The 144,179-nt window shown below is 38.8% G+C and overlaps 1 protein-coding gene across 1 annotated transcript; it reads right to left on the reverse strand.

Moving 5' to 3' along the window:
- Positions 1–18,391: 18,391 nt before the first annotated feature.
- On the reverse strand, positions 18,392–108,017 carry LOC131066496 (uncharacterized oxidoreductase At1g06690, chloroplastic). Its single transcript, XM_058001267.2, has 11 exons — positions 107,532–108,017; positions 107,101–107,192; positions 106,971–107,011; positions 38,968–39,129; positions 38,849–38,871; positions 38,571–38,642; positions 38,249–38,416; positions 19,714–19,796; positions 19,541–19,603; positions 19,056–19,124; positions 18,392–18,950 (listed from the first exon to the last, which is right to left on the reverse strand). The coding sequence occupies exons 1-11, from the start codon at positions 107,767–107,769 to the stop codon at positions 18,834–18,836; spliced, it is 1,128 nt and encodes a 375-aa protein (XP_057857250.1). The 5' UTR covers positions 107,770–108,017; the 3' UTR covers positions 18,392–18,833.
- Positions 108,018–144,179: the final 36,162 nt, after the last annotated feature.

Raw genomic sequence — 144,179 nt, forward strand, 5'->3', positions numbered from 1 at the left:
ACTCCTCTTATCCGATCCACAAATTACAGGATCCATATTAAATGCACATCTATAGAAACACTTATCCCTACACAACACTTCACCAACCTCTGCGGGCTTGCCACTTCATCTCTACGTGCCATCCATGTCAACCTCCACCTCTGCTAGATCATTTGTGTTGGTATTTACAGGATCATCGACCTACCACACAATCAGTTCTTCTTTTCAGCCGATTTACTAACCCTACCGGTATCTCACACTTTACCAGTTAACTTTCATGTCTGCTCTTTGTTGAACTGTTGGTGGAACTCCTTAACCGTTCACCAGACATGTCTATCCATAGCATGCTCATTCTCATAAGGTAGAGTCACATCTCTTAGCCTATTCGCTTCCTTACCGATTCCCATGCTTACCGGTAGCCATCCTAATGACATCATGTGATCAACCTTCAATGGTTTCCAACTAAGGCATCTGCATGCTGGTTTCATTCTCTATTTTCAGCTGCTCCACTTTGCCTTCTACATCATCAGACCGGACCATATCTCAACCAGTTTGTCAAAGTGACAAACACATCACACTTAATCTGTTCTAGCAGCTCAACATGTCTTCTTTGTCAGTCCAGTGCATATCCCTAATTTCATGCACTTGAGGCATTCCTTTGATTCATCAGTAGATCCGGTGTGAGCCTTTAAACACTTGCCTTTACCTCTTCTTCCTTATCTCACAGAACTATAATGCACATTATGTATAATAGGAGATAAGTTCCACTTACAGGTGGAGTGACACCTTGTCATCTGCATCCTGCAATGCGCTCATGTGACTTCCCTGTTTGTGCAACACATCTTCAAACATGCACATGTGATCCCGCATGGGCACATTCATTGTCAGTAATCTCTTCGCATGGTGACTACATCTTCATCCTGTGGGAGTCATGTTGTTCTGCAACCTCATAGCATACCGGTGAGCTATACATCCTTCTCCTCCGGTGTTGATGTGATTTAGGTAACATTTTGCCTCTTCATCACAAACAACATCCAAGCATCCTGCTCATTGTCAACACTTCACTTATCAGTTGACATCCTTTCCTTACCGGTGATACACTGTATCGGTAACCTTACCATTTCATCCACACAATTCAGGCACCTTACTTGTGTACCGGTGACTCAAGTGATCATTCCTCTGAATGACATTCTCTTCCTTACCTTACTAGTGATCTGCAACACAAGGTGATATCAAGGATATCTCATCGTGTACTCTGCATGACAGTGTTGCACAGACATCTCTTCTACCGGTAGCCATCCCATATCGGTTGACATAAATGATAACACAATGCCAACAATCTCCCCCTTTGTCATTGATGTCAACTCCTGTAGTATCTGGCATACTACATAATCTCTCTCCCCCTATCTATAGTCCTATGTAGTATGTTGTATACTACAGAATCCTTCTCCCCGTTTGACAACAATGGCCAAGGGCACTGTCAGGATATCATTCCTCCTAGTATTTACCAGTCACTGATAGAACTCTTTCTCCCCCTTTATCTTCATTGGATGCATCTCTTCCTTTGATACTACTTGTTACATCTTCTCAAGTCGCAACTCTTGAGATGCAGGACTCAACCATCAACTGACACCAATTGAGCATGCAATCTGATACTATTTGTTAAAACACTCAATTGCAGAAGGATGTGTTAGTGAATACTATTCACCTATCGATCAACCTTCATCACCTCCCATTTGATCCCAAATTTCTTTAGAATCAAATGTGATTGTACTATGAATACAACCAACCAAATGACAAGCAGATACCCATAACCATGAAATTCTCTTGGGTATTCCTACTACAATCTCCAATATCTGTAGTTTGGGCAATCAGTAACCTTACAAGTTCAAGAATGTCGGCTCTGCATCATAAGCACTTGAACTCCCCCTGAGTCATACATCTCAGGTCCTCATCTCCAATCAGGTACAAATCTTCACCATGTACCGGTTGAGCTGTGCAATGGTGATCATCTGATAATCTTTCGGCTCCATTATTGCAACACAACCTATGACATGATCCTGGATGTACACAATGCCATACAATGTTATCATCATGCCATGAGTCAAACTGGTTAGCCCAAAAACATGCATGCCTGCATGATCAACAGTCGGACCAATAAATGTCATTCAGGTCTTCATCAACACCACCTGAGACATAACTTCCCATTCCATGTTATCGGGGTTATTGCAATGATCTCTGACCTCATTGTCTTACATAACCTGCAAGTCCCTGTTAGCATTCATGTCGGTAACATCTTGCACATACCGGTTTCTTGTACCAGTCCATCATCACTATCGGAGCACCATCATGTGACTCCTGACATTTTGTGTCACCTTGTATCTGATACCAATTGTTATTTTGTCATGCATTGACACAACAGTAGTGATCCAACACTGATCTGAAGGTGTGTAGCCCAGGAAGCCACTACACACACTTATCTTCTCATCTCCATCTTTCATGTTGACAATAGCTTGTTCTTCCATGTGTCCTTCTTTACTGAGGGGTGAATGATCTAGCCAATATGCTACTCCCCCTGAGATCCTGCATCTCCTCTAGGCCTTAGGAGATATCACTTGTGCATTGAATGCATAGTGTCGGTCCATGGTCTTCTTCCTCCATACCTGCTTGGTCTCATTCTTCTTCCCATTTTCAGGCTTGGGAGTAGGTCTTTCCTTCTTCTACTGATGGGTTCTTCCATTTCCTAATTTTGCCTCACAACCGAAAGTAGTGCTATAGTAGCACACAACATCCATCCCAACTTCATGATTGGGGAATCTCTTGACATACTGGTTTGACCATCTTCTTCTGGTCATGTTGTTGTGACTAGCAACTGAAATCGGTGGACCTCTTGCTCCTGCAGGGACATTTCTTCTTTGGTTCCATGCAGGTCTCTGACTTCCATATGCTTTGTACCCACTTTTGTGCAGAGCATAGTTGCTATATCAACCTCCATATGACTGCAAGTTCCTCTTCCTGCAATCAAACACTCTATGGCCAATTCCATTGCAGTTATGACGAACAATATTTGCACAACCGAGAGAGGGGACATGCATGTATCTACTCTAGGATACATTTTTCTCATAAGCATGATGTCTATGAGATCCTAGATTATTCCTTCTAGATCTCTTTCTACATTTTTCTGCCCTATGGCCATAAGCATTACATGCAAAGCAATAACCAGTAAATGATGGCCTATGATTTACAAATTTATTCTGCCATGCATGAGGAGATATTATCGGTCTAGCATCTCCATTTCTCCTTCTTTGAGGATGGATCCTTGGTTGTCCATTTTGTGTCGCCCTTCCATCTAATTTCTTCTTCTCCCACACCTGCTTTGTCCTGTGGGTGGTAGCTCTTCATTGTCTTCTATCTGTAGGAGGTCTTGTTTGCTATCTTCTCATTTTCCCACTTCTGGTGAAGCTGTCTTCTCGCATATTCTCTTTACCTTTGGGATTTGCATTGTTCCTCCTTCTTGCAGCACCAGTCTTCATTCTTGTCTGCAAGTCTTCACCGGTTGTATTTAAGTCAACCTTCTTCCGAGGAGCATTTCTAACTATGAAGGTTTGTCCCTTGTTTTCTCCGTTTGAGAAGACAAATAGAATGTCATTGTGAGGGACATCCTTGCTGGTGGAGCATTCACCAGCACTACTTCCTAATCCTTTTGTGTCCTAGACATGCTTTTGCTTCTTCAACATCTTGTCCAAGGCATCACTGCTGCCATCAAACCAGATTCTTACCTTGAGCTCATCCTGACACTTCTCAAGGTCATTTCAGAGAACTTCCATTACTCCAACCAGCTACAGATATTCTTTATCTCTAACTTCTAGCTCAAATACTAGATCATTACACTGGCACTCCTTGGTGTCTTCTTGTTGAGTCTTCAACTTTGAGACGCATTTCTCATATTCTTCAAGGCATTTGATCAACCGGTTTTGCTCCACCACTACAACATTCTTGAATAACTTGTATTCATTCCTTACTCTTCTGAGTTCTTCAAGTGCATTTACAAGCTCTCCTTCAAGATCAACTTTTGCTTCATCTTCTTCTTCACCTTCACTATCAAATAGATCTTGCTAGCTAGATCTATCTGCCTTATCTCCTCCTTCTTCATCTTCTTCATTATCACTACCAAACACATCATACCGATGAGATTAATCTGCATTGACCTCTTTTGATGTTCGATTCTCAATATCTGTCTCATTGGCCATGAAGAAATTAGTCTCCTCATCACCATTGCTACTGCAACACTCTAATCTTCTCCTGTCATTTGTACATCTGTCTGCTGCATTGTTCTTCTCACTCTCACAAACTTATCCAGTGGTGCAGGGTTCATTTCCATAAAGCTTCTTTAGTCTATCCCATAGACTCTTTGTCGATCTGCACTTATCCACCTGTGAGGGAACACCACCGATGAGCCCACTGAATATAGCCTTCATGGCTTCTTCATTGCACATGCATCTTCTTTCTTCTTCAGAGCTGGTGGGAGGACAGACATTCCTAGGGAGACCATTAACAACCGACATCCACACATCAAACCCTAGAGAGGACAAGTAGATTTTCATTCTACAACTCCAAATAGAATAGTTTAAACCATCAAAATCTGGAGCAGGGATTGACACTAAACAAACCATTGTGTCCTTAAGACACAATCTACCCAAGTGAGAGAAAGCTTGATAAATAGGGTACCTAGGCTCTAATACCAATTGTTAGACACAATGCACCACTGAGAGTGGGGGTGAATCAATGGTTCTCAAACTTTTCCCTTTAACTATCCCTATGAAAGTATATCGATTAGCAAATCTAGTTGAATGCAGACTTATCAGTTAGTGAGGAGACTAGACACAAATGCATTCACACAAAGGGACATCACATAACACCAGTATGTACGAGGAAAACCCAAGATCCAGGAAAAACCTCAGTGAGAAATGTTGTTGGAGACTACTACTCTAATCTAGCCTCACAATGAAACTTTGTTACAATGTTTAGGGCACCAACCCAAGGAGCACCAACCCCTAACTTGTTTATGGGCTACAACCCCTACACTGAGCTACAACTCAGTGACCACAAAAATATTCAAATACACAAGTAATATCCTTGTTACAAAAGAGTTTTGCAACCTCTGCACATAACTTCCTTCTGCCAGTGAGACACCTTCTCTGCTACACTGGTTCACTCTTCTGCTGCTGCATTTTCGGTAACCTTTGTCGGTTCACCTCTACTCTTCTTCTGCTCTATTGGATCTCCTCCTCACTTCTCTTCTCTTCAGTCCTCTCAACCGTCTTTCTGCCGATACAAGCACCTACCAGTTATCTCCTCCAATGCACTCTAGGTGATATACCGATTTCTCAAACCATACCGGTTAACTCTCTGTTAAACCCTATCACCGGTTTAACCTTCACTCCTTCAGTCACTGTTCTCTTATGCTATTTTCACTCTGACTGATCTAACTCTCTCATCCAACACTCAATCACTTCGCAACAACTCTATCTTCTCCTATCTAGCAACAACCTTCAATGATTTTGGCTTCCTTATTTATAACCTGGTTTTCCCGCCAAAAGCCAATTCAAATCACAGGTCGTTAGGGTTTCCTCATCAGCCTCGAGGCAAACCAAATCCAATTAGATCTTATTCGATCTAATCTCCCAAGTAGCTGTTTGCACATCACCGCCATTAACGCGCCTTCCAATACACGTTTTCTAAACATAGCAAACATGGCCTTGTATCTCGACCTGCATCTATCAAAACACCATTAATATCTTTTTTGTTTCCTTCTCAAGGTCTTCTCACAATCTGATTTTCTTGCTTCGATTCAGGTGCCAACAACTCCATGATTTTTCTCTATCGTTCATTGTTCCTCGAGCCACACTCCTCTGATCCGATCCACAAATCACGGGATCCATATTAAATGCACACCTATAGAAACACTTATCCCTACACGACACTTCATCGACCTCTGCGGGCTTGCCACTTCATCTCTACGTGGCATCCACGTCGACGTCCACCTCTGCTAGATCATCTGTGTTGGTATGAACAGGATCATCAACCTACCACACAACCGGTTCTTCTTTTCTGTCGGTTTACTAACCCTACCGGTATCTCACACTTTACCAGTTAACTTTCATGTCTGCTCTTTGCTGAACTGTTGGTGGAACTCCTTAACCAGTCACCAGACATGTCTATCCATAGCATGTTCATTCTCATCAGGTAGAGTAACATCTCTTAGCCTATTTGCTTCCTTACCGGTTCTCATGCTTACCGGTAGCCATCCTGATGACATCATGTCATCAACCTTCAGTGGTTTCCAACTAAGGCATCTACATGTCGGTTTCATTCTCTATTTTCAACTGCTCCACTTTGCCTTCTACATCATCAGACCGGACCATATCTCAACTGGTTTGTCAAAGTGACAAACACATCACACTTAATCTGTTCCAGCAGCTCAACATGTCTTCTTTGTCAGTCCAGTGCATATCCCTAATTTCATGCACTTGAGGCATTCCTTTGATTCATCAGTAGATCCGGTGTGAGCCTTTAAACACTTGCCTTTACCTCTTCTTCCTTATCTCACAGAACTATAATGCACATTATGCATAATAGGAGATAAGTTCCACTTATAGGTGGAGTGACAACTTGTCATCTGCATCTTGCAATGCACTCATGTGACTTCCCTGTTTGTGCAACACATCTTCAAACAAGCACATGTGATCCCCCGTGGGCACATTCATTGTCAGTCATCTCTTCGCATGGTGACTGCATCTTCATCCAGTGGGAGTCCTGTTGTTCTGCAACCTCACAGCATATTGGTGACCTGTACATCCTTCTCCTCTGGTGTTGATGTGATTTAGGTAACATTATGCCTCTTCATCACAAACAACATCCAAGCATCCTGCTCATTGTCAACACTTCACTTATCAGTTGACATCATTTCCTTACCGATGATACACTGTACTGGTAACCTTACCATTTCATCCACACAATTCAGGTACCTTACTTGTGTACCGGTGACTCAAGTGATCATTCCTCTGAATGACACTCTCTTCCTTACCTTACTAGTGATCTGCAACACAAGGTGATATCAAGGATATCTCATCTTGTACTCTGCATGACAATGTTGCACAAACATCTCTTCTACCGGTAGCCATCCCATACTGGTTGACATCAATGATAACACAATGCCAACATATTGTACCTAAGTGGGCAAATATGTAAGTGCCCAAAATTGCACATGCAAATATGATACTCTAATGATGATGCTATTTTATCTCATGACCCATATGGCATGAATTAAACCCTCGTAACCTTTAGGATCCTCCCTTGCACCTATCTTGGATTCTCCAACCTTCTGCGTTGCACCTATACCCTTAGCCTTTCCAAAATACTTTTTCACCCCTTAACTAGTGAGGTCGCTTGAAAAACCCAATCAAAGGTAACTTAATCACCCCTTTCAAAAGCCATTGAAGCAGCTTAGGAATCACTCAAAGCCTACCATCCAAAAAGGGTTGACCTTGACATTCAAAATTGATGCATATTAACTCCTAATTCTAACAAATTCTCATCGATTTGGATTTTAGTTGCAAGATTAATCAATTTTTTACTTCACCTACCTCCTATTCCTCATAAGTTCTCTCCCCAAATCATAATTTTGATTGATAATTTTCCCCCAATCATAATTTTGGTTGGATTTTTCGAGCATCATTTGCATTCAAACACAATCTTTGGTTTTTAGTTCAAGTCTTCCATGTGAATTTGATTTTGGTACCCCTCTATCCATATCTACTTGAATAGGATGATGATTTGGTTCTTAGATATCCAACTCAATTCCCATTTCCTTAGAGTATCCATGCTCCTTACAAGCCTTAATGGCTTCTTCTTGAATTAAATCTTAAAGCTTCTTCTACCACCAACACTAATCATAGTTCCTTCTTATATCCTTCTTCCATCAATCAATGTGCCCCAAGCTAGAGAGCAGAGTAAAGTAGAAAAGAATTTGAGCCCCTTTAGACTTATGTGTCACTTCTTCACCAAGAATCCTACCTACTAAAATTCCAAGTGTCAAGTGTTAATTTTCTTATTGTTTTGAATTCATAAAGTAATTTTATTTGACAAGTTTTTTTAATAATAAAGCAGCAAAACATGGGTGGTGGCCCTTTACAAAGACAAGCCAAAGAGACAACAAACATCTAGTCAAGAGAAAATCTCATACAACAAAGGCCAAAATAGCCCATTTACAACACACTAGTAGAGTAGCTAGTAAGCCACATCAAGGGTGGGTAGAAGTTTCACCCACAATTCGGGGAAAAGTTTGGGAAGAAGGGGAAGAACGATCTTTCCTCCATTGATGGACAAAAATCCACACAACACTATCATTTGGAGACCATAAGGGGGAGGAAACCCCTTCATGGGACTACTAGCACTAGGAGTAGGATGTTGACTAGGCAACAAATCTATCACTGGAGGTTGGAGCAGAATAGGAGCACCAAGCAGAGAAGGGTCCACAGGTCTAGACGGGAACACACTAGTAGCACGAGGCAAAGGAGGAACCACATGGCCTAAGGGGGCCACACTAGTAGCAGAAGGATCATCCTGCGAGAAATCGTCACGATCATGTGAAGAGTCATCAAAGGAAGAATTAGAAGTCAGGACAGTCAGGTGATCACCAAGAGAATCCATCCACCAAGTGGCAATGCCTTTATAGCATGAAAGAGAACAATCTTTGGTCAAGTGGCCATTAGAGAAGCAATCACAACAATGAAAGGGGAGGCCCTCATAATCTAGCAACTGAGTCCATGGCCTATCCCCAATCATAAGAACCACATCCCCATGAAAAGGTATGGAGATGTCGATATCAATCATCTAATGTGTGTGAATGTAAAAAGACCCATGGAGGAAGTAGTATCATCAACCTTTAGAAGTGTTATATTAGAGTAAATAGATTAATTAACTCCAATCTTTCATGGATTAGTGACATTTCATCACTATATTGCAAATTAGGAGTAGCTAGATATTATTTATTTGTATTGTTACATTAGATAGCTTAGATTAGAGCATAAATTTAGTTTTGATCAATCCAAATTATTTCAAAAAGCCCTTAATAACAACACAAGGCAACTTGATCAAAAGCCCTTATTAACAAGCCCAAGGCATCCAACACATCAAATCAACCAAAATTGAAAAATATTTACATTTAGGATCATTTAAATGCATTAGCTAATTAGTTTAGACTTCAATTTGGGGAAAATGCAAAAATATAGAATAGTGGTTTATTTCCTATATTTTGTATGCTCATTTGCACTTCTGAAAACATCAAAATGAAAAGTCCTTGCTAGCATGTCCAAGGAATTCAACAAATTCAACAAAAACAAACAAACACAACAAGCACAAAAAATAAAGCATATAGGATTATATATCCTAAGGTCAAAGATGATTAGGTTAAGTTTATCCTAAATGAGCTTGAAGTTATTCAACCAAAACAAGAAGCCTTCAACTCAAAATAGATTAAAGAGCAAGCTATCATCTTGTAATAGATCTAAGAAGAAAATAATAGGAGATGAGTAAGACATTAGCCTTCAAGAATTAATTGAGATAGAAAATTATCATCTCAACGATTTCCTTGCTAATGATCGATAGGAGCTACACCTAATCCAAGCCAAAAACATGCCTAGATATAGAAGAATTTTCATAACTACCTCTCATTTGAGGTTTGCTAGGCAAAACCAACACATTCCAATGACTACTTCATGCCTTACAATAGTAGTCTACCATCAAACATTTCTTCCACATGAAGTGAGCGATCAAGTTGGTACAACACCCACCCTACACAATAATATTGTTGATGCTCATATGATTCTCCTTCCTCATGAAGCGGGTGTTCCTTCAACTACTCTCCTACTCCATTAGCTTTTGTCATGTGAGCAAGAGTGATCCAACCTCATGCCAACCACAGGAGTGCAACACATGTGCTAAAATACTTCCAAGTCATACATAGTGGTGAGTAGATTTGAAGTAATGAAGCAACACAATCTCAACCAACTTAACTTCTTGATTGTGAATAAAATGACTACACCAAGTCAAATTATGCCTTATCCCTCATGTTTTAAGCTAGTTATAATTGAATGCAAATTCAATGTCTACTAATTTGAGTTGTGATTTTGTGTTGACATTATCAGGCAAAAGGTGCAACCACTTTCCTTTACTTGTTAAAAAGCTCCATACTTGTCACATTTCCCTTTCTTATCTACCACTTGAGTTGCAATTTTTACCATGGAACAAGAACTTGAAAGTTGCAACTTATTTGTCACTTCATTATTGGTCATGGTTTTAGTCATCATTTGCCACATTGATCTCCATTGTTAAATGGCTTAACCACTTGAAAAACATGAATCACTTATTTTCCTTTCTCCTTTGAAGTTGGTGCTATTTTCTTGTCTTTACCACGTCTTTAACACTGTACAATAACACTAACTTGATTGATTTTTATTCATCATTTTCATAGTTTTTTTGCCATTGCCATCTTAATTGGAGTTTTAAAACTAGCATTGCCATCAATAAATTGCACCATTTACATTTAGTTGAATACACTCATTAATTATCTCTTTCTCACCATTTTGGATTGGCTTCAACACTTGTTGTAAATGTAGATCAAGTTTGCCACCTTAGGTGCCTTTTCCATATGACATTGCTACTTAAATTGTGTGATTTTCTTAGAATCAACCGAAGTTTGCCTTTTATTGAGGTGTCACTTGAAAGGAGTTTTGGAGGGACTTAGCAAACTATCCACCAACCTTGTCCTCAACTTCCAATCTTTATACTCTATCACCTTTAATTTCACCCCAAAGCTATCAATATTCAAAGAGTGATTCATCCTTGCTTGTCATTTCTTATCAAGGATCAATTTGTAGGCACTATTAGTAGACAAATTAGGTAATCACATGACAACTTGACAAATTTATAGGACTAGAACTTAGTTGATTTGATGAATATTACATGATTTATTGACTATCAACTTGACTACCAATGAAGTTGTGTAGGGTACCAACATGAAACCTACTTGTGAAACCTAAACTGTCATTCTCAATTTTGTGTGGAACTGTGACTACAATTATGGGATTGACCTTTTTGGTGTAATTGGAACTTCATGTGCACATTTAACCCTATAATTCCTAAAAAAAAATTATGTTTATGTCTATAATTAGAAACTTAGTGTTGAAGAACAATATTTGAACTTGTTATAGCATTGAGGAATCCTTAAGACTTCCTCAATTACAACCAAGCCTCATTAACCAATTTAATAACCGCGTAGAAAGTTTGAAGATGTACAAGGCAACAAACACAAATTACCATGATGTAATTATGAAACTAATTGTTTGAGACTTGGATGCAATGAGATACACTCAAATGTGTGTAAATGTGACCTATTACAAGTGGTAGGATTTGGCTAATTGTTGATGTAGTTCATATGACTAGTGCAAAAGACCAACTAATGAATATTGATCGATCCTTTTCATAAAAGATTGCAGAGGGGTTGTCCTAATGATGGATGGATCCATATAATTGAAATGACATAGGGGTGATGTCCTTTTATACATGTTCTAGGGATACAATTTGAAACTTTTTGTGTGGGATTTGATGAGTAAAGATCAACTAGAAATAAGTTGGCTTGGACAAATTATTAAATTTTTAAAATTTTGAATATTTAAAAAATGGATAAATCCCACACATGGCCTTGAACTAGGTCAAGGTTGCACCTATGTTCTTCAACTTGGTAGAGGAATTGATATTCTATAATGTGAGAATTCCTTGAGCCAAGGGTTAGATAATAATTTTGAATGTCGAGTTTGGTATGAACATGAGTGCAACATTAATCAAAAATATGTATCAAGGAAATGTACATAAGACACCCATGCAAAGTGATGTAAAACAAAAGGTAAAAGTGCTAGGTATGTATTTTTCACCCTCACAATAATTAACTCAAAAAAATTACACCCATGTTTGAACTGAATTTGGGTATTATGGATGGGCATCACATTTTTTAAATAAAATGAATACTATGGTAAGGGGTGGAGTTTTTTCTCTTTTATAAAATTACAATTTGAAGTTCTTTTGAATATTTGATAACATTTTTCTTTGTCCAATCCGCCACTAAATCTCCTACAGGAAGGAAGATAAAGGTAGAAGATTAAACTACAACATCTTGATAGGCTGCCTCATCATCTGCTAGCTTTTTAAACTACTGATTTTTCTTAGTTTATGTAATTCATTTTGCATTTTTCAATAAAAAAGAAATATCTTGACAGGCAATCTCTTAGAAGACTTTCTTCTCCTCATCCAACCACTAATGCAGGATGACATTCTTATTGTGGGTGATTGTGGATCTTGTTACTATGATGAGGGCTAATATGGCTGTTGACTACCAGAGGATAATCAATGGCTTGGTTAAAACAATCAATTTGGGTGTAGAGAAGACATTCCATTCATCGAGGATGAAATTGTCATTAGTTTCATGCAAAACCCTATGAAAACACTTGATAACAAGGAATGCATACAATGTAACTGCCCCGTGACTTCAATAGCTATTGTTGGGAGCATATAAGACAAGCAAAAACTTCAAGGTGTTGATTTTCTGTCAACATGATGGCAACATTTTTGAATGATTTTGATATATGTTTACTAACTCTTCATGAGAGTAGCACTATTAGACACTTTATATACCTGTCTTTTTCATAACTGTAGATTGTAGATGGTTGAGAAGAAAAACTACTTTGACGATAGTACTTTGGCATGTTATTTTCTTTGGTCAAGTTCATTTTACATTCTTGGGTGGAGTTGATCACCTTTGTGTGATGATAATTCAAAAAATGAGAAAGTAAGCAGATATGTGATGCATTGTTTGCTTAATGTGCAGGGACTTCAACATGTGACTAAATAATCTTCTGGTGGAAGGAACTGATCTTTTACCTCCTTCACTTTTCCTGTATTTAGAAAGGAAGGGAAGGATATTTAAAATGCTGATTTGTCCCATGCTTGCTCTGCATTTACCGTTAGCATTCTATATAAAAAAGCTTCACTTTAAGGAAGGATTGTGGCTTAAATAGTTTCATGTTATTTATGCAGTTTACTTTTGAATCTATTAAACAAAGTTTTGTTTGTGTGGAATGAAGAGCGATTCTAAGAGAAGTGGAGGTATATTGCAAGAGGTAGCGTGGGCCTGTGAGATTTGTGTAGTCGATAAGTTAATAGTGCTTCCTAACTTGGTTTTGTGTTACTGTTGCAAGAGATGTTCCATGCTAATATCATGAGAAAAGTTTTTCAATAATTTTTTATTGAGCCCTGTTAAGGTGCCTTGACAACCTTCAAGTAGTTTTGACTTGTAGGACTGCATTCTCCCAAATGTTACATGTAATGCCTCATTTTCAAGTATAATTGGTTTATGTACAATTAGTCTATTTTTCGAGTTTTCTTGTAGGCTAATTGGTGAGCAAGGGAGAAATCCAAAGTTCTTGGAGAGCATAGGATAATTCAAGTAGTTGTATTGTTCATGGCAGTGAGTTCAATTGAATTTGTTGAGCCTCATGGTCCTTGCAAAATGCAATTCTAACCTTTCAGGGGCTCTCCAAACTTCTTGGAGAAACATGTTATTTTCAAGCAGACACCAAATTGCTTCAGTTCATCATCCCAAGTCCTCAGTGACATTATTGTATTATTAGATTTTCATATTTGTCTCATTTTGATGCTTTCCGCAACATGGGTGATTCATTTAATTAATTAAATAATTATAGCTTAAATTGTTCTAAGGAGAAAATATTAAAAAGACAACTAGGGTATAATTATTTATTTAAAAGTGTTTTAAGTTGTGCCTATAGGGGGACACCTAGGCACAAGGGAGTCTTTGGCACATGATAAATTATTTAATTTGAAAAAGGAGTTTGTGAAAGAAAAAAAAAATTAATATTTTATTGCTATTATTATTTTCCCTCCATCATGTTCTAAAAGGAGGTTGAGAGCTCATTGTTGAGGTTAGACTTGATATGATTTTGCTTTAACATTTAGAGAACCTATGTTCTTTTCCAATTTTCTTGAGTACGAAAACCCTCTTGAAAATATTGGCTTCCAGGATGAAACCTCCCCTAGCTGCTTTGGGCGGTTTCAAATAGAAGCCATAGTTGCGCTTGCAAGTGAAGAATTTTCCAAGTTCATTTTCAAGATAAATTATTTTTGTTGTGTTTTGAGTTGCAAGAATTTGATACTGACTACATGGTGTTTTCAAAAAAAATTGTAGTGTTGAAGGTGATTTAGGGGAACTCCAAGTTGGTTGTACAGCTTGCTGGTTGTACCATTTTGGGGCATTTATTGTTGGGCATTATAAATCATTTACCTTGCTATCTTAACTATTGCAACTAAAGTTAATTACATGCCGTTCAGTTCTAAAAAGAAAGTGTGGTGTTTGTGGGTTGTTCCACTCTATAACTAGGCCATACCTATCCATAAGGGGTGTGTAAACAAAGGTGGTGAAGAGTTGCAAGTTTTCATGGTTTTTGAGATGTTATTGTGGCGTCTTACTTTCCTAAACATTCTTCTATCACCTAGGCATTGGAATCTTTGAGTATTCACAGTGTAGTAAGCTGTTTTGTGTTGCACATGAAATAAACATTTAAGCATAAGTAACATTTACTTTCTTATACTTTAAGTTATATTTCATGTATATAGTTTTAGGATGTTTCAGATGGGTTTGAATCTTTAGAAGTTACAATGCAAATTCTAGTTTTCAATGATCTTATAATTTTTCAGACTAGTCAAATTTCAGTAATCAACAGTTTTTAGCATGTTTCCAATGTGTATTAGTTCTGTTGTGATAGTTAGACAACAAGAATAGAGTGCTATCAAACATGCAATCTGCCTTGTTTAATCTTCTAAGAGATTCATTTCATGTTGGGCATTTGATTCCTTGTTAATCTATACAAGTTGGCTCACTTGTGCGTCGTTGCATCAATTATTTTATTATCAACACTTTATATCTTATATCAGCAATAATACATCCTATATGATGTTTGTAATGCATGTGAGCCAACTTTGTAATACTCTGAATGATAGTACCGCCAATGGTTTCTTCCTTGTACTTCAATGTTTTGCTCACTCCAATGAAAAAGTGGAAGTATTGTATTTTCTCACCCCACTAAATAAGTGCAGGTATTGGTTTCTACTCATCCCACTGAATAAGTGGAAGTGGTTGTAACTGTTGTAATTGCACTCACCATTGGATAAGTGGAAGTGTTTGTGCTTTTGTAACTGCACATTCTATTGAGTAAACAAAAAATTGTGCTTTCTTTTCAGTTCTTGCATATCACACTCCATTGAAGAAATGAGATTGGTCGGATTACCACTATTTTATTTCCTTCCAAGTTGTTGCATTCTAGAGGGTTGTGTGGTCCTATATACTGTATGCTCTCACCTTGCTAATCTTAGGAATTGGATGGTCAAAAAGTGACAAGGACATTGCATTGCAATTTGTTTTTGTTAAACTTTTCAAAAAATATATAGGGTGGTTATTACATTACAATACCATCATTTGCATTTTGCAACCTCAATGGTTGGAGTGTCATGGCAAATTTTTCCTAGGACTGGATTGAGCATCTTATAGTTTCTTATTGGTTTCGTTTCTATTCTTTTTTGACTTAAGTTGTTGTAAATACCACTTTAAATATTGGCACTTTGCTGATCTTTTTGAGAGGAATCAAGAATACCTAACTTGAAGTATCTTAAGCCCAAAAAAAAATTGAGATTCATCTTCGAAGGTATTTTAAAGGGTTTTGATTCTCCAAGATTTTGCATCGCTCCCCCAATTGCTCTCCAGGTTTGATGCAGGAGCATCCTACCTGCCCGTGCCAGAATGAGAGTGTAAAAAAAAAGAACACGGTATGGACATCCATCGAATGGTAATTTGACAGCTGGAGAATGGTGAATTAATTTGTGGAATGACCAAATGCCGGTTATAATTAGCATATGCATTAATAATTGGGGTGAAAGAAAGTAACGCCAATGGTAGTGGTTAAGAATGAATGAATGAATGATTTTACTGACGTCCACGAGACTAAACAGTCTATGGGACCAAGAAAAACACACACACTAAACCCCCTAAATATATTTTTCCATGTCTGATCTCCTGCTATGAATCTTGACTAGAAAGCTAGCCGTTTGGTTGATCTTGTCCTCGTCAAATAACTGATGCATGTTGTCGGCCTTCAGAATGATCTCATACTGAGCCCAAATATCATCATATGCTGTGCATTCAGTAAGAAAGTGCCATTCAGTCTCCACTACTCCCATCCCGCAAAACAAACAAGTTCTCTCTTCCCATAACTCCTTGGGCCTTTGCCACCTACCCGTTTCACACCTGAGATGATGCAAACCAGTCCTCAGCTGTGCCACTAACAGCCTAGCTTTCCCTTTAATAACTGCCCCTAAATATGCTTTCTCTCTATGTTCCCCAGTTGGGTTAAACTCTTTAATGTAATACGCCTTTTTGCGTACAATGTGATTATTCCACATGACAGTTTGAAACTTTTCAATGACAAACTTTTTTATTCCCTTGTTGGTATTAGGACTGCAGTTTGATGTTCCATTTATTCAGCCACTTTATGTTTTGTTTCATCCAAGTTTTCTTCCTACGGTTAAGAGAAATGAACAAGTGGGTGGTGACTGCAGAGGAGAGGAGAAACGTACAAAAGAAAGAATTTGAAATGGTTTAAATGATATGCAGCCAGTGTAGAAGGAAGAGTAAATGAAGGGAAACCGAATGACAGATTATTAAATGTTATAAATTGAGCAAGAAGTTTAATAATGGCTGCCAACTATATTTGGGGGTATGGCCGCTGCAGAGGGGGAGTTATTGAAAGATAAGAGGACCACGTAGGTCAAGTGGGTGAAAGATGCTGCATTGAGGAGAAAGGGAAAGCATGGCAGTAGGGATTTATGGGTTTTGTGAAGAGGAGTGAAGAGAAAGGAAGGGCTGCGATGAGGAGAAGAGATGGCTGCTTGGTGAAGAAAGTATTGGCCTGTGTAGAAGAGACTTGATGGGGTGAAATTGCGCAATGTGTGTGGCTGCAGGTGCACAGTAAAAGAGGAGAGGCATCTGCCAATCATATGGTGGACTGCGTAAAAGAGGAGTGGAGAAGTAGTGCGGTGGCTGCGAATGAATTGTAGCAGCGAGTACACAGTGGGTGAATGAAGAGAAATGGCAATGCATAAATTGAAGCATGAATACAGGTATGCATGGTTGCGCATTGGTAGAGAGAGGAAGTTTAAGCATAAAAGATGTAAGGGATGAGAATGAATAAGGAAGAGATAAGAGTGAAAGCAAGGAGTAAGATTCAGGGAGATTTAAGGTTTTGAAATGTGATGCTGCAAGAAAGGCCAATGTCTGTAACCTTGTGCTTGTTGATTTGATAATATGAAGTTTTTTGCTTTGCTGCAGCCTATGTTTTATTTGTAAACAGAGAGTCTATGTTTGTTCGAATTTGGTTTTGAGATTATAGGCAGAGGGTGGTTTTTTGTACTACATCAAGGTTCACCATGTTACTTACTACGGTCTGATAATGGAAATAATTTACATCCACATCTTGGGCTTCCAACACAATTTCCTTCGTTATGTTAATTATCTTCCAATATATGGAGGATCTTTTTAAGGGATCATCAACAATAAAGTTGGAGACACCTACATTATGTGTTTTGTTGTTATTCCATCCCTTTGCAACTAGTCCTAACAAAGATCTTTTGCTTTGTCCGTAGCAACTCCCATACCTGAGGTGTAAATGAAGAAGGGTTGTCCTTTGATCATTGATTACTACTTCAACTCCTATGGGTTTTGAGTTGGCTTTGCCTGCTCCCATTGAAGACAAATTTCTTCCACCCCACCGACGGATTTCACCAGATCAGTTTACATTTTCCATTCCTACTATTGCAGGATAGTCATAAATTTCAATATATACTATATATATTAAATGACATTTTTCTATTTCAAAAAAAATTGGCGAATCTAAATTTTGAACATTTATTCATTAAAAATGCCTTGTGCAATTACCATTGCTAGATTTACTTGTGCAGTTACTGTTGCTAGCTTTTCCCTATATTCGTCTGAATTTTCCCCTTTCACCCAAATGCAAGGGAAAATGGTTGACCTTCGTAATGTCAAATCAAAAGGAATTTGATAAAATATAGAATTTACAAGATGATATTATGCTGTTGCTAAATAGAAAATTTGCATACCCCGTATTTATTTCAGATTTAGCCCATGCATTCTTATCATTTTTTGCAATATCGGAGTATGATAGTAGGCATGAGTTTTCCACAGTCCATGTAGATTACTTTTAGTACCATAGGATTTAACCGTGTTAGGACTTTTGTATCAACATTTTGGATTATTCTCAGTGATCCATCTGTTCTTTCCTCGCCCTGATGATGGATCACTGATAAAAAATGTTTACACAGATAAATCCAAAAGCACTAAAAGCAATGGTGGAGTATGGTTTAGAATGAACATTGGTCTCTGAAGTAAATACATTCTGGCTAACTGTGACCTGTGGCCATGAAACATAACTACAGTAGAACCCTCAAATAATGAGAGGTGATAGGCTCATAAGAAACCCAACCGGCACACGACAGGTGAGAAGTTAATTTGCCTGGAATCTATGTATACAAGCAGAGGACAAAGATTGAGTTTGTGATAGGACTTACATCAGCCTCAAAAAAAAACTACACTCCATTTATCAAGTATAAGAGTAAAAAATAATGTTATGCTTTTATCTGGACAGTACAGATTCTTATAATTTCTCCACAGGAAAACCTTGTACTGGTCTGAGTTTTGAAGCAACATCTCGAAGTTCCTTCACTTCCTCTTGTGTTAAGCACCACCCAAGAGCTCCACCAAATTCTTGTGCCTGAAAAGGTACCCATATTTCAAAATCCATTATCATTTCATTCTTGTGTTACAAAAAAATGATTTATAGCACTGAAGTTTCAGAATAGAAGTGCATGTGAAAAACCTGCTCTGGTGTTTTGGCTCCTGGAATGGGCACAACATTTCCCTGGGCCATTAGCCAGTTAAGTGCAACCTGCATGACATCCAACTATAGTAATTTAAATAGTCCAATCTACCTCTTAAATCATTAAATAAATTAAAACTTGAAAGGATTTATCTATAAATTTAGATATAATTTTTTTAATTTTTTTTTTCCTTTATTATCATAAGCTGTCCAACTATGTGAAGGGCAGTGTTGATGGGTAACCGATAAAAAAAACGTTTAGCTTCAAACAATTTGCTACCAAATTTACCACACATGCAGAAATTTTGATAATGATTTGTGATTTATATGTTATGCATTTTATTTAATGTATATACACAACTTCCATATTTCTCACCTTCTATAGATTCAGTTTTGGTATTGTAGCTATATTAGTGATATACATTATACATATTAAGTGAAATTGACACTGTTGAATGGATGTGTCTAAATAGTAAATACAGAACCTGTATAGAAGTCTTGCCATATTTTTCTCCAATTGTTTTGAGTTGATCTAGAAGAGGTTTGAGCTGTGCATGAGGATGAGAATTAACAAATCAGTTACAAATTAAGGATGAAGACGAATTTAAAAACTTAAAACTTCTTATAATAAAAATGGAAGTAGTATCTAGAAAGTTACTTTTGTAAGGAAATCCTTGTTGTAGATTTGACCCCGTGGACCACTTGGAGGATTCTCAGGTGTATACTTTCCACTCAAAACACCTGATTATATAAAAATACAACATTTCATAAATTAGAAAAATGAGAATGTCACACTCATATTTTATGGTGTAATGATGATATTTCCACCATGAAAGCAAATACATGCTATAAACAAGAAACCAAATGCTATGTGAGAATACATTTGTCAAAAAACCTTTTACTGCATCAACCACCAAAATCATTACATTGACATTTTGAAAGCAACACCTCCATCCATTATTTAATAGATAAAAGGAACCTTTTCACTCCAAAAATTTATTTTCTGTTCACACCAAAAGCTATGCTGCTAAAGTGTAGCTGCATTAATCTTCTCTATAACAATCTATACCTTCATTTCTCAGCTTTCACTAGAAATATTTGATCACATCCTTATACGGGCATTGCTTAGTCATCTCTACTTTTAAAGCCATCATAACTGATTGTAGAAAAGCTTCATACATGGAAAAGGAGGAAGGAACTCAAGGCATAACCAGCCAAAAGAGGATAGAGTGAGACTACGGATGCATACATATTAAAGCATTCTACAAAATATAAAGCAACATTTCAATTATACAAATAAAATGTTCATTTAGTTAGAGTTAGTATAATGTAACGTGTCATAAAAAACATTTGAGGATATTAAATCTGTGTAAAGCACAAGAAACCTACATTTATTGAAAACTGAGTTTGTTTGGAGGGGAAAATAGTTGGGAGTTGGAACATCAAGAAAGGAAAATAAGATTTAATTTTCTTGAAGAAAACCTTGAACCCACACTAATGAAAAGTAATTTTTGAAACATATTGAGATGGAGTAAATGGTAGTCATTTGAAAGATATTAATCTTGTCTTTGACTTTTCACTTTCCATCCTCAAAGCATCATGCTGATTGGAACTGGGTCAACTCCCTTGCTGCACCTTGTTTCTATCCATCACAAGGTTCTTTGATTTAAAAAGTAAAACTTGTCTTTATATCTGATAGTGGAATCCCACCAAATTATTGATACCAACATGTAGACCTTTTGGGAAAGGCCTCAAATCCAGTGTTTCTTAGAGTTTTACAGATAAAAACACGGTGATGGGGAAGTTTTCCATAGAAAATGAAATAATTGCTGGATTTCGGAGACAGCAGGAGACCATATAGTAATAGCGTAACAGAAACAAAAATGCCTTTTCTTTAAAATTATTTTTTGAACTTAAAAAAACAGGCTTGTCACCCAGGTCAAGAGACATACTTACATCCTTTAAATGTCAACGGATGTTGCAACATGTCCCTAGCACAGGAAAATTAAGGTCATCCTTGAGATATCTCCATTTTTTTGTAGGTCAAAGTGATGGCAATGGGACGTTTTGTCAGTCTCCAGGTATTTTGGACATCCAAGACAATATGCCAAGATCAGGGACACGTCCACATGGCATACAACTTATTAGAATAATATCTTTCTCTTTGTGTTATTAATGGTCATTTAAGTTGTTTCTAATTTCGCCTCTAGTTAATGATTGTTTCTTTTAGAAACATCGTCTTTGTAACTCTATTTAAAAGAGCTTTGTCTCCTCGATTAATTGAACAACATCGATTCTTTGAAATCCATATGCTTTTGCATCTGTATTATGGTATCAGAGCAGCCTTGGTTAATTTCTAAATAATTTTTCAATTAAAAATTCGTCATGAATTTTTAACAGTTTTTTTTTTGAAAAATTTCTTTGTTTATTCGAAATTGCTACTTTGACAATTCGTTTTGGCTGCAACTACGAGGTTTTTCTCGCTATTTTCTGCCCTTTCCCGTGACCCGTCTCTCCTGCATTTTGCGCAACCACGCGACGCATTTTTTTCCCGCCTGCAGATTTTTTTCTGCCATTTTTGTACGGAAATCTGCATTTTTGGCTAGGGTTTTGACCCTCCAGATTCAGTCGAAAAAAATTTCTGAGTACAGATTCGTGGTGGGTTTTTCGAGACCTCAACCGGGTCGTTGTCAGAATTTTCTGGGTGCCTCGATTTTTGAGCCAGCGGATCCAGATTCCGACAGCAGATTCGTTTTGGGTTTTTCGCAAGGATTTCTGGGTTGTCTTCGGATTTTTCTGGGTCAGCCGGAATTTTTTTCTTGAAATTCATGCCCGCCGTACTTCATTTTTTGAAGTCTGTACCTGCATCTGCCTCTGCTCCTGCATTGGGATTCAAATTTTTTGAATTTTGTGCCAGCACCTCTCCTTAGTTTTTTCATTTTCCGTGCATTGGGAAACGTGCAAGATGGTGTCATTGACCAACTTGATGTTGGAAGGCAATAAGGTTTTGTGCACTTAGCATCTTCTCAGTACCTTGTTTTTCATGCCTTGAAAAGCGTGAAGATGGCTTATGGGCATCGATGTTTGTTTCGGTTTTTAATGTTTTTTAACTTGAAAAAAATTCTGGTGGGTTTTAATGTTTTTTTCCCTTAAAAAAAAGTGTCTGGGTTTTTAAATATTTTGTCCTTGAAAAAAAATCATGGGAGGGTTTATGATTTTTTCCTCAAAAATTGTACTTTGTTGCAGTCTGTTTTTAGTCGCACCTGGAGTTGTTGTGCGAACATCTGCACTAGTCTCTTGTTTGCAGTCTATTTTTCGGGCATCTTGCTCATCTGCAATAGTTTGGAGGGTTTGCCGATTTTTTCCTCAAAATCGTGACAACTGTTCTTGGTGTGTCTCTAGTTACAGGCAGGAACAGTTCTCCAACATTAGGTTGGCCGGTTGGTGTTGTTTTGGGTATCTCCAGAAGTTCTGCAATTTCTGGGAGGGTTGGTGGCGGACTCATCTGGGAGGGTTGGTGGCGGACTCATCTCAAGTGGCAGAGTTAGTGGCAGGCTCTTGTCTTTTGTTGCAGCATGTTCTGAGAAGAAGGGGGCAACCTTCTCTGTTATTTCTCTTGGTAATTAGAACGATGACCATTAAGGGAGGGTATTAGAACAATATCTTTCTCTTTGTGTTATTAATGGTCATTTAAGTTGTTTCTAATTTCGCCTCTAGTTAACGATTGTTTCTTTTAGAAACATCGTCTTTGTAACTCTATTTAAAGGAGCTTTGTCTCCTCGATTAATTGAACAACATCGATTCTTTGAAATCCATATGCTTTTGCATCTGTATTACAACTAAATTCAATGGTATAGTTTAGCACACTTTGGCCAACTTTGCCTAGAAAAATTGCCACTTCATAAGCTGTTTTCCTCTTGGGATATGATGTAGAATTGTTGCACTACTAAATCCTTGAGAGTCTCCCATTTCATAACTGACGGCTTATTTGTCTTAAGCCAATTCATAACACTTATAACATATTTAGCATGATAAGACATCACTGACTCCACAAAAAAGGCCTTTTGTTCCTCACTGTAATTACAGATGCTGAAACAAATTTTCAACTGTTTGAGCCAATTATTCAGCTTTGTTACAATTTTTCGCCCATCAAATGGACTAGATATATAGTTGATCCAAGAGGATCTTCAAGATTGACAAAAGGAAAAGAAAGGACAAGAATAAAAAAAATGAAATGGCTCCACCATAAAAAGGTTTGAGCCCTTTCAAAAACTCACCAAACTTGGAGCATTAGAAATCAGATTTGGAGTATTCCAGCTGCTAAATTCAGCAAGGGAGTGTGTATAGCATGCATAGAAGTGTTCTCAAATTTCATCATGTCTTATACCCATAGCTAGAGATGTACATAGTTATTTGAACAATGAAATTGCTTGTACATTCACTCAATGGTGATAACTGATGTGTTTTATGTTGAAAATGTAGCTAGGTCGTATCCCTTGATTGGGCCGACCTAGCTTGGTAAATTTTAATGTGGCCTTCGGCCTTAAAATTTATTGTGTATGGGCCTATTTGGGATATTAATGTAACTTGTAATATGATTTGGGTTAGGCCCTACTTGTGCGACTTGGGTTATTTACAAATGTAATGTGTTACAAGGGCCAACCCAAATGTGTCTTGCATATAGGGCATGACCTATATTAATGTATAACATGTGGACCTAATTCAGTTTGGCGCCACCTCTAATACATTTGAATCTTTGATTGTAATTAAATACATAGCCGACTTGAAGAATTAAAGGTTAAGTCGCCTATAAGTACAAAGTACTTATCATTGTTCATATCATCCTTTTTCAGTGAACTATCTCTGCAATACAACAGCAAATAACTCGGATACATCAGCGAATATATTTGAAAGTCTGCGATCTCAGTCTGAGCCTAACGAATCTCTTCTTAGTTGGCGAGCTTCATTACCAACTGAGCGAACATCACCCTAGGTTGTTCTAAGGCTACCGAACCTGCTACAGGCAGTAGTACCTGCATGTTGGAGACTTCTTCAAGTTTGATCTCAAGTCTCGGGACCAGATAAGTTGTGTCACTTATGTTTGTGCCCTAGCTGGGCAAAGTTGTAACCTATTTCTGTAATTAATCTAAGGCAGATCTGAAACATTAGTTGCTGGGTTTTTCCTCCAAGAGGGAGGTTTTCCCAGGGTATATTTGTGTTGTATGTTCTTCCTTCTATACATTTTGTTTTCTGCTCATTAATTGTTAATCTGATCACTAAAAACTAACATGGTATTAGAGCCAAGTTCGTACTAACTGTGATCAGATTATTGGGAAGTCTTCATCCTCAATCTATCATTCCATTCTTCAGTCAGCATGGCATCATACATTAGAGTTGAAGATAGATTGGATGGTGCATCCAATTTCACTGCATGGAAATTTAGAATCATGATGGCATTGAATGATCTCTCCGAGTTCATCAGCAAAGAGTCTTCCGAGTCCTCGGCTGAAGGAGAAAAGGAAGCTTGGAGAAAGAAAGACTTTCAAGCTCAAAGGATAATAGTGGATTCCGTCAAGGATCATATTGTGCCTCTCATCGCCAAGCTAAAGACAGCAAAAGAAATGTTCAACACCTTGGAGAAGATGTATGAGATCAACAACACCAGTCGCATCCTATCGTTGAAGTAGCAGCTTCACCACATCAAGATGGCAAAAGAAGAATGTGTAGCTGCATACTTCAAGAGGATTTCTGATCTGAAGGATCAGCTCTCTTCCGTTGGGAAAGTTGTTGAAGATAGCGACCTATCCATGTTGGCTCTCAATGGTCTTCCATCATCTTGGGAAGCATTCATTCAAGGAATCAGCGCAAGGATTGAACTTCCACAGTTTGATCGCTTGAGGACAGATTGTTTACAAGAAGAGTTACGGCTAATTGCAAGAGGACTTGAGCGTGATCATTATGATGTGGAAAATCAAGTTCTTGCTTCGCATATGGAGAAAGGTAAAGGAAGAAAGTGGGATAGAGACAGAGGTTTTGATTCTTCTCCTAAAGCAAAAGGGATGAAGGACTTATCTCACATCCAGTGCTTTAATTGTAATAAGTTTGGTCATATTGCTCGGGATTGCAAAATCGGGACTTCTCTTGCTTCCTCTGCAGAAGTTGTCATAGGAACTCCTCAGAAGGAACATAAGTCAAATGAAGACTTCCTTTTCTAAAAGGAAGCAAATGTCAGAAGGAGCTTCAGAGGGAGCTTGTTTCAGCTTCAGAAGAAGCCATATCCTTGGTTAAGACAATCTTCCGGGAGAAGATTGAGGTGAAAGCCCTCGGTTAAGGCAATCTTCCAGAAGAAGATTGAGGTATAAGCCCTCGGTTAAGGCAATCTTCCAGGAGAAGGTTGAGGCGAAAGCCCTCGGTTAAGGAAATCTTCCGGGAGAAGGTTGAGGTGAAAGTCCTCATTCCACCCTCTGCAAGTAGGCATGGTGGTGTTGTATTCTTCTCTGGGAGAAGTCTGAGGTTACAGCCCTCATTCCACCCTCTGCGAGTAGGTATGGTGGGTATCATGGATAAAATTCCATTATGAGTTTGTTCATCCCATGGGAGTAGCCATGGTAGTAGTCACGATGTGACTTGATTGATCAAGGGATCCTCCCTAGCTAAGAGGGAGTGTTGAAAATGTAGCTAGGTCGTATCCCTTGATTGGGCTGACCTAGCTTGGTAAATTTTAATGTGGCCTTCAGCCTTAAAATTTATTGTGTATGGGCCTATTTGGGATATTAATGTAGCTTGTAATATGATTTGGGTCAGGCCCTACTTGTGCGACTTGGGTTATTTACAAATGTAACGTGTTATAAGGGCCAACCCAAATGTGTCTTGCATATAGGGCATGACCTATATTAATGTATAACGTGTGGACCTAATTCAGTTTGGCGCCACCTCTAATACATTTGATTGTAATTTAATATATAGCCGACTTGAAGAATTAAAGGTTAAGTCGCCTATAAGTACAAACTACTTATCATTGTTCATATCATCCTTTTTCAGTGAACTATCTCTGCAATACAACAACGAATAACTCTAATACATCAACGAATATATTTGAAGGTCTACGATCTCAGTCTGAGCCCTAGCGAATCTCTTCTTAGCTGGGCGAACTTCATTACCAGTTGAGCGAACATCACCCTAGGTTGTTCTAAGGCTGCCGAACCTGCTACAAGCAGTAGTACCTGCATGTTGGAGACTTCTTCAAGTCTGATCTCAAGTCCCAGGACCAGATAAGTTGTGTCACTTATGTTTGTGCCCTAGCTGGGCAAAGTTGTAACCTATTTTTGTGATTAATCTAAGGCAGATCTGAGACATTAGTTGCTGGGTTTTTCCTCCAAGAGGGAGGTTTTCCCAGGGTATATTTGTGTTGTGTTCTTCCTTCTGTACATTTTGTTTTCTGTTAATTAATTGTTAATCTGATCACTAAAAACTAACATTTTAAAAAGGGTTTTACACTGTAAATTTGATGTCTACAGCATGTGTATGATACTTTTCATATGCTAGTGCGTTTTATGAGTTGTTTTTCACATACTAGAATGAGTACTATGCTGCTGCAACTTTGTTTATGGGCACATTTATATTAAATAAGAGGATGAAGAATGAGTTGATTCAATAGTCAACTCACTTTTGACACTAGAGTAAAGTCTTGAGCAGCCTAGATCATGTGGTACCAGAGAAACAAGTTCCATGTGATTGTTTGGATCTTTGCTAACACATTTGGGGATAGCGTGCCTTAGAAACTGCATGCCAAATGTTTGATTAAAGTGCAGATTTGTAGAAAGTTTCATCACCCAGCCATCAGAAAAGCTAAGAGAAAGGGAAAATCCTAAGAGAACAAGCCCAAGGCTCAAGGATTGAAGAAAGGCAATAAGTTTTATACTCACTAGATTGAAAAATTGAACAAAGAGAACAAAAAAAGTGCATCAAAAGCTATAAGATGAGGAATTATGGAAAGAGTGTCACAAACATGATTAAGGAGACTTCATTGAGAAAGAAAAGAAAGGTGAATGTGAGAACTATAGAAGTTGCAATAGGAGATGTTTTTGATATTAAAAAGAAGCAAAACAAGGGTGCTGTCCCTAAAACAACAGCCCGGCGGCGTAAGGTAAACAAAAGGAGCATTAGCAGCACATTAACAGCTAGCTAATATCAAAAACTACCTATCAACAGCATATAAAATAGCTAATATCTTTAGAATATTGTCCAACGATCTATCAATCTTACCGAAAGTCTTAAAACTAGGCCACCTACGACCATAAATATAAAAATAAACAGTATCAAAACAAGTAACAGTCTTATTAGAGGGCCTTCTGTGGCCATTAACAACATTGACAGAACCAACAAAAAAAATAAAAAAAATAAAAAACACCCCTAGCTACAATTCCTGAACTTGCAGCCTGCCTGGTGGAGAACATTGGACCAGTCCTCAGTAAGGAACTTAAATAGCTCCTTGTAGTTTCCCTCCTCCTTCATCAGCTCCCAAGATCTTCTTCTACATTAAACACAGGGAGGTGGCCGAGCTATGCATAACCCTTAGACTGAACTGGGAAACACTCCCAAGTTTCCTTTCAAAGTCAAGGACCTATCTTCTCCAACTCCATGGCATTTGACTTACATCCTAAACAAGTCCCTTCCAACTGAGAGTTACAGGTCCCTTCCAACTGAGAGTTACAAGTCCCTTCTACTTTCGGTTTGTTCATCTCCATTTCATCGAGCATCATATCCTCAATGAGGTCAATTGGGATCTCCAAGATATGAGTGGAGCTACCATCATTCGTAGAGATTTTCCTCTCCTCTTATTTATCTCCTCCTTTGTCAATTTCAATACTCTTCCTTTCCTTCTCTTCACTACCCAGTTCCACCTCATCCTCAATCTCGTACCCCACAAGGTTCTTCGGCTTTCCTTTCTCAGTGGAGCGGATGGCCAACCTAAAAGAACATCTAGGGGTATTTTCACTTTTACTCAGGTCTTCCCCCTCTTCTTCCTCCTCCTCACGACAAGAGGAGATCTTTCCAAAGAAGAATTGTTGAGAAAACTCAAAGCCAAATGCAAGAAGATACAAGAGGTAGAATGTTCTTCCACACAAAGCAAACACCCACCACCACTTCAAGAAGAGAACCAAGAGCTCAAAAATGAGCCACTTCACTTAGAAAGAGAAAGGAACAAAGAAGAGTCACAAATAAGGTTGGCAGGCTATACAAAATTCCTACAAGTAAACAAATAAATCTTGGAACGAAGGAGCAACCACAAATTGTTTGGAAAAGAAGTTTATTGATCCTCTCTTTATCTCAATACAAACCTTAGATTAAAAACTTTATAATAAATAACCACATAAAACAATGAGCATTGAATGAATTATAGAGGTTTATGCTTCTCAAACATTCCCATAAAAAAAGGAAAGAATGAAAGTTATTCAAAACGATATCAACTAGTTACTTCCTAATGCTTCACTGGTCCAGAAAATTACAAAGTTTTGAATAATATTTTTTAAATATGAAATGAATGGGACCTACCAACTAAATTAGTCATTAACATACTATGAAAGGAATCAAAACATTCTATTATTATTCATAAATGGGCAAATGTAATTGCTTTGTGTCCAACAAACAAAAAGTGGCTTCACCTATCAGAAACATGGTGCCTGTTAGCCCATTGTAAGATGCAATTTTTTATGTGCCGATCATCAGAAACAATCTGCACTCATTGGTGAAAGAAATTTCTGTTTGGCCATTATTAAAAGAAATTTCTGCTTGCCCATTTACCAAAAGTAATCTGGTTTCTCATAAGGAATATTTTTTTATAAAAGCGATTTCTATTGGCCCTTCCTAGAAATAAATTTCTGTTCTCTAATCAGTGAAATAAAGTTCTATTCAGCCATTGTTGGAAGCATTTTTTGTTCACCCAATTGGTGAAAGCAGTTTCTGTTCAATCATTACCAAAAGCAGTTTTCTGTTTTACCAAAGGTAAAAACAGCTATTGTTCATCAAGCCTTCATCCATTGGCAAATATAGTATTTCTTTGCCTGTTAGGAAACACCATCTATCTTCACGTAAGTTGCCAGTTTGGGATCAGGTTTAGATACAGGTTCAAAGTTTGGGTTTGTTGAAATACAATGGAATTTTCCCCCAGTACGTCTATACTGCATATTTATATTAAATATTAAAAATATATACATAAGATATATTTTATATAATATATAATGTATACATAAATCAATGCATATTAATATATAATAAACTTGTATTATTTTTCCTCAAACTAATATATAATGTAGAAATAAATAAATAAATTAACATAGGCTTTTCCAATCACCGTTCTGATTCTTGTGATCATCTAATTAATCTAGAGAATAAAATATGATTCACACCATTACTGCTCAATCAACACAATGTGCCTGTTGGTGTAAATAATTATTCATCATGGATATTATTACACCTTACTTAAGTTTACTTAGGAAATGCATTTCATAGTAGTTTGGGTATGAGACACTTGGATGTTTGTGCCACATTGGGATAGTGTGTGTAGGAGAATTTCCACCTTTTATGGTGTTGATCTTGTTACTACTCTATCATATACACTTATTGTGGAGTGATAATTCCACCTTCGGTGGGTGATCCACCTCATGTGGAATACTTTATTGTTTCTCCTACCTACCACACCTATTTCCTACCTTTGTTTCTTATTGAGCCACACATCATGTTTGTGTGCTCACATATCCATATTGCCTTGCCTATATAAGCAAGCTCATCTACATTGTATGTAACAACTATTGATCATTTATCTATTGATGAGAATACAGTTTATTCTTGTCCTATATTTTGTCCCTATTTTGTACATTTCATTGAGCTCTTGATCTTGGCAAAATCTCACATGGTATCAGAGCCATTAGAGCGTCATTAATTCGTCTTTTGAGAGGCATTATTGAGGCGTCAAGAGGTAGATCTGAGGAGCAGCATCTTTTGGAGGCGTCCTAGACCAGATCCGACCTCGTCATTGCGTCCGGGTGGCCGTTTCCATGAAGTTTAAGTATAAATTCGGCCTACTTTGGTGAAAATCAAATTTCGGGCTTGGAGGAAAAATTTTGCCCAATTTGGGCGGTACGGTACAGATTTTCGGAAAAAAAAAATTCTGCAAAAAATATTTCATTTGATGCAGAAAAAAAAATAAAATTTGGAAAAGTATTTTTTTGTTGAAAAAAAAAATCAAAAACTATTTTTTGGGGTCCAAAGACCCCCCCCCCCCGTAACCGCCATACTGCAGGTTCTGTGCCGCTGTACCTCCGTGCAATGTGTCATCGTGATCTCCCCGTACTCCGCTTCATCCGTTGACGATTGTTGTACCTGCACCGAGCTACCTTTAGGCTCCTCCTGCGGTCTTTTCGGCAGCGTCCGATCGGCCCCCCGCATTCTTCCCGCCAGCTGGACCCCGTGTGCTGCTCCTGCGGTCTTTTCGGCAGCCTATCAGCCGACCTCCCGGACTCCCTACTGTCAGCACCGGACTCTCCTGCTGTCAGCCTCCCTGCCTCCGGCTCCAACCCAGCCCTCCCGGCCGCCGACCGGCACCTCTCGCCAAACTGCAGCCCACGGCGGCCAGTCAATGGAACCCCGGGCCCCGTGAACTCTGCCACCGTCACCCGCCATGCGGACTCCGACTAATCAAATTCACCACATCAGCAAACAGTGCCACATCAGCAATGCCACGTCATCCGTTCGTACCGTACGGACGCCACGTAGGCGAGGAGGCGAAGTTTTTGTGACGGCTAGACGACCATCAAATTTAGACTCACAGTTTGCTGACGTCATCAATTTTTTAGAAAGTTTTGCAAGCCCCTCTCATTGAGCTTTTTGATTTTGCAGTTCAACTTCAAATGGCCATATCTTGCTCATTTTTGCTCCTTTTTTGGTGCAATTTTATTTGAAATGGGCTAGAATTTCGTGTACTTTCTCGTGGTGGCATTATTTTCTGATTTTGATGGACAAATGTTTTAGAAATCTCAGTTTTTGGTGACTGTACCTGTCCAATCCTCGTTTCTACAACTTCTGAGACTCCGTTTGGGCTCATATGAACTCCTTTTCGGGTGCCGTTTTTTTTTAAAGTGCATGATTTTTCGTCTAGTCTCATAATATGCTATCATTTTGCAGAAATTTTGGGTAGAAATTGTACTTTCAGCATATGGTCTTTTTTGGCCAATTTGGTACTTGTATTGCATAGATCTATCTTGCTGGTCTTTTGCTTTGTAGTTCTCAACCTAATGGGGCAGTTGTAAAACAAAATCATAAGTCCACCTTGCCATTGTTTGCAAGTGGCCTATTGTACACGCACTACATATAAAGTGTCAAAACCATCTTTTTTGGGGGGGTACTTTGATTGATTGAATTTGGGAGGTGTCTCTTGTGCTTTTGTGCTCTTGTGTTCCTTCCTTTTTGCTGCTATGGGTTCTTCTAAGTTTCCTCTCTTAACTCCTCATAATTATGCTACTTGGAAAATTGATGCATAGAGTAAACTTATGGAAAAAGGACTAACTCATTACATTGATGGAACTATTGTTGCTCTCGCTGATCCTAAGGCTGATCCTGTTGGTCACTCGGATTGGCTCACTAAAAATATCATGGCAATTGATACCTTAAGAAAGTATGTATCAAAGGATCTCATTTTTCATATTGAGAAATGTACTCTAATCAAGGATGCTTGGCAAAAGTTTCAAGACTTGTATGGTCAAGTTGATGAGATTAGGGGCTATCAAATTGATAGTGATCTCACCATGTTAGATCCCAAGAACTTTGATACTATACAAGATTATGTCAGTAAGACAAAAGAGTTGAGGGAGAACTCAAAGATTGTGGCATTGATAAGAAGGATACTCAATTGATCTTCAATTTGATGGGCAAACTTCCACAAGAATATGCAGCATTTGTTTCTAGTTTCCAAACCCATAGGATGACAATGGGTTCAAGCTACACAATGCCTACATTTGATGCTTTCGCTGAAATGTTGATGATGGAACAAACTAAGTTGATAAGCATGGGCATTCTTAAGACTTCTAAGTCTCAAGCATTTGTGGAAAATCAAGGGAACAAAGGAAATCAAGGAAAGGACAACTCAAACAAGAAGAAATGGCAATCAAAGCCTAAGGGCAAAGCATCACCTTCTCCAAAACAAGGGGATTCATCCTCTTCCAAGAGGGACAATTCACCAAAGAGGGAGAGACCTACTTGTGCCTATTGTAAAAAATTTGGTCATGAGGAGCGTCATTGCCATTCTAAGAAGATTGATGAGCTCACACACATCCTCAAAAAGCATAACATTGATTTGCCTAATGTCTACAAGAAGGATGATTCATCAACTTCCACTTCCTCACATTCAAAAGGAAAAGGGCAAGCATTCATGGCTTCTACAAGTGGGAAGACTCACTCTTTTGGAACAAGAAAAGGGAAAGCTCTTTGTGCTACTACAAGTCATGATTCAGGGAGATGGCTTCTAGATTCAGGGGCTTCTCATCGTATGGCATCTTCGCATTCTATGTTTTCTACATTTGAGCCTTGCACCATGCCGCAGATTTTGATAGGCAATCATACATACATGGATGTGATTGGGAAAGGAACTATTGCCATTGGGGATAACTCCTTCAATGATGTGTTGTGTGTACCCCACTTGACAAACAATCTCCTTTCCATCTATCAAATCACACATGGTGCAACTAAGAGAATTGTGGAGTTCACACCTGAGTCAGTTTTCATTAGAGACTTGGAGACTAGAGATATCATTGCAACTGGGGTGGTTGATCATGCATCTCGGTTATACTCCTTTTCAAATTTTGTTGATGATGATAATTTCACATATGATGATTCTACACATGATGATCACACTTCTTGTGATGGTTCAGATTTTGAGGAGAACTTTAGGTACTTGAACTTGGGGATTCTCACATGTGACCCCGTTCTTGAGCCTTGTGTTTCATCTCCTCCTATTGATATCACATCACCTATTGCACCTGATGATGCGGATAGTGCGACAGTTTTGTCTTCATGTGATTCAGTGCAGCAAGATATACATTGTCTTCCAGCTTCAGATTCATGGGATGCATACTTGATAGACATTGCAGGTTTGTTTGTGGAATCCTACATTGCAGATTTGGGAGACATCATTGATGATATTCATCTTCTCTTTGATGAAGATGATCCTTCTTCGATTGTTGCGAGGGAACACTCTGACCCTCTTGTTCATTCTCTACATGATCATTCTTTCGAGGTTGACATGATTGTGGATACTTATGTACAGCAGTTGGAGGTCTCTTTATGTTTAGAGGAGACATGTGAGTCTTTGGGACTTGTTCTACTTTCTTCTCCACTAGATCTTGGAGTGCCTTTTTCTACAGTGTGGATCAATTTACCACCTTTGGAGGGGGTATCTTTCAGCATCGACATGGGGACACTTGAGCAATTTTTCGAGACTTCTTTCGTCATGAGTTTTTTTCATACATCTTCCCTTCATGATTGGGGAGACTTCATGGATACACCTTTGGTTTTGTTTCTTCCTAAGGGGGGGAATGTTGTTCGACGTTCATGGAGCAGTTTCTTCATACATCATCGAACTTCTATCATTGGTGCAGATTCTACATTGAGGGGGGGCTTCCTAGCTTCTCTTCTTCTCTCATATGGGGGGGACTTTTTCCTCACATGGGGTTTTGTTCCTCACATGCTTCTATGAGAGTTCTCTTGTATAGGTTTTATCTCTCTTTTGGGAGAGGGTTTTTCCCATTGGGTTTTTCTCTCTTTCCCCGCTTTGTGAGAGATTTCATTGCATTGGTTTGCATGCATTTGCATTTGTACATGGGTACCTAACATGGCCTAGCAGTCGGGACCCATCTTGCATTTCTTAGTTGCATTGTAGACTTAAGTGCATTCCCATAAGTTGCACTTAAGGGGGGGTGTTGGTGTAAATAATTATTCATCATGGATATTATTACACCTTACTTAAGTTTACTTAGGAAATGCATTTCATAGTAGTTTGGGTATGAGACACTTGGGTGTTTGTGCCACATTGGGATAGTGTGTGTAGGAGAATTTCCACCTTTTATGGTGTTGATCTTGTTACTACTCTATCATATCCACTTATTGTTGAGTGATAATTCCACCTTCGGTGGGTGATCCACCTCATGTGGAATATTTTATTGTTTCTCCTACCTACCACACCTATTTCCTACCTACCCTTTTTTCTTATTGAGCCACATGTCATGTTTGTGTGCTCACATATCCATATTGCCTTGCCTATATAAGCAGGTTCATCTACATTGTATGTAACAACTATTGATCATTTATCTATTGATGAGAATACAGTTTATTCTTGTCCTATATTTGTCTCTATTTTATACATTTTATTGAGCTCTTGATCTTGGCAAAATCTCACAGTGCCCCTGGTTTAGAATGTGGCCTCCATGGACTCAGATTAGCCATTGATGTTTACTTCAGAGTGCATGTCAGCTTCTAACAGCAATCAGGAGCTCCATAAACTGTGAGAATCCTAGTGCATCCCACAAGAACCATTGATTTGTGATTAAGTACACACAACATCATCTCCATCTTGACAACAACAACTTCTATAGGTGTCTAAATGCAGAGCATAGTGGCCATTTTTTTCTCATTCTTCCAGCAAGAAAGCCTTGGGTTCACCCCAGGTCCATTGTGTGACCATTCTGACCACAAGGAACCTGGCATGCCTAGGCCAGACCCTGGCCAAACCTAGGGCTGTCCCAGACCCAAAACAGAACCATATCTATTCAATACACAGGCCTAAACAGAAGAACTAGGTAGCATACGTTTTCCCCATGGGAATGTGTTGCAACTAATGGGTGTGTCACAATGACTTGTTCCCTTCTCCATCTTGCATGAACTATCATACCTTGCAAAATGCAACCAAAATTATAATGGTCTCCAAGTCTCAAAAAGAACAGGTATGTTTCGGACTTGCTCCAACCAATCTATACATGAATTCAGTGATTTGTTGTTCAGGTCCAGTATTTGAACACCCCAACCAAATATGATGTTATAACTCATAATGATGTTCCAGCCAGAAGTCTGGCCATTTTTTGAGCAGATGTAGGTTCTGACGGTGATGTTAACGTTAGTAATTATAAGAAAGGTGAACTGCCTCAGCCATTGCAGTCTACAACTAGTACTTTTTGAAAACTGTATAAAAGGAATTCACTCTTTCTACGTCACTTCTATAGCATAGAATTTCTGTCATATTCTTTCTTGTTCTCATGCTAAAGGATTTGTATGGTAAGATTTTATTTTCTGCTTATTCTTGTATTGTTAACCTTGGGCAAAGGATAGTAAACAGTATCATAAGGTGCATGCTTTCAAATAAATACACTGACTTGGAATTTTGAGCAAAACATTCTTCAAGTCTTAATTTCAAATCCTTTATTATCCTCTGTCAGAAGCTAATTGTATTTTAATTAAAGATAAATGCCCTGGATCAGAATTGAATGATCCAAGGAAATGACAAGAATGTCTTCTGCTAATTTAGTTTTATTGTCAAACAAAAAAAAATCCTAGCTAAGCTTAGGAGCCCAACAAATCAATGATACTATCAGCTAGGAAAGTGAGAACAAGTTTATCAATTTAGTTTGTCTGTGCTTAATATCTAGTTTTGACTTCAAATATTAATGCTTGAGAATTATTTTTTGTGTAATGTCCCCTTCTCCTTAGCACATGCACTTGTGTCGAGGTTGGCCTATATTTGACCCTCGTAGCCCAAGGAGTTGTTTAGGGGGTCGACATGGCAATGATTGGTGACTTCACATCTCTTTATTATTTGATATTTTGATGTTATAAGGAGATAACACGTATCAGGAGACGTGTGAATTTTATTTTATTAATAAATTAAAGGTACATTAAAATAACATGTTTAATTAAATAATATAAAGTGTACCTAACCTTATTGTTTAGAAGGTGATTGTGACGTGTTAGGTAACGAATAAATAGAAGAGGGGAAACACATGTTGGGCATCAGTTGTTTATGTCATCTCTTGAAGAGTTGTGGAGACACAGGTTGTCCACAAAAGATCTTGGAGAACGATACCTCCCTATTGGTCAGCATAACTGAGGAGGTGAAAGACCCTCTGAAGGGTTGCGAGGAGAGTGGAGAGCATTCAGCTTTCCACATTGAGCATAAGGAGTTTTAATATCAGTTTATAATAGTGTTTCAGACTTGCAGGTGCTGAGATCGCCTTGTATTGGAGAGTGCATTCTTTGAACCATTTTTGACTGCGATTCCATTTGGGCATATAGGTGATATCTATCATTATTTATTGGAGGCAAATCGAAGTTATTGGGAGCTGTCATCAAACCAGTTGCAGAACTAGGGACCCACGACTTTGCTCATACCTCTCCATACTTGCATCGATTTTGACTTGTATTAATATTAAAAATCATAGGAGGGAGAGGCGATAATTTTGGGATGATTTGGAAAGCGATTAAGTGTCTATATAATTTATTTCATCCATCCAACCTGAGGCAGGTTCGTGGCTCTATGACCTTCGATCTGAGCCTTCAGTGCACATTAAAGCTTGGCAATCCCTTGTTGGACAAAGCGCTTCAGTTAGGAGGAAGGTCTGATCAGTTGGAGGAGAATTAGACCATTAGACAGCAGATTTCTCTTGATTACAGACCTCCATTGACAGCAGCAGGGTCGGCATATAGAAGACTTGGATCTTGCACATAGGAGTCATCATAATTGAAGATTTGTATCAGCTACATCATCACCTACACTTGGGAACATCAAATCAGGTTCTTAAACATATCATTCCATTGTTTCAGTATTTATATGTGAGTGTAAATCAGTGCCTAGTCCTCAGAACATCTGAGACTCAGTCTTGTATATCAATCCATGCTTGGGTTCTTTAATAGCATTTTGTAATAATCATTGAAGAGGATTGAACTAGTTTTGGACTGCATCTTATTTCGGATAGTATTCTGAGGTTGTATGCCAATTATTTGTTAAAATGACAGCAAGTAGTTGTGACTGATAATAAGTCCTATTTGCCCCTAATACCTTGTGGTTGTTGTTCTAAATCATTCCTATGATATTCTATTATTGTTGTGGCTCAACCTTCAATGAAAAATTGCTTCAGAATGTCCTTTTAGTCTGACTGAAATTGTGAACAGCATGATAAACCATGACAGCCAAGTGTTTGTTGAAATGTCTTGGTGAAATATATTAGGATTTCATATCAGAAAATTAGCAGGGACATTACATTTTGCCTAATGTAAAGTGACTAAACAATGTAACAAACTAAAAAGAGATTGTTTGAGAAAAAGTATGCACATTACTAAGATAGAAATAGATTATGTGAAGAAAAGAATCTTATATTACACAAAAAAGCATGATAACTACATCAATTTTCCAATAGGATTCCTTAGAATGTCATCCTATAAAAGTTATAAACGCTAACATCTGAACCTATGGCTTGATGACTACAGACTTAACATCTATACAAAAACTTTAAAAAAGATTAAATTTGACCAGCATAGCCTGTGTAAAGGTCCTCAATTCCCTAATCTAAGCAAAGAACCAACCTCATGAAAAGTAGCATTACAGCAGGTTACAAAGGTAGAAACAATCTAAGAGAATACAATCAAAATGATTATAAAACCAATTTCGAAAAAAATAAAATAAAAACTTTAAATATGGATAATGCCTATAAGGATTATATGACTCAGCATCTACCAAGATCACTTAGGACAAATTCAAAACATGTTTTTGCAAACTAAACTGACAAATCAATTACGCTAATTCATGTGTTTTTCTCTGTTCTTGAACAAGCATATGAATTCCATTTACGAAACATGCATTTTTTCAATCTTTTTACAATTTTAAGGATTTTCTCCAAGTGGAAGTATGAGGAATTATACTTTGCCATGTGCCATTTTTCATGTTGACCATTTCTAACGGTTCTCAATTTCTTCTAATAACAATTATAATTTATGGCTATCATTTGTTATATACCTATTCCTTTTTAGCATTTCACAATATAACACAAGATGCATTCTTTAAAATCAATTGAAAAATCTTCATATTATTAAATGGTCACTACTAATGCATGTATGCATAAAGACGGGAACATGTAAAGAACAAAGCAGTCACATACCTTGACCAATTGGAGAATATGCAATCAGAGTAATGCCCAAGTCATTGCATGCTGCCTTAACACCATTCTCTTCTGGTGCTCTGTATATCAGGCTGTAATTTACTTGATTTGAAGCTAGTGGAATCCCTCTTTTCTGTAACTGGGCATGTGCTTTCCGAAGCCTTTCTTCTGGTGTATGCAAAAAAGGCTAAGAATTTAGATCTAAACAAAATTTATTCTACTGAAAATCACAAAAAATTTAGTTGATGACAAGTACTGAGTTTTAACTATTCAAAGAAAATAGTCTTTCAGTCATATCTAAAATCCCACTGTGATTTATTACCACTATAATTTGATACCCCAACAGCCTTGACAAGGCCCATTTCAACAGCATCTCCCAGACCATCGATGTATCCTGCAAGTAAAATCTGATGAAGAGAATTCCTTCTGTTCCTGAAACTCTATAGATGTGCATGAAAATAAAAGAATAAAATATTTTTAGATATTACTAGCAACTAGCAAGATTTGTTTGGCATGGCTTATAGTGCTAATGTAAGCAAGCATACATAAAATATTGCTAGCTACAAAGTTCAAGAATAAATTTAGTTTTACTTTACAAACCTTCATTTCCCCAAACTCCTGGCCTGCAAATAACCAAAAGTAATGCTTATTATCTTCACAGAAGGCTCTTCCACAAAGATCAAAGATATACATTCTAGCAAAGAAACATTGTACATTACCAATGCAGCTGGTAGAGATCTACTGAAGAAAGGCCTAGACGGTTCAGTGAGTCTTTGAGGGCTGAGATAACACTGCCTCTACCGAATCTCCAAGGTAAAGCTGCAAATTTTGTTGCAACTACTATATCTGTTGGATCTCTTTTCTTCCTTTCTTTGATGAATCTAGAGAGAAAACAATTTTTGAGTTTTTTATTATTAATATTGATGAAGACATTAGTGTTTATATATTAACAAATATCACAACCAATTTGAAACTTTAAGAGAACATCATGTGTATTATCAGTCAATTTTCTTTGATAAGTTGAAAGCACCTGTTGGCTCTCCTTATTGTCTTTCTTTGATAAAACTAAATAAAACAATTTAAAAATTAAGGATTTTCTTCTGGAAATAACCTATGATACATTTATTAAATCCTCAGAGTTAATATCTTCAACATAGGTCTATCTAGTTGAAATGCAATTAATCAATAGCTAATTTATCCTCCTGTCTAGACAATGTAAGTCTTTGGTTACAATATTATTCTTTATAAGCATTATAACTTTCTAAAGTAACATTAACACGATCAATTTGAGGATGAGCCATATCACAACTCTCTTAACCTGATAGCTTTGCTTGAAAGTATCACTGATTCTTCCTCTTATTTGCTTCCCACTAACAACAACTTACTCAACAATACACAAGGATTGTGCTCAAGTGTTAGTGACTCAAATTGCTGCTAGTAAACATCTTTCGAGTTGATTTGCTCAAGCCAGTCACATGCAGACATATGTCACCAATGCATTCACTATCTTTACATTAACCCAATTCATCAATATATCAAACTGAAAACAACGGGTCTAAATCCAAAATCAGACAAGCCTCATGAAATTGATAATCAACAAATGCTAAGGCAATCAATGGAGAATTATTACTAAAGATTACAAAAGAAGCAAGAGCTTGGGATAATAACCAGCCATTGAGAGAAAAAATGGATGCTGTTAGACACAAATTTAGTCCTGTGAGAGACGAGGAAAAAATATGAATAATTAAAGCATATAGTATATACACATGAGGTTTCCAAATGATAAGACACATGAAAAACTCAATTTTAAATTTATGCCAAAAAAAATGATAACAATGAAGGGAATGTGGTTGACTTTCCTCATTCATCATGTGTAGCTACCAAGGATTGAAAATTTATGAGACTTGAACAGGGACTTGCTGCCAGCTGGCTTCAAAAATTGCTGGATTGTTGTAACATTTATCTCAAAAGACTTGCTTTGGGAGGGGAGAGAATTCATCTGCTCTTGCATGATTTCCATAGTCCGATGCTAAGTGTTTTCCAAAAGAACAAAGAGTTGATCAACTGCAATGTATGCTCATGGTTTTAAACAATTGCATTCATCTTATCATTCATTGTGTAAACATGCTCCTATTGCTTGCCCACCACGTGTAGAAGATGTAAAAGGCTTGTTTCCATGGATGTGTTGTCACTGCAGGTATGCTTTCAATGCTTTCTTTGGTGTTGGATGGCTTCAGAGATCTCATGATGAATAATAAGCAGGTTTGAATCATCTTTTTGTTCATCTCCTCAGTTGTGAATTCTAGGACCACGAGGATAACCATCAAGAGCATGTGTGGAAAGATGGGAAAGATGATGGGATTGAAATGGTAATTGTATGATTAATATTTTGCAGTTTTCTTCTTGGAAGGGACTTGTGGCAACTAATCCTCAGTGACAGACAGTTTGAGGAGCATGACAGCTTCACGGTCGCGCTCATCATACTTGTCTTGATCTTTTCCGACTGCTGAGGGTCGAGATTGAGTACCGAGAACAACCTCATCAAGACATCGATATTCATATATGGTTAACATGCACTGTTTCCATGTGTTGCAATTGCGGCCATTGAACTTCTGACTGCTTTCCAACATAATATTGGTCAAAGACACCATAACGAACACTGAAGTCAAAGCAAGTCAACCTTGTGAAGGCACAAAAAACGAGGCAGAAGCTTTTGATTTAAAATCAGATCAAGAAATAGTCGACACGGATCCCAAGATACAAACACTAAGCCAAATTTTTTACAAGATATGAATGGATCATCAAGCCAATAGAAAAGTATGGTGTAAGGGAAAACCCTGACAAGTTGATAGAACATCAAAAACACCTAGAATATGCCCCCAACTTGGAATTTTCATAGACAAGAAAAATTTTGGCTTGATTCATGTACACAAGTTGATAGAAAATTTTTGGCACAAGGACTCACCAGATCTGCCAGGTCTGCGAATCCTTGGACTCACCAGGACTCACCTAGGACTTGGACAAGTCCGAGTCCAGGCCCCTGGGACTCGCCCAAGGTCACCCAACTTGGGATTCGCCGAGTCCTAGCGAGTCTAGGATCTTTGAATCCTACTGTATTCAATAGGTTAGGACCTATCCTGTGAGACTCAGTACATGTCTCTAGTTGAGATTGTATGTAGTTTGAGTATCCAATTGATGCTCATATAGGTGTCTCCATGCCTGATCTTTATCATGTGGCAGCGAGAGATTCATCATCAATTCTTCATCAATAGTAGTACCTGGGTTTGTCACACTTTGACATTCTTGGTGCAACATTGGCTCTATTTCTTCCTAAGGGGAGGAATGTTGTGCAACATCATTGGACCATCTTTGTGAGAGATTCTACATTGAGGGGGGCTTCATGGTCTTTCCTCTTCTCTCTTATTTTGGGGGGGGGGGGGGGTGGACTTTTTCCTCACATGGGGTTTTGTCCATCTCCTAATCATTGAGAGTATTTGGTATTTTCATTTCTCTTTTGGGGAGGAGTTTTTTCCCACTAGGTTTTCTCCTTTTCTCCGTTTGTGAGAGATTGCATTGCATTTGTACATGGATACCTAACATGGCCTATCTTGCATTGTGTGCAATGTGCATAATTGATCATTCTCCCTAAGTTGCACTTAAGGGGGGTGTTGGTGTAAATAAGGTGTTGTACCTTGGTTATTCTTCATCTAGATCCTAATTACACATTAGTTAAGCTTACTTAGGGACCACATAGGAGCATTCCCACTTTAGGTGGTGTTATCATGTTATCACTTTCCACTTTATGTGGTGTTTCCACCTTTAGTCGTTTTATCACATTATCACGTCCACCTTTTGTGGTTTCACTTTTCCACCATAGGTGGGTGATCCACCTTTAAACTACAACCTCTAAAATCTAAATTGTAATCTTCTTGTGATTGTGATCCTATTTGGTACGTTGATTGAAATTAGCCAATAATTCAACACTGTGCTGTTAATTTCTGTGGTCACTAATTGTCTGGAAGAAGATTTCTAGCTCTCATAGAGAATAATTAGTCTAATTTTTTTTGCCATATAGATTCTCCCCTTCTTCTGTAACACCGTGTGGAGGCCCCAGGCAATTCCTGATCTATCATGAAGGTGGACTGTTCAAGTTGCATTAGGGACACTGCTGCTCTAAGGTTAAATCTGGCAGAGAGAGAGAGAGAGAGAGATTTCTAAAAGTTAATGGAGAGCAGTATAATAGAACCAATATAACATGACACTATTAAAATGATGTGGGATGATGACTGCAGAAGTCTGCATGCCAACCACATTCCATAAAAAAATTGTTTGTCTGCACTTCTCACACAATACCACACTGTACCAGATCATGGCTAATGCACCTTTAATCTCTTTTGCAACTGACAATAATGGCTCACTCTAATACCATATTCATAATTTTGAAGTTTGATAGTTTTTTGAATAATGAAATCAGAAATCCAAAAAATTGCTGTTAGTGTTAATTGTTATATAACTTATATTATTAGCAATGAATTTGAATCATGATATATCATTGCTGTTGCTGTCACTATGCTCATGATTAATTTAATTTCTGTTATACGGCTGTCATGATATATTAATTGCTGCTGTTATAATGATTTCTTAATATATTTAACAGTGCTTTTTTTAATGTTATGATGTTTTTTTAAACAACATAAAAAATTGCTTTGCTCTTGGGGATGTCTGGCCATCCGTAGGACGGTCTAAGGATGTCTTAGACATCTCCTATTGTTTCGGGGATGACCAAACATACCTATAGTGTTTCCTATTTTTGCAACATGTTTTGGAAATGTTTCGACGATTTTATGATTTCTGGGGATGGATAGGGGATGATCCCTATGGTTCCACCTACCTGAAATGCCAATGAGGAGTGGGACAGGGGTTTGATGACCAGGAACTTGTGTTAGTGGAACACAACTTATTTCTTAACTCTAGTGCTCTAATTTTGCTCAGATTTTGAGGCCAATGAGGATGTTTCAAGTGGGCTCTACATGGTCATAGAGCACATGGTAGTTGATTCTTAGCTTATAGCGAGGATGTCTTTTGAGATTGAGATCTTTAGACTTTAAGCTTAACGGGACCTCTTTGTGGAAGATATATGTGAGATAACTTGGATGACATTTCAGCTAGGTAAAAGTTTATAATTTGCATAATTTAAGTTGAAAACTTTCATTTTTTTTACATTAATGAACAATGAGATTTAATTCCTTTTTTTCTCATTTGAGAGCCACAGCGGGAGAGGTTTGCTGCTAAGGTGCCAAATCTTCAAAGGGATTGCCAAACATGTCTTGAGCCAACCATGTAGCATTTCAAGATGAAAGCACAATTGAAGTATGTTTGAACACATACACTCAGAGAGGAACAACTATTGTTATAGAAAATAACAAAAATGCAAATAATTATGTTTAAAATGTATTTTAAACCAAAATTGCATTGTTCTAACCTGTCATGCCTTGGTAATTCAAAAAACCAATCAAAACTAGGTCAAAGAATAAATAAAATGCAAGTAAATGGAAAAGCACGTATATGCTTGTACTTCAAAAAAGGCTAGCTTTTCAATCAGCCAGTGGACTTTTGTCTATAAAGCCTTCTAACTTGGTTTTTGATATTTTGCATTTTTTATTTTTTAGGCACAAGGTAAATAGATTTTTAGAATTTATTGTGTGATTGCAAACACCAAACCAAGCATTTTGCAATCATTAGCTAAGGCATAGTGGCACACATTTCTACATTAATTCTTCAAAGTTCAAACCCTTGTTTTGCGGTTTGGAGAGGCACAATGTGCTAGAAGTAGGGTTTATTCAAGCATTCTTTTACCAAAATTCTTAAAACCCTATTTATAATTCATAATATTATAAACCCTAACCTTACCAAATCCTATTTATAATTTATAAAGGGTTATGTTTTTTTCAATTTTCTTTGAAAGAAAATTGTCATTTTTTTGTAGACTAACCTTAACCCATAAACTAAAATTATAACGTTTTAAGGTTAAGGTTAGCGTTAGGGTTTTTATTTTTACATTTTATTGGACAATGGGGTTAGTTTTGTTTTTTGTTTTTTTAGTCTATTAGAAGTTGCTAGATTTAGGTGATTAATTTTTTGTTTTTGGCCAAACCTAAATGTTGTGGCTTGCTACGTGTTTGTTTTTATCAACCCTAATGGCAATGGGTGTGAATGGGATTTTTATTTCAGCCAATATTTCATCATACCATGAGAGAGATTTTGCATTGGCATAGTGCACTTTGATTCCCAATAAAAAAAAGGTTAAAATGTGACATCTGTAAAGCAAATAATGGTGGGGTAATCCATTGTTTCAAATGGTACCTTACAATGTTGTCAGGAAATGAAATGAAACCTTGTAAAAATTAGTGTCCTATAGATGTTATTGAATAAGCAAGGTTGACATTAATGCCTATACAAAAATAATGTAAAAAGGGCTAAAACTACCTTGGGCTCATGAGCAAGTTCTTCTATTGAGTGTGATGATGATCATGATGCAATGGCACCCTTTGGTGATGACAAGGAATATCTATCATCAAGGCATGATTCTATTTCTTCTTGTGATGGGATCACCTCCACGCCTATTTGTGGCAGCACCTCTTCCACACCTCACGGTGGCCCCTATTAGCACATTGCACAACCACCAAATATATTTTTCAAAAAATCTTGGTGGTGAATCTTTTTTTGCACCTTGCACTACACTTGGACCTCAACCCTCATTGGAGACCACAAGATGGAGGAAAACTATTTGTGCACAAACAAGGAAGACAATAGCAAACATTTTGTATTACTTGATCATCCCATTCAATATTGTTTGATCTCCTCATCAGCAAGCCATCGTTGATGTCATTGCTATTTGAGGTTTTGGTTTCATGGGGTCTTTTGAGACCCTTAGAGTTGACATGTTAACAAAGGTAGTACGGCTTGTTACCGAGGTAGTTATTGAGCATCATAGGCAATAGGGGCTTACAGCAGTAGTATTATGTCCGATGGATGGAATGATAGAAAGAATTGTTGTTGATCAGCTTTTTTGTTGTATGGGAAGTGGCATGATCTTCTTGAAATTAGTAGATGCATTGGATAGAGTGAAATCAACCCACTTGTTTTCACTTTTTGATGAGGTTGTGATGGAGGTTGGGCCAAAAAATGTAGTTCAATTCATTATTGATAATGTAGCAAATTGTGTGGTAGCAAAAAATCTTCTCATGGAGAAGTGCCCCACATTGTTTTGGAGCCCATGTGCAAAACTTGCATTGATATAATCCTCGAGGAAATTGGAAAACTCAATCCAATTAAATCTATAGCAGAGATGGGGAGATCCATCACCAAGTTCAGCTATAACCACGCTAAGATGTTGAGCATGATGAGAAAATTCATTCAGGGAAAGGAGCTTGCAAGAGTAGGGATGACAAAGTTCGCCTCTAGTTTCTTGGAAATTTAAAGGATATGCACCTAAAAGATGGACCTCAAACCCATGTTTGTTTCAGCAAATTGGGTAGAGTGCTCTTTTTCTAGTTAGAAGGATGGGATCTCCACTTCACATCTTGTGTTTGATGATGCATTTCTGAAGGCTGTAGGTGAGAATGAAAATTTTAGAGCCCTTGGTCTAAGTGCTATGATAGGTTGATGGGAAAATACCCCCCATGGGTTATTTTTTAGAAGGCCACGGATAGGGCAAGGGAGGCAATAAGGTCCAAAATGCAAAATGATAAGAGGAGATTCATGCTTGTTTGAGAGATCGTCAATGCTAAATGGGATTGCCAAATGCTTTGTCATATCCATGCTGCAAGCTATTTCTTGAATCTCTTTATCTGTTATAGTCCATTATTCAAGGGCAATGGAGAAGTGGGTGTAGGGTTGATCAAATGCATTTCCACGTTCTCCAGTGATGCAGTGGAAAGAGAAGAAGCCATAGCAGAATGAACATTGTACAAGCAAGCAAAGGGATTCTTCAACATGCATAGTGGAATCAAGGAAGACAATAACACTAGGTATTAATTTCTAAATCAACAATTTGCAATTTTTTGATTTATCAGGCATTAAATGGAATTCAATGATCAATCATTTGGCTTTGTTAACAAAATTTGCTCATGTAACTAATCTTATGCCACCACAACGTTGGGGACCACTTTGGTTATGAGGCTAAATCACTTTGTGGGATGGCAATGTGAATTCTAACACAACCATACAGTTTTGGGTGTGAACATTCTTGGAGTGCATTTGAGCATGTACACTCTAAGAAATACAAATGATTGAGCCAGCAACAGATGAATGATTTGGTCTTCATCCACCACAACCATCATCTTCATTTGAAGAAAATTAGAGGTTAGAAACATTCCAACTATGAATTTTATAGTTTTCTATTTTTTTAATATACACTAGTAGGTTGACAACCTATTCATTCATCATCCATAACCTTCGGTAGTGTTGAAGATAATCATCCGATTGATTTAAATGAGTTTGATCTTGATTTTGAATGGATCACAGCCAAGGAGGAGCTTGCACTTGGTGAAAAGGATTTGGATATCCTTAATCAGGTTATGGATTATCATGAATGTGCTCATTTGGACAAAATGGCTGCAGCAGTAGGGGCATCACTTTCTTCTTCACATAAATAGTTGTGGCTACCTTAGAGGCTATTTGACTTCCGAATTTTGTATTCTCTAATTCTGTTTGCTATATCGAATATGTCATATGACAGTTGACTAAGGACTTATGACTCTGAGTAATGAGTCAATGACATATTGATACTTAATGAGAATTATATTTGACATGTTTGGACTTTGTTTGTCTTCCTACACTATTTGGCATGAAATTGTATTTGCAGTTTTTTTTCTTGTTTTAATGACTATTTTATTAAGTTGCTGGTCTTGTTATGGGGGCAAGTACAGGTTCAAGGTTTGTGTATGTTGGTATCCCATTATTTTTTCCCTCAGGGATGAATATGGGTTTGTATATATATGTATAGTGATACTTACAATTTGCCAATAACAAAAAACTTAAATACCTCATAATTTTTATAAAAGAGAAGACTCATAAATTCATAATTCAGTGACTTGTCAAATGTCAGTACACAATGAAAATTACAATCAATATTCCATAATCTTCATATTGCTTTTCATTGAGAGCATCAAAGTCAACATTTGGTACAATTTCATTTGAACCATAATGAGTTACAATGCCACTTCCACTAGCCATGTCATACGTAGAAGTTTTGTCATCTAAAGAATTTTTTGGCAAGTTTTGCAACAATAACATTTAAGCCAGTAAACTCAAGAGTTAGATCCCAATACTTCAAAACCCCTCAATGTAATCAAGTTTCTTATATGAAAAGAGATCTTAATAACTAGTGGGAGTCTAGGAGTTGAGGCTCCAATGGGATTGAGGAGTAGTGCCCCTCATGGGAGTGGGTATGATGCCCATAGTAGGGTTGAGGGGCAATGCCACTTGTTGGGGTCTTGTGGCCACGCCCTAGTAGAGTCAAGGGGTTGTGCCCCTTGCAATGTTCGAGGGTAGGGCTCTTGTCGCCAAGCCCAAATTAAGGCCTTTGAAACCACACAAACCTTCACAGTGCACACTATTTTCACATTTTATCACATAATGGTGAACTTAGGTATTTGGTACTTTTTTGTTTATAAAAATGATTTATTTTATTTTTTTTACTTTGGGGAGGCCCTTGGGTTTGCCCAAGGTCCACCTTGGGTGAATCTTAGATCATCCCAAACTTGGATCCGCCCTCAAACTAAACCCAAATTGTTAAAGAGGGGGTTTGCCAAACCTTACAACATAACTTTTTTAACATCTTTTGATTTTCCCTTTTTTACCATGTTTTTCCCATTTTAAACTTGTGTGATTGAGCTCCATTTATACCTTTGGTTTGCCTTGTAGTTTTTGTAAATGTATACATATGATGTGACTATGGGCACAACAAATTGGCAATGTAAAGGTTGAACAATCTTGTCTACGTTCATTACAACTTTTCTTCCATTACAAGCAAAAATAGGTTTTAACTAGTTCCCCATGATATTAGAGGAGATTGAAAAATCAGATTGGATTTCTAAGGTTGAGGATCTTGTATTCATTGAGGATGACCTTGCATGGTTTGATTAGGCTAATCTTGAGGTTGAGGCAATAGTCATGGCGGAGGAGGAGAGGGCATGAGTAGATCCCTTAAATGTTGATGTTATTGACAAATGCATAGATATCATGGCTGCATTAGAATCAAAGACCTATCTCAAATGCCAACTTAGGATTGACCATAGAGCTACAGATGTTGGGTTGAGTGATATAGGCTCTCCTCTCAACCATAGTTGTACTTACTTTTATTTTAAGTGCTATTGCTTGTTGTGACCTTTTCACACATCACCCCATTACAATGGGGACCCCCCTGTTTTTGCTTTTTAGGGTTTTGCCTTGGCGTCGTAACTGCTAATCACCAATCTTTTTAACAATGAAGGGTTAGAGTTTTTAGGTGGTCATCAAAGTCAATCGAGGAGTCAATCATCAAAACAGTGTTTAGAAACCATCAAAGTGCTTGGAAGGCTTGAAGGACAAAAAAATGCAATCGATTTGAGTCAAATTGGACAACTTTATATTTTTAGAAAGTTTTCTTTTCTTGCTTTTTCCTATTTTTTTAGGAAGTTTTGTTTTTGGCACTTTGGGATCAATCCCTGGAATGACTATTTTTAAAAAGTTTTTCCTATTTTTTAGGGAGCCTTGCTTTTTCTATTTTTGGAAAGGGGATCTAGGGTTTGGTCAGTTCTCATCTTCAGAATGAAAGTTTGTACCTCCAAGGTGAAGAAATCAAGGAAAATCATCGAGAAATCCATCGAGTGTTTATGGCAAAGAGAAAGTTTCTAAATGGAGATAGCAATGTCTCAAGCCAGTACCAACTCCGCCATGATGGAAATGGCAACGTCTTGTGCCATAGCAAAGTCCACCAAGGAGGGAGATGAGAATATCTTGTGCCATGGTCAATTCTGCCCAAGGCATGATTTGAAATATCCTAGCAAATGATGAAATCCACTTGGGAAAAGCACAAAACGTCCTAACAATGCATGTCCAAGTCTGCCAAGGCTGAAGTAAGAATGCCTTGCCAAGGTAGCAACTCCGCCAAGCATGAAACAAAGATGGCATAGCAATCAGCAAAGTCCAACACCTCCCAAACAAGAAATGTCTTGAGACCGCCTAGAGTCCACCAAAACAAGATAAGGTTCGGCGTGAGAAGGCATGAAGTCCACCCCCCCAAAGAGTGAATTGTCTTGACCAAGTGTCAAGTCTGCCAAGGTTAGAAACAAAGATGGCATAACATATGCCAAAGTCTGCCAAGATCATAGAAGGAATGTCTTAACACAGCAAAGTCCGCCATGGATGAAGAGTTGACCAAGTTTGGAAGGTCAAGAAAAATCACCCAACACTTAGGGAAATTTCTTAAAACACACATAGACAAGATGAGGCAAGGTGTGAAGTGGTGCTAAAATACAAAAATAGAAACTTTTGAAATCATTTGAAGGGATTGAGTTGCCAATTTGAGGAAGATGAGAAGGAGACTAGGTTCGATGAATCCATGAAAGAATGTAAAGATGCTAAAAAGATCGAACTTCTCAACCTCATATCAATTTCAACTTGTCATTTTCATTCTCATTCTTCCTCAAGTTTGAAAGTTGAAAGAACTCTCTCTCCCAAGTTCAATGAAGGAATATTTTCGAAGACAACAAGTGGATTTTATTTATTTGAAGCAAATGAGGAAAATATTCTCAAAGTTCTACCCAAGCGAGGAAAAGGATGTTTGAACTTGAAGTCCTATCCAAGCATGTCATAAAGTGTGCTAAGTCCAACTTGGACTAGGAAAAGTGTGCCTAGAGGATTGTCCATGTTTTTCCTCAAGCCCGATCTGCAAGAGTTAGAAAATCCTCAAAATTGCCAAGGTCTGATCTAAAATAATGAAAATCCATGAAAATCCCAAACTCCGCCCAGCAAATGTTTAAAAATTCATGTTTTCCTTAAAGTCAGCCCATGGCATGGTCAAAATTCCATTGAATTTGTGAAATCCGCCCCGGCAATGGATGTTTTATCTATGCTTTTTTCTGAAGTCTGACTCAAGTGTTGGAATTTGCCAAGAGGAAACAAAAAAAAAAGAATAAAAAAAATGGCTAAGTGTGGAGTTTTCCGCAACAAAGAGTCAAATCTTAGCTAAGTGTTGAAAGGTCCACATGAAGGTGTTGCAAAATGAAATTGAATAGCCAAAATTTGGCTAAGTATGGGAAATACTTTACAGAGAAAATTCCAATTTCCTCCATTGTGGCGAAGGCACAAAGGAATTATTCTCCAAATTCAAGGCACTTGAAAGAATTTCAAGGCATCAAGAAATAAAAGTCATCAAACTTGATGAAAATATAGGAAAAAATTTCGGGCTTCTTGGGGGATTTCATCTACAATCCTAGACCTATTGAAGCAATCAAGGCAATTTTTTGAAGGATTTCATCTCCTGAAGAATTAAAGAAAAGCTCCCAATCAGAATCAGATGGTGACAAGAAGAGTATTCCAAACAAATTTCCATACTTAAACAATTTCTTGACACAAATTGGAGAATTTAGAGGAATAACATCAGCCAAATTCAAGCAGGAGGAATTTCAAAGCAATCAGGAAAGAAATTTTTTAATACTTCAAGTCCAAACATTTTCTCCAAGGGGAGACTTCTAGACCTCAAAGATTCAAGTGCGAGTGAGAAGAAGAGATCAAAATCTCCAAAAGAATCCAAGATCAAAGCTAGGAAGAAGCAAGCGCAAAGGACATAGTCATTGGCAAGGAAAGGTATTCTAAGGCAAGTACGTGGAAGAAGAACAAAGTAATCAAGGAGGACATCCAACACGCTGAGGTGGCGCCTCGTCATCTTCCAACCAATCAAATTGTTCCAAGTCAACATGTCCAAGTTCAATGAACCTAACTTATCCATGGAGGCTTCTAGAAGGCACACTCCACAATGCAACGACTTTCTATTTTATTATTGGTTTATAATTAGGAAAAGGACAAGTGTCTACAATGTAATTTTTTCATTGGTTGGGTAATTAGTTGTGACAAACCCTAATTAGGGTTTTATTTTGTAATCTAGGTTGTTGATTCGAAATCAATACTGGCCACTGAATTATAATTGAAGAGCCTATAAATTGAGCTCGCCCCTCATTTGTAAAACATGGGAGCATGTTGCAAAACATGTTGAGATAAGCAAATTGCTGCTTACGACTACCAAAGTAATAAGTAATGCATTGTTTGATTTTGATAGTGATTACTTCTATTATTTTGGAGTTTGCATGGTTCTTATCCCTCATCATAGTTTAGATTTTATTTCATGTATGTTAGACGAATGCAAGATCTGATAAGTATTGATTTATGGTGAATCTTCCACTCATACCTTTGACGAATAGATGATTTTTGTTCATTGTGTAAAGTTAGTCTGAGCTTACTTTGTCGATGCTCAACTTCTGTCTGGATGAATATTGTTTGATTTGATGGTAGTTATTCATGACATGAAAATCATAAGCACACCCCTTGATGATTGCACCCACTTTGTGTAGTTGTCCTAGCATGGCGAAGCAAAGCGTGGTTAATCGTTTCACCTAGTCAATACCGTCTCTTGAATTCTTAGGAATAGATTAGAACTTCTAAACCCTTACTCTTCAGTTTTCTTGAAGTCCATGATCCAAGACCCAATCGATAGAGCTTCATTGTCTAGACCTTAATTGTGAATTGAACGAGCCAAGCGTAAGTCCCTTTGTGTACTACCAGCACATCACAATGCCTATTGAGCTTATCCACGCATCAAGACCTAACAAAAGAAAACTTGGAATTGCCATATGATCTTCTCGCAATCTTAGCATATGCGATGATTTTGTTCAAGAGAGGATAGAGTGTCTTTGGACATTTTATTCTGTGTTTGATGGGTAATAAAACGCACACCAACACCTCTTTCATAATCCATGAGTATTGTATACCTAAAACACCAAAGAATATTATATATATTAAAAAAATGCTATTTCCTTTAGCTCAAATCTGCTTATGTACTCATTTGATTGATGTTTATTTGTGGATGTGATCAATTTAGCTTCTATTTGATTGGTTTATTATGTTTGTAAAGTTGATCAGTGAAGGATGTATAGTAAAAGCTTTAAATCCTTGAATTTCTCTATATTTCATGTCTTCTTCTATTTGTAGAGTCTTTGCCAAGTTTGAGTGTAAGTCCAAGTAAAAAATCAACTTGTTCAGTATGAGCCTTCTAATGATGGTCTTATAATCTCCCTTCTTGGGAACTTCCTAGTTTTTGCCCTAGAATAAAACAATTTCAACATAGATCGAAGGATACAATTCATAAGTTTTATAATAATATTGTCAACTATATAAGATATTTTTGGTTTAGGTCCCACAAACATTATGAATTAATAGAGGTTTGTTAGAGTATTAGGTGACTCTACAACATCCCCAGGATATCTAAAGACCAAAATAGCTTCTAGAAGAGAGAGTGACAAGAAAGATTGCTTCACAATGCAAGATTGATGAATATTGTTAATGGACATGAAAATGTAGCTAATGACCCTTGCATATAAAGGCAAGGTCAAGTGAAGGATTGGACAAAATGTTGACAAGTGTCATAATACTATGCAAATGATAACCTATCACCCACATAAAGTGGATAAGTGATAATGTGATAAGTCCACCAAAAGGTGGGAATGTTCCTAAAGTGGTCACTAAGTAAACTTAAGTGATGTATTAAGGACCTAAGTGAAGACTTTACTAGGTACAACACTAAGTTACACCAACACCCTCTCTTAAGTGCAATTTAGGGAGTACATTATTTATGTAATATGGGTCCCAACTACTAGGCCATGTTAGGTACTCATGTACAATGCAAATCTCTCACAAACAAAGAAAAGGAGAAAACCACATGGGAAAAAACTCCTCTCCAAAAGAGAGAAAAGAAACAAAATGATGATGTATAGAGGACTCAAGACCCCCCAAGGACTACATACATCATGTATATACAATCAAATATCCCCCCATAGGAAGGAAAAAGAGAGACATGATATCTAAGATATGAAGATAGCCACCCAAGATTTAGAGGCCTAATGGAAAGCATAATAACAAGAGAGAATCGATATGACAAGATAAACTGTATTCCTATCAAGAATGCAATCCAATGGATCAATTGGAATGAATGTACATAGGAGACCCCTTGGTTAAATAGACCAAGGTGATACATAGGAGTGCATAAGATTATAACAAGTGTCATAATCTGTCATAATCTTATCATATGATAACCAAAGTGAAAAACTATCATCCCACCTAAAGTGGAAAAGTGATAGTGTGATAACAATCCAGAGTTTCAAGACACGCCAAGACTCGACGAGTCTCGGGCCGAATGACCCTGAGTGAGTCCTAGGGGCGCAAAACTCTGGCTCGTCTAAGTCTTGGACGAGTCCCGGGATTCACGGACTCGGCTCAGACCCGGCGAGACTGGAGACTCGCAGACTTGGCTTGGGCCCAACGAGTCCCGATGCTTGAACCCAACAGGAGTCTTTTTTTTTAAATCTCAAAAAATGACGTTTTTCTCAAAAAAAAATCTTCTATCGTTGGGTTTTTCTCACATCTAACACCTTGTGCCACTTATCATTGCTACCCATTAGTGCCTCCACTCCCAAACCCCCACTAGTTAGTGGGACCTACCTTAGAAACCTTCGTAGGAGGGATGCAGGCTCCTCTAAGCCATAGACTTGTAGTTATTGTTTTGATATTTGTTTGGAACATTTGATGTCATGGATTCCATATTCCATGAGTTTTGTATACATTAGACAATATTTATATATCTAAGTTTTCTATTTCCTTCAACTACAATTTACATTTATACTTATGTGATCGATGTATACTTGTGTATGTGATCAAATCAGCTTCTATTTGATGATGTTGTTGTTTCTTTTTGGTTTATTTAATAAAGGGTGAATGAAACAAATTTTAAATCCTTAAAAATCTCTAAATTTCTTGGGTTTTTCACTTTGTCGAGTCTACGCCGAGTTTTTTTGCCAAGTCTTGAGTCAAGTCACCCTTGCCGAGTCCTCGCCGAGTTCGAGTCTCATTTCTATGAGTTAAACCATTAACTGACCAGTGGAAAATGTTGGGCATGAGTAGATCATGTCCAATAACATTAAATGTATGTTTATGGTAAAACTAAAACTTATAAAACAATGGAGCACAAAGGAATTTGGTAAAATCGTTCAGCAATCGCCTACTTCATCCTCACAACTTACTGAATTTCAAATAAAAATATGAAAGGATCAATTCTCTAATCCAGATGATTTTTTGGAGAAAAATGTAATAAAAAAGTTGTCTACTCTTCAACTTAAAGAGAAGTCTTGGAGACACATATCACATGAATAGCAGGTGAAATGTGACTATCAAAACATCTAAGTCTTCCATAAAACTGTGCTGAATAAACAGCTCAGCTTCAATCAGCAAGTCAAAAAGACAAGTTGAACTATTCTTAAGACACCTTCAGAGATATTAAAATATGCAATACAGTTCTTCCATGAAATTCTCACTGAAATTCAAACTAGAAAAGGAAGATGAAAGTCACAACAGGTTGCTTCACAAAGACATTCCAAAACTCATTTAGGCAAGGAGAGTAAGAAAATATTTTGCCTCACTACTGAAAAGGAGATCAAACAAATAGTTTTTCCATTTCAATTTGATAAGTCCCCTAGGTTATATAAATCTCTAGACCTCTTTTATCAACACTATTGGGAGCCAACACAACAATAATATTATGGCAGTTGTGGAAGAATCCCACGAGAACAAAGAAATTTTAAAACAGCTGAATGCCACAAAGCTGGTTCTAATTCCTAAACTAGCACACACACAATAGATGGACCAATACAGGCATACTGCCTATGACAATATGACCCATAAAACCATCTCAAAATTGGGATCATCAAAGATAAAACATCCATTAAGGAAGATAATCTCTAACAAAATCAATAGTTGTCCCAGGAAAGTAAATGACTGACAACAATATGGTGATTCAAGAAACTCTACTTTATCTAGAAATCAAATGAAAGCCAAGGATCATGATGATTGGATATATAAAAAGCATTTATAGATGCAGTTGGTGAAATGACCCCTTTAGTTTTTTTTTAATTTTCAACACAACATTCAGTACCCATTAGCGTTAGGAAAGATGAAACATTGAAAACATTACATGTTGGCATTTGAACCAGCCACTTCCACTTTACAACGGGATAAGGGATTACTGAAAATTTAACAACAAACTTGGCGGTATAACCTACCACTTCCACTTATTCAATGGGGGAATTACAAACTCAAAAGGAAGACTCAACCACTTATGCAATGGGAGCAATACATTATTAGCTGATAACCAAAATGCTGGAAAGATAAATAACTATGCTAGGCGGTAAACCAGCCTCTTCCACTTATGCAGTGGGTAATAAGGAACTAATAAGAATTATATTTGATGTTAGTACTACTAATCAGCATTGCATTAGAAAACATGAATTGCAAATCAAGTAATATTGCTGTCCAACAGCCGCAAATTATATCCAATGTGTTTTCCCAAATTTCAAGAGGCTCACAACCAAAGAAACGATCCTAAAACTCCAAACGCTAAGTCTGATACACTTAACCAGCAAACTGAAAAACACAGACCAGCAACACAAGACACATGAAAACACTCCTATCTCCTCCAAAACACAACAGATTGACTTGAAATCAAATGCAAATGAAGTCTAGAGAGGAGGGAACCAAATCAAAACTCAAAACCAACTGCAAAACTGATCAAACAATTAATGCACGCTCCCTAAGGCAGCCACTGGCATGGTACAGCCTAGAAGGGAGGGCGATTTTCAGTACAAAATTCAAATCTGCGAAATAGATCCTGTAAATCAGCAGGATGGGGTGCCTAGACCATAGGAAAATAATGGGAGATTACCCAGAAGCAACAACAAATCCCTCTCAGACTTATGATTGAAAATCACTTTCAGCTACATAGTAAACTAGCAACCTGAAAACTCACAAACACCCCAAAAACATCAGAAACCATCAAAAGACACTTTAACAATGAACTCCATCTATCCTTCAGTGAAAAGAACAACCTCACAATCTCAACTAGTTGTTATCTCTCAAGGAAGAAGCCAAGAACAAGCTAGGAGGTATGCATTCCTCGAAGCAAATCAGTCTCCATTTCGGCAACACTTCATTACAAAATATTCATGGATGCCAAAAACAAGAGCCCAACACTCTTATTTATAGACTTTGTGTCTCCAAATTCAAATTCACATTCCCTCCAAATGGACATCAAACCCAAATGCACATTCACTTCACATTATTTTGAAATTACATTTCATTTCTCCTTTCTTCCCAAGTGGACCTTCACCAAGAGGCAATTATACTTTATAAAAAATATCAATAAAGTATAATTTGGCGTTTTAAGGTAATAATGTGAATTATATTATAAAATCAACTTATTCCTCCTTAGGCATCCAACATGCCTTAAATATTATTTCACTTTATAAAACATTTTACCTCAACAATGAAATAACCAACACAATCTCTGAACTACCAAAAATGATTCCAAGAATGCTAGAAGACCATCTGCTCAAACTGACCTGCCAAAAATAGCCATCTGAACTGGCCTGCTGAAACCCTGCTAAAAATAGCACTTACTAAAAATAGCATACTACTAAAAATAGTGTCCAAATGCATTTTAACCACATTTTGAGCAGCCGTCGCAACTTACTAAAAATAGTAAGTCCGGAAAAGTCCTTTGATTCCATTGCATGTAACACTATCGCGAAGCTCTTTGAAAACCCATAAGGAATCCAAAATCAGGACTGTAAAACTCCAACATGCAAGCCACCAAACCTGCCAAAGCATCCTCCTAGAAAATAAGAAACCCTAATTACAGCTCCCGACTAGCCTACGGGTCTCCGGAATAGGCTAACGGCCAACCGAATTGATCACTGCTGAGAAGGGGACATTACAATTGGCTAATGATAGACAACACCCTTCAAGCTTTCAGATTCAATCAACAATTAATTAGTTGGATTACTAGTTTTATCACAACACCCACCTTAACCATCTCTACTAAGGGCAGTACAAGCATTACCTTCACACCCACCAAGTATTTAAGACAAGGGGACCCATTGAGCACATACACATTCATCATAATGAGTAAAAAGCAAAGAAAACTTCTAGAAGAGGCCAAAGTTAATAATGATTGGGACTCCCTCTAGTAGGAGGAGAATGCTTCTCCAATTTTTATTTTGCAGATGACATTACAATTTCCGGTCTACTAATAAAAATTCAGTCGTTGACACCATTTCCTAAACATTTAGCAGAAGGCTTAAAGCAAGAAAATGAACAAAAATAAATCTCACGTATTCCCAAATATCCTAGCCCCCTGTAAAAGGGCCAATCTGAACATCCTGGGATTCCATGCTAGAAATTTTCCAATGAAATATTTGGGCTTTCCTCTCCATTCTAAAAACAGTATTGAGTTATGAGATATCACAATTGAGCAAACAAAAGTAAAATCATCACATTGGAAAAATGAATAGCTCTTCCTCTTGGGAAGAACACAAAATTCTTCAAGTCAACTTTTCAAGTAGTCTCCATTTACTTGCTCAATCTTTTGCCTCTGCAAAAGCACATGGCTTCAAGTATCGTACCTATTGAATGGAATTTTTTGTGACAAAGAACAAATACTAAGTTCAGGTATTTGCTTGTGGCTTGGCACAGTATATGCAAATCTAGAAGTGATCAAGAGCTCAATATAAGAAAAATCTACACCTGTAAGAACCAAAACCTTCGACAAAAATGAGTCACCAGATGCAAACATTGCAACCCACAATGTTTTATGACAACAACCAATATCAAGAATGACCAGACATGTTAAAACGAGAACTGAATTACTCCAGAAACAGCTCACTTAGGAGTTTGGTAATAGACTTAAGAGTGAGATTTTGGAGGGATTGTTGGGATGGGGATTTTCCACTAACTAAATTCTAGCTAAAAGAACTTCAAAATGCCCACCAATCACAAGAATTTTCCCATTTTGAGTTCTATAAGTCAGAATAATTTAGGCTCCTAATATGGTAAATACGTACCATTTGGAGCACACGGTAAGAGTAAGATTTTAGAAGTATTGTCAGCATGGGTATTTTCTTCTTAACTCTAAATAATAGAACTTGAAAATGTCCAACAGTTACAATATTTTTCCCATGTTATTGATTACTACAAGACTGAATAACTTAAGCTCCCACTAAGGTAGATACATAGCATTTAGAGCATGTGGCAATAGCATCCATTGCAAACCTCTTCCTTAATTGGGATTCTTAATAATTAACAAATTTTACCATCACACAAAGATGATAAGATGCTATAACTGCATACTAATTCAGAGAATGCATGATGGCTTTAGCTTGTAGACCCTTCTGTACTGTTAAGCAAAGGAAGCAAACTAAGAAAAAAAAAAAAATGGAAATTGATGGCGGCTTGCAACCTGTGGCCTAAAGCCAGGCATTTTTTCTAGTTGCTTATGCACATCAGGCTCCTCACAATCAATAGTCTTTAGAAACAAGAATGACTTGGGGCCGATAAATGCACAAACTATATGCAGAATATTGCATCCATATGCCATCCTTTTTCCTATCATCCTTAGATGTTTTCAATATAGAGAAGCATGGGAATGCTATTTGGACACAGAACTCCAAAGCTAGGATTTTTGGCAACCCATATATCCATGCTAAAAAGGGAATACAAAGAAAAATGAAACTACCTCAGGATGTGAATAGAATAGCCCTAGATTTTCTTTCCTAGTGTTTGTGGGGAGAACACACTACAAGGACATTTAAGAACACATATTCACAAAGGAGAGCTAGTAATCCAGCAAATTACAGCCCTATTAAGAACAAATTGTTGATATACTACACAATCTACAGATGCTATTGACTCCACAAGCATCTTGGCCAACAAAACGACAAATAATTGGATTATTTCTTTCTACTCTAAAGCGGCTCCTGATATAGGTAGGACCGATGTATTCTTCAATTCTCTCTACCTAGCTTATTATAAGCTCAAAATTGACAGAGATTCTGAGTGGAACTTAGGGAAAGCGAGGTTAGATGGAACACTCCAAAATTGCAAAGGTAATTTCATCTTAAGATATTCAAAAACTATGAGAATAGCATCAAATAATATAACTGAACTATTTAGCCTCTTGGTTGGAGCTTAGTTAACTAGAAAGAATGAGATGCACATGTTATAAATAGAAGCAGACTCAATAATTGGTATAAAATTCATTATCCAAAAAGGCAAACAACTTCAGTTTCCTATCAAGTCATCTACCAAAAGTGTAATCAAAATTATGCCACTGATTTGCTAGCAAACAGAGCAATGAAATTGCACACTGAGGGCCAGCTCAAAAGAATTTGCAAAAAGGATCAACTCCCTGTATACCTTAAAGGACTGGTAGACATGTAACCAAGACTTATGGGCAAATCCTAACACTCATGAAGAGCCAAAGCAAAATGGACCTCTTGAAGAGGCCATAAGTTTCGTACTTTCATATTCAGCAAGTGAGAAGTACTAAGGCTTATCTTTAATGGTTCTTGAATTTGCCTGCATACATAAGGGCGAATATATAAATATGCATGTTCGTACTTGTTGGTGTCTATTTTATCATCTACCAAACATTAGGATAGGATACCCGAAGGTATTCTATCCTCTCCTGAAAAATCACTACTGATTCCAAGGTCTATATGTGCGAACAAGCGACTTTAGTGGAATAGCTTCTTGGGTAGTTGTTGATGTGTATTTTGTACATGACCAAACACAGAATAAAATACCCAGAGGTATCTTATCCTTTCTTGAATAAAGTCTCTGAATGCTGAAGATGTAGCGAAAAGGGTCAATCGGGATGACTTCAAGGTTCTTTGTTGTAGGATCTCTACGTGTGGATAAGCACCAGTGGTCGTTGTATATGCTGTTTCTTCAAGGGGCCTTACGTACTTTCAGAGAAAGCTTGTTCGTATTACTCTCTTTTCAACTGCAGGAACAGGATTTTCCTAACACTAACAGATTTTCAAAAAATGTCAAAAGATGAGGGTTTCAAGGAAGAGATACTTAAACTATTCCTAAGAATGACTCAATGAAGACTAGACTTGATAAGATTCTACCAATTTCAGTTTCGCCAAGAAATTACAACTCTACTGGAATTGATGCGATCTTCTAAGGGGATTCAATAGTTTTTCAAATCATCAAGGATATAGATACTATCATAGAGATACATATCAATACTTCCAGGAATGATTGAATTCTTAATCAATCTCAAGGTTTCCAGTTGACCACACAAGGCGTCCTTACAATCAGTAAGAAGCTAGTGGTTTGGAATGTGAATCTTACCAAAGATCAAGCACAACACTTAGTCTTTCAAACTTAAACTTAAATTCTGTTTCAACTGAGAGTGATTCAAGAAGATAAACAATCATGAAGATAGCCACAAGTATTGCAATAAAACACCATAACTTCAATATTTTATTGATCTCAAAGCCAAATGGACAACAATTGTTCAAAATTCTTTCTTCACTACTCAATCTTGCTACACAATAACTTTCTTTTCTCTAAGCTCTCTCTCTTTCTCTAACTTCTAACTCTTAAAATGAAATGAGTGAGGGTATATATAGCATCCTCAAGTACAATGAATGGCCCAGATCAAAAGAAGATCAACGGCTGAGATTTTGACACCTAAACCCTAATTAGGGTTGGTTACAAAAAAAGTCCCCATTTAGATAAACATCACTAATCCATAGCCAATAAAGAATTGGCACAAAAACCGAGGAGACATAGACCAATAGGAATTAAGCTGCCACCTCATCCTATAACAACTTTTCATCTAGAATGTTGTTCCCTTTCCTATGCTCTTTCTTAGCATATTCAATGAATCTGGACACAATTCCTTCAATCTCAACAATGGGAATCTCAGGAAGATTCTTCATTCGTTCTTCCAAGTGAAGGACTTGATCAAAAGCAGTGAGAAGAGCTGTCTCCCATCCAGGTTCAAGTTCTTTGGTCTTCTCAATCAGGAACATAGTAATGTACATCTGATCTCGTTGCTTATCTGTGATGATGTTCTCCTCTTTGCAAAAGATGACCTTGATTCTATCCTCCAACTCTTGGATGTCCACATCTATCTCGATCTCGATCTGCTTGTCAAGAATGGTGCACAACACCTCAAACACCTTATCTTGAATTGGATGAATGATACCTTCAACTCGACTGCATCTGGTGTTGATGTCTTCAAAAAGGACCTTTTCATTTGGTGCAGAGCTGACCACTGTAGGAGGTTATGAGTTCCTCCATCCATTATCTTTTCTTGTGCCAGAATCCGTCTTGGTGTTTGTCTTATTACTTGTAAGACAGGAATGATAACATCTCTAGTGTGAGCGAATGCAGCTACAGTTATCATTAGATTATGGATAATCTCAAGGACTTGGATAGCTTGATGAACTGTCTTCATCATTCTTGTTGTAAATTCAACGGCTACCGTGTGGGATTTATCAATCCAGGAACTTATAAGTTGAACCAAGCTCTTCACCCTTTCTGCCTCACCTACTGATTCAAGAGGGAGTGCTTGTAAAGGAGATACTGCTGGATCCTGACGTCTCAAGGGCTGATTAAGGTGACAAAAATAGTTCCTCCAAGCACTGACCTCCCTTTCAAGCCTCTTATTCTTTTCCATTTCTTCTTTGAGTTTATCTTTAAGTGCTTCAAATGAATCAGTTGCTTCTTCCATCACTTGTTCAGAGGTAAGTGGACCAAGCTCAAATGTTTCTAAGTCATACTCATCTGCAAGAATCTCATCCTCATATTTGTCCACCACTAGTGTAGCTACCTGTACTTTCCTGCATCCTGTCTCATCTCTAATTACCTTAGACATCTTTGTGGCCTTCTTCTTCTCCATTACCTCATGAGAATTTCCTATAAGGCTTTCCAAGTCAAACACATCTTCCTCTTCAACCACAACTACCCTTGTCAGTATCTCTTTCAGCCAATCAGGAATGGCAGATCTTGTTTCCCTCACTTGTATTTCTTTAGGTTGTGGCCTATCTTCCCGAAAAGGAGATGTTGCTTCATCATCATTCTTTTCTTCGTGTTGCTCATTAGCATCAACTTGGGGAGATTGACTTGATGAATGCTAAGGTGTCTGTCCTTTCTCTTGTTTATCATTCTGTACCATGGATTCCATAGACTCATCAACTTCATATACTATCTGCCTCTGATCTTACCCTTGACTCGCCTCCTTTTCATGCCTGGAAGATGTGCTTGGTGGGTGATCAGGGTTTGTTTTCTGCTTCTTCTTGGAAGGTTCTTTCTTCTCAAGTCCTTCTTTCCTCTTTGAGCCTTTGGAATGAAAAGTATTCTCACTCACACTTGCTTCTCCTTCTTCTGGTCTTGCCTCCAAAGTAAACGTCATTGATACATTCTGCTCCTTCAACTTTTGATGTTGTACATCCACCCATCTGCGAGTGCAGGATAAAACGGGAGCCATCAAAGCTCTCAAGTCTAAAACCTCGGGCTTATTCCAATCTATCTTCACTTCTTTGTCCTCTTTCTCATAGGACGACTGGAGGTATCTACCATTATCCTGGGCTTGATCGGCTACTCTATAAACTTTGCATTTCCTGATGAGATCTAAGGGTAGCCTGGAATGCATCTTTCTTTTAACCTCTAAATCAACTGGGAGATTCATCCAAAAGTCCTCCACCTAAAACTCATGCTTGTACTTCCTACCGACTGTCTCCTCCATATAACCATGAGGGTCAAAATTCCCTCGCGAAGCAAAGGATGTGAATGAGTATAAAGATAATTCCTTCTCTGCATCTTCTGCGGCTTGAGTATTAGGACACACCTCAACTGAGTTCCCTAGTATGATGGGCACGAGAATCCCATTTCCATGCTTGTGTCTCGATGCCTTCGCATAAGCTGCCAACTGTCTAGTCACCTCAAGTAGCACTATCCTGTCTGTTGGATATCTTGGCAACATGTAAGGCGGTGAAGGACACCCATGAAGTCTGATGTATGTGAACTTTTGAAACTGGATGAACCATGCGCCATACTTCTTCACAAGGTCTTGTGCATCCAGAGACAGTCGATTGTGAATTCCCCCCTGCAATATCCTAGTAATGTTCATCGTGAAGGTGTCATTGACTAACTTGTAGTCACTTCTAGGCGGATGATGTAGATGAACATAAGAATCACAAACCCTTATTTCTCTGGGTCCTCTTCCAATCACTCCTCTGTGAGGTAGCCCTGCATATTCGAAACTCTTGATCAAGGCATACATAACATATGAGCTCATGTGGAATGATTTGGTGGGTCTTAGCCTTCTTAACTGCACGTCCAGACAATTGCTAATGATTCTGGCCCAATGAAGCATTCCCTTTCCTTGGACTATCACTTGTATGAAGAAGAACATCCACTTTTCGAAGAAGAAGGCTTGAGAAGCACCTGTAACTCGATTGAGCAAAGTTATCAAGTCTCTGTATTCCTCCTGGAAGTCAATACTATGTGGTGTATTGGGAATCTTGTTCAGACGAGGCCGACTTTTGAGCAACCAATTCTTATTAATGAAGTTCAAACAAGACTCAGGATCATCTTCATAGATTGACTTGGCTCCTTCTAAGCTTTTGTAAATCATATCTTTATGGTGTGGAAGATGAAGAGCTTCGCTTATAGCTTCCTCTGAAAGGTAAGCTAAGATATTCCTGTCTTTGGTTACGATCATCCTTGATTGTGAGTCATAGTGGCGGGCACACTCGATCATCAGCTCATGACACTTGACTGCGGGAGGGAAACCTGCCGCCTTGATGATGCCACTCTCGATTATCTTCCTTGCAACAGGTGATGGCTTGCCAATGTAGGGGGCCTCTCGAAACTTCTTCACATTGAAGTTTCCTAAGTTGGTGTCTCCGATATTACTCCACTTGGACACGATCCTGGTCTCCAATTCATCGCTCCTCTGATCTTCCTTGATGAGAGCCTGCCGACTAGTAGATCCTCCGGCTTTGGGGGTCGTCATTTGATGCCTACACAAAAATTTAAAATTAGCCTTTAAGTATCATACCTTAAAGCATAGAACTTAGGACCTTCCAAGGGAATAGTTCAAAACATTAATTTTGAAAATAACATGATAATTCAAGAATTATGAATTTTCAAATTATGAATGAAATCAAATTCTCAAGACTTAGACCCCCTTTTTTTTTTTTAAAAAAAAATTGCTATCAAAACAAGTCTTGAATAAGAACTTCAAAATGATTCTTCATACCTTCCCTTGAATGCTTAACTATAAAACCTTGGAAAATGAAGAAAGAAGACCGAATTTTGCTGGACAAGGGTTGAATTGTGGTCTTCCTTTGGATGAAATATGCCTTGATCAACCATCAAAAGAGCTTCACCCTCTTTAACCTCCAATACTTAGCAAATTCTGGAAATTTAGCCTCCAACTTGGTAAGGATTTCGCTTCCAATCTGCTGGATTTCACTCCTCCAATCTGCTGGATTTCGCTCCTCCAATCTGCTCCTCAAAATCACATTTAAAAGGAATGAATGAATGATTTGAAATTTGAAACAGCACTCCTTTATATAGGGCGCTCACCCTAATCCCTTCAAGGCCGACTTGGCAAATAGGGGATAAAAATAAATAAAAATCCCTTCAAAAGGTGGCCGACTTGTTTGTAAAGGCACAATAATGATTTTGAGCGCTTACCTTTTATTTTTTAAATTTAAAATTAATTTTAATGCCTCCAAGGTGGATTTTTTAATTATTCCAAGGCCTAAAAATTAATTAATTAAATTGCCAATGCCTTAATTAATGCGAATTTAATTCAACCTCCCAAATGTCTTGAATTTGGGTAATTTAGTGCAAATAGGGGAATATCAAGGTTTGATTGAGGCTTAATGAAGCTTCCTGATGATTTCGCCCTAGACCCTCTGGAAGGGTCAGGAGCGATTTTTTCAATTTGGTCCTAAATCTCTCATTTCTTGACTTTTGTTGAATCTTTCACTCATAGCTAGGCAATGTTCTTCTTCACTCACTCCACCCAAGTTTGGCTTGTTCTTGCAAGGTAAAATAGGGGTTTTTTAGATTTTCACCCTGGACCCTCTGGAAGGGTCAGGAGCAATTTTCCCTCTCTGACCTAGAATCATCAACTTTTGAAACAAACAATTACTCATCAATGTTCTTAAAGGTCATTTCCACCTTGGTGTATCCTTGCCTTAGCAAAAACTTAAAAGGAATATGTTGATTTTATGATTTTCGCCTTGGACCCTCTGGAAGGGTTAGGGGCGAATTTTGAGTTTTAAGCTTATTCCTTCATGCTTTTTAACTTCAAATCACTTCCAAGGCATAGAACATCATGCCTTACTCCCCTTTGAGTCTTGAGAACCAAAATATGATCTTGAAATGCAAGGAAAATAGGAAGATTTGGAAATTTCGCCCTGGACCCTCTGGAAGGGTCAGGAGCGATTTTTTCAATTTGGCTTCAAAATTTGCATCCTTAGCAATCCAATTCAACTTCAAGGCAATTCAAACGTCTTGTCAAACCCATGTCTAAGCTTGGTCTAGTCCAATCTTTGGAAGAAAAGATAGGTTTTAGGATTTTCGCCCTGGACCCTCTGGAAGGGTCAGGAGCGATTATCCTTTTCTAGGCTTGGTTGCTTCCTCTTGACCATCTCCATTATCTTCAAAGGACAAAACATACTTCCTCATATTCATTCAAACCATAAAAACCAAAAAGATTGTTTTGACCTTGCAAGAAAAAGGTGTTTTTAGGAATTTCACTCTGGACCCTCTGGAAGGGTCAGGAGCGAAATTCACAATTGGGCTCAATTCCTCCACCTTTTGATAATTTCTTCCAACCTCAACATCTTCCAGGGGCAATTCCTTCTGTGTTTCATCTTATCCCCTACTTGACTTAGCAAAATTTGATAGCAAAAATGTGTTTTTGAGAAAATTCGCTTTGGACCCTTTGGAAGGGTCAGGAGCGATTTTCACCATTTTGACCAAAATCCTTCATTTTTAACCTTGAAGCTTCTTTGCTAAGTAGGATTTCACCTTTCACTATGCTAGGAATAAAGTCTCACGTCCAAGGAAGGCTAAAAAATGTGATTATAAGGAATTTCGCTCTGGACCCTTTGGAAGGGTCAGGAGCGAAATTGCCTTTCCTGGCCAGAATCCTTCATTTTTTCACTTCTAAACATGCCCAAGGTTTTCAACGTGCTCTTTCCACCTTTCATCATTCCTTTGATACTCCAATTCGACCAAACTGAGCAAGAAATGTCTCCATAAAGATTTTTGCCCTGGACCCTTTGGAAGGGTCAGGAGCGAAAATTAGGTTTTAAGCAAAATTCTTCATTCTTTTAAGTTGAAACTTCTTCAGGAGGCAAAAGGGAGTTGTTCTTGTTTCATTCATGCCCAAAACTTGACCTTTTTCATTGCAAGATGAGAGCTATTCAAAATTTCGCTCAAGACCCTGTGGAAGGGTCAGGAGCGAAAATTACCTTCCTTGTCCAAAATTCTTCATTTTGCATGCTTCCAAATCTTCAAATGTATCAAATGATGTCCAATCTTCATTCCAAGAGACCCTGCACATAAAAAATTAGCCAAAATTAGTGACAAATAAGCTCAAATAAGATTTTCGCTCTAGACCCTCTGGAAGGGTCAGGAGCGAAATCTTCATTCCAAGCTAAACTGCTCAGTCTTTAAGTTTCAAACCATTTCACAAGACAAGGTTAGATCATTTTCAAGGCCAAGAACCAAATTGCAAGTCGACTCAAAGCAAGAAATTGTGTTTAGAATGAAATTCGCTCTGGGCCCTCTGGAAGGATCAGGAGCGAAAATTCTCTTTCAGGCATCATATTGCTCTCCAAAATCGATCAAATCCCTCTCTAGGCAAGAACACATAAATTCATCTTCAAACATGTCAAAACTTAGCCAAAATTGTGAAGGAAATCCAGTTTACAAAGATTTTCGCTCTGGACCCTTTGGAAGGGTCAAGAGCGAAAATCAAGCTTTGAGCTTAATTCTTGACCTTTTAAACTCCAAATTTCCCTAAGAGGTAAGCAAAGACCTTCCTTCATGCATCCCCATCAAAATCCTGTCTTTCATCAAGCGAAAATGAGAGTTTTTCAAAATTTCGCTCTGGACCCTCTGGAAGGGTCAGGAGCGAAAATTAGGTTTCCAGGCTAGATATTACCTTGATTCACTTCATTCTCCCTTTAACTTAACCAAATCAACTCCCTTTCTTCACTGACTATGCTTAGCTGACTCAGACTCAGAAACAAACAGGACCTTACCAAGAAAAACCTTCTTTCAATCTAGACCTGACCTGAGACCTATTCATCCTGCCTCTGACCTAACCAATTTGACTCTCCTGAAAGGCATGTTTCATTCTGGCAATCTTGAATCCTCAAGCAAATGACTAACAATTCCCCAAAATTTGGCTAGACTTAGCTTGAAAAAAATGAGCTTCCAAGGTTTAGCCCTAATCCAGCCAGCCCAAGCAGACCACTCACTCACTCAAAATCCTAAAAGCAGAGAGAAAAACAAGCAAAGAGAAAGCAAAACCAAAAACAAAAGAGGGGGTCCCCATTCTAATGGGGCGATGTGTGAAATGGTCACAACAGTAGTGTATGCTGAACTTTCAAGGGGGACTTACGTTTGACAAGTATCTTGAACTGCTGGACTTAGATGGATTTAGCAATTTTAGGCTCTTCTTTTTTTGGGGAATTTTCTGGGATTTAGACTTTCAAAAGAAAGGGAAAAAGAGATAGGGTTTAGGAAGGCTAATCTAATCCTACGAATTTCGGAGACGGTATCAACTAGGTGCTCTCGAGAAACCAAACCTTGCTTCGCCACACTAGGGACAACTACACAAGGCCGGTGCAATCTTCAATGGGTTGTGCTTATGATCGAGATGTTGGGATGCACAGGGGATGGGCTCAGACTAACTTTGCATGGTAGAATGGAAATCATCCATTTACCAAAAGTATGAACGAAGATACACCATCAATTGACACTTATCAAATCTTTCATTCAAATTAACAACAATGAAAGCAAATCTAAATTAATTCTAACTAAGTGTTGAGGCAACTGAAACCATGCAAATCATTCAAATAATAGAGATTACAAAGCAGCGCACATGCAATATATTATTTGGAAATGACCTTAAGCAACAATACATCAAAAACATCACATTCTCCAACTGAGAGGAGGCAACCTTATATAGTTTCTCAAAATGAATGAATGGCCGAGATCAAACAGTGATCAAGGGCCGAGATTGAAAGTCCTAAACCCTAATTTGGGTTTCCCGAAATATCATTAGTTCAAACAAATGGAAGAGTGACATGTGGCACAGCTGCTAATTTCACTGGGGTGAGTGGCCACTTTCTTCTTTCAGAGATTCAACGTATCTAGACACAATGAGCTTGAACTCCTCCATGGTGACACTTGGCAAGCCGCCAATCTGGAAGTCGACGAGGTCCACATCATCGGTACATGTGGCAAGGATGCCTTCCCACTCAACTGCTTGGGTGAGGAAGGCATCATCGATGGAGAGGAAGTTTAAAATCTTTGAAAGATCGCCTTTGTCAATCATCCCTGAATCCCGAAAGAAGCTTGCCTGAATCCTGGTTCTCAGGTTCTCTGCTTGTAAATGCTTCTCCCTTAGGTTTTCCTTCTTCCCGATCTCTAACGCCACACGGAATACCTTGCCCGAGATCTCTCTAACACTTGCCTCTGTCTCAAAGCACTTGGTCTCGGATTTCTTCAGAACCTCAATCCGAGTGACCAGAGTATAGTACCATGTGTCGAAGTCGTACCGGTCTCTTGACTGTATGATGCCTGCATCCACTAAGCTCCTCTTCGACATGCCTCGGATAACCTTCAAATGAGGGAGTATTTCATTCTGAATTTCATCCACCTCTTCCCAATTGGAGGCTAGATCCTGGATACGATCAATCAACAAAGAAGTTGCCTCGTGTGCCGATACTAAGTTTTCTACCAGTGTGTCAGCATGCACCAAAGCGTCTGAAATCCATTCCTTTTCTTGAGTGTACGAGCCCTTCATATCATCATAGTCCTTCTTTGATCCCTGCTGAAGAGGCTGTGGCGGAGTAGCCAGGACTTCACGGTTGAGAGGGCTGGTAAGATGGAGAACATACTTCTTCCACTATTGGTTCTCTTCTTCAACTTTCTTCCTCTTTTCCTTTTCATGAGCCAGCCTCGTCTTTAGAACGTTGCAGGAGTCATCAAAATATTGGATCTCTTGGTCCTGAGTAGGCTTACCCATCTCTATGGTGGTAACCTTGTAATCATCTGCGGTGATATTGTCCCTAGTTTTCCCTTCTTTGGGCACTGCTATCTGGACTGTCCTAAATCCGGCACTGTCTCTCTGAATTAGGGAAAACTTCATGGCGGGTTTGGGTGGTTTAGCTATAACGGGTTCATTCACCTTCTCCAGGAATGTTGCGGTGACCTCCTTGGTTGAGTGGGCCTCCTTGGGAACCCTGGCCTTTATCCTTGCTCTCAATCAATCCGGAATGGTTGATTGTTCTACAGTGTTCCGATCAAACTCATCACCTGCCTCTCCTGGGTTTGCTGGTATGCCATCCAAGAAGATTGTAGGTGCTTCAATTTGCTCCCTGTCTGGACTTCAGAAGACCTTTTCCACTACTTCCTCAACTGGCTGGGAAAGCACTCTTACTTCATCATCAATCACACAGATGTTCATCTCTTGCTCCCCAGTTGCACTCTGATCAAGCGCAATGGAAGCAGCACTTAGGATGGAGTGACTTTCGTTGGATTCTCTTCTCTCACCTACAACCCTTTTCCCTGTGACCTTTGTGGAGCTTCCAACCAACTCCTTCCTCTTTCGAGACCCAACACTTTCTAGATTTCAAGCATCACCGGCGGAGGTACAAGGATTGACGGACAAAGTATCATCTACTCCCATTAATTCATAAGTCAAGGTCACACCTTTGGCCTTCAACTGTTTTGTCTTTTCAGACGCCCACCACCTTGAATACTCAACCACCGACCTCATGAGGTCTGCTAGATCTGATTTCTCTCCCTCTGTCCAATCTATTAGGACTAGGGGGTCATTCTTCATCTTCTCAAAGCCCGGCTGCTGAAGTTCTAGGCTTTCTTCTACCTGATCGGCAACTCTGAATACTTCTATCACTCTCACCATACCCAACAGGATTCTTGACCAGAATCTCTTCCTGATCTCGAAGCTATCAGCTGCATTAGCCCAGTAGTCTTCTAGATCTAGTCTATGCTCAAACGTTGTTCCTTCGATCTTCTTTATACTATGGAATGGATCGAAATCTTTTCTTGCCTTGTATTGATAGAAGGGATACCAGGCCAGCTCCTTCTCAGCGGTGGCTGCAGCCTGTGATGATGGACATGTTTCCAGCCCATTACCAATTGTAAGTGAGGACGTCCCTGCCTTCTTCTGCTTATCCCTTTGAATCACTATATATTCCTCCAATTGTCTCACAACCTCGAGCAACACCACTCGGTTGGTAGGGTAAGCTGGAAGCTTGTATGGAGGCCCGGAGAATCCCTGAATTCGGAGGTAAGTGAACTTTGGATATTGGATGTACCAACACCCGAACCGACCAATGAAGTCCATAGACTCTTGAGAGAGCCTCTGGTGCAGGCCACCTTGAAGTGTCCGGGTAATGTGCATCAGGAAGGTATCATTCACCCTTTTGAAATGGAACTTCTCCTCCATGTGGAGCTGGGGATAGCAATCATATACTGGAAATTGGTTCTCCTTGTTCCCAACTTCTCCTCTACAAGTGAGACCTCTGTACCTGTAGGTCCTGGCCAAAGAATAAAACAAGTAAGAACTCATGAAGAAAGTCCTATTCGTCTCCAGGTTCCTTAGCTGGTTGTCTAGGTTGTCGCTGATCATCCAGGCCCAGTCTATCATTCTTACTCCATTGATTATTTCATTAATGAAATAATACATCCAGGGTTCGAATGGAGCTCCCTGAGGATTTCCTATTATTCTATTGAGCAGGACAATCATGTCCCCAATGTCCCCCTTGAAGTATTCTCGCACTAGGCTCTTTCTCTGGAGTTTGGAGGCGCCCTTCCTCGGCTTGTCTAGCCAAGAATGGTTAACTATGGCATCATATTCCTCTAGGTGGTCATGGTACAGACTGTCAGCTTCGTCCTTTGTCATATATACTGCGTTGTGGTACTCAGGGATCCTGAAGGCCTCTCTGATGGCCTCATCGCTGACATTTGCCAACACTATTCCATCAGGTGCAACAATGTCCTTACTGATGGGGTTGTAGTGTTTGGCACATTCGACTACTAGTTCGTTGCACTGCATGGTAGGGAGGAAGCCAGCAGCATGCACGATACCACTCTTCATCATCTTTCGCGCAATGGTGGTAGGCACAAGGTTGTCCAGACCAAACATTCGCTTCTTAAATTCCCTCAAGTTGATGTGTCCGAGGTTGGTGTCGCTGATGTTCTTCCACTTTGAAGTCATTCTCGACTCTGGAGGAGCATCTTTGTCTACTAGGAATTTCATAATGTCTAGGGCCTCTGACTTGGATAGAAGTAAGGCTAGAATTTTCTCCAGAATACTCAGAAAATTCAGAAAAATTTAGATAATTCTTCCTCGTACTAGTTGCCTTTCTCCAAAAATCTGTAAAACTTTTGCCCCAAAAAAAAGTTATCCAACTTCCAGCAATATCTAAAATTTTCTCCAGATGATCTTCAAACTGACATACTTTACTAAGCTCTCCTTAGTAACTTTGAACTTCTGGGTGTAATAATGAAGTTGATAATGAAGTATTTGTAGACAAGGTTAAATCTTCAAGTAGAAACCCTTAAAGTCATCCAACTCATACTTCTAATTTTAACTTCATGTTTCCCAGTTTTAAGACAATATCTCAAAGAAAAACATTCCATTTTGATTTAAGTTTGAAGATATTTATCAATTCTCCAATATTCCCGTTCAAAAAAAACTTTCCATTTTGATTTAATATCTCAATAATCTTCCAATATTCTTTCAATATTCTCTTTTTCCAAAAAAACTTTCAATTTTGGATTTATTTTGAGGATTTTTAATAATCTTTAGATATTTTCTTCATTTTGGATTTAATTTTGAAATCTCAGTGAATTTTTGTGACATCACTAGCATCTTGTTGATTTTGTTTGACTTTTCCATGCGTAGGTGGACTTTTGAAATTTATCTCCATCTTCTCCAAGGTATGGCGGACTTTGGAGACCTCTCCTCATGGCTCTCTTCAAGGCAAAATTTTTGGCTAAGACATGGAGCGGACTTTAGCCTTTGCTCCTTCATGGTCTCATAGCCTTTGGCGGACTTTGGACTTGGCTCCTCCATGGCTCTCTTACCTTGGTGGACTTTGGTGGGACCTCTTCATGGCTTTAGGCATATGGCGGACTTTAGACTTGGCTCCTACATGGTGAAATTTTGGCTAAGGCATGGGGCGGACTTTGAAGGTCTCTCCTCATAACTCTCCATCAAGGCGAAATTTTGGCTAAGGCATGGGGCGGACTTTGAAGGTCTCTCCTCATAGCTCTCTTTACCCTTGGCGGACTTTAAACTTGGCACCTCCTACCTTGCTCTCTTACTTTGGCAGACTTGGGAGAGGGCTCCTACATGACCTCCATCTTGGGCGGACTTTGGTGGCGGCTCCCACCTTGGGCGGACTTTGGTGGTGTCCCCAACTTGGGCGGACTTCTATCACTCCTCCTCCTTAGCCTCCCAACCTTGGCGGACTTTGGAGGGCTTTCTACCTTGGGCGGACTTTGGAGGGCTCTCCATCTTAGCCTAGGCAAACTTCAAACCCATCCCCTAAGCGGACTTCAAGCAACATCCCCTTGGGCGGACTTTGGAGGGTCCTCTTCCATGACTTAGCATCCTGGGCAGACTTCAGGTTGTACCCCTATGCACCCTACACATTCATGGCGGACTTTGGTGTGTTGGTCTTCATGGCCTCCCAAGCTTGGCGGACTTTGGAGAGTGCTCCCACATAGCCTCCCAATCTATGGCGGACTTTGGAGAGTGCTCCCACATCGTTGGTGGAGTTTGAACCTGCAATACTTCAAAACCCTTGTCAGCGAGACTTAGAAAAAATTTTAGAGAAATTTCAAAATTTCACAGCTTAATCAAATTTAACCGGATTAACTTGAAATTTGAAATCCATGCCTAGGTGGATCATCTGAAGCAGCAAAAAGCCTAAAATCTAGGGATTTAGCTTTTTTAGGTTAAAACTTGGAATTTTCGAGTTCCGGTCGACGCTGGTCAGTGGTGCAAGTGTAAACCCTAGGTTTGCATCCCAAAAAAGCAAAAAGCCTAAAATCTAGGGATTTAGCTTTTTTAAGTCAAAACTTGGAATTTTCGAGTTTCGGTCGAAGCTAGTCAGTGGTGCAAGTGTAAACCCTAGGTTTGCATCCCGAAAAAGCAAAAAGCCTAAAATCTAGGGATTTAGCTTTTTTAGGTCAAAACTTGGAATTTTTGAGTTCCGGTCGAAGCTGGTCAATGATGCAAGTGTAAACCCTAGGTTTCCTGAAAAAGCAAAAAGTAGAAATCCCTAAAAAAAAGGAAAAACTTTCTAAAAATAGCCATACCGGGGATCGGGCTGAAAATGCCAAAAAAAAAACTTCCTAAAAAATAGGAAAAAGCAAAAAAGCAAACTTCCAAATTCGTCCAAATCGATTGCGATCTTCGTCCTTTGGCCTCTCTAAGCACTTCAGTGGTGTTCACACTTCTGAATCACATAACTTGCAAAAACTAACTTTCAATCGTCAAGGCCTAAAATGCTCTGAACTGGACAAGGCTCGGTGAAACTGCAGCAAAAGGTCACAGGACACTAACAAAACCCTAGAAAGCAGGAAAATCAGAGGGTCCCCATTTGCAATGGGGCGATGTGTGGAAAAAGGTCACAACAGTGCTGTCATTATGTACAACAAAAGTTTGGTTCATAGTTTCAGCATCTTAGTTGTGGACTTTATCATCATTCTCACCACTAGGTATAAAGACTTGAACCATAGGTGGTAATGTCCTTTGATTTATACCTTCGTTGGGTAAGAATCGCTTATGGTTTTTGTCATATAGTTATAATTTTATCAAATTAAGTTAATTTTCTAGTGAACATTTTGGTGCAAAGTCCAACTTGTCCAAAAACTCCTTTGCAATTTTAGTGCTTGAAATAATTTCAAATGCTCAACGGAATTTAAAACACGGCCATCTTCAACTTCAACAAGCTTAAATTCAGGTTCTTAATTTTATAATCTCTATACTTGAGGATGAAGCCATGTCTTATGCAATCAGTATTAAATAGCTCCTCTTGGAAGAAAAACGCCACCAAATCTGGATCGCTTGACAGGGGATTTCCCTTCAATTTGAGAGCTTCCAGGTCCTAGACATACTTGGCCATTGTCTCCTCCAAGGATGTGACCCGTGAGTGTTCCTGAGCCAACTACTCCCAGCTCTTTTGTATGTGGTGAGCCAAAGTTCTCCTAGCACCCTTGGCTTCTCGTACTACCTGATCCTGCTGTGCTGTCACCGCTTCCATCCTCACTACTGTCGTCCTTCAGTATTTCAGGACTAGGTCTCGGAAGGTCGTCTCCATCCCATGCAAAGAGCCATAAATGCCATTCTCCTCTGTTACTATCACATTAGCCATCCATGCATTAATCATCTCAGGGGTTTCTGATTTTGGCCATCCTTTGGCCATGAAACATCTGAAAAATTCTCCCTCATAGTCCTCCTTCACAAAGGATAGAAGTCGTTCAGCCACTCGAGCAACCCTCGGATCATGCTCGAGCTCAACATCCTTCACAATGTGACCAACATCACTTAGAAATTTTGCCACTCCTTCCAACTGGGACACGCATTGTTGCATAGTGCCGAGTGGATCTGTGGGGTTGGGCTTCTCCAACCGAAGCACCAATTCCTCTCAATTGCTTTGTGCTCTATATGCTCCAATGCCTTCTGGTGAGTCTGAGGATCCCCTCCTCCTTCGAATTCCACTCCACCAGATGGCATGTTGCCAGTGCCAATTCCGCCATCCCTGCCAGGTGAAAGTGGCAACTCCTACAATTCCTCCACTCATACACCGAGGGTCTCCAAAAGCCATGAATCTATAGTTTTCTCCTGGTGGTCAGTACGTGTGGGGCTCAATTGTGTTGTTGTCTCCAGGCCAGAGGTCACCCTAGGTGGCGGTGGCGGTGAAGCCTCCACATCCACTACAACAATTACTTGCGTTGGCACTTCCTTCATCCGCTCTTCCCTGCGTGGTGCTAGTTGGCTGCCTTGGCCTCTAGCTAATGGTGTAGGAGAATTCTCGGCCACCATTACTTCATCCACTATGTTGCTTTCTGCTACCCCTTTTGCCATACCCTCAGCCACTGGTTTATCTCCAACCATGTCAATTTCGATTGTTCTCATACCTCGGCTGGAACCACTCGAAAGGTATCTTCTTATCCACTTTCTTCATCCGACGAGGATGCCTCCATGGCATCTTCTTCACTGTACCCACTCTCTGCACTGGCGGACTGCCCCACATCTTGCCGTCGTCTTTTCCTCTGCAGCTCCCCGCCAGCAGCCATGGTGTCCAAGTGGGTCCAATAAAAAATTGGTGGGTTACACGGTTCTACTCTCAAAAGTGGCTGCAAGTCACCTCTCTTTTCTGCTGGCACTCCTGTGCGGATGGCTTCTAGGAACATCGCAATAGCATGGTGTGACATGTAGAATACCTTGTGCTGCAACCCTAGACATTCTCTGATGCGCTCAAAGAGAACAGATGCCCAATTGAACACCGTGCCATTCCTTAGCCTATTCATTACGTACAGCATCCACATAGCAATGTCCGACCCTCTACTTGCTCCTGTCAATCTATTCTTGATAATATCCATTATGCATCACCATTCTGCATTCGCCAAAAATGTTCTCTTCACACCGCGGCTACTTCCAGATTTCCAAATGCTGTCCTATTCTCCTTGTGTCATGTCCCTGCGACAAACCAATCGAACCAGCTGTTGTTTCCGTTCCAATGTCATCTTCCTCTTGACCATAGGGCTTCCCTAGTTTGGAATCCCAAATATCCTAGCGAACTCGGCGGTAGAGTAAGAGATGGTAATATGGCATCCTTCATACTTCACCATTGATCTGTGTGTATGCCTGTCGTAACCCGCCACCATTCCCTTCAGCACAAGTTCAAAGTCTTTGATGTTGAAGACGGGCATGGCCAAAATTTTGTTGACCCCTGCTGTCTTCAATTTTTTCTTCATGACATTGGCATCATCCGTCTCATCCCACCATTCTCTACAGTCACTGCCATTCAATCATTCCCATGTCAAGCACTGTACAATCACAGGCTCATCTCTCTGTACTCGTGCCCGAACTTTTTACCCTTGCTACTTCCTGGTGTGGCCATGGTTCCTACGTGTATCACATTGCCTCCTTCGTTGGGGTTTCCAAAACTTATTCTTGTCATACTTCGATCAATTTTTATAAGCCTTGGTTCTGTATGATTGTACAACTTATCTGCCAGATGTACACTTGTCTTGTCAAAACTGTTACTGCAACCGATTTTCGGGTAGACTAGATTCTGCCACGTGTCTTTTGCGTACATGAACTCTTCTTGGCCACCTCTTTGTCCACACGGACTATTTCCTCCAGCCAGTTCCGTATGGATGTCAGCCAAACTTGTACGGATGCCTTTAAATTTTTCCCAAATTTTCTCGCGTCTCGTATAACCCGTACAATTTTCACCTGCCAATCTGTTGGGTCCATACGACCGATTTCCCCCTGTCCGTACAATATTTTTTCTTGAACACTACTTCCTGTTCGTACGGAAAGTTCTCTCCATCCTAACTTGTGATGTTCATACAGCTCTGTACAAAAATTCCTCCAACTTTGTTTGTTGAAATTCTTCTCTGTACACGATTTGTACGGATCTGTACAGACTATTGTATCGACTATGTATTTGGCTATGTACAGACTATTGTACGGGTCCGCATAGACGAGAAATTTCACGAACAGAGTTGCATAGCTGCACGGGATTGTACGAGAGGACCTGCAAATTTCGTACAGAATCGTACGGCTGCCAATCGTGCTTATCTTCCAAATTCCGTTCAAACTTGTACGGCCAACCCGATTCCCTTCCCATGCCTTCAATTAGTCGTGATGATTCTGTTTGTACCGGCTGTACGGATCTGTACGATCTCGTCTCCTCTATTCGTACGGGTCCGTACAAGTTCAACTCCTCCCTTCCACTCTGCAATTCGCTCTGCACTTTGCCGGATGCTTTGCCAAGACTTTTTTGCCTGCTTGATGTGCTTAAAATGGTTGGGTAAAGGCTTTTATAAAATCCCTTCACTTTTAGGGTTAGGGTATATGCCTTCAATTTTTCATAAAATATTCTTTTTTTCACATGTAATTTTTCTTTTACTAACTTTATAATATTTCCCATTTGTTCTAATTTTTTAAAATTTCCTAACCCTTTCCCTTTAATTTTTAATACTTGCATGGCTTTTTCTATTTTTAATATTCTTCTTTTAAAATATTCTTTTAATATTTTCACTTGGCAAGAATTTTTTAATCTTAGCTTTCGTACCTTCAATTTACCGTGGTACTTACCGGCTTGCTTCCCCAGGGTACTTGTTCTATTGATTTTCTACGCCTTGGGGTGTACCACCCCTTCTTTCTGTGCTCTTACTGTCTTACTTTGTTTGCGCGACTTGACTTTTTGTGCCACACGTTTTACTCCTTTCCTCGATTTTACCTTATTGCTGACTTCTTCCTTCAGCTTTTTGCTTGGTCCTTCTTGAGCATCACTCTCATTCTCCGGATCCTCCATTTTCCTTTTTACCCCAGTGGAATCTCCCTAAGGTGTCACTCTAATCTCAGAGTCATGATGCCATGCGCACACGTACGGTGGTTTCCTGTAGCATTCCTCCGAGCAACACGTACCCACATATTGAAGGTCCCAAATTTTATCAAGTAGTGGTGTCGGTCCCACCCTTATGGCGTCCATCTACAAACCATCCCCCATACTGTTGGTACCTGGTTACCTTTTCTCCATCAACCTGGGGTGGGCCCACGGAATTAGGAATTACATGGTAGAGCGAAGTGGGGCTCCCTCCCTGTTGACCAGAACGTGATGCTTATTGGCATTGTGTTGTCATTGATGTCAACCGGTATGGTATGTCAACCAGTGAGTGATGTGTTGGTAGTGTGTTGTTGCCAACCAGCAAGCATCTGACCGGTAAGAATGCAAGATTGAACTAATGAAGAAGGGCAGGCAACCGGTATGCAGTTTGTTTAATGTCATACCGCAAGACTCCCACCGGATGAAGATGCTGTCACAGACTGAAGAGAAGTCTGACAGAAAGTGTGTTGCCTCAAGATAGCAAGGAAGACATATGGGAAGGTTACCGGGTCATATGTCTATTTGAAGATATGTTTGCTCAATCTCAGTAAAGTCATGCTAGTGCAATGGCGGAAGCAGAAACAGCAACAAAGATCCACTCCCACTGGATATTGGCAGGTTGAGTGCAACTATCTATCTACTCCTACTGGTAAGTAGTAATACTGAGCTTATCTCCCAACATGCATGGAATGCATTATAACTCTCTGGGATAGGTCAGTCAAGAAATATAAGGCAGGTGATTGAAGGCTCATACCGGATGACCAAAGTGAAACATAAAGATGCCTCAAGTGTGTGAAAAGAGAGATATGCACCAGATCAACAAGAGAAGGCATGATGAGATACCGAGACAGAAGAGGAAGAATAAGAAGTGATGAGTTTGCCACTGTGGCAAACCAGTTGAGATGAGGTCCGAGCTAATGAAGGAGAAGGAAAGTTTTGCATCTGCAAACATGGAATTACACCGGGAGGCAAGGAGGTGTGTAATCAACCGACAAGTATCTCTACCAGGATGCAGATGTAGATCAGTGCATAACAGTTGAAGTTTGATGGCATGAAAGTCATCAAGGGTGTCACCGGTGTGCAGGCAAGGGTATTGTCAACCGGTAAACATATCTACCGGTATGCTAGAAGATCTGCATTGGAGATTGTTGATGTGTTGTGTCAACCAATAGGCAAGGCAACCGACAAGCTAACAAGAGACACAATGAAGGGCTCCCATCAGATGGACATGTGAGATGTGTCTGAGGTTAGTGACCAGGTTGATGTGATCCCACCGGCAGAACAAGAGACTGCATGATTTGAAGGTTGACCGGTTAGTGTATAACTAGCAAGGTAAGATGAACCGGTAGTATAAGGCATACACCGGTTATGTGTTGTGGTCAGTGACTAAGCCTGAACCAACAAAATGAAGTGAGTTGGATGCCGACAAAGATGACATGTGGATACCAGATGGCAAGCATGCAGAGGTCGGTGAAGAGTGCTTCAGCGAGGTAGTTGCAAAGCCGGTCGACATTAAATGAAGACCCCAAATATCACGGGTCAATTGCAGAGGTTTGCGGCTCAAGGCAGGTCGAAGGACAGAGATTTGATTCGTTGACATCATGATCAAGCAGGACATCAGGTTGTAGATCTGAGTTGGAGTAGGAAACAACGAGATCATTTAATGTGATTGACAGATGCAAGGTCGGTGATCAGTTTGCAGGTTGCTAAGTATAGAAAACATGTACTGGAAGGAAGACAAATGGCGAAGTTGAGTGATCTGTTGCAGGCGGTCAATCCCAGGAACAAGATCTGATTGGATTTGGTACGCCTCGTGGTCGATGAAGAAACCCTAGCGCGCCAAGTTTGAATGTCCATCTTGGCGAGAAAGCTCAAATATAAATATGCCGACCAAAGACCTTAGTTGATTGATGTTGCCAGATGAATTGATGCTGCAGACCGGATAGAGGAGAAGTAGAGCGTGCCCATGGATCAGTCAGAGTGTAACCTGTTGAAGATCTTAGTGACTAAGGATTGGAAGGTAAACCGGTAAGAGTGTTTAACAGAGGCTTAAACCAATGAAGCCAAAGTAACTGGTAAGCTGCTAAAGATTGTAGCAGTCAAGTGAACCGGTAGTGCTAGAACCGGTAAGAAGGCAGTGGAGAGTGAAGCAGTGCAGTGTGAGTATCAGAGAAGATCTGGCAAGGTAAAAGCAGGGCAGAAAGGAATCAGACAGAGAGGTCTAAGAACCGGTAACCAGGTGCATGGTTTGACAGTTCATTCAACCGGCAGAGTCTGAATCGGTAAGGAAGTTGCAATGAGCAAAGGAGAGCAGAGAGAGAGAGAGAGAAGAGATCAGACAAGGCAGAGACAAAGTAGAGAAAGAGCCAGAGAAGGTGAGCAGAGAACTGGCAGAGAACAGAACAGTGGTGAATCGGTGAAGAGATATTTGTGAGAGTTACAAAACTCATTTGGAACAAGGTTATTACCATTGTATTGATTAGATAACACTTTTTGTATTCACTGAGTTGGTGCTCAGTGTAGGGATTGGTGCTCCTTGGGTTGGTGCCCTAAATCAGCAGGGGTTGGTGCCCTAAAATCAGGGGTTGGTGCCCTAAACTTTGTATTCAGTTTTATTTGTGAGGCTGGATTGGAGCAGTAGACTCCAACAACATTTCTCACCGAGGTTTTTCCCATATTGGATTTTCCTCGTATATCTAGTGTTATGTGATGTATCCTTGTGTGTGCTTGCATCTTGATCTCTCCCTTATCTCACCGGTATGTCCTCTTGGTCTTTGATATGTTAACTGGTACTCACATTTAGGATTAAAAGGGTTAAGTTTGGAAACCACTGATTCACCCCCACCCCCATCTCAGTGGCATCTTGTGTTCTACAATTGGTATCAGAGCCTAGGTTCCCGGTTAGATAAGCTTTCTCCAGCTTGGGTAGATTCTGGATTGAGAACACAATGGTCAAATTTGAGTCAACCCCTACTCCGGTGTTTGATGGGTCAAACTATTTTATTTGGAGTTGTAGAATGGAAGTCTACCTGTCCTCATTAGGCTATGATGTTTGGATGTCAGTTGTTAATGGTCTCTCTAGTCCTATTAGTCCTCCCACTGGTCTTGAAGTAGAAAGAAGATCTAAGTGCAATGTTAAAGCCATGAATGCTATACTCTGTGGACTTTCCGGTGATGTTTCTTCACAGATGGATAAGTGCAAGTCTGCAAAGAGTTTGTGGGACAGATTGAAGAAGCTCTATGGTAATGGACCTAGCACTGCAAAACTGGTTTGTGGGAGCAAGAAGAGAAATGGAACACATGAAAATACAGATGATGAACATAGATTTGTTAGCTGCTGCAGCAGTGATGAAGAGGAAACCCATATCTTCATGGCTCAAGAGACAGAAAGTGAGATGCACACATCAAAAAGGGATAAAACAGATCAATCCTATCGGTAAGATGTGTTTGGCAGTGATGGTGAAGATGAAGAGGAAGTTGAAACTGGAGTTAATCTTGAAGGAGAGCTTGTAAGTGCACTCGAGGAACTTAGCAGAGTAAGAAAGGAATAAAAGATGTTCAAGAATGCTGCCATTGTGGAACAAGACCGGTTGATCAAAGGTCTTCAAGAGTCAGAGTTAACCATTGCTAATCTAAAGGCACAAGTGGATGATGCAAAAAGGGTGAGTATAGAATCGAAATCAGATTTGCATATCAAGAAGTGCAGGTGCAAAGATTTAGAATCAGAGCTAGAGGTCAAGGATAAATAATGTCAGAAGCTAAAAGGAGAAGTGGAGAATATCCGGAAAGACCTTGAGAAGTGCCAGGATGAGCTCAAGGTGAGGATCTGGCATGAAGGCATCTCTGAAGCCTTGGATAAAATGTTGAATAAACAAAAACACTCCAAGGATACCGGAGGATTAGGATTTGATACTAGTAGTGCTCCACAAGCAAGGATGTCTCCAACAAAGACATTCAGTTTGTCTCCTCAAGTAAGAATGACAAGGGATAGACCTTCACTGTCAGAAATGCTCTAAGGAAGATGGTTGACCTAACTACAACCGGTGAAGACATGAGGATGAAGACCGGTGTTGCAAGAAGGAACAATGCTGATCCTAAAGGCAAAGGTAAGCTGAGAGAAGATGGTTTCATCAGAAACAAGAATATAAGGAGACAGTCTAGAAGACCTCCTACAGGTAGAAGACAAAGAAATGTTGCTGCCCACAAGACAAGACAAGTGTGGAAAAGGAAGGGATTAGATGAAAGGACTGTGGGAACTGGACAGCGCAAGAACAATCCCTGAAGAAGTAGAAATGGAGAAGCCAAACCGACAAGATCACCTCATGTTTGGCAAAACAAATTTGTAAGTTATATGCCCTCATTCTCCGGTTACAGTTTCTCATGCAAAGATTATGGTCATAGGGAAAATGAATGTAGGAAAGGGTCTGAATGTGGTCAAGGTGCATTCTCTAGAAATAGGAATGTAGTTTGTTATAGATGTTATAGACATGGACATGAAAGTTCATCCTGCAATGTAAAAAATTATTTGTTATAACTGCAATGGATTTGGCCATAGAAGTCATGAATGTAGGAAGAAGAAATTTCAATCATATGGCAATCGGTGTAACAGCTATGCTCAATATGGTAGAAGTTATAGAGCATATGAGAATCAAAGACCTGCATGGAACAAAAGGAGAAGTGTCCCTACAAGATCAAGAAATCTATTGGTTTCGGTAGCTAGCTACAACAACATGGTCAGGAGAAGAAGATCAAACAGGTTTGATAGAAGGTCCTCCAATCATTTGTTTGGCATGGACACGGTATGTTTCTGTAGTGTCCTAAAATTGCGACACTTGCAATTTCGACCGCATTTGGGTCTTTACGATGGCGACGCAACACTAAACCTGAATGGAGACCCCGAAACTTGCTCATGACACCAAAAACTGCATTTTCTTGCACCCTGGCCTGAACCTCCTTTGCACCCTGCTGCCAGGGAGGTGGGACCAGAGCGCCCAGCGCCCTGGTCCCTGGCCCTATTTTGAGCCCGATCTCCTATGGGGTCTCGGGTCTTTTTGTTTGCAAATTGGAAAATTATCTTTCCTAGTCGGCCTAAGGTCGGGAAAATCAGTCTATCAACCCTAATTGACAAGTATATAAACTACATTTTCCTCTTTCATTCGATATGATGGAAAAAGCGTGGAAACTATACTCAAGCATTCAAGCATTCAAGCATTCCTTCAAGCAATTGATCATTCTAAGTCTCCATTCAAGGCTAAGTGTTGCATTCAAGACAAGGATTCAACCATTGAAGAGGAAATCACTTACAACACATTACATGCTACAACATACAACATACAACAAACAACAACATCTATACCTTCGCATATAAGGATACAAACATCCTTACAACAAGGTATTAGTACTTGTTTTACATTACATTTACAGCATTTCTCATTTCTTGGTTAATTCCAAAACCAGGGTTTGACCTAAGGGCAAACCCCTAATCCCTAACCCCCCAATCGTCTTCGCTTTTCTATGTGTAGGTTGCAGGTACGCGGCTGAAATTGAAGATCTGGAATCCTTGTGCAGAGACGAACAGATCCCCCTTCGTTTAGCGGATTTATTCGGAGGACCGTGTGCACGTCGGGCGCCATCGTCCCGTCAACTTTTGCTCAAATTTGCAGGACAGCGCCGTCTCGACATTTTACTGCTAATTCCAGGTCCGCAGCTTCATATCATATCCCTATCTCAGTTTACATGCGAATCTTTATCACTTTCTATGCATTCCTAGTTCAATCTTTCCATCTACATTCTTTACAAAAGAGGGTATCCTTGCTATCACAAACCCTTGAAACTCATATAGAATCCAACCTTGCATTGCGTGGGATTGGATCTTGTGGGTTTCAACCGCTCTTTTGAATGTAAAGTCCCTCCTAAGTGAAAACCATCAACCCTAGTGACTCTCCCTTCTCCCTCCTCGGAGTTGGGGAGGGGAGAACGACTAGGGTTCGATTTTTCCGCTTTACATTTTGGTGAACCCGATGTGAACATCCTTCTGATTATTCATAGTTAGATCTGAAAATTGGATTCCTTGATTACATTTCCATGTTTGATCTTTTGCAAAATTTTAGAGGTTAATTGCATAAAAACCCTAAATTTTCTTTTTAAGTAATTAAACTTGTGAAATGTTTAATTGTTAATGCTTGTTTCAAATCTGCCCTTCTATTACAAATTATCAATTCATATTTGTGCTTTGATTTTGAAAATTAAGTGGTTAAGTGTCAAAACCCTGATTTTTGAAACCCTCTTGATTCAACATTTGTCCGACAATTTCACTGATCAAAACATCTCCAAATCAGCTGTAACTTTGGATTCCGCAATAAAATCACAATATCTTTCATCCCTGAAAATTTGGAAAAAAGTTGCGAGGACCGTGTGCACTCCGAGCGCCATCGTCCCCGACATTTTTTCCGAAATTTCGGGAGCGAGATCTTACTGTATTTTCCTGCTAAAATCCAGAATTTTGGCTGATTTTATCAATTTTAACACCTTCAAAATTACAGTCAAAGTTGGTCTAGTGATTGCTTGGATTGAGGCTTCTAATCATTCAAAAATTGTCGAAACTGAAATTCATGTCAAAATTGTGTTTCTTACTATCCTAAATCTGAAAAGTGTGTTGGCATTCATTCGAAATTTCAGTGCTTTATTCAAATTCTTGCAATTTGTGACTTTTGAAATTAAGTGCTTAATTACAACTTTGATTTTCGCTTTCAGAATTGAATTTTGCGTGAAATTGAGTCAAACTTTCAAATTTCAAAACTTACATCGCTTTTGGTATTCCCTCTAAAATCATAAAATTCAAAATTTCAGTTTCCCTCTCTTTTTCAAAATTCAAATTTTGCATTTTTCGACAATCTTGGTAGGGTTCAATTTTGAGATTGCAACTTTAATTTGGCCTATCTACAGATCGTAAAATCACTCAATTTTTTCAGGTTAGCTGTAAAATCATCATAACTTTCATCCCTGCAAATTTCGAAAAAAATTGCGAGGACCGTGTGCACTCCGAGCGCCACGGTCCCGGACATTTTTTCCGAAATTTTGGGAGATTGTCCTGATTGTATTTAACAGCTTAAATCTAGAAGATTGGCTGATTTTACTGAAATTTGCTACCTCTAAAATTCAAAATCTTCTCTCTCTCTAGTGCATGAGTTTTACAACAATAAGTCCTACTTACACTATTCCTGTTAGACGAAGCCTGAGAATTAAGTCTTTCCAAGGTTTAATTACTGAGGAGATGGAACCTAATTTGAATGGTCTTTTTAACGAGGACATGGGTAATTCCTCTAATCCTCTTAATGATGAAGAAGCTCTCCATGAGGTTTCTGTAGAACAACTTTCAAAATTGGATAACCAATTTGACGATTTTCGACAATGGATGTCTCAAGAATACCCTGATAGTCAAACTCTTCCTTTAATTGAGGGTCTAAAACGTATGCTTCAAAGTGATAAGAATGGAATTGATATTTTGCGTGGTATTGCACACATTGTGGATTCAAATGTGATGCCTATGAAGAGTTGTGCTGAAACCTTAGGTTATACACAACCTCCTACTCAAGTCAATCATTCTATTCCTTTGACGACTCCTATGGCTAGTATACCTACTTTTACATCAAACATAATGACTACTTCAATACAGGACATTCCTCCTATGATCACTAATCATGGGGGCAATCCTTCTTCTTCAATCAACCCTCTTCCTTCATTCAATCCAACTTCTTCATTCATTCCTTCAATGAGTGTTCCTATTATATCACCACAAATGAACATGACACAAGGGGGCAATTCGTTTTCCATTCCTCCTTGTAGTGTTCCTCCTGTCCAATCATCTCCTATGACTAACTATCATAGTGTCCCACCACCTTACTCTCTACCTTCTTTCAATAACATAACACCTCCATCACAATCTAACATGTCTAATATGAATTCTTCGACTGAAGCGACCATTAACAATCTTGCACAAACTGTCTCTTCTTTACAGCAACAAATTGCCTCTATGAATCAATCTAAGTTTAGTGTGCCCACATTTGATGTTGCGCGCCCACTTTCTCTTGACATTGTTCGAGCTATTCCCCCTAAACATGTTGAAATTCCGCATTTGGAGCTTTATAATGGTAAGGGTGATCCTCTAACACATGTTAAGACCTTTCAAACAATATGTACTGATTTTGCTTATGACCAAAGGTTGCTTGCAAAATTGTTTACTAGAACATTAAGAGACAAAGCCCTACAATGGTATTGCTCGTTGCCTTCCTATTCTATTACTTCTTTCGAACAACTTGCAAATGCTTTCATTCAACAATTTCAAAACAATATAAGTCCTAAGGTTACTTTGATTGATTTAATGCATTGTAAACAAGGTGTTAAAGAAAAAGTGACTGATTTCATTGGTAGATATAAGCATTTGTATGCTCAAATTTCTTTTCCAGCGCCTGACAATGATATTCAAAGAATCTTTATTTCTAATTTACAAAAAGACATTAGAGAAAAACTCCTGTTTTCTGAGTTTACTTCTTTCCAACAGTTGTGCGCAACTCTTCACAATTATCAACTGACTGTGAGTCAAATGGAACAATCACATCCTATGACTCCGAGTGATAAGGGTGATAGTAGTCAACAACCATTTGGGAAGTTTAAACCGAACAGAGAGTCCATTAAATTCAATGAAAACATCATCAACAACAATGTGAATGCAGCATCAGGTGTGTCTCCTATTTCTAAGTTTTTCAAGAGAGAAAGAAAGTTTACTCCTTTGAATGAATCATTGCATAGTATTATGAATAAGTTATTGGAACAAAATGTGCTTACTCTTCCTCCTATAAGGCAAATTGATCCGGCAAAAATTAATTCACCCTATTTTGATAACAAATCTTTTTGTCAATTTCATCGTCAACCTGGGCATGATACTGAAAAATGTTTTGCTTTAAAGGGAAAATTCAAGATTTGATTGATAATAATACTATCTCTGTTTCTGGTGTGAATGATAAAGGCAATACATCTATAGCTCCTCCTAACCAAAATCTTCAGATTTTCACTGATCCATTACCTTCTCATACCTCTAATGTGATTGATACTACTGATTCCTCTGTCTCACCTGATGATCTTGTGTCTATGACTCCGAATGTGATTAACTTTGTAGAGCAGTAGAAAATCCCTAAAGAACCTTCCATCACATTTGATTCCAGTGAAACTATCAGGGCACCTGATGGTCCTTTATATATAGTTGCAAAAGTCAAAAATACACCTTGCCGTGGAGTGCTTATTGATCCTTCTTGCATGGTTAATGTCATTACTGAAGAATTCCTTTTTACTTTGCAATTGAATCAAGTGATCTATGATAAAACAGATGTGGTTGTGAAACTATTTGATGCATTTTCTTCTCCTGCAATTGGTTCTATTACATTACCTATTGAGGTCCGTAACAAATCCTTTGATGTGAACTTTGCTATTATTCCATCTTCCGAACAATTTCGTGTGAAGCTAGGCTATCCTTGGCTATCTTCCATGAAAGCTATTGCTTCTCCTATTCACAAGTGTTTGAAATTTCCCCATAATGGTGAAGTTGTTACTGTCAATCATAGTCTCTTTAAACCAGCTGAAAGAACTTCTAGCGTTCCTCTTGATTACTTTTGGCCTAAACAATTCCAATCTCTTCCTCCGCGAAGTGATCATCTTTTCAAATCTTATCAAAAGTGGAAAACAGATATGATCCTATCTCTAAGTGAACCTAGAACACCCAAACTTGACATTCCTATCATTCTTGAGAAGGAAGTTCTTCCTTTGAAAAATAAAACTAATGTCTTTCCTCAAGAAGATTCCCAACCCATCCCTATGGATGTGACTATGCCTATGATTAATAAACTTCCTAAAAGTAGACCTATCCCTCCTCGTCATGATGGACTTGGTCTCCTTCCAAAACCAAATATTCCTCCTTTATATGGAGCAATTCCTCCTCCTTCCTCTTATGGAGAGAAGAGACCTTCCTCTTCTCCTATTATCCAGCCTAAGAGACCACAACCTAAACACCCAAGTGATAAGGATGAGAACATTCCTCCTCCTCAATCTTCTCCACTTCCTACTAAGACTAGACGAAATCGTTCTGCACATGAACGCCGGCGAAAGCGTCGTCTTAGAGCTCAAACTTTACAATCCCCAAAAACACCTTCAACAAGCATTATTCCATTTTCTCCTCAGCCGGAAATTGAGCCAAAATCTCCTAAACATAAGATGCATGATGGTCTTGATCCTGTGCGAGTTAAAGATCCTATTTTTATAAATCTTGATGATGATATAGATGAAAATGTTATTCATGATGAAAATGCTACTTCTCCTGTTCATTCTGATAGTGAATATGAACTTGTTGATATTGATAACCATTTATCTAACGAATTTTCTAAAGCACTTATCCTAGCTCCTAGACAAGAACACCGTGGCTCGGGATATGAACATAGCCCTTGTTTGGATCTTGTGATAGCTCCATCTGCTGTGTTGGATGTTCCTCCTCTAGCGTGTTCCCTGCCTTCCCGAAACATTGATCAGCAAGATCGGGGGGTAGATGACGTGCTAGACTAGTTTCATTAGCATAGCAGATTCTCTCCTCCTCTCTTTCGTTACTTCTTCTATGTGTTATTCTCATTCTTCTATTTGTTGTCCTTAAAGTTGTCTACTTGAGGACGATGCAAAGCATTGAGATCTCTCGATCTCTCTCATGTTGACTCAAAAGACACATGTGTTCCCTTCTTCTAGGTGACCTTCCTTGATTGGGGAATGAAGAACAATTATGCATACATACATATGATATACATGAATAATCATACAGCATACTGACCCCGAGGAAAGCGAAGTCACCTTGTGCTTTGTGTTTTGTGTCTATTATCCTTGGGCTTATCTCACACTTGGGGGCTAAATCCTTGCGATAACGTGCTCCTTTCCTTTCTCATTTCTTATATGTATCACTACCTTAAAGCAATCACCCCCGGTGAGGCGTGTGCGATCGCTTTAACGTAGGGGGGCATACATCCCGTTCATATCTTTTCAAGATACTTGAAAATTTCTTGACAAATTTAGCTTTGTCTTGAAAATTTTTGATATCTTTCTTGCATGACTCATAGTGAGGGAACCTTACTACTGATAGTCATGGTTCTCCCTCGTGATCTTCCCTTTTACTTTGTCAATCGAAGTCGTAAGATCCTTAGTCCACTGGGGGCTTGGTGTATCTTGCCTCCTTGACGTGGTGAAAGTTTTTCAATGTTGTTTCCTTGTACTTTACCGGAAGTATGAGCGTACGCTTATACTCCCGCTAAAGTGGGGGCTAAATGTAGCGTCCTAAAATTGCGACACTTGCAATTTCGACCGCATTTGGGTCTTTACGATGGCGACGCAACACTAAACCTGAATGGAGACCCCGAAACTTGCTCATGACACCAAAAACTGCATTTTCTTGCACCCTGGCCTAAACCATGGCGCCCAGCGCCCTGGTCCCTGGCCCTATTTTGAGCCCGGTCTCCTATGGGGTCTCGGGTCTTTTTGTTTGCAAATTGAAAAATTATCTTTCCTGGTCGGCCTAAGGTCGGGAAAATCAGTCTATCAACCCTAATTGACAAGTATATAAACTACATTTTCCTCTTTCATTCGATATGATGGAAAAAGCGTGGAAACTATACTCAAGCATTCAAGCATTCAAGCATTCCTTCAAGCAATTGATCATTCTAAGTCTCCATTCAAGGCTAAGTGTTGCATTCAAGACAAGGATTCAACCATTGAAGAGGAGATCACTTACAACACATTACATGCTACAACATACAACATACAACAAACAACAACATCTATACCTTCGCATATAAGGATACAAACATCCTTACAACAAGGTATTAGTACTTGTTTTACATTACATTTACAGCATTTCTCATTTCTTGGTTAATTCCAAAACCGGGGTTTGACCTAAGGGCAAACCCCTAATCCCTAACCCCCCAATCGTCTTCGCTTTTCTGTGTGTAGGTTGCAGGTACGCGGCTGAAATTGAAGATCTGGAATCCTTGTGCAGAGACGAACAGATCCCCCTTCGTTTCGCGGATTTTTCGGAGGACCGTGTGCACGCCGGGCGCCATCGTCCCGTCAACTTTTGCTCAAATTTGCAGGACAGCGCCGTCTCGACATTTTACTGCTAATTCCAGGTCCGCAGCTTCATATCATATCCCTATCTCAGTTTATAAGCGAATCTTTATCACTTTCTATGCATTCCTAGTTCAATCTTTCCATCTACATTCTTTACAAAAGAGGGTATCCTTGCTATCACAAACCCTTGAAACTCATATAGAATCCAATCTTGCATTGCGTGGGATTGGATCTTGCGGGTTTCAACCCCTCTTTTGAATGTAAAGTCCCTCCTAAGTGAAAACCATCAACCCTAGTGACTCTCCCTTCTCCCTCCTCGGAGTTGGGGAGGGGAGAACGACTAGGGTTCGATTTTTCCGCTTTACAGTTTCTACAGCAATGCTTCCGGTCATGCTGCAGAATTTTGTAGAGCAAGGACCAATCAGCAAAAGAAAGTCAACGTTGCTCCAAAGACTGCAAATGAGAAGAGAAGGGAGATCAAGCAGGTATGGAGAAAGAAGCAAGAGAATACAACCATGGGAAGGCATTGTGCATTCAATGCAAAGGTGACATCTACTAAGGCTTAAAGGAGATGCGGGACTTTAGGGGGAGCTACATATTGATCACATCATTCACCCCCAAATTTTGAAAAGGACAAATGGAAGGACAAGTTGTTGTAAGTATAAGGGAAAAGATGAAATGACAATGTGTGTAGTTAGTACCTTGGCTACACATCTACATGTGAGACGGATTACTGCTGCATGTGCCAATGGATGGTTTAAATTGCAATTTGGCATCAGAGGCATTTGACTCAAAAAGATGGAGGTTAGTGGAAAAAGTGTTCCAGTAGAGATATTGGTCCGGTATAGTAAACCAGTATGTATAGTATGCTATCGGTATGGATATTAACCGGTATTGCAGACTATGTGAGTCAATGTGTTTTGGGATCATCGCAGTGACTCCTGTGGCTTGGACTGATGAAATTATGTCTCAGGTGATATTGGAGAAGTCCTGAATGACAATGTGTTGGTCCGGTAGCCGACCTTAAATGCATGCATCATTTTGGGGCAACCGGTTTGATAGTTGACATGATGGTGATGGGGTTTGGCATTGTAGTCATGTAAGATCATGTCACAAGTTGTGATGGATATCATGGAAGTAGAAGACCATCAGCAGATCACATATGCTCAGCTCTACCGGTACAACGTGCAGATTGCAGCCCCGGTCTAGAACCTGACAGACAAAGAAGACCTGAGATCTATGGTTCAGGGAGACTTGCCTACAACAAGGGAGAAGAAGTTCTCAACCTGTAGGTCAAAAGGGGAGAGTTACCTGCACAAGGGGAGAATATACAGTTGGTATCAGATTGGTACATGCAATTGGTATTAGGTTAGTTTTTGAGCCCTCTATCTCATGTGTTGCTGGATGCGAGGATGCAGAGTATAATGGTCAAAGGGGGAGAAGCAACCGGTAGAAAGTTTTCTCAATCCCCTTTCCCATTGTTGTCAAAGGGGGAGAGAAAATTGGTAGTATACCGGATACTACATGTGTTGACATCAATGCCAAAGGGGGAGATTGTTGGCATTGTGTTGTCATTAATGTCAACCACATTGTGTTGTCATTGATGTCAACCGGTATGGTATGTCAACCAGTGAGTGATGCGTTGGCAGTGTGTTGTTGCCAACCGGCAAGCATGTGACCAGTAAGAAAGCAAGATTGAACGAATGAATAAGGGCAGGCAACCGATATGCAGTTTGTTTAATGTCATACAGCAGGACTCCCACCGGATGAAGATGTTGTCACAGAATGAAGAGAAGTCTGACAAAAAGTGTGCTGCCTCAAGATAGCAAGGAAGACATATGGGAAGGTTACTGGGTCATATGTTTGTTTGAAGATATGTTTGCTCAATCCCAGTAAAGTCGTGCTAGTGCAATGCCGGAAGCAAAATGAGCAACAAAGATCCACTCCCACTAGATATTGGCAGGTTGAGTGCAACTGTCTATCTACTCCTACTGGTAAGTGGTAATACTGAGCTTATCTCCCAACATGCATGGAATGCATTATAACTCTCCAGGATAGGTCAGTCAAGAAATATAAGGCAGGTGATTGAAGGCTCATACCGGATGACCAAAGTGAAACATAAAGATGCCTCAAGTGTGTGAAAAGAGAGATGCACCGGATCAACAAGAGAAGGCATGATGAGCTACCGGGACAAGAGGAAGAATAAGAAGTGATGAGTTTGCCACTGTGGCAAACCAGTTGAGATGAGGTTTGAGCTAATGAAGGAGAAGGAAAGTTTTGCATCTGCAAACATGGAATTACACCGGGAGGCAAGGAGGTGTGTAATCAACCGACAAGTATGTCTACCAAGATGAAAATGTAGATCAGTGCATAACAGTTGAATTTATGGCATGAAAGTCATCAAGGGTGTCACCGGTATGTAGGCAAGAGTATTGTCAACCGGTAAACATATCTACCGGTATGCTAGAAGGTCTGCATTGGAGATTGTTGATGTGTTGTGTCAACTGATAGGCAAGGCAACCAGCAAGCTAACAAGAGACACAATGAAGGGCTCCAATCAGATGGACATGTGACATGTGTCTGAGGTTGGTGACCGAGCTGATGTGATCCCACTGGCAGAACAGGAGACTGCATGGTTTGAAGGTTGACCGGTTAGTGTATAACTAGCAAGGTAAGATGAACCGGTAGTATAAGGTATACACCGGTTGTGTGTTGTGGTCAGTGAGTAAGCCTGAACCAACATAGTGAAGTGAGTTGGATGCCGACAAAGATAACATGTGGATACCAAGTGGCAAGCATGCAGAGGTCAGTGAAGAGTGCTTCAGCAAGGTAGTTGCAGAACTGGTCGACATTAAATGAAGACCTCGAATATCACGGGTCGATTGCAGAGGTTTGCGGCTCAAGGCAGGTCGAAGGACAGAGATTTGATTCCTTGACATCATGATCAAGCAGGACATCAGGTTGTAGATCTGAGTTGGAGTAGGAAACAACAAGATCATTTAATGTGATTGACAAATGCAGGGTCGGTGATCAATTTGTAGGTTGCTAAGTATAGAAAATGTGTACTGGAAGGAAGATAAATGGCAGAATTGAGTGATCTGTTACAGGCGATCAATCCTAGGAACAAGATCTGATTGGATTTGGTACGCCTCGTAGTCGATGAAGAAACCCTAGTGCGCCAAGTTTGAATGTCCATCTTGGCAGGAAAGATCAAATATAAATATGCCGACCAAAGACCTTAGTTGATTAATGCTGCCAGATGAATTGATGCTGCAGGCCTGATAGAGGAGAAGTAGAGCATGCCCGTGGATCAGTCAGAGTGTAACCTTCTGAAGATCTTAGTGACTAGGGGTTGGAAGGTAAACCGGTAAGAGGGTTTAACAGAGGGTTAAACCGATGAAGACAAAGTAACTGGTAAGCTGCTAAAGATTGTAGCAGTCAAGTGAACCGGTAGTGTTAGAACTGGTAAGAAGGCAGCGGAGAGTGAAGCAATGCAGTGTGAGTATCAGAGAAGATCTAGCAAGGTAAAAGCAAGGCAGAAAGGAATCAGACAGAGAGGTCTGAGAACCAGTAACCAGGTGCATGGTTTGACAGTTCATTCAACCAGTAGAGTCTGAACCGGTAAGGAAGCTGCAGTGAGCAAAGGAGAGCAGAGAGAGAGAGAGTGAGAAGAGATCAAGCAAGGCAGAGACAGAGTAGAGGAAGAGCCAAAGAAGGTGAGCAGAGAACCGGCAGAAAACAGAACAGAGGTGAACCGGTGAAGAGATATTTGTGAGAGTTACAAAACTCATTTGTAACAAGGTTATTACCATTGTATTGATTTGATAACACTTTTTGTATTCACTGAGTTGGTGCTCGATGCAAGGGTTGGTGATCCTTGGGTTGGTGCCCTGAACTTTGTATTCAATTTTACTTGTGAGGCTGGATTGGAGCAGTAGACTCCAGCAGCATTTCTCACCGAGGTTTTTCCCATATTGGGTTTTCCTCGTATATCCGGTGTTATGTGGTGTATCCTTGTGTGTGCTTGCATCTTGATCTCTCCCTTATCTCACTGATATGTCCTTTTGGTCTTTGATATGTTAACCGGTACTCACATTTAGGATTAAAAGGGTTTAGTTTGGAAACCACTGATTCAACCCCCCTCTCAGTGGCATCTTGTGTTCTATAATGCTATCACAAATAAATCCTCGGCCTTTAGTACCATCTTCAAACATGGTCCTAGAGTTGCATCGTACTCCTCCAGGTCTATTTCTTCTTCTAAGTCAACTGGCTCTTCCTCCTTCCTTCTTGCTTTTGCTTCCTCGTCAATGTCATATGCAATGTAACCCTCACAAGGTCCTTCATATGGGGCCCTTTTTCTCCAATGTCCGATGAGTCGTATCCACACAGCTGGGTCACCAAAATAGGCATTTGTAAGTTGCTTATGAATTCGAAGCATTGCAATGCCTTCGACTTGCTTCGGCACCAACCTTTCTTCTATAAAATTGAGTGGTTTGTCCCAATCTTCGTCGAGTCTGTAAGGCTCTGCGGCGACCACCGGATCTTCTTCTATTTCCTTACTCCTTCCAATGGTCCAGTCCCCCTTCGTTGCATAGCCCAACATGTTGATGGCTACCACTGGTTTATCATGCTCCCGATAAAGCTTCAATTTGGAGCCGTTTAAAGGGTCACGTATAGGATTGTCGTCCAAGGTGGAAATTTTTACTACTCCATTCTTCCCAACTTCCCTGATTTTATAGGGCTCTAGCCAACGAAATTTGAACTTACCAGGTCGATGTTGGTTGCGGTCGTTATACTTCAGAACCAACTGACCGAGACGAAAGTTCGTCCATCAGAGATGTTTGTCGTGCCAATACTTCCGTCGACATTGGGCCACTTCCGTCGCCCACTGTGCCATCATCTAACGTTCATCTAGCTTGGTGAGGTTCATAAGATGAGCATTCAGGATTTCGTCATCCCCAAGCCAATTGTCTATTGCGATTCTTAAACTTGGTACGGTGTACTATGCCGCACCACGGCTTCTTGGCCGTACATAAGTTGGAATGGGGCGTGACCCATCGTCACCTTGTATGTTATACGGTACGCCCAAAGTACCGCGGGAAGACGTTGCTCCCAATCTTCCACTCCACATGACTTATAAATGATGGATACAAGTACCTTGTTGTAGCTTCCGCCTGACCATTTGCCCGAGGATAGTACGGATTGGATAGATTGTGGAAGAGTTTAAACTCTGTCGTCATCATTCGAATGACCTGGTTAACAAAGTGAACTCCTCGATCACTTGTAATCTGAATTGGAATCCCGAACCTGGTCACAATTTGCTTGTACAAGAACCTTGTCGTACTCACGGTAGTGTTGTCCAAGAGAGCTCTCACTTCGGCCCACTTGGTGAGATATTTCGTGGCCACGACAATGTACCGACATCGATGGATGTTGCTTACCTTCAGGGGTCCCACAAAATCCAAACCCCACCTTTCGAACAATTCCTGCGACTAAGAAGGGAACAAAGGCATAAAATCCCGCTTAAGTGGTTTCCCCATACGCTAACATGTATCGCATCCCACAACCCATTCTCATGCATAATTATGCAAGGTGGCCACCACAGCCCTGCCAATAGTACCTTCCATGCGGTGGCATCAGGTCCCATGTGGCCTCTCGCAAGTCCGTCATGAGCTTCTTTTAGTACACTCGGAATTTCCTCCTCCATCACACATCTGCGCAAGATTTGGTCTGGTCCCATCTTGTACAATAGGCCATTGATCAGTTGGAAGGTTTTGCTCTTTAGTGCCAACTTACGTCGCTCCCCTGGCAACATGTCCTGTGGAAATGTTGAAGTGGACAGATACTCCCCGATATTCTCATACCATGGAGGTAACGCTGCTATTTAGAGCAAATGGGCATTTGGGAAATCTTCATTCACCCCTTCCACAGGTTCACCAGACTTGATTCTTGACAACTGGTCAGCGATGACATGGCTCTTCCCCTGCCGTACTATGATAGTGAAGGTGAACTCCTAAAGTAGTAGCAGCCATCGGCTTACCTGTCCTTGGATTATTGGCTTATTCACCAAATACATCAAGGCCTGATGGTCCACATAGAAGGTGAATGGTGTCGCGAGGAGATAATGGCGAAACTTCTATACAGAGTACACCATTCCAAGTGCCTCCCTCTCCGTCGTGCTATAGTTCCGTTCGGCCTTGGAAAGCAGTCGACTAGCGAAGAAAATGGGGTGATCAAATCCCTGTACGCCCACCTGTGCTAGAGTGGCCCCGATGGCATAGTTGGAGGCATCCACGTGAACGTGGAACTCTTTGTCCCAGTCAGGGTACGCTAGGATTGGTGCACTCACCAGTCAGGATTTTAACTCCTTAAATGCTTCTTCTTGTTTCGTTCCCCACTTGAACGGTTCACCCTTTCTTGTCAGCTTGTCCAAAGGACAAGAGACTTGTGCAAAACTCTTAATAAATCTTCTATAGTAGCCGACATGTCCGGGAAAGGATTTTACTCTCGTGACATCCATGTTCACAATAACTCCTACCTTATCGGGGTCATGTTGTGCGTTTTGCACACACACCCCTCTTCGCAGGGGACCCCCATGTTTTTTTGCAATCTACTGATTAAGGGATAGGGAGAAATGGTTGAGCTTCTCAAAGCCTTTCATGGCCAGTAGTGCGATGAACGTGGGTCGGGTCCACTTAATGGTTTGAACATTTTCCTTTAGACCACCTACAAGCACCAAGATCCTCGTAATGAAGGGAGTAATTCCGAAATTGAAGAAACTCGCCATTTTCCTTTGTATCCCAAATCTGCAGAACCCTAAGTCAACGTCACAATGAGGAGGAGGTCGAACATTTGCCTAAAATCGCACATTCTTATTACAAAGCCCGAAATTCATTTTGAGTAGAAAGGGCAGGTGAGAACCCGAGGTTGCTTGCAAAACTCTAAGTCGCGTGATTTCAATCCAAAATCGTGAGTTAGGAAAAGGAAAAAGAACAAAATCAAGCCAAAATCAAAATCGCACGTCTCCTTCAAAAGGGCCGAAAATGTTCTAAATCCAAAATCGCTCATTTCCCTGTAAAAACGAAACTTACCATTCTTCTCAGTTGGCCGAAGTTTTAAAACTCAAGGCAAATCTCACATTTCGGCCTAAAGACCCAAAATTCATAAAGGGCGTTGAAACAAAAGGATTAAATCGCACAAAATCGCCCATTAAGCCGAATTGCATAAAGGGGAGGCATTCATAGCAAATCGTACGAAATGCTCATGTAGCCCGAAATTTCAAGAGGAACGTTTAATCATTCAAACAGAAAATCGTGCAAGTTTCTTCATATTGCCGAATTTATGCTTAAAGCAAATAGGCGAGGTAGAAGTTCAGTGATTTTGTTGAGTTTGCAAAAGCGAAAATACCCGCTCTCCTTTGCCTGTCAAAACCGACGAAACCCTCGATAATATTCCCACACACTTGGTGATGAAGGTTGGGATGCAAAAAAAATTAAAATAAAATGTCGAACATAAAGTCACCCTTTTCCTTTCAAAGTGACGAATTTTTCCTAGGATGCATGCCAAGTGAATAGGGTGAAAATAAAATAAAAAACAAAGGCATTGTTTTAATCGATTCTCACATTATGCCTCAAAAGGCCGATCCCCCCCCCCTCTCTTGAATGGTAAAGTAACAAGTTTGAGGTGATTTTTTTTTAAAAGCAAGTTTCTTCCCAAGGGACAAAAAAGAAAATAAGAGTGAGCAAAGTTTAAATCAAGAAAATCGCCCAAACCATCAAAAGACCCGAAATATGGAGCAAAGCCATTTAAAGCTAAAGTCAAAATCTCGCATTTGCCTCAAAATACCCGAAGTTTATCAAAGGCAACATTTTGACTTTAAACAAAATCTCCCAAAACCTTCAAATCACCTGAAGTTTTAAAAGGAAGACATTTGTTTCAATAATATCTCGCAAAAGATATGAAACGCACAAATTTTCATCAAGAGGCATTTAAAGTTAAAATATAATATGATTGTTAAATTAATTTATTTAATTTTCAAAATGATTATTAAAAGTAGAATTCATTGTTTGCAGGACAACGTCGGGAAGAGCTAAAGCGAGGATGCAAAGCGCGGGATCAAAAGACGAAGCACGAGGAAGCGCGTCACTGTTGAATCAAAGTTGAAGTCCACCAGCCAGATCGAAGACAAAGAACACACACGGTGCTACAAAATGTGCATTCTTAGAAATACACTGTTGGAAGAAATTCCAGAAAATCAGTCTAAAAACTGAATTGTTTATTGTAAAAAGAACTACTTGTGGGCCCCGTTCAAGATATTTTAAAGCAAAGGAACACAAGACAGTTATTTCCAACTACCGGATTGACCTAAATTGATGCCAAACAGTTGTAGGTAGTTGAAAATGTGGTTGGGGGGATAACTGAGGATTGAATGGGAATGGGTTAAAGATGCCAAGTTCTAGAAGGCAGATCAGGACTGTTGGACGTTGTATATGCGTACAATCGGATGCCTTTTGGCCTCTGTAATGCTCCGGCCACCTTCCAACAAATCATATTGCACATTTTTTACGGGATGTTTGTTGGAAGTTTCAAGGCATTCCTCAATAACTAGTCTATCTACAGTAAGAAGGAAACCCATTTGAATGCACTCAGGGAGTGCATGGAGAGATGTCGGTGGGCCCGATTGGCCCTAAACCCCAAGAAGTGTAGATTCATGGTACCACAAGGTAATCTACTGGGGCACATTGTGTACAAGGATGGGTTGAAGACGAACCTATTGACGTGGCTAAAATCGTATTGTTACAACTCTATCCGGCCAACGCAGAATAGAATGTTCTCGCTGAGTATCTTATCGTCTCTTGTATAAGGAATCCCTAATGCTGTTTTAGTTGATCAAAGGGGACAACCTCAAGGTTCCAAATGTCAGTTCATGACTGGGAGATAGCTCAACAGTTGATGTGTTTTGCTACGAGCACAAGGGGCCTTACGTTTGCAACAAGTTGGTTTGCATCTGATTCTCAAACTGGGAAATAAAAGCAAAAGAGAAAGGGTTTAGGAGACCTAAAATTAACGAGACTGGTGTGCGAGTAGACGGATTCGACATAACCAATCCCTGCTTGGCCAGAATAACTCACAACCTCGCAAGAATGGTGCAATCTTCAAGGGAGACTTAGAAGATTTTCAAATTGCAGGCGCATGCCTAAGCACCCAATTTTGGCACAGCTCAAAAGGAAACCTGCAATTAAACTAAGCACGATTTTAAAGGCTCGGACTAACCATACAAAGGGATACACAATCAGCATATCTCCAATGGTATGAACGCGAATCCATCAAATACCTACATACCAGAAAGGATCTATCTAAACCTGCTGAAGGAAACCATGCAAACAAAAGAAAACCAAGATAACAAACACCATACTTCAATGTTCATATATTGATTTTGGCTGTCATTACAACAATTTCTGCAGCAGTTCTACTCTATTCCTAACTAATAAATTCTAACCTTCTAACAATCTAACCTGATCTAACTGTCTAACTCTAAAAATCTAACCCTTTACAAGAGAAAGGCCTCTACCTTTTATAGATTTTACAATTTGAATCAAAAGTCGGGATTGACTACATCCAACAGTCCTGATATGCCTTCTAGAACTTGGCAGCTTTAACCCATGCCCATTCAATCCTTAATTATCCCCCCAACCACATTTTCAACTACCTACAACTGTTTGGCATCAATTCAAGTCAAGCTAGTAGTTGGAAATAACTGCCTTGTGTTCCTTTGTTTTAAAATATCTTGAACGGGGCCCACAAGCAGTTCTTTTTACAATAAACAATTCAGTTTTTAGACTAATTTTCTAGAATTTCTTCCAACAATGTATTTCTAAGAATGCACATTTTGTAGCATCCTGCGTGTTCTTTGTCTTTGGTCTAGCTGGTGGAGTTCAACTCTAATTCAGCGGTGATGCGCTTCCCCGTGCTTCATCTTTTGATCCTACGCTCCGCATCCTCGCTTTATCTCTTCCCGACGTCGTCCTACAAACAATGAATTCTACGTTTAATAATCATTTTGAAAAATTAAATAAATTAATTTAACAATCATATTAAATTTTAACTTTAAATGCCCCTCGATGAAAATTCGCGCGTTTCATATCTTTTGCGAGATATTATTGCAACAGATGTCTTCCTTTTAAAACTTCACGTGATTTGAAGGTTTTGGCAGATTTTGTTTAAAGTCAAAATGTTGCCTTTGATAAACTTCGGGTATTTTGAGGCAAATGCGAGATTTTGACTTTAGCTTTAAGTGGCTTTGCTCCATATTTCGGGTCTTGTGATGGTTTGGACGATTTTCTTGATTTAAACTTCGCTCACTCTTATTTTCTTTTTTGTCCCTTGGGAAGAAACTTGCTTTTAAAAAAAAATCACCTCAAACTTGTTACTTTACCATTCAAAAGGGGGGGAAATCGGCCTTTTGAGGCATAATGTGAGAATCGATTAAAACAATGCCTTTTTTTTTTTTTTTTTTTTTCACCCCTTTCACTTGGCGTGCATCCTAGGAAAAACTCGACACTTTGAAAGGAAAAGGGCGACTTTATGTTCGCCATTTTATTTTAAATTTTTTTTGCATCCCGACCTTCATCACCAAGTGCGTGGGAATGTTATTGGGGGTTTCATCGGTTTTGACAGGCAGAGGAGAGCGAGTATTTTCGCTTTTGCAAACTCAACAAAATCGCCGAACTTCCACCTCGCCTATTTGCTTTAAGAAGAAATTCAGCAATATGAAGAAACTTGCATGATTTTCTGTTTGAATGATTAAACGCCCCTCTTGAAATTTCGGGCTACATGAGCATTTCGCGCGATTTGCTATGAATGCCTCCCCTTTATGAAATTCGGCTTAATGGGCGATTTTGTGCGATTTAGTCCTTCTGTTTTAATGCCCTTTATGAATTTCGGGTCTTTAGGCCAAAATGTGAGATTTGCCTTGAGTTTTAAAACTTCGGCCAACTGAGAAGAATGGCGAGTTTCGTTTTTACAAGGAAATGAGCGATTTTGGATTTAGAACATTTTCGGCCCTTTTGAAGAAGACGCATGACTTTGTTTTTGGCTTGATTTTGTTCTTTTTCCTTTTCCTAACTTACGATTTTGGATTGAGATCGCGTGACTTAGGGTTTTGTAGGCGACCTCGAGTTCTCACTTGCCCTTTCTACTAAAAATGAATTTCGGGCTTTGTAATAAGAATGTGCGATTTTAGGTAAATGTTCGACCTCCTTCTCATTGTGACGTTGACTTAGGGTTCTGCAGATTCGGAATACAAAGGAAAATGGCGAGTTTCTTCAATTTTAGAATTACTCCCTTCATTACGAGGATCCTGGTGCTTGCAGGTGGTCTAAAGGAAAACGCTCAAACCATGAAGTGTACCCAACCCACGTTCATCGCACTATTAGCCATGAAAGGCTTTGACAAGCTCAACCATTTCTCCCTCTCTCTTAATCAAGTAGATTGCAAAAAAACATGGGGGTCCCCTGCGAAGAGGGGTGTGTGTGCAGAACGCACAACACGTAGCTCTGCAATATTTGTTGTCGGCGATGTTCACGATCGGTCTCTCCCCTTCGGTCTTGAAGTTCAATTAAGTTTTGTGCCAATAACCTCAGAAGGCTCCCGAGAAGATCATATACGGTTGTGTTGACCGTAAGTTCGCCATGTACCGCGACTTCAGGAACGACTCTCTCTCGAGCCTCCCTCTGCACATACTAGGTGACCGAAACCTCCCACAGGTCTACCAAGTCCTTTGTCATTTGATCCTCTCGTGCTTCCACCTGGGTCACCTCTTTGTGTGTATCACTGTCAGTAACGATCAACTGTTGATCGAATGGTCGGCCCATTAGTGCCTACTGCCTGCCGCCATATTGATCTCCGAAATTCAAATCAGCAATAGCGCCAAAATGTTTGGTCCCTCTAGTGTCAGTATAATTCACACAATACAAAAAGTAATACCCACACAATGATTCATAAAGTGCTTAACAGAAGATCATAGAATCACATAGGCAGAAAAATGTCTTTTATTGCATTCCTGAAAACTTAGTACATTATCATTATTACTGTTGGGGTTCCCTTACATGGCAATATATACTACTTGGCGGTTGGCCGAGGTACCAACTGTCATAACTGACACGGGAAACCACACGGACGACTCATTACAGAAGTATTATTAAAACATAACTAAGAGTATTATTCTTATTTGCCGCCTAACAGCAGGGATAGATGGAACACTCCAAAACTGCAAAGGTAATTTCATCTTAAGATATTCAAAAACTATGATAATAGCATCAAATAATATGACTGAACTATTTAGCCTCTTGGTTGGAGCTTAGTTAACTAGATAGAATGAGATGCACATGTTATAAATAGAAGCAGACTCACCAATTGGTATAAAACTCATTATCCAACAAGGCAAACAACTTCAGTTTCCTATCAAGTCATCTACCAAAAGTGTAATCAAAATTCTGCCACTGATTTGCTAGCAAACAGAGCATTGAAATTGCACACTGAGGGCCAGCTCAAAAGAATTTGCAAAAAGGATCAACTCCCTGTATACCTTAAAGGACTGGTAGACATGTAACCAGGACTTATGGGCAGATCCTAACACTCATGAAGAGCCAAAGCAAAATGGACCTCTTGAAGAGGCCTCATCATAAGTTCAGTACTTTCATATTCAGCAAGTGAGAAGTACTGAGACTTATCTTTTATGGTTCTTGAATTTGCCTGCATACATAAGAATATATAAATATGCATGTTGGTGCTGTCATTATGTACAACAAAAGTTTGGTTCATAGTTTCAGCATCTTAGTTGTGGACTTTATCGTCTTTCTCACCACTAGGTATAAAGACTTGAACCATAGGTGGTAATGTCCTTTGATTTATACCTTCGTTGGGTAAGAATCGCTTATGGTTTTTGTCATATAGTTATAATTTTATCAGATTAAGTTCATTTTCTAGTGAACATTTTGGTGCAAAGTCCAACTTGTCCAAAAACTCCTTTGCAGTCCCTTGCAGTTTTGGTGCTTGAAATAATTTCAAATGCTCAATGGAATTTAAAACACAGCCATCTTTAACTTCAACAAGCTTAAATTCGGGTTCTTAATTTTATAATCTCTATACTTGAGGATGAAGCCATGTCTTCTACGATCAGTATTAAACAGCTCCTATTGGAAGAAAAATGCCGCCAAATCTGGATCGTTCGACAGGGGATTTCTCTTCAGTTTGAGAGCTTCCAACCTCACTCTAAGGCCAAATATAAAAGTCAACAGGAGTAAAAAAATTCAAGAGAACAAAGAACACAAGGTGGCTATCTGAAAAAGAAGAGAAATAACAAGAAACATGTAGCAAAGGCATAGAAGATATTGGGAATAACATACACATAAATCTTCTTTACACAAAAAAGTATACAATTTTTCAAGGCCCAAAACCATGTGCCAAGCACCACTTTTCTGTTTATTCTTCTTTCTGATAAAACAAATACTTGAAATAATGAAGAAATATAGCAGTAAAACATAGCTTTATTCACACATGAAATTATTACATAAGTAGACCAAAAATGATCAGCCAGGGACTAGACTCCTTTCCTTATCTACGCAAAGTTTATATAAAGAGCCCAACAGTTGCCAAATAGAACACTACCAATTGACTCCTATAAATACCCAAAAGCCAACAACAATTAATGCATAGTTGGATACAACCATATCAATAATGAATAAAGCATAATAAAGGCATTGTCTGCTGACCGACTATATTGGCAAATTGCTCGATTTCTAAATGTCCTACGTTTAATATATGAGCAACCTATATTGAAAGCATACACATTAAATGTTGATAAGTAATCAGCATGGTGTCTAAGAAACCCACTTTTAATATTTAAGCCACCAATAATAAATTTAGATAAACAGTTGATAGACATCCCAACGTGGTTAAGTTAGATTATGATCATCTTTATATTAAATTTCATGAAAAAGAAATAATGAAACGAGGAAGAAAAATGCAAAACAGCCAGAAATGCAATTGCTCTGTCAAAATAACATTTCTAGTTAAAAGGGAAAATGCATTGAGAAGTTTCCAACTCACTTCACAGGGTTCTAGCATTGAGGATGATGGATTCATGAAGTACGATAAGTTTTTAATTAGCTGAAAAAATATTTAAATTTTCAGACAAACAATGTAATCGAAGAAGGAAGTGGTACTATGTATCCCAACTTCCAAGTATCAATTACCTATAAGGATCAAATTATCATTATTGTGGACATGCATGAATGACAAACACAAAAGGAAGAATGAGCAATTTGGGTTCACAAGAGCAAAGTATGATAAATGTTGGATTTGATAAACCACGTAAATAATGCACTCCAAGTTAGGTTAATGACAACCATATCATTGTTTCATTACCTGAAGTTGGAAGTGGCTTTATCATATAAAAGTCACCTACGATAAAGTGGGTTTTGGAGAATTTTGGGGAAGGGAAGCTTTACTCCCTTTGTGGACAAATCCATGGCTATGGACTTTGCCAAAGGATGGGAAAATAGAAAGGTGATCATGTAGAATATGGAATTTGTGGTTACAGCAGATTTGGTGGTGGAGGTAACAGGGCTTGCTACAGCCATGGCAAAGATATTCGAGGACAGGTGTATGGAAGAGCTATCCATGTCCATTTTCCTTAAGTCAGATGAGAAGCTAATTATAATTCACTTTGGTCATGTAAGGTGTTCTCTCAAACCTCCATGGGACAAGATTGCCCTCTGTCTAATGAGGTACGTGACTTTGGAAGGCCTTTTTAAGTCCATTTACCAATATCATTTCTTTCTGCTGAACTATTTTAGGTAGAAAAAATTCATATCTTTTCCTTTTTATCTACTTTCATCTTTGGAGATGTCCATTAAAGATAGCGAGAAAGCACTCAGTATGTTTCCCCTACACCAGGGGTTAATCATGTGAATTGTCAACCACATGAGGCAATTGAATCCAAGTGTCTCTCATATTGTCAACAAAAAGAATGGCACCAAAGTCAAGAAAATGGTGGAATTTTCAGACTCAAGTTTTAAGAACTCGGAGGAGACAAAGGAAGATAGTTGGGAAGGAATTTGTACTAATACTGGGTTGGAGTCTGAGAGGAAGGAATTCGAAGAAAGTGACTCTGGTGAAAACTAGGTGTAGTGGTTCTAGCGGAAGTTGGGAGAAAAAAAGGAAAGAAGTGGTGTTTCCAAGGCAGACTCGGTTGTCTAGGAAGGAGCCTGCTGAGAAGAGTGCAGGAAGGACCCATGAATTTAAGAAGAATATTGAGACCCCAGAAGTTCAAGACAAGAGGAAAGGTCAAGCCTTTTCTGTCCTTGAAATTGCTACAGGGAAACCCTTCCACAGAATCCAAAATCCTGCCCGCTCTGCCCCCCACTTCCCCCCCTCACTCCACCGCCCACCACCCCACCCAACGATCCCCAAGGCCTTCATATTTCCTTGAGCAAGAGCTGTCTAATGACTTGAATATGGTGAGCCAAATTCTGTCCCTCCATCAAGCCTTTGAGGCACAACACAACCTCATTAAGTGATTTTATGTGGAGATTAACAGGGTAAATATCAAGATGGAGATTGTGGCTAAGAAGCAGAGGAGGGAGACCCAGGTTTCTGTTGTGGAGGACATGAGCATATTCCAAATCTAGGAGGCTATACTCCAGATGAATATGTTGATGGAGGATATCTGTAATCAGAAGGAAAGGATTGTAGTCTTGGAGGAGTTAACGAAACGGCAGAAGTACCAGAATGCTAGGAAGGCTCTAGAACAAGACAAGGCAAATATAAAGGAAAACATAAAAAGGGTCGTCAAGAGCAGTGCTATGGAGATTATTAGCATCAAAGATAAGGTGAAAAAAATGACTGCAGGTTGTGGTCCTGTGATGACTGCCAAACGGAATGCTGGGCGCAGCACAAGAACCAGACGTAACAAAAAGAAAAACAATGAAAATGACAAGAAACAGTCTCAGGACCATCAAGAATTTCAAGAAAGCTTCTTCCAGGCTGAGCTGGAAGCTATTGATACCCTCAAGAGAATGTAATATTTTCTCTGTTGGTTTTTATTTCTGTCTATGCTCTGTGTTTTGCTGTTTTTAGGTTGTTTTGTTGTGGGTCAGCTGTGTTTTTGCTGATGTTTTGTCTCCTGTAAAAACCTTTTATTTACCACTTTAATCAAAAATATTTTAGGATGTTTCAAATTCTCCAAAAAAAAAGAAAAAAATCAAAATCCTTACACAAAGTTGTACTAGTTCAGAATAAATCAAGCTAAAAGTTACGTTATTTCATCCTTATGTGTGAAAAACAGATGCAAATTAACTTTAACGATATATTAATCCAGTTGACTCTACTTGTAGCAGAGCTTAGTGTTGTGCGAGATACGTGAATTTTTATTCTTTGTGAGAAATAGATCTTACAAGAACTAAATGGGTGAACGAGATTGAAGCAGTTACCCTCCTAACAGAGTTTCTGAATTCTCCGCACCAAACGCCAGCTGCAGCATTGACACATAAATCAATCCCTCTTCTTCCCAAAACATCACATTCATGGAAATTAATAAAGAGGCATGTAGATGTCCCCAACCTTGGAACCGTACACCTCTGCAGTATCAAAAAGTGTTATGCCTGCATCTACACTAGCATTGAAAGCTGCCTTGGCTGCCTTCATCTTACGGTCTGCATACATTGATTCACATGCAAATTGTCATTTGAGTAACCTCTGTATGCCAAATGCAGGCCTGGACATCTTGAATTGAAATTCCACCGAAACTAAAAACATTATAAAAGTGGAAGAGCTGTGTATCTCCACAACTGAATGCATCAAAAGGCAAAATGGTGCTATAAGGGTTTTGCAAATGGAAAAGTAAATTTAATCACTTAGCAAGTGAACATTTCATTATGAACAGCATCACCCAATTCAACAAGTGTGATCTTAACCATTGAGAAATCTAAAAACAAGATTCAGTGGGTAATTGTGAACAGAGGTTTAATTGCAGAGAATTCCATAGAACATACCATCCCAGCTAAAATCGTTCCAAAAAGTGGTGTCACCCCATGACCAGGCGCCAATGCCAAGCTTGGTGACCTCTAATTCTGATGCTCCCAACCTCACCGTCTCTTTCTCCATTGTGCTCAACTCATTTCCACCACCAACTTTTGCAACATGTTTCTTGCCAACTGGTCGTATGTTTCCAATGTGGTTTACACGTTGTTTCAATATGAAATTAGAATGAGTGCATATTGTGAGCGCCATGGAGCTTCCCAGCCCAATTTGCTCCAGAAATTTGGTGTATTTATTCAGCACAATATAGAGGAATAGTTGTCACACATTCTATATCTTTTCATATCCAATAATTTGCAACGTCTGCCACTTTATGTCATCTAAGGTGCATGTTCTAAATCTTGACACAGTTCATCTATCATACCGTTCTCCTTTCAAACTGTCCATTTGGACTTTGATGGGATACCAATTGTGAGTTGTGGATGCTACCACATTATTTCAAAGGCATGGTAATATGGGATGGAGCAGTAATAATGTGGTATATATATATAAATTTGATGATCGTTTACACATCAAATTATTATTAAAATTAAGAAATCATATATATATATATATAGAAATTTGATGATCGTTTACATATCAAATGATTATTAAAATTAAGAAATCTTTTTATATAAAAAATCAAAGCTATTTAATTTTATTTTAAATAATTTAAAAATGATATATTATAATTTATTAATAGAATAGATATTATTGTTTAGATATTAAAAAATTTAATAAATATATTAAATTATTATTTACTATTTCATTAGTTGTTTTAGTTTAATTTGATATATAAATGTGTACAATTATTTATCATATCATATTAAAAATACAAATAATAGTAGTCAAAATTTAGCTCTACATAAAACATGAGATATAAGTCAATATAATTTGTTGCATATAAAAATTACATATGAAAACATTATATTATTAAAAGTAAAAATTATTTTATAATTGGAGTTTACATTCTATGTAAAGTTGCAAACCTTTTGTCCAAATATATAAAACATGGTTGTCAACATCATATTAAGTCTTTCAAATTAAAAATATATTTTGATAGTTTAAAATTATTAGAATAAATCAAATAGAATTTTATTTTAATGAACAATATGCATTATCAACTTATCATATTTAAAAACTTTGACTTCTAACAAGTGATTCCTTCTCTTCCAATTTTATGTACAACTATTACCATTTTCGAGACCTCGAACACTAAATATTAAAGTACCTATAAGGTAGAGATATATAAAGTTGGTCATCGTATGCATAACTTACATCCAATCCACACCAACCCTCTCAACCAATTGAATTCATGTCTATGCATCAAACAAGTTATTAATTTAGGAGGAAAAAATATTTATAAATTAAAACAAAAATTCAATAAATCATCTCCAATCAATATTATAAATATACTTAATTTTTTTATATAGAGAATATTATACCTACTGTAGATCAAGAAGTTGGGTTAGATGAGAAAACCAAAGCATGAAAGAACAATACTAAGCTAATCACAAACTTAAACTATCATACTAACCTATCCTAATCTAACCAGCAAAACTACAAAAATGAAACATGAATTAAACTAAATGCAAACCATCATTTTTCGTGTTTCTTCTATAAAGCTTTGTTGCTTCTCCTTTCATCTCCAATTTTGATATGTTGCTCTCATTGTGTTGATGCAAATACAAAGTGAAAGCAAGGACGGGATAGGCGAGATTACTAGAAGTATGACTATGCATATTAAATGGACAAAACAAGGATGAACATTTCAACAGAATAACAATACAAAAGATAGATTATGGTTAGACAAAGCACTCAATTTATAGAAAATTCGGAACTCAACAAGCAGACAAGATCGAAAAGATTTTTTATTAGATGAACAGACCTAATTGAGTGCATGGCAAAGCTGCCATTCAAGGAAGGAGGAAGATGATGAAGATAAAGTGGGGGAAATGCAAAAAAGCATATTTTTGAATGTGCATATCTCATTTTTTAATTTAAAAATCAATTTAAAGAGATATTGCCAAAAGATTGATTTTTGAAAATCAAAGAAAGATATTAGTTTCCAAATTCAAAAATTAGGAGGATATTAAAAAGAGAATTAAATGGAAAAATAAAAAATTAAGAAAAGTAAGAAATATCCTCACATGAGAGAATAAATAGAAATAACTAATAAACAAGTGCCATGTAGTGGTGAGTGCTTGTCGTCATAGTATTGTAATAAAAATATTTGTTCTAATTTTTAATTATTATAATTTTAAATTGTAATAAAAATATATGTTTTAATTTTGAATCATTATTAATTTAAAATTATATTAGAATAATTTATTTTTTGTAATATTAACTACAACTCTTATTTTAATAAAATAATATAAACTAGCAATTGCACTTTGGTATGCAATGGGTATGTTGAAGAGGTGTGGAAGGTCAATTGGGAAAAATTTGGTCTATTTTTTGGATATATTTGTGTAGTTCATGAGGTCATTTGTGGCCATGATGTTGTTTGTGCAACAAAGGACTTAATTGAGAGGTGATAGCTTAAAATCAACTATGCATCCACTTACAAGAACTCAATCATAACTAAAATGAAACCTTCGAATTGAGAAGATAATCAAGTTTTATTAGAAACAGACTCGTGTTATGTTTGCAATAGGGTGAGCATGCGAGAGAGGTTGAGATAGGGCTAGAAAGAGGTAAATATAGAGGGGTAAGAGTGAGAGAGAGATGGGTAAAGAGATAGATATATAGATAGAGAACAAGATGGAGATATAGATGGAGTCGAAGATAGAGATCGAGAATGGAGAGATGGAGAGAGATATGAAAGAGACAGATAGAGGGGAGAGGAATAAATAGATATGAAAGAGAAAAATAAATAGTTGGAGAGAGATGAAGATATAGAAAGATAAAGATAGAGATAGGATGTGATATATAGATAGAGGGAGAGATATAGTGGTAAAGGGAGATAGAGATAGAGGGATAGATGAAAGAAGTGATAGGGGGAGATAGATATAGAGAGGAAATGAAATAAATATATAGAGGTCCAAAAAGTGGGAGAATGAAAGAGAGATGGATGGATAGGAGGAGGCATGTCTATAGATTAGGGAGAGAGATGAAGGTAGAGAAAAGAGGAGGTAAAAAAGATGGAGCAAGGGAAAGGGGGAGATAAAGATAGAAAGAGAGGAGATAGAGAGGGAGAGACAAAGAGGAAGAGATAGAGAGTTATATAAAGGAAGAGGGAGAGATGATATATATATATATATATATATATATATATATATATATATATATATATATATATATATGGTGAGATGGAGCTAGAGATTTAGAGATATAAAGAGAGGGTGAGAGAAATAGGGTAGATAGATATATACTAGAAGAGAAAGAGAGAGAGATATAGAGATATATAGAAATAAAAGGGAGAGAGAGAGGTAGAGATGAAGAGATAGATAGGGGGATACGGAGGGAGATATGGGCAGAAATAGAGAGAGGAGGGTAAGATAAAGAGAGGGATTGGCCCAAAGAGAGAGAGTGGGGGTATTGATATAGATAAAGGAAAATATAGATAGTTAGAGAGGGACAAGGAGAGAGATAGAGATATATGTATAAAAAGAGATAAATAGACTAGCTAGAGAGAGATGGAGATGAGATATAGAAAAAGACATGTTGTGGAGAGAGAGAGAGAGAGAGAGAGAGAGAGAGAGAGAGAGAGAGAGAGAATGTGTATATACATTAGAGAGAAAAAGTGGAGAGATATAAAAAGAGGGAGTGATGAGGGGAGAGAGAGAGAGAAAGAGAGAGAGGGGGGGGGGATATATAAGGATCTAGAGAGTAAATATAATTTGTAAAGTATTAAGGGGGTAAGAAAGAGGGAGAGATGGAAGGAGAGAAAAAGGGGAAGAGGGATAAATAGAGATAGAAAGAGTGTGAGAATTAGAGAGGGGGAGATAGAAAGATAAAGATATAGGAAGTGATATATGGATAGGTAGAGAGGGATATAGAGAGAGTGAGAGAGATGAGGGAAAAGGAGTGAATAAGATATAAAGATAGTGAGATAGAATAGAGATAGGGAGGGAGAAATAGGGTGGAGTGTGTGTTTGTGTGAGTGAGAGAGATATAGATATAAAGATGAGGGAGAAAGAGGGAATGTGTGTGTGACTAAAAGAGATATGGAGCTAGATATAAAGAGGGAGAAAGATATACCAATAGATAGAGAAAGGGGAGGGGGAGAGAGATGATATAGAAGTTGAGAGATATAAAAAGACTGAACAAGAGAGGGAGAGATATATAGAGTGGGGAGGATAGAAGGGGAAAAGAGAGAAATATAGGGAGAGGTAAGGAGATATAGATAAGGGAGAGAGATGGAGATAGAGATAATAATCAAATGACATGCTAACATCAGCATAACTCCTCAAGAACATATTTTATCCTTAAATTATTGGCATGAACTAAGTAATCAAAAATTAGTTGCTCATTTTTGCTCTTTCGCTCTAAACATTTAATTTAGGTGTTAAGTTGAAATTTATTTTATTATGTAAATTAGAATATATTTCAAATGTTATTATTCTATAATAATAAATATTTAATAAGACAAAATATATAAATTCTATTATCTTTTAAATATTATTTGTAATTCCATAAAAAAACCACAAATAATTAAAATACAATTTTAACTTAATAAAATAATTAATCCTTAAAAGAAGTGGAAGAATTAGAATAAACAATAAAAAATAGAATATGTAATAAAAGAAGATAGTATTAAAATGTAATCTTATCAAATGAAAATAGTAATAAAAAAATACTTTAATTTAAAATATAATTATTTTAATATCATAATTAAAAAGAAATCTATTAAAGATAAAGAAGATACATCACAGAGAGAGGCTGATCAAAACCCGGCCAGTGGCAGATTCAAAATTTTACATAGATCTGATTATAAGTAGCAAGTGTATTCAGGATATAAGATAGATTTAAATCAACAAAAAAGAGACCATCGGTCTATAGCTGATCAAGCGCACTAGGGTACTATGACCTCCTCAACCCACGCAGTCCATCCTAGATGCCCATCCATCCAGACTAGCTTCCTGGCTACTTGGTCAGCAAGGGGGATGGCTTCAGAAATATTTGAAGAGGAACTCGGTATAACAGTGGCCAATGGAAGAGCTTATATGGGACTGGACTGCACCTTTCTCTCCTTTTCTAGCTCCACCATGAAATTGTTGAGAGCAATCTCAAACTGGGACCGAGTTTTAGATGTTCTTTTCCGTGTAAATCCATGGGATATCTCACAGGTGAACATAGATGCATGCCCATCACTAAGTAGCCTTTCAAAAAATTTCTTAAAGATCCTCATCACAACGGTTACCTGCATGGAAACATTCAGAGTTATGAGTCTCTTGAGAGACTAAGTAAGCAGCCTTTCAATGCCATTAAATATATCATTATTTCTAATTTTCTAAATGAACCATAGGATCTCTAAGGAGAGTACAAACCAAAAGAGATTGACATATTTTGGTAAAACCGACACATAACCAGTTACACACTCTTGGAACTAAAGACATTGCAATTGATATGAACACCAAAAAAATTCCACACCTCCTTCGCAAAAAAATAATCAAAGAAAATGTGCATCACTGTTTCATAAACCCTGCAACATTTACACGGGCTGGGAGATTGATCATAGCATGGAATAGGGAGTCTATGCAGCAAAAGGCACCAAAGAAAGCACTTAATTTTGGGCTCAGCGGGATTGTTCCAAAGCATCCTTAAGAGTTTGTTCCAAATGGACTCACTATGGGAAATATTCCAACAAATGTTCAAGTGTTCAAAGATTTCATTATTGTCCACCAGTTGTGCGTAAATGTCTTTTTCTTTAATCTTGGTAATATGTGTCCCATTGGGCCATTTATATTGAGTACATCTCAGTTCAATGCATTCATGATCTCTGGGGAGGCCGAGGGCGGAGTATGTATGGGAAAGTATAGTGTATGTCCTCCATTGAGATCGAGGAATCTTGAATTTCTCACAAATCATGGACCAAGAGATCAGATACCCATCCCTGGTAATTTCACTTAAGCATTTGATACCTCTTGTTACCCATTGTTTTGTTGAGCATCAATGGATAAGAGCCAAGGTTTACTCTTGTGGAATAGGTTCCACCAAATTGACCGTTCCCCACAGATCTTACCATCTTTTCTTATAATTTTATTATCAAAAATCAGGTGTCTGACCTCTTCCCATGCCTTCCACGGGGTTTTTAAGATCATTGATCCCCTAGGTTTGACAGCAAAACTGTCAGCTAATAGATCATTGATGGGTAGATGTCACCAAGTTGAGTCGTGTTTAGGTACTGATTGAGAAATCTTATGCCTGATGAGGGCTTTCCAAGGCTCCTCGCCTTCTAGAGCCCTAAAGATCCATTTGGCTGCCAAAGACAACCCTTGCACTCTGAGGTCTTTAAGGCCCAGTCCTCCTTTGGACTTACTCATTGTGCACCAATTCCATTTAACCACATGCATCTTCTTATTCCCTTTGCCATCAGACCACAATAATTTCCTGGCTTGTTTCTAAATGTGATTCCATTGATAGTTGCTAAATAACCAGGTCGGGGCATAGTAAATATTGTATGATGATAAAATATTTTGACGTACCTAAATTATGTCTGCCAATGAAAGGTAGTGCTTGTCCCATCTACTGATTTTCTTGTCATTTTTTTCTTTAATTCATTGCCACATCTCCTTGGGATTAGGACAGACAAAGAAGGGAACCCCCAAGTACTTGGTCTGGAACTCAGGGCCTCCCCATATAAGAGGGTATTTATTAAACCGAGGAGAGTTGTTATCCCAACTGAGCATGATAGATTTGGATAGAGAAATCTTGCTCCCGGAGGCACCACATAAGATATCCAATTTCTTCATTAGGGATGAAAGGTTGTTCTCCTCCATTTTCAAAATGATTGCAGTCTCGTCAACAAATTGAATATTAGAGAGTTCCTCCTTATTAGGAAAGAGTACCCCTAAATCCCTTCTGGATAAAGAGTCATCCCTCAAAAGATAGTGAAGAGAATCTACAACTATTACAAATGGGGCAAGGGCCAAAGGGCACCCATGTCTGATGCATCTGGAGAGAGAAATATGGTCTGATCTGATACCATTGACTTCAATACAGACAATGGCATTAGTCAACAGGGTCTCTACCATTCTACAGAAGGCCCCGGGAAACCCCAGCCCTTCTAACATCATAAATACAAAACTCAACTCTCTCCTGTCATAAGCCTTTTCGAAATCAAGGAGTAACATGGTAGACTGTTGATTGGATTCTTTGGCCCAAAACATAGCTTCCCAATATGTAAGAAGATTTTCTAGGATGTATCTCCCCTTGACAAAGCCTGTTTGAGTATGTGTTACAACTTTAGGTAGAATGTCCTCTAATCTTATGGCCAAAAGTTTAGCTAGTATCTTAAATGAGACATTGAGGAGGGTGATTGGCCTCTAGTTTTTGACCAAGGATTTGTCCCCTTATTTGGGGAGTTTGATAAACCCAATGTTGATATCCTCCCCTAAAGTTCTAGCATCAAAAGCTTATATGTATACTTTCCATAGATCCTCACTTATCCATTCCTGGTTTATCTTGAAAAAATTTACTATAAGCCCATCTGGGCCTAGAGCCCTATCGTTATTAAGAGCATAAATAGCATTCTTAAGCTCCTGCACTATGATTTCCTTACTGAGTTTGTCTGCATCCTCTTTGCACACCTTATTTGGTACTGTGGACTTGATTTTGTCTCTTAGTTGGGCCTTGTTGGGTTCTCCATCCTCTGACTTGAATAGGGAAGAATAGAATTTCACAAAATATTTGAAGATACCTTCAGAGTCTTCAATGAATACACCTTCATCCCATATGCCACTAATCCTCTCTTTGGCCTCCTTATGCTTCAATATACTAAAGAAGAATTTGGTGTCCTTGTCACCATGGTCTAGCTAGTTCAGTCTGGCCCTGGTTTTTATACCTTGGATTTTGTGGTTCTGCACTCTCCTAAGAACATCTTTAGCCTGCCATCAGGCCTCTTGAGCGCTGTCACTACTTGGGTTTCCTTGGATCTCCAGTTCAGCTACAGCCAACCCATCATGGAGAGCAGTTTCTACCCTCCTAGAATCCTTGGCTTTCTTTTTACCTACTGTCTGGAAGAGTGTTCTCTAGCTTGCCACATTTTGATTTCATTTGGCCCTCTCAAATGTTAAGGACCTATTGCAGTCATTGAAAAGTTTGATGATGAGTGCAGCTTGGTTGACATCCTCATCTAACAATACTTTAGAGTTCAAGCAAAAATTAGAACTCTTAGGCGTAGAGTCAATAGAGGGGTTGCCCAGTGAAATTGTAGCTTGCACTGGGTGATGATCAGAGAGAGACTATAGAATTACCCTCATACTACTCCCAACTTTGTTCTTCTTGAATTGTACTACCTCTCTGTTACCATAGAACCTGTCCAATCTACTGTATATCCTCTTGTGACCTTGCTGAAAGTTGCACCAAGAGAACTAGATGTCCTTGTTCTCATCTTTCTTCCTAGCAAGGGGGTCTAAAAGCTTGAGTTTATTCATCATCCTGCACCAGTAGAACCTCTCATCCCCTTTCCATTCAAACCTACCCCCTCCAAGCTTATCTGAGTTCCTCTCAACCATATTGAAATCACCACGAGAACACAAGGAATCTCTTCCAACTGCAAAATCCACTTCCAAATCCCTGTTCTCTCTCTATAGTAACTAGAGGCATAGATGGATCCTAACCCGGATTTTGTCTCATGCACCTTAAGCACCACCTAGACCATCCTATTACAAGTGGAGGAGCCCCATCTCTAGATAGCCCCTCTCTATTTGTTGCTCATCAGCATGGCCACTCCCCCTCTACCCCTCGAGTGATTGGTAGTAAAAAAAATGGCATCCCTTCATATGCACTTAAGATTTATTTCGAGGGTAAATTGAATCGCCTTAATTTCTTGGAGCATTAGAACATCCACATCCTTATACAACCTAAGGAATCTTTTAACCACATACTTTCTATCGGGGGACCCTAGTCCCCTAACATTCCATGAGACACAGTTTAACTCCATCCAGCCTATGAGGACATGTCCATTGGTACCCTGAATGACTTGCAACATTTAGGATAGTGCTTGTTTTTACCAGTTGGGCCTGAGGTAGTCCCACCTAACCCCTTAGGTCTACCTCTTGGTCTTTTAAATTCAAAGATTTGCTCAGCACCCAGGGAAGGCGGGGCTACCTTCTTTTTGTTATCCTTTTACTTTTTGTGTGGTTTAGATTTCTCTTTGTTTTTTTCGTAAGCTTTCATGGCTACCTCAAGAATGATCTTGTCCAGGGTTCCTAAGTATGGGACAATTGCCCAGGTTATACTCTTGTCTTCTTCTCTCCCAGAGCCTTTAGATTCTGAAATCCTCATCTTATCACAGTCTGAGTGTATACCTACCCCTCCCAAGTCTGTCTCAACACTATGGCTAACCCCTACCTCATCCCTAACTAGTGAGAGGCGGAGAGGAGGGAATAATCTACAAATCTGAAATAAGGTAGGAGGTTGTCGAGGAAGGCAAAGAGTCCCTCTCTATGGTGGAAACCCATGAAATCCCCTCCTCAACATCCATTGCCTGCACCAAATTAGGGTTGGGGAAGCAACAGTCAAAGTGTCATACACCGACTTAGCAGGAATAACTACCACTTCAAAATAATTGATATGTGCCTCAATTCTTTTTTGAGTATCCCTAATCTTTTTGAGTTTATCCAGTACAATCTGTTGAGCATTCAAAGTTCTGGGCTTGAACTGAGGATCCTTCGGATCTCTCTCATTGGTCTCTATACAAGGCGGGGGGGATGGTCTCACGAGATGCAGCTTTAACTGTAGCCTAAAGGGAATCAAGTTTATAAATAATGCTCTTCTTAGGGGAACCAATAGGAGCCCCTTCCATATTGTCGCCCTTCTTATCTCCAAAATGGGAAATAACTGCTACCAGAGGTGGAATGGAGGGGGGAATGAAATCTAGGGTTTTAGAGGGTCAAGCAGACTCGCGGGAATCATGGTTCGAGACTGGGTGAATAGTGGTTGTGGGGTTAGATAGGGCCTTGGCAGAACCTTCTTTATTAGTTTTGAGAGACCCCTTTTTAAGCAGGGGATAATTTCTACGAATATGCCCTTCCTTTTTACAAAGAAAAATGCATTGATTCCGCCTAGAAGTTCTATAGGGCACATGAATACTTCATCTTCCAGTTCAAATTTAATTTCATTTGGGATATCTTTACTTGATTTAATGGAGATCAGAAGTCTGGCATCCATATGCGGGAGCAAAGTGGAGGAATTATCCATTCTAACAGTGTTGCCAATTGATTCAACGGCTTTGGGAAGCCATTTCCACATAATGGGGGGAACACTTTTTATCGAGACCCATCTAGGGCATGAGAGGGCAAGGATTTCCTCGTGGATAGCTTTGGGTTCCCACCCAATAGCTCTAAAATACCCTTTGCCTATAGACCAAAATTCTTTCTTAAGCACTTCCTTTTGGCTTTTAGAATCTCTGAAAAAAGTAATGAAGAGACCCCTCTGTACCATGCGACATAAGTGAAATTGAAACCCTAATTTATTAACTCAAATAGATTGCAACCAATTATTCATGAAGCTTCTAGAGGGGAGTTTGGAAGGGTCGACTAGAGCCAAGAATATGACAACATCCCTAAGCCTATTACACTCCTCAGACAACACTGCGTTCATTTTTTAATTATGCATAATGATAAGGGAGGCATTGGAAGACAACTTACCTCCTCTGGTTCCTCCTAGGTCCTCTCCATTTGCAGAAGATAGCACGGCTTCAAAGTAGGCTCCTTTAGGGATGACTCTATCTCCCACGACTGCTTGCAGGAACGAACTGCCTCTCTTCTTGTCCAACGCCGATGAGGATTTTGTGAGTAGAAGAAATGTTCCCATCACCCATAAACGAAAAAGAAGCCACATGTGAGGGAAGTCGCAATAACTGCGAGTGCAAGACAGTCCCCGAAGGCTGCTTCTACTTGGGCCAAGGCTCGTGCAAAGATCAGCCTTCAAACGTACTTTCTCAAGTTGCAGACCGTTGGCCCACCGTCGTTCCATTCACCAGGTCATTATAATTAAAATTTTATTAAGACAAATAATCATAGATAAAGTTAATTATAATATTTTTTAATTATTATAAAAAGACAAATAATTAAAATAATTTTAAACTTAACAAAAAAAGAAAAAGAAAAGAAGAAGAAAAAATAGAATTAAATAAAGTTGATTCTTTCTTTTTCAATATTTTTTTTTTTAAGAAACTTAAAAAAGAGAGAATATTCTAATAAAAGAAATAATATTAAGAGATATTTTGACTAAAAGTAGACAATAATAAAATATAGATTTTTTTATGCATTTTTTTTTATGCCAAATACATTCCTATATGAATTAAACCACCTAAATGGTTCAATTGAAGAGAAGAATGCTCCTCAATTTTGAACCATTGATTTCAATAAGTAGGTGGTTCGCTTCATATAGGGAATGGCTTTGGCATAATGATTATAATATAATACACATTTTACAATGAAAAAATATATTTTTCTTAAAAGTATAATACTAATTTAATTTAAAAAAATTATATAATTATAATTGTAATAATAAAATTAATCTCAAATTTAATTATTAATTTGTAATGTAATATTATATTATTTTTATATTTATGTAATATTATTATAATTGGTTTTAATAAAATAACTATTAATAATTATAAAAATGAAAAAGAACTTTTAACAGATGGTGTCGCGCGAGAGACTGGGGCTGCAACCTAGAGAGTTCAAGGAGTTCAGGCAGAATGATAGGCCAAGATTCCTCACGAACCCAAGCTTTAGAGCTTGGACGAAACCTAAGTGGGTTTGGGAGGATCAGAGCAGAACGTCAAGGTGTGGTCTAGATGTCAGGAATCATGGTCGATGGAGAAGGGACTTCCCTTGACCCAGAAGGGAATATCAGTCCAACCCTAACGAACGCAACACCAATACGACTAGTGCCAAGACAAACTGGCAAAGGGTCTGCAACAAAGAGGAGTCCTAAGAAGATTCTGAGATACGAGTCGTCTGAGAAAGTAAAACTTAAACCTCCCAACTCCCAGAAGTTGTCCTTCTTTCTGGATTGCTAAAGCTGGAGCGATTTTGTAGCTTTTTTTAGAGATAGGGGTTTTTCCTTGAAATGCTTTGGGGACTGGCCGATTGTATGTCGGGTTAAGAAATGGTGTAAGGAGAGTAGACACCTAAAATTAGTATTTAATTAATTTAAGCATGTCAACATAATTAATTGACTTAATTGTGTTATCCTCATTCCTCACAAAATCAATTAAATCTAATTTAATTAATTCCATCACTATTGTCCAATAATTAATTTATCAAATAAATTAATTATTCCCTTATTCTTCTAAAGTCCCCTCCAATAATTATTTCCTCTAAACCCACTCCGTTAATTAATTTTAATTAATTAACCTAGTCATGTGATTCCTACAAATCACTTTTCCTAATCCCACTCAACCTAATTAATCCTTCTAGAATCTCTCATAATCATGCTTATCATTATCCCTCAATTTTTAATTCCCACTCATGTCACATCAACATTGAATCTCTCAAAGAAGTCCAAATTTCTTTGAATCCCTCAATGCATCCTTATTTTGGAATTTTTAATTCCTCATATTTGAAATTCAAATTTCTCCTCCCTTTTCCCAAGGAATTTTATATTCCTATTTATTTTCCCAAGACACCATTTATCCATGCCTTCTATCTAAAATCAATCTCAACCCTTCATGATCAAATCAATCTTGGCCCTCCATTGGCCTTCTCTAATCTATAAATTGGAGCTTATTCTCCTCACAAATCATCCACTTCTCATGCATTGTCATGCTGCTCTTTTCTCCTCTCTCTTCATAATCCTCTATCAAATCCATCCATCCTTAATCTTTCAATCCAAATCCAATCCATCAATCTATCTTGTTGAGCACAAAGGAGATCAATCCACATCCAAATCAAGCAAGCAGCACATCAAGTGGAGCATCAAGGGCACATCCTCATTGTCCACTTCATCAAGCTCAATCCGAAGGAGAAGGTAAAATAGCAAGGTATAAATGGTTATTCTTTGTGTTTTATGTGTTTGAATGCCTCATTTGAATACTAACCATCTGATCTTCCCTTGCTATGTTTTCCCCTCTTCAAGGAGATGTGGCCTTTCAGTGTGGAGATTAACACTATGCCAAATGGTTTCTTTCTGGTCATAACAGAAAATGATAAAGATAAGAACTAGGTTCTCAATAATGGGCCTTTTTTATTAGGAGGCAGAGGTATTTATATCAAATACTGGGAACCAAATTTCAACCCTCTCAAGGCCTTAGTGGAAGAGGTCTCAGTTTGGCTGCACCTTTACAACCTTCCCAAAGAATACTGGAATGAGAAAGTTTTCCAAATGACTGGGAACAAATTAGGGTTTTATCTCAAATCAGATGAAGCTATTGAAAAGGAAGATTATAGCTCATATGCAAGGATTTGTCTTAGTTAGAAACCTCTTTTCCAACTTCTGGCATGGATTGAGATTAATATAAATGCGGGGTGATGGCTGCAACAGATTGAGGTTGAGGATCACCTAGAAAAATGCTCGGTTTGTAATAAGGATGGTCACTCGAAGGAGGTTTGCTTGATTGGTCCTAAGGTCAAGTTAGTTTATGCCTCACTGGAAGCTAGAGTGGAACATTTTGCTGAGGTTCATATGACGACTGGTCAGTCACACTCCCAGGATGTTGGGTTTTTTTCCCTCCTTGGGGCCTAAGATGGTGAATGGTGGACCTTCTGCAGAGGATTCAAGACTGGTCGATAAGTCCATAGGGACAATCCTAACAAACCAGTTGGATACAACACAGCTAGTGGAGGAAGTGCTCAACAAGGTTGAAGCTGCCATGAATGTTATTGATGCGAGCATTGAGGGCTCCCAGAAGGTTTGAACTTTAGATGATGAATGGACACATGCTCAAGAGCAGGGAAATAACTTGGCCATGATATGGGGATGAGGTATGATGATGGTGGTGATGATTTAGCTTGGGAGGAGGATTGGGGTGCTTTTGACAAAGAGGACATTTTGGAATATCGGACTATCTAGCAGTCTGACTCTCAAACCAACAAAGCTACTATTGGTGAAAAGAAATCCAGAAGTCGTAAACCCAATAGAATTAGGATTGCGATGGTAGGGAATGCCAAAGGTCAATCTAAAATTTCAGTAGGGAAGGGAGGTCCCCTTCCTGAAGGAAAATCAAACTCCTTAGTTGGAATATCAGGGGTTGTAATGCCCTTGACAATTATTGTCTGATCAAGGGAGGGTTGGATCAGATGAAACCAGATCTGGTTTGTCTGCAAGAAACTAAACTTAGTTTGGAGGAGGTTGTTGGGTGGCTAGAGGTTTTGGGCAAGGATTTTTTTGAGTGTTGTGGGTTCTTCAGGTGGGCTAGGGATAATCTAGAACCCCGCTCTCATCAAGGTAGAGGAACTTATCAACTCACAACCATGACAGTTGTGCAAGGTCCATTCCTTTGGTATTAAGTGTGACTTCTTCCTGATCAATGTTTAAGGACCAACAAGAGGTAATCAGAAATTGGAAGTATGGAAACAATTATTGATGATTTTGAGAAATTTGACCTAGGATTTGGTTGTGCTTGGGGGGGATTTCAATACTATTTTGGATTCTGGAGATAAGAAAGGTAGTAAGGTAAGTGTCACTACCTCTCAACTGGGTTTCCAAAACTTTGTCTCAGAGAATGGCTTGTGGGATGTCAAGAGTAAAAAAGGGACCTTCACTTCGTCAAATCGATGAGTTGGTAGGGAGCACATTGCGGAGAAGTTAGATAGATTTTTCTTGGGGGGTAACTGGGCTTCTAAACCTCTTTTGTTTGAAGCTGGAGTCCTACCTATGGTGGCATCTGACCATTTTCCCATTAAGTTGTTGATATGTCTGGATAGTGCTCTGATCAGATGTCCTTTCAAATTTGAAAAGATGTGGCTTAGTGACCCCACTTTGAAGGAGCTAGTCTTCTCTGCGTGGCGGGAGGCCCCCTTGGGAACTGGATCGTGGGCTTTTAAGTTTTTAAAAAAATTGGAGTACCTCAAAGGTAAACTAAAGGAATGGGGCAGGGTTTACTTTGGGAATATTTTTGTGAACAAAAGTATGGTTGAAGCCGAGCTCAAGGACGTAGAGTCGACTATTTTGGACCAAGGTATGACATTGGATGCATTCAACAAAGAGAAGGCTCTCAAATCCAGACTTAATGAAATCTTGGCAAGGGAAGAAGTATATTGGAAACAAAAATCCAGAGAAGGCTAGCTTAAGGAAGGTGATAGGAACACGAAGTTTTTTCATAATTCAATTAAGGTCAGGCGATCTTGGAATAAGTTGACGGACATCAAGAATAGGGCTAATGTGGTTCTCGATAAGCTAGAGGATATTAACAAAGAAGTTGTGGATTTTTTTATTAAAGCTACTTTCTAATAACTGGAGCTTAGACTCTCTGCATCAAGATACTCTTTTTAATAATATTTCAAAGGTAATTTCAAATAGTCATAATCAAGTTCTGTGTAAACCTATTTCAATTGATGAAGTGAAGCGAGTCGTTTTCTTGATGGTGGGTGATAAGGCTCCAGAACCAAATGGTTTTCTGGATTTTTTCTACCAACAGTTATGGGATGTGGTTGGTCATGATGTCTGGCAGGTGGTAGAAGAGGTGAGAGTCAATCTCAAGGTTGAAAAAGAACTAAATTGTACCTTTCTTGCCTCAATCCCCAAAGTGGAGAAGTCGACATCCTTTGGGGATTTTAGACCCATCTCTCTATGTAATGTGTTATACAAGGTGATTGCCAAAGTCATTATGAACAGATTGACACCTTTGTTAAAATTTATTATCTCAGAGGAGAAAAGTAGCTTTGTGTCAGGCATATCTATTGTCGAAGGTATCATTATAGCTCATGAAGCCATTCATTCTATCAGGAAAGCAAAAGTTGAGTGGATGCTAATCAAATTGGACATCAAGAGAGCTTATGACATGGTGGACCAGGATTTCTTATTTCATGTTCTTGATAAGTTTGGGTTTTTGACCCACTAGATTAATTGGGTGAAAGCGTGCATTGATGGGTTGTGGATCTTTGTGTTAGTCAATGGAATCCCACAAGGCTTTTTCCAAGCTTCTCACGGCTTGAGACAGGGGGATCCTCTCTCCCCTTTTATCTTCATCATTTTGGTGGAGGTCATGGGAAGATATATTCAGCTGTTGAGAGGTGAGGGAAAATGGAAAGGTGTTCTGGTCGCGGATGGTGTCGATGCAGTCACTCACCAACAGTTTGTGGATGACACAATCCTTTTTGAGGATGCCTCTTCAAAGGAATCCCGTCTTATAAAAAGAACCCTCAATACTTTTTGTGAAGTGTCCGGGAAATAGGTGAACTGGAAGAAATCATACATTTTTTTCCTTCAATACTAATCTTAGAAAGCAAAGAGAAATTGTTAAGATCCTGAGTGTCAAAGTTGGCTCTGTCCTAGGGAGATTTTTGGGAACACTTTTGTTTGGGGGGCCTAATAGGACACATTAGTGGTAGAGATTATTTGAGAGTTGTGTTAACAAGTTGGAAGGTTGGAAATGCAAATGGCTCACCTCTGCTGGTAGGTTGTTACTGTTGAAACCAGTCTTATCAGCAATGTCGATTTATTCCATGATATGTTTTAAAGTTCCAAACAAGATAAATAGAAGTATTAACCAGTTCACGAGGAAATTCTTTTGGAGTGGAAAGAGTGGTCAGGATAAAATTCCATTGGTAGCTTGGGATAATGTGTGTCAACCTCATTTGGCGGGAGGTGTTGGGTTGAGAAAGTGGTGCTTTTTGAATGAAGCTATGGGGACTAAACTGATTTGGCAGATGTATGTAAAACCCAACCATAAATGGGTTCAGATCCTGAAACACAAATATCTGGACTCATTAGATGATGAGAGGATTTTTACTGTTCATGAGCCTCCTAGAGGATCTGCAGTGTGGAATTTTTTATTGTCCTGCAGGAAAGTGATCACAAAGCACATCACCTAGCAATTGGGGAATGGGGAGAAAGCCAATTTCTGGATAGATTCATGGGATGACAAACATGTCTTATCCTTGAGGGAGAATATAGATCTTATTAAATAGGTATCTAAGGCTACCTGGGGCACAAAAGTCAAGGACTACTTATATTTAGAGCAGTGTAACGGAGTTGATGTTTGGCAATGGAAATATGTTGATGTGCTGCCACTATCTTCCCAACAAAAAAGGTGTTTCAGAAATATTTTAGATGAGTGTTCCCCAGTTCTTAGTCCGAAAGATGATGTTATAAAATGGTGTGGCTCAAAATTGGGTTCTTATTCAGTCAAAATTGGATACAATATTATTGAAAATGCAGATATCCAACCGGATTGGCCTTCTAAATTATGTTGGAGCTCTAAGTGTCTTCCCAAGGTGACAGTTTTTGCTTGGTTGGTTTCTGAAGAGGAGGATCTTGACGAGAGATCGTAAGTTTTGTTTGGGATTCAATGGTCCTTTCTAATATGTTATGTGTAAAGAACAAGAGGAATCACTTGATCATTTATTGTTAAATTGTGATTTGACTCAGTGTATTTGGAGGTTTGTTCTTGGTAAGTTAGGATGGTCGATTCCTCTCCCAGATAATATTTATGATATTCTTAAAAGTTGGTTTTTGGAGAAGAGAAAATTAGTCTTGTCGAGTGTATGGACGGTCTATAGCGCCACCAATAAACCCTAGGGAAATCTACAACAAGACACCTAAAAGAGTGGAATAATTTTTTTTTGTTTACTAACTCAGTTTACATTGTTTGGGTTAGTGCTCTGAAGTGATAAATTGGTTTAATGGTTTCGACTCAAGTTAATTGCTCATTTAAAAGTTGACTTATTATACTCATAACACAAGCAGATTAGTGTTAACAAGTTTCTCATTGGCTCCCTAGGGCATTGGTATCACCACTAATATTAATGTCATTGCGTACATGTTTATCACTTAATAATTGTCATCATGAAGTAATGATCTGTTAAGCACATCTAAGCATCTATATGAGTCACCTTACTACTACCATAGCTATCAATGCACACAAGCAACTAACCAATACAACAACCCCACACAAGACATTCTGCTACTATTGCCCTCTACAATTTTAGTGCATACAACTAACTATAATATTTAAAACACTACTAACTCGACATGAGACACACTACGCAACCATTGCACCTTCTATTAGCCAATGCGTTATTAAAAACCAGCTGCACAACTACTTGCATAATGTACCCTATACGTTGGAAACCTCCTTAATGCACGATGCTACATAATCTATCTCCTACATGAAGATGAATATGAGCAAATGCATGAGCATGGTATTTATGTACAAATGCATGTGACTCAAACATTAATGACAAAACAAGACTTATATGCAACCAATTGTGATCCAAAATATAACACATGCACCCTAGAACCTTATACCATGCACCACCATGAAGAGATATGAGCTACTATAAGTGAAATGACTACTACTATACTGTTGTCCACACTTTAATGCAGTACTTAAGAGTCATTCTACCATACTTAATCACTATCATACACATGCAACTATATATTCAAGGACATCTACTAAGCATTATTAATCTTATTGCAATGGTCATAATATTAAGTTCATGCTCACTAGGAACACTATGTATGTCAAGTTCTTAGTTTGTTTTTTATATCAAGTTTCAGCCTTAGGCTGATTTGGTTTCCATGGAACTATATATATCATCATCATGAGGATGATTTTATGATCTAGTTTTGGTGTTTTCAGCATGGTCTTAGCTTTTATGTCATTGTTCAAGTCCTAATTTTACATTAAGATATGTGTGCTCTTTTAGTTGCATCAGAATCATGTAATGCATTTGTTTGTCCACATCTATATCATTCAAGTGTCAAGGTGATTCATAGTGTGCATAGTTAAGCAACTTTGAATCATTGCCTTGAACACATTTTACATCATTCCATCTAACATATAGCTTACATGAGTGAATGAGTTGTTGCATTTCAACTAATCTTAACCATAGCATAATGAAGTTTTAAATAACTAACTAAACTACTCATGAATGAACATAACGAATCCAACAAGGTTACATGTACTAGTTCAAGGATTTCAATGTTGCAAATACAAGTTATCATTACAAGAGTTTACAACCACTTTCTCCCAGCTTACATAAATCGATTAACATCTATCCATTGGAAGTCCAAACTTATATATATATATACTCATGTTTACAATAGGGTTATTGTTACATTAAGTACAATTATGAGTACTACTCACTTCTTTACAATCATCCTAATCTACTACATAATGACAATGTCTCAACCATGAGATGATATGATAGAAAAATCTGCTCCAAAGGTTCAAATCAACATAAGAAGGAAGTCCAAGACCACACACGAGGAATACACCAACAAGAGGGAAAAACCCCAATGACAAAAAGCTCCAACCACCCGACCAATGTGGAACCTACTAGGAACCACCCCCCAAGCTAGGAGATGTCACTAAGTTCCACTCACACACTAGCCTAGGTTGACACTTGACCAAATGACTAACTTCAACACTCCACATACACAAACATATGACCATACAACACAAAAAGAATCAACTCTAGAGATCGGTAATCATAAAGCAAATCATGAAAGTAACACAAGGGACTCACATGTACAAGGGAGTATCATCGCATGCCAAAACAAAAATGGGGCATAAGCCTATGAGCATGCAGAACCATGTCGACCTTGGGAGAGAGAACAAGGGAGATTGACTTACCGTCTCCACGGTCTTCTCATGCTCAACCTAAAACATCCTCCCTAGGACTAAGTCATGATGCACTAGTAAATTTATTATCTTTTAAAGTTAACTAACTACCCATATACATTCATTAATTAGTTATCACTTAATCATAATACGGAAAAATCCCTTACGCCCTCGAGGTCTAGAATTCATGCATCCTTAAAAGGAACCTCGTGATGACCCATCTCTCATGACCCCCAGTAACATAAAGGAGACCACTCCCTTGACATGGACCCATAACGATAACACAAGAGTCTCTATAAAGATAAGGCAAACTAACATAAACAACATGCCATAACATAACCATACACAAACACGTATTCAAGCAATTTCAACATAACAAAAAATGCAAGTGAGCCTCTCGACCAAAGAGTGCAAAACAAATATAAGATTGTTGCAACAAAACTAAACAACTCAACAGTATCTCCACACTCGTTGTCCAATAAGAAGCAATAAACTAAAAACAACCTCATGGCATGAACCATCATGAGGGCATGCAAGAAACAAAACCCATGCATCCATAAAAGAACCAACTGAAATTTAACGGAACCAGAATTGCAACAATATTAAAGTGGCCTCTAGTATCAAATTAATATAACTCACAACAGGAAATGACGTTACAAAAGAAAGACAAAAAGAGAATACGGTGCAGCGAATTACATCGCTCTTAGGCCGCGCTAAAACTTGTGGGCTGGGCTCATTATGACTCAACAAAAACATTCAAACGTCTAGTTGATAATGGCCCAATTTAGACAAATAAAAATTATATTGACTACACATACATACGTATGTTTTAACATACATAATCAAGTAAATTCATGGAAAAATCAAATTACATACTTCGTTGCCTAAAATATTACATGTTTTCCATGATGTTTACGACAACTGAAGCAAAAATGGTAAAGTGTTGTAGGCTGGGAAGATCCAATTTGCAGCAAGGTAATTAATGCAAATTTCATAACAGAGCCAAAAATTTAACTAATAGACACAACAAAAAGCAACTACGAATTACATATATTACATTTATAAATGATTGCAGCCAGATTGACTAGCATTTATAAATGATTGCAGCCGGATTGACTAGCAATCATATAAAATTTCTGGTAGCAGATCCAAATCATAAATTGCATATGGCATTATGGAAATTTGTCACAACAATAACAAAAAACACATTATGCAAATTATATATATATATATATATATATATATATATATATATATATATATATATATATATATATATATATATATATATATATATGTGTTGTTTTTGACGGGGCAAATAAAATAGAAATTTAAAAAAAAAAATTAAAAATTGATTGGGTGCCCAACACCCTCTCCACGTACGTGGGATGTGCTGGCAGCACCATCACGTAGGTGGTTGGTGTTGTGGCACCCACCCCCTACATGGGAGGTGTTGAACAACACCACCACGTATGTGGTGGGTGTTGTAGCACCTTTCCCACATACGTGGGTGGTGCTGGTTGCACCACCACGTATGTGGTGGGAGCTATAACACCCACCCCATACGTGGGCGTGCAAACGGGTGCCACCCTCCCCCATCAATAGCAAAAAAAAAAAACATTCGAATAGCAGGAGAAAACAAGGGGGGCAAAAGAAAAATAATACATTGCAATTTAACAAATTTCGTTTTCTGAGAGAAGAATTTGGTAATTGACAAATTTCTTCTGCAAACAAAAACATATAATAGAGAAATCCCTAATGAAGACAATCATTGATTCATTAACGTCATTATTCAGTGGTAAAATTTACAACCCCAGCCCATTAAATATGGGTAACAACTAGAAATTTTAAATACCGTTATTCATAATCACAAACCAAATTAATGAGAAATGAGCAGAGAGCTTCTTAAATTTTCAACTGTGACTATTTATTTCCCTTAAACAAAACCCCATTAATCACAACAAAATTTACCAGAAGTTTCTTTTACCCCAAACAATAAAATGGCAACACAAAATCAATACTGAAAACACGACAGAGAAATGAAATTGAACAAGGGAATGAACAAAAGAAACCTACCTTTACCCTATGTGATGGAGGAGAAGCCTAAAGAAAATCTTTGCTCACCTCCAGCACAACCACAAAATCTCCTCAACCAATCTTCATTAATTCTAAATTTCCAGCAAAATCCAAACTATGGAACCCAAAATTCTTCAATGGCAAGCAAAAACAAGAAGAAAAATGCAGAGATTTTTCCCAAACTGTGAAAAGAGAGCCTCCCCCAAAGTGCATTCATGGGAAGACAAAATAAAAATCCCCCAAAATCCATCAAACCCTAGCTAAAATAATAAAATATCTCCATTTAATATTCTTTATGACTTTTTAATATTAAGTTTGTTTTTCCATTTATTTCATGGGATTCCAAAATTAAACTAAGAATACCATAATATCATTTCTAATTAAAATTGCCATTGAGAATATAATATTGAAATAATAATAAAAAGGTAAATATGTAGAGGGACTTATTTTAATAGTCACCCTCATTATCAAATATCGCCAATAATTAAAACTAATCAAATAATCAAGTCACATACAATAATATAATAACCTAATCGCTAATAATTTGATAAATATTTGGAGCGAAATAATTTAAAAATTATTAATCGTCACCCGATTTCAAAATCGCTAGATTATGATAATAATTCGAATCAGCGGAAATCAAAAATATTATTGATGCTTTGCAAAAAGGATTAGAAAATCTGTTTGATGGCAACACACACAAGAGCACAAGAAACAAACATTAGTGTTAGCAACAAAAGATTATCCTAAACAGGCATATCAAGAGAGATATTAAGCATGAAATAGAAAGCATATAAACATAGAATAAAATAGCTAATCAAGATGCTCATAGTTGCTCCTCCCTTGTTCCTCTCCTCTCCAAGTCCCAAATGAGTGTAGCTCTCAGCTTTTAGCACTAGCCATGGATGCCATATGGAGATTCAAGATAGTTGAATATGATAAGCAAATGCTATGCAAGTGTAGATAGTGATGCTATGAGAAAGCTCTATGCTAATGCCAGTATAACAACAATACTCTAATGCTTCTCTCTTTTGCTTGAGGAGAAGGGTTCTATTTATAGAAGAAATGGGGAAATGAAGGGTTAAGATTGAATGGTTTAATCAAGGGCCAAGTTTGAAAGTTGGGGATCCATGTGCACAATTGGCACCAATAAAATGGTGACAAGTGTCAACATAGGATTGGGTTGAGAGAAGAGGTTGGAGGCATTAAAGGCCTGAGAAGACCTCATGGTTATCTAGAGGCTAAGGGTCAAGTCCAAATTAAGATTACCCACTGGATTAAGAGTTAATCCAAGGATAAACCTTTGTGCAAATGTTTAAGAGATAATCATGGTCAAAGCATTAATGGCCTGATGAGACCTTTGGGTTGGGTAGAGATTGAGTCAAAATAAATGTTTTAACCATGTGGGAGGGTTTGAGGTAACCATTAATGGTTATTGGAGACTTTGGGGATTAAGTGGTTGAAGGTTGAAAGCCTTCAATGGTTATCAAAGACTTTGAGCCATTTAGTGGTTGAAGGTTGAAAGCCTTCAATGGTTATCAAAGACTTTGAGCCATTTAGTGGTTGAAGGTTGAAAGCCTTTAATGGTTATCAAAGACTTTGAGGGTTTGAGAAGTGACTTCCCTTTTGCTTAGGAATGTGACAAAGTTTAGAGAAGGGGTTAGGTTATTTAGAAGTGATTAGAAAATTCTAGAAGGGGTTTAGGCATGCAAGTGGATTTTGTAGGAAAATGCAAGTGGGAGAAATTTTGGTATTTTCAATTAAAATAAAATCATTTATTTCAATTAAATGGTGTAATTTGCATTTGGATAAATATTCAAATAAATATTAATTTATTTAAATGAGAAAAATGAAGATAAAGCATTAAAATGCTTGAAGACTTTGAGGGAAACCATTAAAGGCTTGAAGACTTTAAGGAAAACCATTAAAGTCTTAAGAAGACTATAGAAGGAAGCCATCAAGTTTGAAGACTTTAAAGCCATCAAGTTTGAATACTTTAAGGGAAACCATTAAAGGTTTCAAGTGGGTGAGGATAAATAGGATTTTAAATAAATAATTTATTTAAAATAGTTGTGCAACTTGCTTTTGTAGGAAAATACAAGTGGGTGGAGGATAAAGGTGATTTAAATAAATTATTTATTTAAAATAATTGTGCAACTTGCTTTTGTAGGAAAATACAAGTGGGTGGAGGATAAAGGTGATTTAAATAAATTATTTATTTAAAATAATTGTGCAACTTGCATTTGTAGGAAAATACAAGTGGGTAGAGGATAAAGGTAATTTAAATAAATGTTAATTTATTTAAATGTGAGAGGTGGGATTTTGGGGGATTTAAATAAATATTAATTTATTTAAATGTGAGAGAAGATTTAATTAAACAAATATGATTTATTTATTTAATTAATGGTCTGAATTTGGTTAAGTGAATTAAATCAAATAAATTGAATAATTTATTTAATTAATAGGAGAAGAGGGTTAAGATGAATTAATTAAATATTAATTTAATTAATTATTAATTGATGGTTAAATAATCAAATAAATACTAAGTATTCATTTAATTAAGTGGACAGATTTATGTGACTACATTTGCCCCTCTTTGAGACGATGCGGTTTATCGCGTCGTTTCAAAGAAAGAAAAATAGGTGTAAAGAAATGCCCCATAAAATGTAAATTTAATGGGTGGTATGCCCCCTCGAGAGATGGGTTGAATTTTTTTTTTGAAAAATCGAATGATCTCTCGAAAAAGAATGAAAAGTGGAGGGGAGGTAGAATAGAAGAAATTAGAACTAATGATGAAAGAATGGGAGAAAATGGAGTGAATATGAAGAAACAACAAGCCAGCGAGTACCCTGAGGTCATGCAAGAGATACATAGCAGATGTAGTGTGGGGTTTGGATTGATGCTATACAATTGATCAAAATTGGTTGGACAATCTGGTGCAATTGGTTTAATTGCCCCGGTCAAGTCAAAGCGTGACAGTTGATGTCAGTTGGTCGCTTGGACATGATAAAGTCTTAGTAAGTGAATCAAAGTGACTTGATGTGACTTAGACAATTGATATAATTGCCCGATGAAGTCAAGGTATCTGAAGCAAAATACTCGTTGAGACTTAGACAATTGATGTAATTGTCCATTGGATTGTGTTTGATTGGTTGATCAATTGATAGTGTGTGCATGGGATGGATGATTGTGGCGAATCATAGCAGCCCTGTTGAGACTAGGTCATTATGATAAATGCCTGATGTAGTCTAGGATTACCATGATCGATTACCTGTTGAGACCTGAAGATACTTGATCAGAGTATCTGTTGATAGTCTAGGTGTGTGGGAGTCGATGTATCTGTGTAGACAAAGTAACTGGCTTAATTTTGTGGATGAGTGAGGATGGAAAGCGATGAAGGGATTAGGATGATGTTGATGATCAAGATAGGGAGGGTGAGGGGGGATTTGATGTTAGATAGAAGATATGGAGGACTAGGACCGAGTCCTATGGAAGAAGATGAGTAAAATAGAGTATGCATTATTATGACTATGTATGCATGATATGCAGTTATTATGAATGTATGAATGGGTGGAATGCAATGAAATGCAATATATACAGATGAGATGGAATGACGATCCATGGTGCTTTATTTTTCATCATTGAGCTTTAAAATGTTATAAGAAAATACAAGCAACTTGACATAAAGATTCAAGATGACCAGAGTATTTCTTACATGAATTTTGATATAGCAAGTTAATACAAGCAACTTGATATAATGGATCAAGTTGACCAGAGTATTGCTTGCGAAACAGACAAGGATTATCTCTGTTCATGCATGACTTGGATCGTCCTCCTTGATCTTAGGCTGATCATATCCTGAGACAAGTTCATACCGTAATAAGAGATAAAAACCTTTATCCAGTTTGGATGAGGTAGGAACCAAAGAAAGAGCATTTGTACCTACAAACAAACAGTATATACATAAAGAATAAAGAATAAGGATCCTTGGTAATAGTTCATGCTCATATGGTCGAGGTATATGCTGTAGTCAGCAAGCTGTAGTGATCTATGACTGTATTTTTGCCTATGATCACATAGCTTAGTGAACTTCCCACGTAGACACCATTAGTACATGCCCCAGAACTTCATCGGAAGTAATGCGCAAATGATACAAAACAATGCTAAAAGATCCTGATACAGATAAACGAATGATTGTACTCACAAATCAACCAAGTATTTGATAGCTTAACCTAATTTTCTTGTCAAAGAAAACGTCACTTGTGTCTTTGTTTTGGTAAGGAAGGATGCATCCTTGTTGAAGACAGTTTTTGAGTGTTGATGTGGATTGTGTGGTTGATTGATAAGTGGTCATTGTGTGAATAGTTTGTCAATGTTTGTTTTGCATCTGCACAGATGAGTATGTACAAGGTGTTGCCATGTTTTTGTGTGATTTTTCAATGGTTTTGTCGATGTTTTTTGATTTTGAATTGTTTTGAATGTTTTTGGTATTTTGTGAGACATTTGTGAATGTTTTTGGATTTTGTGAGACATTTTTGAATGTTTTTGGATTTTGTTGAAACATTTTCCAATGTTTTTGGTATTTTGATGATTGCTTGAATGAAGAACTTAATGAATCTTAAGACAATGTAGAATCCACTTCCATCAACAGTGTAAAGGCATTGCCCCCAGTTTTAGACATGACTATGAAAAAGTGGGATGCAAGATGTATGGAGTACTATCATAATTGCAGAGGAATAACAAGCCATGTTTTTTGGATGGATGGATGTATGTATGAAGTAGATGTGATCGTAACAAGTCTGAAAGACAATGGAGCCATAGCCTTTACGAGTGGTGCCTGTTTGCCAGGTTTTCACCACCGTACTTACCCAATGTGCCACCGGAGTGGTTGTTCACCGTTTGGATGCATGATTTTTCTTTACTTTTTTTGAATGTTTTTGTATTTTCTTCAGGACATTGTTCTGAATGTTTTGGGTATTTTCTGGTATGCAAGGGAGCCTGATGCTCTATACAGCTTAGGTATAAAACCGTTTGAGGTGCATGCTGTTGATTGGATCTGCAAGCGGTTCTCCTTCTGATGTAGCCAACTGATATGCCCCGGACCCGAATACAGCAGTGACAACATATGGGCCTAGCCAGTTTGATTCAAACTTGCCCTAATGTTCTCTGTTTGGTTGGTTGCGAGGATTCTCTCAAAGAACAAGATCACCTACCTCAAATGTACGAGGTCTAACTTGGTGATTGTAGCTTTTGCTCATGCGTTGCTGATAGGCTTTGAGGTGATTGTATGCAGCTTGTCGTTTCTCATCAAGTAACTCTAAGTCCTGAAGACGGGATACTCTGTAGGCTTCGTCATCGATGAGATTGTGCAAGGAAACCCGTAATGATGGTATCTCGACCTCAATAGGCAAGATAGCTTCTGCACCATAGACCAATGAAGAAGGAGTTGCACCTGTAGGGGTTCGAATGCTAGTTCGATATGCCCATAGTGCTGGATTTAGTTGAACATGCCAATCACAGCCAGCATCATTGACTGTCTTTTTGAGGATTCTTAATATGTTTTTATTGGATGCTTCGGCCTGACCATTTCCTTGTGGGTAATAGGGGGTGGAAAAGTGGTGTTGGATATGAAATTTCTCACAAAGTTCACGGACATCCTGATTTTTGAAAGGGAGACCGTTATCTATGATGATGGACATGGGTACACCATACCGGCAGATGATGTAGTTGAGGATGAATGAGGCGATCTACTTGCTGGTGACTTGGGTAAGTGGAATAGCTTCGATCCACTTTGTGAAATATTTGGTGGCGGTAATAATGAATTTGTGGCCATTAGATGAAGATGGATGAATCTTACCCACAAGGTCAAGGCCCCATTGACAGAAAGGCCATGGTGTCGTGATTGGTTGCAGTTCCTGAGCTGGTGCATGTATCAGGTCGCCATGAACTTGACATTTCTTGCATTTTCTGACAAAGTAGTAGGAATCCTTTTCCATACATGGCCAATAATATCCAGCTCGTAGGAGTTTCTCGGTGAGTGATGGACCACTTGAATGAGTCCCGCAAATTCCTTCATGCCTGCTATCACCTTGAGGTGTGATAAACAGAATGCCTGCCCCCGAGCCATGCCTAGTGTATGAGCCATCAAAGTATAATTTCCATGGTTGTGTTGGTGTGATCATGAATATCTCTTCACCTGGAAAATTGGAAATGAGAGGATGATTGCCTATGAGAGGTGCATCGGCCAACTGATCTGCAATAACTTGACCTTTGATAGCTTTACGGTCCACGTACTCGATGTCAAATTCACTTAGAATCATCACCCATTTGGCCAAGCGGCCTGTCAATGCTGCTTTGCTGAGTAAATACTTGAGTGGATCAATCTTTGCAATGAGTTGTACCTTGTCTGTTAACAGATAGTGTCTCAATTTTGTGGCTGCTAAGATTACTGCTAGGCAAGCTCGCTCAATAGGGGTGTAATTGAGTTCATAGCCCACCAGTGTGCGAGAGATGTAGTAAACAACACACTCTTTTCCTTCTGCATTATGTTGTGCCAGTAATACACCTAATGCTGTACTTGTTGCCGAGATATAGAGTAACAATGGTCTACTTGGATCTGGTGGCATCAACAATGGTGGATTCATGAGATAGTCTTTAAGCGTCTGAAATGTTTGCTGGCATCGGGCATCCCACTGAAAGCGGATGTTCTTGTGTAGCAGATGTGTAAATGGGTGACACTTATCAGCCAATTGTGCAATGAATCTTCGGATGGATTGAAGTCGCCCTTGTAATGTCGTTAGCTGACTGATATTCTTTGGTGGTGGCATGTCCATGATTGCTTTTACCTTTGCTGGGTCGACCTCAATACCTTTTCTTGAGACAATGTATCCTAGAAGCTTCCCGGAGGTCACTCCAAAGACACATTTCTTTGGGTTGAGTCGAACATGGTATTGTTCCAGTCTATCAAAGATTTTATCTAAGATGTGGAGATGTCCTTCTCTGGTGAGTGATTTTGCTAGTAAGTCATCAACATAATCTTCCATCATGGTATGCATCATGTCATGGAAGATGGTGGTCATTGCTCTTTGATAGGTTGCTCCTGCATTCTTGAGGCCGAAAGGCACTACATTCCAGCAATATGCTGATCTTCTGGTGCGATCTTTATCTGATTGTATCCTAAAAAGCCATCCATGAGTGAAAGCATGGCATGTCCTACTGTCAGATCCACTATGATGTCGATATTTGGAAGGGGGAAGTCATCCTTAGGACATGCCTTATTCAGATCTCTGAAGTCAGTACAAATGCGGATGTCCCCTTTTGGTTTGCCAACAGGCACAATATTGGAGATCCACTCCTCATAATCAATTGGTCTAATGAAACCAACATCTAGGAGTTTCTTGAGTTCTGTTTTGACTAGTACTGCAATCTGAGGATGCATCTTACGAAGCTTCTGCTTGACAGGTTTGGCTCCTTCTGCTATGGTGAGGTGATGCATGACTAATTCAGGATCAAGCCCAGGCATGTCTGCATATGACCATGCGAAGTTGATCTGACGCTTCTGGAAGAACTCTATAAATTTAGGATGTTCCTCTGGAGTGAGAAGAGATGCTAGATGTATGAGATGAGGATTTTCAGGAGTCCCCACATTGTATTCTTTGGTGTCCTCGATGAGAATCGTTGATCGTTCCTGTTGTGTACTATCAGGGAGAATGTCAAACCCTTCATCCTCAGGCGCCTCAGAGAGGTTTTCACCGTTGGATACGCTCTTTCTTTTTACTTTTGTCGGATCAAACAGTGCCACAGTGTGGTTTTCACTGGAAGATCCATGTTTTATTGTTATATTTTTGCAGCTGAAAGGTTTGGCATCCGCCCCAAAGTATGTTGCGCTATTTAGTTCTATGGTAAATCCAGCTTTGTGATCCCCGCTTGGTAGGTTATCCCTTAATTCCAAAAAGTCAATGATGGCCTCATCGTTTTGGAAGAAGTTAAGACATGGGGGATTTGGTTGGTTCCATTCGATGAGTTCAGGGTGGATAATGGGCATTACTTCATCGATTAGGTTAAGTGCATTAGATGTATCAGTGAGGGTTAAGACGTTATGGTGAAGGTCATTAATGGTACTCTCCCCATCAAAATCGGGCGTAGGATGAGACGTAGGGTCTGTGGAAGATGGTTTCAGTTCAGGAACCCAAGTGGTCTTTATCTGTGCTTCTCCATAAATAGGGATATCTTTGCGTGGCAGAGGTAGTGATGCATCTTCCTCATCTGAAGTATTAAGTTGTACCGAATCAAATTCCCATTCATGTGAGTCGGTCTCTGAATGACTTTCCAGCATCTGATTGCTATACCATACTGGGATGTCTTTTGAGTTAAACACTGCAGGTGTGATTGGTTGATGTACCTTTGTAGTGATCGGTGCTACAGGAAGTTTGATGGGGATAAAATAATCTGGCACAGGAAGTATCGGCAGTGTTGACTCAGTGGCTTCTGTTGGAACTGCTGGTGCTATAGATGTTGTTGCGGGTTCTGACACAGTTGTTGCTGCTAATGGTACTATTGATGGGATTACTGGTTTGCTTGGTGGGATGATTGGTATTGGTGATAGTTGTGTTGGGATTCTGAGCCTCGATGGGGCAGTTGGGATGGTGCTTGATGCCGCTTTGAGAATGAAAGGTGGCCTTTTGGTAGTAGGCTGACATAATGGTTTGGTGGGTTTTCCTTTGAATCTGAGTTTTAGGAAAGATCTCTTTTTCAAAGCCTAGGCCTGTGTTACCTTTGGGCTTTAATTTCGGCAGCAGAGGTTCATGTCGTCCTTGTTTGCAATATCCTAAAGCACTCTAACCATCATACCCCATTCTTTGCATAATGAGGAGACCTTTGCCATATTGTTCTATAGGAAGTGTAACTCGTGGTTTATCAGTGGTGATAGGATCTTTATAGATCCATTCCGCCAGGTCCTCATCTTGTGTTTCTTCCTCTTGACTCTTTCCAAGAACGAAAGGTGTCAAAGCACATGCTGGTATGTTTAGTGGTTGCTGGAGTACCTGCTGTGGTTTACCATGAGTTCTAGGAGAAGTGGGCATTTGTCCCACACAAAAGAGTTGACTCAAGTTGTATTCCCCAGGACCTTCCTCTGCTATCTTCATCTTAAGCTTTTCTTGCTTGGGTATAATGGTGTTTGAATGAGCAAGAAAGGCGGGACTTATATATGATGTGGAGGAAATGGCTTCTCTATTATTAGGAACGGTAATCTCTGGTTGATGGTTGATATTATGGGAATATGCAAAGGGATTTGCGTCACCCAGAATTGTGATCTCTACACCGTTATGTGGGAACTTGATACATTGATGGTAGGTAGATGGAACGGCTTGCATGGCATGTATCCAAGGTCTCCCTAATAATAGATTGTATGGCAGAGGAAGGTCCAGAACCTGACAGATGATGTGTTTTACCACGGGGCCCACTCGGATTGGTAGTATCACAGCTCCTTTGGAGGAACGCTCCGCATCGTCATAGGCTTTGATTGTGATCTTCTGACGAGGATCCACTGATTCTATTGCATATCCCAATGCTGTGACCAACTGTAGTGTGCAAATATTTAGGCCTGCTCCATTATCGATCAAGACTCGCTTGATCCGATGCTGGTTAATAAATCCTTCGATGTGGAGTGAGGCGTTATGCAGTTGCTGGAAGGAAGAGTTGTCACTTTCGGAAAAAGTGAGACAAGGTGATGACTTTAAACTTCCAACCATGGCTTGAAATTGGTCTGTATTCAGATTTGCAGGGATTGACGCCTCTTGGAGTGCTTGATCCAAGATAGTTTTATGAGAGGGTGACAGACGCAAAAGCTCTAAAATGGATATAAGTGCAGGGGTTTTGTCTAATTGTTCCACAAGATTGTACTGCTTTGGGATGGAGGTGGTGCCTTGTGGAGCTGCCTTGATGGTAACTTTGCCGCGACGCGTAACAACATTGCAATTTGAGTTGGGATTTTTGAAGGTTATAGTTGTAATTTGTTCATTGGCATCATATAGATGATTTACAGTGTAATTATACGCAGCCTGCGTATAATCAGTGGTATCAGTGCCTCGCCTGGAAGTGGAAGGATCCCTTTGATCTTGTGATGGAAGTGGATTTTTGAACATCAAATGATCATTATTGGTTGTTTTTGGGTTATGTCCTTCAATTTCAATTTCTCCTCGATCAATAAGATCCCGAATAAGATCTTTTAATTGGTGACAATTACTTGTCTTGTGCCCTCTTCCTTGATGGAATTCACAGTGTTCAGTATCTCTCCACCATGTCGGTTTGACTTGAGGCTCATAGTTTGATAGCTTAGGTAGAGTGACCAAATTTTGAGAGAGGAGTTGTCGCAACACTGTTTCAATGGGTTCCCCTAAGGGAGTGTATGTGCGTTTCTGTTTTTGCTGACGAGGTCTAGGTTCATCGTGAGATGTGATGCGACCTTGATTAGAAGGAACATTTGTGTTGTTTTGAGGTGGAAGATTTTGTCCTGCAAACCGAACCACAGGTTGTGCGTTTTGGATAGTCCGGGCATCCATAACCCCATCGTTGACGATATTCTTGGTTTTATTCCAGAAGTTTGGTTTATCACTATTGAAGCGCAGGCGAGGACCATCTTTTGGTTCATTAAAGATTTTGATGAGTCCTTTCTTGATGAGTGCCCGTTCACATTTTAAACCCTTGGTGATCATATCATTAAAAGAGTCTGTGTCTTTGACATCCAGGTGAAATTCCATTTCTTCGTTTAAGTTGGAAATGAATATTTCCACTAGTTCTCGTTCAGGTAACTGAAGAGAACGTCTGCTAGACATTTGACGCCATCATTGCAGGAATACTGAGAATTGTTCACCTGGTTTTTGTTTGGTGTTGCATAGATCCGCCATGGTGATGTCGCGTTCAATGTTATGAGAGTAATGAGCTAGGAACTTCTGGATGAGTTCCTCAAATGTTCTAATGCCACCTGGTAGTCAAGAAAACCATGATGTGGTTGTTCCTCCCAAGCTTTGGGGAAAAAGGTGCATTAGGTAGGTGTCTTCATATGCCACTTCAAGACAAGCGGAATGAAATTCTCTGACATGATCATGAGGATCTCCCTTTCCTCTATATTTTTCAAATTTGGGTGTTTCGAATCCTCTTGGAAAGGGTGGCATGTAAAGATTCCTGTCAAAAGGATAGGAACAGATGTCATTGAGGGAGAATTGGTTAATCTTGACACCACTATGAAGCTGTTGGGCGAGAGTCTTGACTTGTTGCCGCAACATCTCCATTTCATTTGGAGGAGGAGGTGGTGGGTTACCTCGAGGAATGTTATATCTGATGGGATCTCTACCTCTTTCCTCTTCATGACGACTTTGTCTTTCTGATGCTTGTCTTAATTGGGCAAGATCAAAGTTAGAGGGGAGTTTGGCTCCTTCTCGAGCGAGTCTTAAGAAGTGAGCATCCGCATTGCTCCTGAGTATTTCGTCAAACAATCTATTAAAGAGAGGGTTATGCTGAGCCCTTTCTATCATTGTAGGAGTGGGAGTACTTGGGTTTTCGTCATCTGCATTTCCTCCAAGTGCTTCTTGAAATTCATGGAGATTTTCCTCTTCTTCTTCTTCCCTTTCTATTTCTCTTTGCCTTGATTGTGATCGGGTTTGAGCCATTTTGTTTGCAAGCTTTTTGTTGAAGTTGTGTGAAAATGATGATGAGTTTTTGTTGAAATGAGAGATTGATGGTTGGTGAATTGTGTTGCACGTGGATCTCTAACACCTTTAAGGTGGATGTAACCGAAATTCCTTCTTTGAATTGCTTGTTTGTTTGATAAGTTTGGATGTGATAAGGTGCAGAGAAATCTGAGATGTGTTACAGATTTAACTACCTAGTAATGAGAGGATTCACTCATGAACTAGTTTTAACCTGCGTAGATGTGTCTCTTAAGATGAGCTTATCCTAGATGTAGAAACAATCTAAAAAGTGATGTGATGTGTTTGATTTCAAGCAATATCTAAAAGAGAACTTGGGACAAGAACCTCTTAATGTTTTGAGAGTTGGGACGGATTGATGATGAAGTGATGATGTATGAGTGAGATGATGGATGAAAATGTTTTCAACTTCAATAAAAACTTTGTGTTACAAATGGGACAAACTCTATCTCTTCCCTTTCAGGTGTTGGTGGAATTTCTCGAGCTGTGTTGCATGTGATACAGACGTTTGGGAAGAAGTTGGGATTAATCTTTCCTCCTTGGTTTTTGTGATAACTCAGAGCTCTATATTGCATAAAAGCTCTGCGGTTCAATGATTCGGAATCAAATTCGTTTGTTTTTCCTTGAAGGTAGAGATGCATGTGACGCAGAAAGACTCTATGTGAGACAAAGATTTGTCTATTTATATAGAAGAATTTCCTCCTTTTGATCAAAGCCTTTGAGCTTAACGGTCTTCTTTTCAAGTTGATATTCTGATGACACTTCTTCTTTCGCAAGATGTGAAGAATGGTCATAAAATTTTAACTCTTTGTTGTTTGTACCTTGTTTTTGATGTTTTTGGTTGTGTTGACAGATGTTTGGTTGGATGAATACTTTGTTTTTGGGATTGATTTTCTGATTTTTCTTTGACAAGAAAACAAAGCAAGCACACAAACACAAGAATGTTGCCTAAAAGGCACAAATGAGTATGGGTTTAGATCAACCCAATCCTTGGACTTGTATATGACCCTTCCTTTAGATGTATTTTAAGGTGTATTTCCAAAGCCTGAAGTCGGCTCAATTTGCACTTGGTCTTTAAAACGAACACACTTCAAACACTTTTTATCCCTAAGGTCAAATGGCCAGTTGTGATAAATTTAGCCCACATCTTGATATTTCTTCGACTTTGGTACTACATACCTTATGAATCCCGCCGTGGCAGGTAAGGATGTGATATACTAAGTCTTGCACGAGCATAACAAATAGATGATCCCTATGATGGGGGAGTCACCACTTTCATGAAGCCACAAGTGACTTTTCAAAAAGCTATGTTTCTACTCAAGGAAATATGTATGGTGAGTATCTTGGGATCAAAACCATCTATGCTCTTTCACTAAATTATATCGCAAATATCCTCAATCAATAGAACGGGTGGGCTACTACTTAAAGGTGTTTAGTCATGTTCGATGTTTTTGGACATAAGTTCATTCTACAGTGACTCACTTAAGAGCCTTGTAACTGGTGGTGGGGCCCATTTGTCCTTTCGGCCGGTTACACTATAGGAACAGCTATACCCAAGGCTACAGCTTTCGCTCTCACCTGATTTCTATAGCGGCTCGAAGGATTTACCGCTTGAGGTCATTCCCAAGAGTATCGATCCCTTGGCAGGCCTCTCTTAAAAAGATAAAATTTTGAGTGTTACTAACACTTTTCTCTTGCACCTAGGACCACAAAAGCCAAGGGAGAGGATAGTGTGTGTTAGAGGTAGGACCACTCGACTGACTTTTTGCACAAGTGTGCCAAGTACGAAAGACACTTGTTCTTTATAATCCTCCATTACAAATGTGATCTAACTATTTGGAGATGTTGCTCCAACAGCCATGGTGTTCTTTTTAACTTCAAAGGCAATGTGTTTTGTAACCTAGAATTCGGAAATCCTGGTCAACTTAAAGAAAAACACGTTTGCTTGAAGTAAAATTTGTTTTTGCAAAAATCAAAACAAGTGGATTGTTCTTTTTATTTGCCCAAAAATTGAAGTGTGGCTTGTGATTTTTAAGTTTGATGTAAGAAAGAAAATTTGTTTTGTTGATTTTAAGCACCAAAACAAAATGTATCCCTAACTTGCAATGAAAGCAAAATTTTGAAGTTTGTTGTTTTTTTTACTTTGCAATAAAGAAAGATGAATTTTCTTTTTAAGCACCAAAAACAAGTTTGAGGTTCATTTTATGCACTCTAAAATAAAATGTGAGGTTTATTTTAACTTGTGCAAGAAGGAAAAATGGATTCTTTTTAACCAACTTTTGTTGAAAGAAAGTAAAAAAGAAACTTTTAAAGCATTTAAACTAACTCCTTCCCCTGCACAAAAAGATTAGAACCTGCATAAAAGACAATTAGTTAGAAAAATCTGCATGTTTTGGTGGGCTTCTACATCAGGTTCACCAAATGATGCTCTGCAAAAAGGATTAGAAAATCTGTTTGATGGCAACACACACAAGAGCACAAGAAACAAACGTTAGTGTTAGCAACAAAAGATTATCCTAAACAAGCATATCAAGAGAGATATTAAGCATGAAATAGAAAGCATATAAACATAGAATAAAATAGTTAATCAAGATGCTCATAGTTGCTCCTCCCTTGTTCCTCTCCTCTCCAAGTCCCAAATGAGTGTAGCTCTCAGCTTTTAGCACTAGCCATGGATGCCATATGGAGATTCAAGATAGTTGAATATGATAAGCAAATGCTATGCAAGTGTAGATAGTGATGCTATGAGAAAGCTCTATGCTAATGCCAGTATAACAACAATACTCTAATGCTTCTCTCTTTTGCTTGAGGAGAAGGGTTCTATTTATAGAAGAAATGGGGAAATGAAGGGTTAAGATTGAATGGTTTAATCAAGGGCCAAGTTTGAAAGTTGGGGATCCATGTGCACAATTGGCACCAATAAAATGGTGACA

This window comes from Cryptomeria japonica, chromosome 8, assembly GCF_030272615.1.
Source record: "Cryptomeria japonica chromosome 8, Sugi_1.0, whole genome shotgun sequence".
NCBI classification, from domain to species: domain Eukaryota; kingdom Viridiplantae; phylum Streptophyta; class Pinopsida; order Cupressales; family Cupressaceae; genus Cryptomeria; species Cryptomeria japonica.

Coding starts and splice junctions, on each gene's coding strand:
- LOC131066496 (XM_058001267.2), bottom strand. CDS start 107,769: ATGGCGCTCACAATATGCACTCATTCTAATTTCATATTGAAACAACGT. Junction 107,193..107,531: donor GAACGATTTTAGCTGGGATG/GTATGTTCTATG, acceptor CAATGTATGCAG/ACCGTAAGATGAAGGCAGCC. Junction 39,130..106,970: donor TCAGAAACTCTGTTAGGAGG/GTAACTGCTTCA, acceptor TTTTCTCTCTAG/ATTCATCAAAGAAAGGAAGA.